The sequence below is a fragment of the Mustela lutreola genome, chromosome 6 (assembly GCF_030435805.1).
Source record: "Mustela lutreola isolate mMusLut2 chromosome 6, mMusLut2.pri, whole genome shotgun sequence".
Taxonomy (NCBI): domain Eukaryota; kingdom Metazoa; phylum Chordata; class Mammalia; order Carnivora; family Mustelidae; genus Mustela; species Mustela lutreola.
The window spans coordinates 44,929,791-45,036,159 of NC_081295.1; the positions used below are offsets into that span (position 1 = coordinate 44,929,791).

A 106,369-nucleotide genomic window follows, 5' to 3' on the forward strand; every position below is an offset into this window, starting at 1 on the left:
CTTCAAATGTTGAGTTGAACTGTTCGGCAGTGAGTTACTCTTTTTACTGCCAACAGCTCCTGAGCCCGCCTCTTCCTGTTAGGTCAGCAGCAAGGAGCAGCTCCAGGCTTGGGGGACTGGGTGAATGGAAGTAGCAAGGCTTGTGCCCTGAGTTTTACTATCGCAAAGGCAAAGCCGAACTCATAGTGACAAGACAAGTAATATCTTTGACTTCCAGTTGATGACAGAATTGGTTAAGACTTTTGGACAGTTGGGATGGGGTGAATATATTTGTATGTGAAAACTCCATGATTTTTGGTGAGCTAGAGGGTAGAGTGTTATGGGTTGAACTGTGTCCCCCAAATTTCACATGCTAAAATCCTAACCTCCAGTACCCCAGAATGTGACTGTATTTGGAGATAGGGCCTTTACAGAGGTTGGCCCTAATCCAATTTGACCAGTGTCCTTATAAGAAGAGGAGACTAGGACACAGACCTGTGCACACACAGAAGAAAGACCACATGAGGACACGGCATGAAGGTACCATCCACAAGCCAAGGAGAGAGGCCTCAGAAGAAACCCATCCTGCCAACACCTTGATATTGAATTTCCAACCTCCAGAACTGTGAGAAATAAGTTTCTGTTGTTCAAGCCACCCAGTCTGTGGTATTTTCTATGGCAGCCCTAGCAGACTCATATATTCACCTAGGCCAGGAAATATTATTTTCTAAGTCTACTTATTTTTTTTTTAACTCAGGGAACTTTGTCAGAAATAGACAGAATGGAGAAGAAGATTCAGGTTTTGAAAGGTCTGAGGTGGATATAATTTTGGAGAGTTTTCTTCAGAAAAAAAGAAGAGGTAAGAAAGTGAATATTTACAGAAAAAGACAAGCGATCACAACACATTTTAAAACTGTAAATGGGTGACAAATTCCACATGGGTCAGGCCTCACTGGAGGGCCCAGTAGGTCGGGGTGCTGAGGCTTACATGAGATTGACTGTGTGTGAAAAGGCCTGACTAAAATAATAGAGAAAGAATGGATACCTATCTGGTTAGATTTTCTGTCTTCCCATCCTCTTGTTAACTCCACTACTGCAATCTGTAGACACTGTTTCTTTCTCATGAGCCTCCCTCAGGCCGTTAGGTTATGTTTTCTGTCTAGCCACATGATCTTTTTGCACGCATATAGTACCTTCTGGAAGAATCTTTGCCAAGAAGACTACCCTGCCCTGTATAGTAATTAGTCATAGTTGGCTACTGTTTTCAGCAGCATTTTAGGCAGACCCCTAGAAGTGGGTTTTCGGGGCTGTATGCTGCAAGTAATAGAGCAAAGAGTGGGATTCGGTGCTTCGGGGCACAGAGCAGTGCCTCTGAAGTTGCACAGAAAATCTGAGAATTTTGGTGAAATTTTTCAGTTTCAGAGTTCATTGGATCTCCAGTCGGGTTGCCAGTGCTTAGGTCATTGGTCTGACCCTTTTTCCATTTTCACAAGCAAAGCTTCCCTCTTGCTCAAGACAAAATTCATAAAACTGTGCCAGTAAAATATGATTTTTTTTCACACTTCACAAAGCTGTCAAAAAGCCTAGGTTTGCCAGTTTTGCTTTTAATGTGCAAAACCTTTCACATGGCTCCAGGCACAGCCCAAGATCTGGTGGCCAACCAGTTGGATTTCCTTCCAAAGGAAACAGTAGAAGCATTGTTGGAGAAGAGGATGGCATGGACTTCAACTGGAGCTGGCAGAGATGCTGTTCACATTCGAAAGAGCAGAAGCATTGGCTTCTGCACCAATGACCTTTATTTTAGAAGTAGGTTTAAGAGCGCACAGGCATAGTGTGTGTGCGTGCGTGTGTATGTGTGTTTGTGTATTTACTCACGGATGATAATTTTACCTCTTCCACACGGGCCACATTTTCTGGGTCCATTTGTAAATGGGACATCTGAAGAGTACCCCTATACCATGCCTTTTGATCAGATTTTCTCTGACCCTCTTATACGTGACTCTCTGTCCTAATAACTTGTCCTGGAATTTTTCATGCTTCCCATTTTTATACTTTCCATGCCTACTATGAGGATATTCAGATAAACTTCCATTATATTTGGCCATGTACTTTCTCCCTCCTCTCTTCTGTCCCCTAACCTGGTGATTCTCTATGGGTGGTCCCTGGACCAGCAATATCAACAACACCTGGGAACCGGTTAGAAGTGCAGATTCTCAGACCTCATCCCAGACTTGCAGTATGTTTAATGAGATTCAGTAATCATTGTTTGAACAAGTCCTTGAGGGAATTCTGATACTCACTGAAGTTTGAAAAGTATGGCTCCTCATCATTTCTGTCTGTGCTGGGAGGTAGATAGCATAGTCTTCAAATGCTTAGCCACAGTGGGCAACGTCTTGGGAGAAGGGATTCAACACTAGTTGTGCTGTTTTGTACCCATTAAAGTGCTGAGCCCTCACAGTGAGCCCGTGAGGTTGGTGTGATTATCCAGCTTCGACGGTTGCCAGACTGAGGCTCGGGGAGAGACCTGCAGCCAAGATGGCGTCAGAGGATTGCTTAGAGGAGCATTAATATGACTGCCCACTGGACCTCCTCTGTGCTTGCTACACCATGTGAGACAAACTCCCAAACATCTTTACTCCCTGTGAACAAGCTTTTCATGATAAAAATTCTAGAGACATTACCTCTATAAAGGCACACAGCTGGTGAGGGATGGTGCTGAGGTTCAAAGGCAGTGTGCCCAGACTTAATCATTGTGTCTTGGCCAGTATCTTGAGCTTTCTCAGAACTTATTTCTCCTAATATGCCTTACTGGACTCCCTGGAGGATACAGAGTTAAATAATAGAGAGTCCTTACCTTTAAGAAATTTAGGGTGTAGGTGGGAACTTTGGTCTGTGGCTCTGCTCATGGGTGGAAGGGCAGATCCAGATGACCCAGTATGGTGTTTAGGAGTCTGGGTTGGAGGCCTGGCTCCCCCAGACCACGGGTTGTGACCATGGGCAAGTTGCTTAGCCTCTCTCAATCTCATTGTCAACACTAGTGCAATGGAAACAAAATTCATGCTCATTGAGAGCTCATTGTGCACTCATTGTGAGACTATATTGGAATTATGTATTTAAAAGTTTTAGCACAAAAAAAAAAAGGACTGATTTTTTAAAACAGTTTTACTGCAATGTCTCTTCATGAGTATCATTCACATTCTCATATTATTTACTTACCAATAGGATCATTGGCAGAGGGAGCGTTAACAAAGGTAAAATCCCAGGCACGTCTTGGGTGCCCCAGAAATGATAGTTGTTTTTATTTTTATTATTTTATTTTTTATTAGTAAATGTACATTCAGAAGTACCAGTGCAACGTCATGCCCCCATGCCCATCCGTGGGGACACGGCTGGTGGAGCGAGAAGCTGTGAGGAAGGACAGTGGAACAACCGGGGTTCACACCACATTATACTAAAAACAATTTAGGGAGCTTTAAGATGTGCTGTGGGTTTGATCACTCCGATATGAACTCTTCCACTTCCTTTGAAACATTGAGTTCAGGGAAAAGAGTTGGTGAATGGTCATAGGATGTGGGAAATAGAAGACTCTTCATAGAGACCAAATGACTCTTGCATATTGTGAGAAAAGGGATACAGCCCTCCGCCACCCCACCCCACCCTCATAATCCAAAAAGTCAATCAGGTATGGAATTTTTTGCCTCTGTTCTGTTTTAATCACACTGGACTCTTTTGGCATATACTTGTCTAGCTGTTGGGTCTTCACTGTGGAGCCCAGTCACAGGCTGCCTGGAGACTACAGCAATCCCCCACCATCTGGGACGTGGGCTCCAGGTGCAGATTCATTGCCCAGAAACTATGCTCATATCTTTTTTTTTTCCAGTTTGGGTAAAATTTTACCAAAAAATCAAAATCCAAGTCTCATAAAATGCAAGAAGTAGCTTTGGGGTACAACTCTTTACGGAAATAGAATCTATTTATCACAACGCTGGTTTGTTTCCCAGACAATTTATTTTCCTTTAGAAAAAAATACATAAGACTAGAGTATTTTGAGTTTTGAAAACACTTTTTTTTTTTTTTTAAGGAAAGGATGGAACATGTGAAACACCCCATAATCTCCAGAGAGACGAGGCAGGAAATACCAGCTTGAAGCTTACAAAAATGGTCATGACCAAATTTCCCCAGAAAGTGATCTTAAAACAGTTTATGGTCATCAGATCATTTTATACATGAGTACACAGTGATAAAATGGGGTGAGACATAAGCAAGTTTGTAACCAGCTGTGCCCTTTATAATTATATAGATGCCCTAACTCTTGATTGAACAAGAGTTAATTTTTACAGTTGAAGACAATTCCCACATTTATTCATGTAATTCTTTGCAAGGGAACAATCCTGTGTTAGCGGAAGAGTTGACTGTGTAAACTTTATTTATTTATTTTTAATTCTCTGTATGTTGTGATGTTTTGATATTTGAAAAACCTGTCTGGGAAGAAAATGCCCCTCTAGGGCTAGCCAGTTCTTAGAAATAGCATAAGGCCAGCTGGGAATATGCTTTTGATGTACAAACAAACCACTCAAAAGTCATCCGTCCTGTACCTGGCCTGTGTACTCCTGGAGGCAATATTCCTTTACCTTCATCATCCCAGGGCCAGGTGCCAGGCAACCTAGAATTTAGAGCCTGCAGAAATTAGTTAAACTAGCCAATCCTAAACTATTTACCCTGACCTGCCTTGTCTTTCCCACAGAAATTCCTACAAAGGCTGTGGCTTAGACTCTCTTCTCTCTCTGGCCACCCCCGGCCTCCTGACCACCACTGATGTTTCCCGATGTGGTCCCGTGTGGCTTGCCTCCTGACTCTCGGACTTATAAGTCTAGTAGGTTCTGTTTCCCTGGCTCTCTCCCATGTCTCCTCTCGTGGCCACAGCTGAAAGACCACGATGAAGCCCACAGAATCACAAGTGACAATATTGCTTACATCAGGTTCTTGTTCCCAGGTGCCAAATGCTATCTGCTCTGATCGGCAGAAGCAACAATGTTGGGGCCAGGCCACAGAGATTCAGAATACATCTGAACAAAGCAGAACACAGTTTTCTCTTGGTTCCCAGTCTCCCTCCCATTGCCCATCCTTTAGACCTTGATTTCAGCTTGATGACCCCTGTATACTCCCTGTGTAAAAGTAGCTACTCACCAGCTGATGCAGGGTTCTTGACCTTGAAACTCTTCTTCCTCTACCTGACCTCAAGGGTATTCCTGCCCAGGTCCCCTCCAACAGCTCATATCCTTCTCACTTGCTGCTGACCTGAGTTTTGCCATATTGTTTCTCACCTTGTTAAACACCCCTTGTACACACTCACACATACACTAAGCTGTACCGTTTGCTAAGCAGTCTAAAAAAGGCAGCTAAGTTCATCTGTTTCCATATAATTGCTGTGCTAAAACATAAAGCAAATCAGTAGCACTGTGTTCTCTAAAGCTAAACAGGGGCCCTTTGAAATCTTTTCCTATGCTGTTAAATTGTTTGCAAAATATTTACTTGTCAGAGGCATAAGGATCAACCACAAATGAAATGAATAAGCAATCTTCGCAATATCGTTTGTTAAATCCTTACTTAAATGTAGGATAAAGATAAACTTGTTTTCAATAAGCACACACAGAATTAATAAACGAATCTTGCAATACATATTTTCATACACAGACCTGCAAACAGTTTTTAAAAGCTCGACCTGGGTTACATTCATCACTGCCACTATTTATCCTCTAAGGGAAACTCACCTTCTCACACACTAATCGGAACAGCAGATGTGATGTCTCCTATCGATGAAGGACACACTGCGTTGCCCATTGTTCTGGGTTCATGTACGTGCCAGTGACTCCTTCAGTTACGTGCAGTACGTACTGTTCTTGTCTCTATTTCACATATGAAGAAACAAAAAGGAGGAAAGGAACTCACCCCAAACTATACCCTCTATAAGTGGTCAGGGAAGTGTGAAGCCGGTCCTCCCGCAGAGCGCGTGTTGGAGCCTCTCTGACAAGTTCAGAATCTCACCGCTGGGCAGGGCTGCAGAGGCCGCAGAAGACCAAGGGAGAGATGTCTGGGCAAAGGCAGAATCAAGTAACTACCTTCACTCTCCACCTCCATCCCAATAAAAACAGCTGTAAAGGGATTTCTCTTAAAGACAAAGCCAGAAAGAGGGGGAAATGGGAAATGAAACGACAGCAACAAAATTGAGGAAGCAGAAAAGCGAAAGGATGAGTGGGGACTGAGCATTCTGGGCTCTTCCAGAACGCTGCACCCTAAGCTAACACTGGGGAACCTACTGACAACTAATTAACACCCCAGAAAGGTCCAAAGTCTCAGGATTTCACCAGGAATCTCTGGGTAGGGAGTGAGGGAGGGAGGGTGGGGTGAATTCTACTGAGAAACAGATGCTCAGATCCCCGCTGTGCCCCACCAGCGTTATCTCTCTCTATTTTCCTGAATAGTTAAGAGTTCCTTGCATGTTTGGGGTGCCTGGGTAGCAGTTGGTTAAGCCTAGGAATCTTGGTTTCAGCTCGGGTCCTGATCTCAGGGTCGTGAGATCGAGCCCAGCCTCGGGCTCTGTGCTCAGCATGGAGTCAGAGATTCTCTCTTCCTCTCCCTCTGCCCTTCCTACTCCTCCTCTCTCAACTAAATAAATAAATCTTAAAAAAAAAAAAAAAAAAAGAAAAGAAAAGAAAAAGAAGAAGAAGAAGAAGAAGAAGAAAAGAAAAGGTTCTGACTCTTGATTTCAGCTCAGGTTATGATCTCAGGGTCATGAGATCAAGACCTGTGTCAGGCTTTGTGGGCTAGACGTAGAGCCTGCTTACGATTCTGTCTGTCTCTCTCTCCCTCTGCCCTGTCCTCACATTGCTCCTCCTCTCTCTAAATAAAAAGTGGAGGGGGCGGGATGTTCCTTGCATGTTTGATAGAGTCTACAAGTGAAGCCAGCTGAATCCAGAGTTTCAAAGTTTTAAATTAATAGACACCATTTCCTGCTCCTGAGAATGGTTAAAACCTCCAAGACTGGCAAAACTAAGGACTGGTGAGGTTACTGGATAACCAGAACTCTCAGACACAGCTGGTGGAAGTATGAAATCGTATGACTACTTTGGAGAACAGTTGGAAAGGGACATTTACATTTATCCCATCACCTACCAATTCCATCCCCAGCCACTTGTCCAGGAAAAAAATGGAAGTGGTCCTCCACAAAGTGATTGACACAGCAATGTTCCTAACTATATTATTCAGACTTTCTAAAAGCTGGAAACATTCTGAATTTCCATTCGTAGGAGAATAAAAACAAAACAAAACAAGAAACCCTGCAATGTGACCACACAGTAGCAGAGTACTCAGTAATAAAAAAGAATGGATGGGGCGCCTGGGTGGCTCAGTGGGTTGAGGCCTCTGCCTTCGGCTCAGGTCATGATCCCAGGGTTCTGGGATCGAGCCCCACATCGGGCTCTCTGCTCAACAGGGAGCCTGCTTCCTCCTCTTTCTCTGTCTGCTTCTCTGCCTGCTTGTGATCTCCGTCTGTCAAATAAATAAATAAAATCTTTAAAAAAAAAAAAAAAAAGAATGGAAAACCAGTATACTCAACACCATGGATGAAGCCTGCAAACTTGTGTTGAGCTACAGATCCTAGACGCAGAAGATTTGTACACTGTGTATCATTCTTTTTATCTGGAGTCTAAGGACAGGCGAAGCTACTCTAGTCATCTCCGGTGTCAGTGGTCCCCTCTGGGAGAGGAGTGAGAGCATGACAGAAAAGGCACAGGAGGCAAACCCCAGGGAAGACAGAAACTTTCTGTGTTGTTTGAAGTAATACCTCTAAGTAGGCAAACTCACCAATCTGAACACTTCTACTCTGTACACTTTTTAATGTAACAACTTCGTCGTGTTCATAAATGTTCATAAATGCACAAAAATGTGCATTTTAAAATTTGATTTAAATAACAATAAAACTTTGTGTTCCAGGCACTTTTTAGAACTTTATACTTACAAATGAATTCAGTCCTTATGGTATCTCAAGGAGATTTTATTGCATCACTTTTACAAATACAGACCGTGGGGCCTGTAGTGGAAGAAACTTGCCTGAAGTTGCACAGTGAGCCAGTGGCAGGGCTAGGGTTTGAACCCAAGTAACACGACCCTAGAGCCTAGACACTATTCAGTGGTTCCACGATGTCTTCCGCTAACCAAAAAGAGAGAGGAGGGTAAAGAAAGGATGATAGAGAAAACATGATACCTAAGTCATAAATCTGAAAAGAGGAGCTCCTTTAAACAAATTTTGCTCTAGCACAATGTAAAGTCTAGGATAGCTCTTGGGGGCTTGGTTCTTGACACTATGACTAAGGATAAAAAGGCAGGACCTTTGCCTCTCCTGGTGGGTCAGCTCCTTCGTTCACACTGGGGTGGCCCAAGCTCCTGGGCTGGCATTGCCTCCACAATGGTAATTGAGGGGCTGCCATGGGACCTGAGTCCATGTGAGCTCATTGCTGAGGCATGGCAAGACCCACTTTTTCCAGAGCATTACTTTTAGCATCAATCAGACCTAAATTCCAGCGTATGTCTATGGTTTTATATTTGTACGACCCTCTAAGCCTCAGTTTTCTTAACTGTGACCTTGGGATGTTGACAACTATGTGAAAGGGAAGACACGGGCAGCCACTCCATCTAGGAATATGCCCAGTGTTCATTCTCTCCTTCCCCCTCCTTAACAGATACCCCATTTTGTTAAAAGGGGCACTATGCCTGGCCAAATACATTTTCAGATGCCCCCACAATGAAGGGTGTCCTGTGGCATAGCGTAGCTCTGACTTAAAAGAAAAAAATCTCAGCAGAAGTCTGTCAGGATGTCTGAGCGAATTTTGGCTCTCTTGCTACTGGTAGCTGTCTGTCCTTCCTCCTGCCTGGAACTTCAGTGTGAGTCTGGAGGGGAAGCCACCATATTGCAACCATGAGGATGAAAGCTGTATGCTAAGGACGGGAGAGAAAAAATATGAAGCTAAGGACGCTGCTGCCCAGTGGAGCCCCCACCCAGCCCAGCCCAGGATGGTCTATTGCCAGACTGCCTGTCGCCCGTTTGGCAATAAGACCATCTTGCTTATCATCTGAGGAAAAGATAAATCCTTCAGTGGCCAAGCTACTATATTTGGGGTTTATGTTACACAGAGGTGAATGTCATCCTTAACTTACCTTACAGCCAGATGGCTGGTAAGAACCCTTAATGAGTGGCAGATAAATTCCCCCCAACTAAGCGGAGACTACACCAATGTTGTTTCTACGTTTGGTATGGGGTTCCTAACAACAAAATGTATCAGTGGGATGACTGTACATTTTATCTCTATCCATACATGTTGCTGGTTTTCTAGGGATGGACATTAATGTAACCATTCTCAATCGTGGTAGTTTCAAGAGATTGTGTCTGTCAGCACTTTATTTCTGCCACAGTTAGGATACATGGTTGATAAGCTTCCAGTGCCAGGCACTTGTCTTAAAGACATTCGAAAGACGAAACTATCCCTGTCCTCCTTTCCTTCAAAGGCATTTCTTTAGTATGACGTTAGCATGCAAATGAACCATACTCATTAGGCATTTGCCATACTGATCAATGTTTTGAATATTTAGCAAGTCAATTTACCTGATCATCAGAAAAATTATTCAGAGTGATTCCTCTTACAAATATTTAACAAAATCGAGGCTCCATTTTAAGTATTTTATGGAAATAAAGCACAGAGGGGTTAGGAAGCATTGTAGGGGGAGGAGCTAGGATTTGCCATCTGGTGCTCTGACCCAGTGCCTTCTGAACATGACTCATGCGCTGTATTCTTTTTTTTTTTTTTTTTAAGATTTTATTTATTTATTTGACAGACAGATCACCAGCAGGCAGAGGGGCAGGTAGAGAGAGAGGAGTAAGTAGGCTCCCTGCGGAGCAGAGAGCCCGATGCGGGGCTCGATCCCAGGACCTCGAGATCATGACCTGAGCCGAAGGGAGAGGCATTAACCCACTGAGCCACCCAGGCGCCCCGAAAACCTGCCTACTTTCACGTAAATTCTACTATAGTCTTTCGGGCTTGAACACACAGTTGCGCCTCTTTCCAGACACCACCCCCCCATGTCCCTCATATGCTGTATTCTTAACTGCTGTCTAAAGTCAAAACTGGTCAACAGGGTTTGGAACTATTCAGTAAGTACGCATGCAAGTGTGTGCATGGGGGCGGTGCGCGAGACAGAGAGAGAGAGAGGAAGCGAGGGAGAGAGAACAAGAAATGAGAATGGATGGTAAGAAGTTTTGTTTGGAGGGCGGAGGGAGGAAATCATAAAAAAGGGGAAATTTTCTTTTAAATGTCACTTATTAAATGCAAAATGAAAATATCATGTTTGAGCCCCTTGTGCATAGTCTCAGGATTTAGAAATTGAAAATTGGTGGTCAAACACAGGTTGAATTTTCAAAACTAAAAAGAAGGTTGAATAAAGTTATAATTGGATACAGTAAATTCCTAGGCTGGACATCTCTTCTCTCATTTAAGGGAGAAAATTAGATACCCACGCGACACAGAAGATGAGACCTTGTGCAAAAAGAATGATGCAAAAAATGTACTTCTTGTCTAAAAATAATGAATCTTTCTGTTTGCTTTTAAGATTTTATTTATTTATTTATTTATTTATTTATTTATTTATTTATTTGACAGAGAGAGAGAGAGAGAGAGAGAACAAGCAGGGAGAGTGGCAGAAGGAGAGGGAGAAGCAGGCTTCCAGCTGAGCAGGGAGCCCGACATGGGCTCAATCCCAGGATCCGGGAACCATAACTTGAGCCGAATATAGATGCTTAACTTACTGGGCAACCCAGGTGCCCCCCAAATAATGTATCTTTCGATGAAGAGCAATTATTATGAGATACATATTAATATCCTACTAATGTATCTAACATAATATGGGCATCTTTTCCCTATAATTCAATTTATGATAGATTTAATAAGATTGTTGCATGGAATGAGACTTAAATAAGAAGTAGAAACAGTATGATATACAACAAGCATTATTCTTTATTTCTTTTATTAAATAATAATATAAAAGGCTGCGTTATAGGGCATAAGGAAAAACCTGCCTTTATATATATATTTTTTTTTAAGGGAAGTAAATGGTGAATTACATGAACCAGATAGATTCAGCACTTCAAACTGAAATGGTGTTATAGAAATAATTTTTAAACCTCAGCTTTTTATCTCTGTTTGAATTGTTTTGGACTATTGTATCATGTTATTTCTGGCTGAGATTTTTTTGAGACTATGAATATGCAGGATTAGTCCTGGATAACACCAAGTACAATCAAGTAACCATGAGGTAGGACTGGAAGAAGAGGGAGTGGCTGTTGGCTAGCCAAGGTCAATATCAGAAAGTCCCGAGGACATCCCGAGTGCTAAGCTAGAAAAGTGGAGCATGCAGGCGTTGCAGGTAGTTTCCAGAGAAACGGAAATGTCTTTTAGCAGATTGGAAATACACATATCTGCTTTTGCTATACCGTAACTTAAATATTCTCTCTTACTTGACCCGCTGTAGAGTTGTTGAGTCATTTCTGTTAAATTATACCAGAACCATTGACATAAAGAAAGTAACCAATCACGTTCTTCACTCGTTCCTAATTAGAGAACTACAAATGGGATAGAAATATCAACAAGATAAAAAAATATCTACATTAGTTCTATAGCTAATACCATACTTACTGGTGAAACAATGGCAGGGGCCCAAGAATCACCAGAACAAACCAGACCCTGCTCCCTGTTACTACTGGTAAACTTGGGTTTAAGTTTCTGGCTGATGCAGTAAGACAATTCTGAGAAATAGAAGGCATGCCTAAAGAGAAGAGAAAAATTATCATATGCGTGTCGATTGTTTTAGGCTTAGAACTAAAGGGACTTAGCTAAAAACTCTTTTTTTAAAAAAGATGCTGTTGATTTATTTTGAGAGAGCGAAAGAGAGAGAGAGAGCAAGAGAACACACATGAGGGGCAGAGGGTCAGAGGGAGAGGAAGGGAATCCCACGCAGATGCGGGGCTCGATCTCAGGAGATCATGACCTGAGCAGAAATCAATAGTAGGAATCTTAACTGACTGAGTCATCCAAGCACCCCTAAAATTCTTAAAATAAGGAAGACAATTCAGCATAGTGGTGAAGTATGAGATAAATATCCAAAATACATTTTCTTTATGCGTAATAACCAGTTAGAAAATTCCATTCATGATAGTAACCTACAACATTAAATAGCTAGGGAAAAAAACTAGCAAAAAGTGTGACTTTTATGAAGTAAACCACAGAAGTAATTCAAAAGATATGAAAGAAGAGAAAGATATGCCATGTTTCTGAATGAGACTAAATATTCAAGATAAATTACTTACCAATAAAAATGTATAAATATTTTTAGCTTATCAAAAATGATTTTAATATTAAACTAGGCCATAAAAGTAGAGATATAACAATGGGTTATAAAATCCTGAAAAAGGAAATATTGAAGTCACACTCACACTACCATATAATAAAATGTAATATAGAATTCTGGTGATTAAAACCATATGATATTGGCAAAGAAGTGACAGATAAATGAAACAAAATGGATAACTTTAAAACAGACTAGTTTATAGAAGAACATATTCCACAATAAAGGAAATGTCACAAACCAATGGGGAAGGCTTTTTCATCTGACAAATAAGATGGAAAACACTAATAAACTTCAGAGAAAAGCAAGATCCTCAGAGAAGAAACAGACATGGTGAATACACATATAAAAAGATGTTCAATCTTGCCAGTAATTCAGGAGATGTAAATTGAGGCCACATTGATTTACCTTTCAATACTCCTTAGATTGGCAAAAACTAGCAAAACATAACAAATATTGGAGAAATGTAGAGCAAGGCAAAATCATGAACCTTGCCGCTGAGAATATAAATCAGAATAGTCCATCGAAATTTGCATTATCCTTTACATTTAATGGTTACATCCCCTACAACCTAGAGTTTTGAATCCTAGATACATACTTCACTGAAATTGTTCCATATATGCTTAAGGAGATTTGCGTAAAAATGTTTTAGAAGCATTGCTCATATATGCAATGAACAAACAAAACAACATACTCATTGATGACAGAATAAAAAATACATTATGGCATCTTCACACAATGAAGTAGTATACACCAGTGAAAATAAATGGGTAAAATTATAAATGAAAACTAAAAGAAAAGTGTTAAGGAGAAAAAAAGCAAGTCACAGAATACTACGTACAGTATGATACTATTTTTATAAAATCCCAAACCAGCAAAAAAAAATTTTTTTAAAGATTTTTTTATTTATTTGACAGAGAGAGAGAGAGAGCACATGCGTGAGAGCGCCCAAGGAGCGGGAGGGGCAGAGGGAGAAGCAGGCTTCCCATTGAGCAGGGAGGCTGATGTGGGGCTTGATCCCAGGACCCTGGGATCATGACCTGAGCCAAAGGCAGACACTTAACTGACTGAGCCACCCAGGTGCCCCCCAAACCAGCAAAATTAAATGACAAATTACTTAGATCATTTTAAGCAGGGTCGTGATAAATCCAACACACAGGAAGAGACAGGGTTTCTCCACGTTAGTCCCATTGACATTGGAAGTGGTAACACCTAGCTGTCAGTGATTGACCTACGCCTTGTTGGATGTTCAGCGATAGCCCAGGTCTCTACTCATTAGACACAGGTTGTAAACCCCACCCCTCTTTCGAAAACCAAAAATGTGTCCAAAATTGCAGAAAGTCTCTTGAGAGAGAAAATTGTCACCAAATGGGAACCTCTGGATAAAGGTTACCCTTAGGTTTGGGACTAGGGAGCAAAGCAGGCAAATAGTAGGGGAGGAATCCAGGGGAAAGTGCCAAGTTAGCAATGACTCTTTGGTCCCTGGTTTATTTTCAGGGATGCACTTTATTATTACACCTCATGGCTTACATGCTTTTTATATATCAGATAGTACACACTTACATTTAACATTAACTGTATATGACAATCTATAGTGAAAATACCAGAATAAAATATCTCAAAATTAGCAATATACATTCTTAGAGACAAAGGTCATTGACGGTTTCTAATTGCTTCTCTGTACTGTCCGTTTTCAAAAGAAAAAAAAAAGAACAAGCATTAGTTGTACAAAAAACACTTGTAAAGCCTCCACAAATGAGATGACAACACTCCTTGATAATCATGGTAGAAAATGACACAAGTAGAATCATTTCAGAACTCATGAAAAAGTTCATTCCTTATTTTGTCACTTACATTTATTATACAATCTAATGTTGAAGCAGCAGCATTTGATGTAGCCAGATCACAGGATCTTCTTTGGGTTGTCCTGCATCTTGGAGAGTGCTTGTTGATCTAGTGTGCACCCAGATTTATTTTCACAAAAGCTCATAAAAAAGGATTTGAAATTATTTGCAACTCTGCTCTATTGGAAGCTGCTGGCTGGGTTAGTCCCAGGCCCCCGATAAACCCCGGGGTTTGTTTCATCTGTTCTCTACAGCAGCTGACGCACAGCGTGTTCTGCTCTCTGTATTTCTAATTTTTGTGAACCCTTTGATCAAATTCTGATGATGTAAAAAACAAAACAATAGGATCAGTGGCAGCGGCAGCTAAATGAGTTCAAGAAGTTGTTTCAAGCATTGTCACAGTTGAGAAAATGATTCCTTTTCTTCAAATTCGATCCAAAATCTGGATGCTGAGGGAGAGAGAATTAGGTATTATCTTATTTATTTCTGGTAGAACATTCTCCCAGAGCCCCATGGATAAATAGTTGATGTGAATTCCACCAAGTACATAATCCAAGGGTCACCTTAGGCAATACACACTGAAACTTCTTCCTCCCTCACAGGTTAAGAGATGCTTTTCTTCCTCTGGTCATGGGATACATAACTAGATATATTTATGCCCGTAAATATATGCCCCCTGTTTCTATTTAACCTTCATTTTTTAAAGAAGGAGGAACAGTAGAAATCAGGGATTTGAAACAAACTCTTCTCTACAATCTAGAAGAACTTACCTAAACTCTCTGAGACTTGGTTTCCTTGGAGGAGAAATGAGAGTCACCAGAACACCAGCCAGTCTGACTTTATAGGTAGTTGAGAGAATCGCTTAAGGTTGTGGAGGAAAGTGCTTCAGGAACTGTTTGTTTCTGCCGACCTATACCTGTATCTCTGTGACTGCAGCTCTAGAGAGATGGAATGTGTAAGAATTAAATAGATGCGCTTATTATCGCCAGAATATTTCTACTCCAGGGAAAACCAGTCATTTTATTTTGGGGAAGAGGGAGGTCGAAAGGAGTCAGGGAAACAGTTGGTTTGCTTGTTTATTTTGTGAGTGGGCCCATTCTAAGGAGTTCACAGCCTCTCTCTCTTTTCCCAATGGTCAAGCATTCTGGTCAGTACTCCTACAGTCTGAAACTATGGCTTAAGCGAAAGGCCAGTTCCTGGCCACTCCGTTCAAAGACTCCAGACACAGACATGTCCAATCCAGTGTTTCTCAACCACGGCCCATTTTGTTCTCCTTCTCCAGGCGACACGTGGCATTATCTGGAGATATTTTTGATTGTCACAATGAGGGCGGAGGTCCTACCGTCAGCTTGTGGGACAAGGCCAGGGTTGCTGCTCAACACCCTACAATGCGCAGGGCAGCTCTTCATCCCCAACAACAAAGAATTATCTGGCCTCGATATCAATAGTGCCAAGATTGAGAAACCCCCATCTAACTCAATATTGGGCAACTGTGAAATGGTTCAACTCTTTTGAAGCTTATTCTCTAGCCTACTCATGTATCTAGAGTTAACTGGTGATTAGAATGAAATTCAAGTTTCTGACTTGCTTTACACCATTGTATCAAAAAGTTTGAATAGGTATATGTAAGTCTCTCTATTTACACTCTGTCGGTCTCCAGGGAATTGAGCCAACTGAACATTTTAATGTTAGATTCAACTGCAGCCAAGTGGAATTCTTCTTGGTCAAATAAATACCTCTTTTCTTTTCATTGGGTCTCTACAACTGGTTCTTCACCTCTTGTTCTGATTCGGGTGATTTGTTCTAAGTTTAGAAAAGCTCATGCTTAAGGTTGAATCACCATACCCCATCTCTTAAAACCCCATCTCTTAAAACCATTCGGGCAGACAGGTCCTCCATTATATTGGAAGGGACTCTAATCAGCCGGGAGTCAGGAAACAAAGCAGACAGTGAGGGGCTCAGATGGTTTTCTAGGCAAATGAGGAGGCAGCTGCTAAGCTGGATTGACAAGAGCAAATAATCAAGGGGCCAGGGACACACATATCCATTTAATACCATAGATAAGAACCTTGAAGGATTACCTTTTTTTTTTTTTTTTAAGATTTTATCTATTTATTGGACAGACAGAGATCACAAGCAGTCAGAGAGGCAGGCAGAGAGAGAGAAAGGGAAGCAGGCTCCCTGCTGAGCAGAGAGCCCGATGCGGGGCTCCATCCCAGGACCCTGGGATCATGACCTGAGCTGAAGGCAGAGGCTTTAACCCACTGAGCCACCCAGGCACCCTGGAGGATTACCATTTTTTAGTATAATTAGAAGAATATGTCTTCCTCCAATCACCAATATACAATATAGAATAATAAAACAACTCAAAGGGTCAGAGCTATATAGCAAATAAGAAGCAGTCTTCCTTTAATTCTTATTTACCATCACATAGTAATGTTTTTATCAAGCTGGTAAAATAACACCACGAGATGACCTACTACAGATGTCATAATGTATTTTAAGATAGCTCTCTTAAATTCCACTGGAATTTAGGAAACAATTTGGAATAAATGTATCCAAAGAAAAAATATTACTGATTCTCATAGGAAGATATTTTTTTCCCTTTTGCTTTTATATCTCTTTGACATTGACAGTGTGACTAATGTACTCAGTGGTATGGGAAATCCTCAAGGCAATGACATCACAATATGTGATTTTTCCCTTGTGTATTCAGGAAAGTCAAAGTTCTCTTGTACACTTAAAGAATCAAAAAGCCTAACTTGAAATGGGAATAGTATCCAAAATAAATAAGTTGTAATATTCTCTTTCCCCCTCAAACCAGCCTTTCCCCCTATAGTTTTAAAGTTTGGAATTAGGTTGTCATAATAGTCTGACTTTCATTTTTAATTAACTAGTTATTTAGAAAAGAAAGAATGAAAGAAGAAACTTGCTGTGTATTAAAATCATTGATGTGTAGTTTTCTTTGGGTTCTGGTGTTTGATGAAGTGCTTTACATTGGTTTTTTTGTTGTTGTTGTTGTTGCCAGCAACTGAAATACCTACTAATGCTTTCTGGCTCTAAAAGAACTGCACAGCATTGGCTACATATGTTTACCATTATCCACAGAACTGTCAGACCCTTTATTCCAGTGGAGGCATGCATGGAAATAGGCCAGGACGCAAAGGAACACAGTTCCGGTAGTGAAATTAGCAACTGGACAACATTCCCAGAGAAGCGGCTGAGTTCAATTCTGGCAAAAATCCCACTGCTGCTGGTACCAAAAAAAAAAAAAAAAAAAGTAGAAGGAGGAGGAGAAGAAAAGAAATTATAAGATAAAGAAACACAAAAAATAAAATTTATCTAGGGAATAAAGGGGGGGTGAATATATATGATTTGAGCAGCCTATCGAAAAGTAATCCTGATAATTCTTTCCATTTATGCTAAAGTTTTGGTTTTTGGGTGATTTCTGATTTTGAAATGGCAGAATGCTTTTCTGAACCTGGATTATATGTGACAGTTTAACATGTAAGACTGGCAAACTTTTCACCTTTGAAGAGAATTTTAAAAGGTTATCCCCTTACTGTGGTCACAGGGTTTAAAAGCCATCATCATGATTGAACTAAATTGTGACCATTATTTGTATTTCCCCCAAACTATATCCATTCACCAAAACAACTATGGTGAAATAGAAAAAAAGTCAATTTCTTAGCTTAATTTATAAAATATTGTAGGGGTAACTTGAAATATGGATAATCAATACAAGATACATTACCAATAATTTATGGCATTTCTTTAGTACTTAATTAGAGGTTACTAGGTAACATGGAAGCATTTGTAACATATTGCTGAATTTTCAAAATATTAAGGAGGGCCTTTTGATATCACAAAGCTTGTTGGGGACCAGGTAAAAGTCCATAAACTTACAGATCTGTATCACCATAATACAAAATATGTCTTGGCCTTTCAGATGCCACTAAAAATACTATGTGCTAATCATTGTAGATGTATTATTTTATTTAAGCTTAGCAACAATTGCTGAAATAGGTTTTATTATCCCTTAAAAGGTAAGGAAATTGAAGCATGAAGACTTACATTAAGAAGTATTTGCAGAGCTAGAATTTTCATCCGGGTCTGTCTGACTCTGAATCTACATTATAGACTCAATAAACCCATTTCCCCTTCTTTCTGGACCCACAGCTAGACTATATTTCCCAGCCTCCCTGGTATTTAGATATGGCCTTAGGACCAAGTTCCAGGCACTGGGATGTAAACAGAGGATTTTACCATTTCCTTGCAGTACCCTCTTTTACACTATGCCCCTTCCATTGCTTTGAGGCAAATATGCGTGGACACCTTTGATGTTGAATATGACATGACGGAGGCCCAGAAAAAAATGGTCCTGGGCCCCTATGTTGCCCCTTGAAAAAAAAAAAGAAAGGCATCTGCCAGTCAGACACATCTATTTTGGAATTTATGTCAGTGAGAAATAAACTTCTGTTGTATTTGAACCTCATACATGTTGGCTCTTTGTTATAGCCGCTAGCATTGCTTTGCCTGTATACAGTATTGCCTATATATGGTGGTAATAGGTCTTTCCTCATACTGAAAGGACTCAGAGAAGTCCTTACAAATGGGCAAACCTGGAAATCACTTTTACATAGGAACCTGAAGAAAAGAGATGTGAAGGAACAAGGAGACTTTTCATCAACTCTTTTAAAGAAACTTGCATTCAGAAAAGACATCTCTTATTTTTCCAAATAATCAACAAATATCTCAAGAGTCATAAAAACAACTATTGGATATTTGGAAAATTGGATATACTGTGTGAAGACCAATACTATGTACATATTTCTATGTACATAGAAACACTATGTCACAGGGATTTTTTTCCAACTCTCCCCCCCCCTTGGATAATTATTTTTTTAAAGATTTTATTTACTTATTTGACGGAGAGACAGCTAAGGAGGGAACTCCAGCAGGGAGGGGGAATAGGAAGCCCGACATGGGGCTTGATCCCACATGACCTGAGCTGAAGGCAGATGCTTAACTGACTGTGCCAGCCAGGTGCCCCTGGATAATTATTTTTATTTGATAGATTTTACTGAAAAACTCAGAAGGCAAGGGAAAGAAAGCAAGAGCCCCATGATCCCTCAATGGGATCATTTAATTCAAGCAAACAAGAGTTGCTTACAATTAAATAAAATTTTCAAGCTCTTAGGGATATTATACTTCACTTTTATAAATTCTGGTGATCAGGCATGAAATTAAACTTCTCTAAAAATCAACATTAATGACTTTCAGAGTACTTATGTTTGTATGAAAAAACATCCCTAATTACCTACATTTTTGTGCATCTATTTTAAAATGTATTTAAAGAAGCCCTTGGGATAATGCTGGAGCTTTATAGGATTGTCATAAAAATACTGTATGATCTAAAGTGAAATCTTAATGTCTGCAAGGAGAATAAAGCTGCTCTAGTTGGAGTTGGGACAATGGAGCAAAGTCTGCTTCTTCCCCTGTTGTCCCAGTCCAGGTCCAGTCTGTTCTGGCATTGATCTCTGACTCTCTGACTATCCCATGTGGTGGTGAGTGAATAGTGTCAAAGTTCCAGACAGGAGGCAGTGAAATAGAGTGGGAATATCATAAATTCTAGAATAAGAGACACCTGCCTTTTCTACTTGTTAGCCATTTAGCTTTGGTTAAGTCATTAGTCATTAGTCATATCATATCATTAGTCATATCATTAGTCATTAGTCATATCATAAGTCATTAAATATCTCTAATTCTGAATTGTGATTTATCTGCAAAACAGAAAGATGCCACCTACCTTGGATGGTTTTGGTGAGACTTACCAATAATATAAAAGGACCCCCTGGCAAAAATAGATAATAAGTAGAAGTGGTTGCTCTCATTGTGGGAGCACAGCCCATTGTTAGAGCACTATTCTGTCTCACGGGGAGGGAAGTCGACAAGACTTTGTTGGAAGGTCCCAATCTTTGGTCTAAGGGTCAGACTCAGGTTTTAGTCCAAGTAGGGAAAAGCTGGTACAAAAACACAGAAAACAGATGTTCAGTCATAAGGATAGAGAGAAGATTTCCGGGAGCACAGAAGCCAGTCCAGGATCACCAGGTACTAGGTTTATGACAGCATAACTGCCTCCAGATCTTAGTCACTAGAATGGAGCCCCTGGTGTATGGACAGATAAAAAACTGGGAAGAGCTGACTCTCCAGGCTATAGCCATATTGTTTCTGCATCTACTTGAGCTTGAGACTGGCAGACTGAAAGTTGTTGCGAAAAGTGAGCTATGTTTCTCAATTTTTTTGCTTTATCTTTGTATCACATTCAATGATAAACCTTTTCCAGATTCTTACTTGCAGTCATGAGATAGAATTCTTCAGTTCTTTCAAGTACAGGCTTATATAATGAGATCTGAACTTCCATGTCTTCTAATTTCTAAATTATTTATGATTCCTCACTATATTTCTGCTTGAAGATCCTGACTTGTGCATTTAACTTCACTGGACTACTCAAATAACTCTTAGGGTAGAGAATGTGTCTTACTATCTCAGTCAGGGTCCCATAAGAAAGCAAATGGCACTCCCAAGCAAATATAAGAGTCAAATGAAATAAAGGGCTATTTACAAAGATATGAGCAAGGTTGAAGAAAACCAATAAGGGACAGTGTCAGTATTTGGGGACTAGCAATGTTGGGAAGCTGGTTCCACCCATAGGGCTAAAGAGACAAGGGAAGGAGAGAGTAGGGGTCATCTGATAGAGACTGTGGCCTTCAGTAGAGGTTTTCAAGCAACTAAAGCGGAAGCTATATCCTGATCTCATTTCCTCCATGCCTTCTACCCTCTAACTTCCTCCCATTGTCTCTCATTGGCTAAATTCAACCAGAAACCAGAAGACAAAGGAGAAAAAAAAATATCCACATTTGTCTTCTTTTAAAAATATCTTACAGAGGACATCCACCTGGCTCAGTGGGTGGAGCATGTGACTCTGGAACTTGGGGTTGTGAGTTCAAGTCCCATCATGGGTGTGGAGCTTAATTTAAAAAATAAAATCTTGAAATAAATAAATAGATAAATAAATGTCTCTTACAGATACTACACGTATCATTATTGAATTGAGCTTTATGCTTTACTGGTTTATAAAGACAAAACAAAAAACCTCCGCTAAACTGTACTGCCGACATTGTCTCTTCATTAAGCCTCTTCATAGAAGTCCTTTATCCTCCCTTAGCTTGCTTGCTTCCTTCCTTCCCTTCTTTCTTCCTTCAACTGAGACTCAGTCTCATGGGGGGTCAGAGATGTAAACTGATGCTATTCATAAGATGAAGTCTTTAAATGGAGGTATAGAGATGTATACAAAAGGCTGTGAGAACAGTGAAGAGCCGTCCTAAGTCTGCCACAGGGAATCAAAGAGATTGATGCAGGATCTTCCCCCGAAAGAGTATTCCAGAGATGTCCAAATGAGAAGCAGGAAGACTGCTGAGGCGCTGGCCAACCATGAAGAATTTCCTGCTGCTTCTCTTACCTCTGTGCTCAATCATGGGATGCATCATCAGGGTGCGGGACAGCCCCAGAGACAATCGCTTCGAAGGCCCCCCTGCTCCAGAGAGAGGGAGGGAGGGAAGACAGAGGGATGAGTGCCTCGAGCTGAAGGAACCTCTGCTCCTGAAGTCGGCTTTCACTACAGACCTCCTAAGGTTGGATATGGATATGATTAGGGTCTGCAATAAGTGACATCTGTTTGCTCTGACCTTTGGGTAATGTGGCGTTTCTTTCTCTGGGGCAGATGCTAGAAAGGTGTTTATTGTGAGTTGACAGGGGTCTTGGTGGGTGGTGAGGTGTGAGTCAAAATTCGACTATGCATTTTGGCATTCTGTCTACAGATGTTTCTCAGATGTTTGTGGGCGGGCATGTCTTTAAATAAAGAAATACTAAATGTATGTTTCTTTTGTGGAGGAAAGGAAAAAAAACTCACACTTAAAAGCTTGGCCCTTTATGCCTTCTATGGTACTCTTGTTTCGTGGCCAGATTAGGGTTAGTTATTGCACGTATTTTCCGAATGGAAATTTTGATCATTTAAGGAAAAATCATCTGTTAGTTTGAAATTCCTATGCTAATGAAGAACTTGAACATTGCAGTAGGGAAAGTATGGGAAACTTCATAAGGTACCAGATACTCAATGTATGCAGTCTTGCTCTCCTTTATCCTTCTGAAGTACCCTTCCCCTCCTCAGGCCAAAAACTGGATTTGGTAAGGCTCATTCCTTACTCCAAATGTTCTCTGCATTTGGAGTTGAGGGTGTCCTCAGAATTCAAAATCTATACCCATGTATTATACCATGGAAGTCATATCTTCCATTGCAGATTCTAGTTTTGTAATATTAGAGAGAGAGATCTTGAAGGATATTCAATTTTTAATTTTTTCAGAATTACATTGATATATAAAAAATTGATTCACAAAGGTATGGAAAATAAAACCATGCTTTTGAGACTATCTTTATCTTTTTTCTACCTTAAGAAAAAAAAGTAACTAGGGGCGCCTGGGTGGCTCAGCGGGTTAAAGCCTCTGCCTTCGGCCCAGGTCATGATCCCAGGGTCCTGGGATCGAGCCCCGCATCAGGCTCTCTGCTCAGTGCAGAGCCTGCTTCTCTCTCTCTCTCTCTCTGCCTGCCTCTCTGCCTACTTGTGTTCTCTGTCAAATAAATAAATAAATAATCTTTAAAAAAAAAAAAAAGTAACTAAAAGAAAAAAGTCTATTTGTTTTGGGTTCCTAGAATCAACAGTTTTAAAAGAGTTTCTCAAGTCTCTAAAGAAACTCTCTTTTAGTTTGAAAAATCTATTTGAGGGGTGCCTGGGTGGCGCAGTTGGTTACGTGACTGACTTTGCCTCAGGTCATGATCCTGGAGTCCAGGGATCGAGTCCTACCAACATCAGGCTCCCTGCTTAGCAGGGAATCTGCTTCTCCTTCTGGCCTTCCCCCTCTCGTGCTCTCTCTCTCTCATTCTCTCCCAGATAAATAAATACATACAATCTTAAAAAAAAAAAAAGAAAAGAAAGAAAGAAAAAAGAAAAATCTATTTTAAAAACTTGACAAACAGGGGTGTCTGGGTGGTTCAGTGGGTTAGAGCCTCTGCCTTTGGCTCAGGTCATGATCACAGGGTCCTGTGATCGAGTCCCACATCAGGCTCTCTGCTCAGCAGGGAGCCTGCTTCCATCTCTCTTTCTCTTTGCCTGCCTCTCTGCCTACTTGTGATCTCTGTCTGCCAAATAAACAAATAAAATCTTAAAAAAAGAAAAACTTCACAAACAGATGAAAAAACTCCTTACAGAGTTGATTAATCTGTTTAGTGAATAAATGGGAAATAGTGATAATGAAATGAGCCTGGAAACCAAGAGCTTAAACATTATGTAGAGTTTTCCTGCTTCATATCAAAACTTCTTGAAATAATGTTTTTGACAGATGCTTACTCTGACCTTTACTTATTAGCAGTCATATGGAATTTACCCCCAAAAAAGTTATTTTCAAAATAACTTTGTTGTGTATGGTTAAGAAGACCAACTTCTTCACTTAAAATTCTTAAACGTTAATGATCAGCTTAACAAGAAGGAAATATTTTATCTAACCCTTTTGCTTAAAAAACAAAGATAGCTGATGAATGATTATAAGAATAGTTGCAAACAAAATGATAAGACTTTTGTTACCTTTGTTAGTGACTGTGTTCTGATAGGAATATAAAAGCTGCTTCTTCAACTTAGCTATTGTACAGACCTATACTGTGGGGCTTCTGCAAAAATAAAACCTAGAAATGTGAAGTATGAACACCCACATAAAAGATTGCTTACAGTCCTGCTTTCTTTCTCCCAACGCAGGATAGTGTGTTCCGGCAAATCTAGAGAACAAATCTACCTGAAAATATTTCTTCATTTAATCAACAAAATGATTTCTTCATTTTAACCCATTGCTACACTAATGGCTGACTTGTTTCAATGACTTATGGAAAGTGGGTCTGTCTTTACGGATATTGAGGGACCTCAGAGAGTTTAACCGTAGCCAGTCAGTCATACATAGTTGCTTGGTCAGAGAGCCACAAGCTGTTTCTTGATTTCCTTTTCTCCTGGGTCTTATCCCACTTCTCCCTTCCCTTTCCTCATTTCTCACCTACATGGAGGGTAAAACGGTGGTATATACAGCTCTATTTTTTCTTTACCCAAAATATATTCAACAGAAGGTCCTGAGAACGGCTGACTTGGTTTCCATTGCTAATGTAGCAAGATGGTCGTCAGGGTTTGTGAGGTTCAGTATTGCAGGTTCGTCCAGTACCGTCAAGGCAAATGTGTCAATCAGGATAGGAGAGGTTGTGTTACACAAGCAAACAATGAAGCCATCACAGAGGCTGGAAAGAACAAACGTTTATATCTCAGCTGCTCCATATGCTCAGAGCAGATTGGTGGGAAGTTCTGTTCCCCAGACCCAGGCAGACAGGGGCTCCTCGTCATAGAACACTTCCTGCTCATCCAGAGCTTCTGGGTTTGCTGCAGCAGGGAAAGAGAACATGGAGAATTGAAGCCATTGTTCTGGAAGAGATATCTATGTCCATTTTCCTCCATGGACAGAATAAGGGACACAGTCCTGCTTACCCTCAAGAGGACTGCAATTCTTGATATTCCACAAGTAAGGAGAAATATTAATATTACCACAGCAAGTCTGGGATTTTTGTTTGTTTGGTTTTGTCTAAACTGAGCTCTCGACAGAGACATAAAATAAATCTGAAATAAAAATGACTGCTTTGCATGTAATAAGTATTCAGTAAATACTTATGAGTGGCGGGTTATTAGTTTTCTATTGCTGTGTAACAAATTAGCATATGTTTAGCAGCTTAAAACCATACCCATTTCTGATGTCTGTAGTTCTGTAGATCTGACGTAGATCTGATGTCAGTTCTGTAGATCCGAAGTTCAGCCTGGTGTAACTGGGTTCTCTGTTCATGGCATATGAGGCTAAAATCATGATGTTGGCCAGCCTGGTTTCTCATCTAGTGGCTTCAGAGAATTCACTGCCAAGCTCATTTAGGCTATTGATGGAGTTCAGTTCCTTTAGTTCAGGTCCTTCCAGGACCTTCCTGAGGTCCCCATTTTCATGCTAGCTATCAGCGGGGTCTCTTAGCTCCTGGAAGCTGCTAGAATTCCAGCTCATGGAGGAAAGTTTCTTCAAAGCCGGCAACAGAGAATCTCCCATGCATCAGATCTTCTTTTTTTTTTTTAACAATATTTTTTAAAATATTTTATTTATTTATTTGAGACAGACAAAGAGAGATAACAAATAGGAGAGAGACAGGCAGAGAGAGAGGGGGAAGCAGGCTCCCTGCTGAGCAGAGAGCCCGATGCAGGGCTGGATCCCAGGACTCTGAGATCATGACCTGAGCCGAAGGCAGAGACTTAACCCACTGAGCCACCCAGGCGCCCCATTAGATCATTTTTATGCTACAAATCTCTCTGACTTTTTCCATCTCTTACCTCTAGATCCATATCTCAAGGGCTCCTATGTTTAAGTCAGGCCCACCCGGACAATTTCCATATCTTGCTGTCAGCTGATTTGGGATTTTATTACAACTGCAAAACTCCTTTTGCATATAAAGTAACATAGTCACTGGAGCAATATTATTTCCAGGTTCTATGAATGCTCTAGGAGAGGGGACTTTATAAAGGTGAGGGCCATTAAAGATCATTTCATTTCATTTATTTTTATTTATTTACTTTTTCAAGAAAGAGAGAATCTCCATGCTGTAATGGGGCCTGATGCAGGGCTCTGTCTCACAACCTGAGCTCATGCGGTGAGCCAGAATCAAGAGACAGACCCTTAAGCAACTGAGCCAGTCAGGCGCCCCATTAAGGGTCCATCTACCACAGCAGCCTGGTCAGAGCAGAGAAGGTAATACTGATTTGTCCAGATGACTTGGGTTTAAGACGCAGTTCTGCTGGTTATTAACTGCATAATTTGAAGGAAGCCATGAGGCTTTCTTCTCCATATCAGTTTCCACAATTATAAAATGGGACTATTATTCCCTGCCCTGCAATCCCCAGAGAGCAGTTGTGAGCATCAAATGAGATTATGCGAAAGCTCTTTGTAAACTTTAAAGATCAACACAAATGCAGGTTATTATTATTTTGTTTGAATTTAATTTTGCTTCTGAGGACCTGTGAGACCGGATCTTTTAAAAAAAAAACAATGCTGGATGAGGAGGCAAGCATAGGGGCTGGGGAAGGTCTTGAGAGACACAGGCTTTTTGGCTTTGTGTCCTCACAGAACACAAATTTGATGAGCTAATCGTAAAATAAGTGAAAGCATATGCTGCACATTTCTTTTTTTAATGCATGAAATAGGTGTAAAATTTTAGAGGATCACTTTGGCAAGATATTTTTGGCCTCTGCTCTATATAATGATAATAATACATTACCATATATTTATGTGGTGTTTTCTGCAGGAACTGAAATACTTTATAGAAAGCACTGTTCCTCTTCTGAATATGACAGTGAGGTAGCAGCAGATGTAAAGCATTTATCCCAGTATAATGTTAGCATATAGTCAAGGCCATTCCAGAACACAGGACCCTGAAGCCACCCATAAGTACTTTATTTTTTCCCTTTGATTTATGGTATCTCCCCCAGTTAACCAAAGAACCCCAAGCCTACCTTCTTAGCACATACCTACTTCATATATATATATATATATATATATATATATATATTTAAACTAAGGTTGAGCATCTGAATAATCACATGCTTCCAGTTAAACATTCTCACTTGGTTGTAGGCATCAAATAAATAAAAGTTCACATTGATTGAATAAAATCTATGAAGGTGTTGCTTACTGCACAGCCTTGAATTTGCCAGCTTGTACACAAGTACACTAAGTGATTGTCAGACACCCAGGTAATTCTTGAGATACAGGACTAAATCCTATGGTCCAAAGTCATTATCTTTGCTCTGAATCCATTATGAAGGACACTACCATTATGAAGGACACTACCAATAAGCTCATCACATATGGAAATACACTCTCAACAACACTTATTTATTTATTTATTTTTAAAAGACTTTATTTATTTATTTGACACAGAGAGGGAGATCTCAAGTAGGCAGAAAGGCAGCCAGAGGGAGAGGGGGAAGCAGGCTTCCCGCTGAGCAGAGATCCTGATGCGGGGCTCCATCCCAGAACCCTGAGATCATGACCCGAGCTGAAAGCAGAGGCTTAACCCACTGAGTCACCCAGGCACCCTTCTCAACAACATTTAAACTTTGTTTCCCCTTCAGTCCTTTCTCCTTGTGTCATGGAGGTTACAATCTGGCCTATTTTATTTCCACTGAAAACTACGCAAGAGAAAATGGTTTCTAACACACACCATGAGAAAGGAGGTTAGCTATAAGGAAGAACTTTCTGACAGTAATAGTTGCTTAATATTGCAGGGAGCAACTTAAAGAGTTATTGTGACTTGCTACCCAGGAGGATTTAAATGGGGACAATGTCTACAGCGTTGTTCCTGGTGTGAGGCTTGAGATGAATTTGGGATCATTTTTCATGGCTTCTTCCTATGATTCTCTTCTCCTTTTTGTTTGTTTGTTTTTGGCTTTTATTTTCTTCTTCCTTTTTTAAGAAAGGTAGACATGCAGTAGCTCATTTGGATGTGTCTGGAGTGTTGGAAGCCTGACTACCCTATGTTCTCCTACACATGGACTTGGAGAGCTTGTTTAGAGATTCTAGCAGGGCTGCGCAGCTACTCCTGTACCCTTGACTGAGGAATAGTCCTCCTCTATCCAGAAAGGTCATCCCCTTCCACTGAGCATACAGCCTCGGGAGGGATGTACATGGAGTGGTGAGGGAGGGAGGAGACACCCGCCTAGCCAGCCAGATCAGCCAAGTCAACCCTGGCCATCAATGGGGTGACAGATGTTACAGCCAGATTGCCCTTCCATCCTCTCTTATTCCTTTCTTTAATGATGAATTTTTAGGCTGAACACAGAATGGCCACACATCTACTCCAGGTTTTTATTCTAAACTTTAAAAAAATATATTGTCTGCTATTTTAAAATCACAATCCTCCAAATACCTAGGTATTTGGTTTCAGGTTTTTAGTTTGTTCTAGATTCTAGGTTTCAGGTTTCTAGTTTGTTCCTTCACCTGATGAGTTTATTTTTTCCCAATTCTAACATTTCTGACCCTCAACACTAGATTTTTCAAGACGGTCTTAAAGAGAACAACCACTTGGGGGGCACGAGCTGGTAATCTGTTTGCTCTTGGCTGTTGTCTGGGTTTACATTCATTGTAACTAAAGAGTCATCATCTGTGACCCCATTTTTTTTAATATAATTTTTTATTTTTTATAAACATATATTTTTATCCCCAGGGGTACAGGTCTGTGAATCACCAGGTTTACACACTTCACAGCACTCACCAAAACACATACCCTCCCCAATGTCCATAATACCACCCCCTTCTCCCAAACCCCCTCCCCCCAGCAACCCTCAGTTTGTTTTGTGAGATTAAGAGTGACCCCATTTAAAAAATCAATTCTAATGACACATTCTTTAAAATAGAAATAGCAATACTTTTCTTATTGAGTCAAAAACGTACATCAGTAGTTAGAACCACCCAAAATGTTAGCTCATTTAATATCTGAAGCTGTTACAAATATTGTGGAATTTGTCTTATACCTCATGTGTCATTTAGATGCTTAACAATAAAACAGAATCAGTATGAAGCTCTTTCGCTCTTTTTTCATTGAGGTATAATTAACATGCAACGCTATATTAGTTTCAGGTGTACAACATATCGATTCAACAATTCTGTATATTACTCAGTGCTCGCTATAATAAGTGTAGTCACCATCTGTCACCATACCATGTTATTGACTATATATGCTGTACTTTTCATCTCCATCACTTATTTATTTTAAAATTGGAAGTTTGACTATTTCACCCTCCCCCAACCCATCTCCCCTCTGGCAGTCACCAGTTTGTTTTCTGTACATAAGAATCTGTTTTTTATTTTTTTAATTTATGTGTTTATGCATTTGTTTTGTTTTGTTAGAATTTACATAAAAGTGAAATCATATATTTGTTTTTCTCTGCCTGACTTATTTCATTTATCATAATGCTCTCCAGGTCCATCTGTGCTGTCACAAATGGCAAGATTCCATTCCTTTTTATGGCTGAGTAATATTCCATTGTATCTATACACAGACACACATATATACATTATTTATGAATATACCCATTATGTGTGTATATATATGCATATAAATATACTATATGTATGATACATATATACATACATAAATATTAGATAGTATATATATAAAACCTGAATAATAAATATATATATATTTATATATAAATATGTATAAAAATATATTTTAAAAAAATATATATATAAAACCTGAAATATCCAGCTCCAAATCCTGCCCTGCCTTCCTGGACATTATCTGTAGAATTCTTCTTATATAAGAATGAATGAGTCAGGTTTGACCATATTGGTGGCTTCTAAGCTAAGTTGTGCATCTTTTTTTTTCTTTTTAAAAATTTTTTTTGCTGCCTCCATCTTTGTTCCCAGCAGATTTAAGAATCTTCCAGTTCCTGAATGTTTCCACATTTTATGAGCAGGCTTAAAACTGATTTTAAGTATTATTGCTTTCCTTTATCCAAGACTGGAGGAAGCAGAAGACAGCAGGACAAATTCTGAATTTGTATTACTCCCAGAAGCAAGGCCACTGACACAAGCATGCTGACTCTGCTCAGATGTGAAGCATTCATGTAAGCAGTCTAGCAGATGAGCTCTGATTGTGTATATATAGATAGATAGTATCTATATATAGATACTATAGATACTACACATACTATATAGATATATAGATATAGTATATACTATAGATATACTATATAGATATATATACTATATATATCTATATAGTATATAATATATAGATACTATAACTATATAGATACTATAGATACTATAACTATACCATATGTATACTATAATATAGTTATAACTATACTATAGTATCTATATATTTACTATAGTTATAGTATCTATATAGTTATAGTTACTATATATAGTATCTATACTATACTATATCTATATAGATATATCTATATAGTATATATATAGAGATAGATAGTATCTAACTATCTAATAGATACTATAGATACTATCTATCTATCTCTATATATATACAATCAGAGTTCATCTGCTAGACTGCTTACATTATATATTATATATATATTTATTATTCAGGTTTTTTATATATATACTATATATAAACTATCTAATATTTATGTATGTATATATGTCTCATACATATAGTATATATATGCACATATATATAGTATATATATATACTATCTATCTAGATACTACCTATCTAGATAGATAGTATATATATATAGTATATATATACACTATCATACATCTTCTTTACCCATTTATCTATCGATTTATCGATGGGCACTTGGGCTGCATCCATATCTTGGTGGCTGTAAATAATGCTGCAATAAAGGTAGGGGTGCTTTTTTTTTTGTATTAGTATTTTCATTTCCTTTGGGTAAATACCAAGTAGTGGAATTACTGGATCATGTGATATTCCTATTTTTAATTAATTTAATTTTTAATTTTCAATTTTTTGAGGAATGTCTCTACTGGTTCCTACAGTAGCTGCACCAATTTACATTCCCACCAATGGCGCACTAGGGTTTTCTTCACGTCCCCATCAACACTTGTTATTTCTTGCCTTTTGATTCTGACCATTCTAACTGGTGCAAGGTGATATCTCACTGTGGTTTTGATTTGCTTTTCCCTGAGGATTAATGATGTTGAACATCTATTCATGTGTCTCTTGGCCACCTAAGTGTCTTCTTTGGAAAGCTCTCTCCTTTTAATAGCAAGCTGCTAATCTTGTACATTCATGTGCAACTGTTTAGAAATGACAGTAGGACTTATAAGTTTCAGATATGAGTAGAGTTTGACCAGTCATGAATCTTAATAATGTGACATAATGTCAGATAGCAGGTTCTTTTTTTTTTCTTTTTCCTATGCTAAGGCTAAACATATAGCAAGAATTTTAAAAGTAAATTTATAGCCAATTAACTTTGGAAAAGAAAATACAATAAAAAGACCACCCAGTTGATAGCTGCCTTTAAATAACGTGTTAAAAAATACTTGTAAACCAAAGTGAGATTCAGACACAGTTCAGATTATTTTAAGATTGTTTGTTTACTTCTTGGTTCAAAAAAAATCAACAATCAATACCAGCGATTTTCCATATTTCTCTTGTAGTTGGTCATATAACATTTAGTTACCTAAAGATATTGTATATGGGGCACAATTCAAGTTCTTTAGATTATAATTCCAAGATAACAAGACAATAATGCAGAAAATATGGACTGCTTAAGCACTGAATAAGATACAAAGCAATGAATCATTAATTCTGTCTTACACCTTACTGTTTCTTAAATGAAATACACTGCCGGCCACAGCCCCCCCAACACACACACACACACACCACACACTTCCTGACATCAGCTTCTCAACACATGAAAATATATAGAGAGAAAACTGAGAAGACTGGCATGGCCCAGAAAACCTGAAATATATAGCCCCATATCCTGCCATGCCTTCCTGGACATTATCTGTAGGAATCTTCTTATAAAAGAATGAATGAGTCAGGTTTGACCATATTGGTGGCTTCTAAGCTAAGTTGTGCATCTTTTTTTTTTCTTTTTTTTTTTTTTTAATTCTCTTTGCTGCCTCCGTCTTAGTTCCCAGCAGATTTAAGAATCTTCCAGTTCCTGAATGTTTCCACATTTTATGAGCAGGCTTAAAACTGATTTTAAGTATTATTGCTTTCCTTTATCCAAGATTGGAGGAAGCAAAACACAGCAAGACAAATTCTGAATTTGTATTACTCCCAGAAGCAAGGCCACTGACACAAGCATGTTGACTCCGCTCAAATATGAAGCATTCACGTAAGCAGTCTAGCAGATGAGTTCTGATTATAGAAGTATCATCGCCTACGTCACAAGTGGCAAATGCTTTCTGAGGTTTCTGGACTCTGTGAGGGTGTGTTTCATATTTAGTTCTATCAAGAATGATAGGCGGGGGGGGGGGGGCACCTGAGTGGCTCAGTAGGTTAAGCCTCTGCCTTTGGCTCAGGTCATGATCTCAGAGTCCTGGGATCGAGCCCCGCATCGGGCTCTCTGCTAAGCAGGGAGCCTGCTTCCTCCTCTCTCTCTCTCTGCCTGCCTCTCTGACTACTTGTGATCTCTCTCTCTCTCTCTGTGTGTCAAATAAATAAATAAAATCTTTAAAAAAAAAAAAGAATGATAAGTGGTGTATTATTATCCCCATTTTACACAAACGAAATGGAGACTTAGAGAAAATGAGAAACTTGCCCATAGTAACCTATGATTCCAATGTCAATCTGACTGTCTAGAAAGCTCACACTCTTTTTTTTTTTTTTTTAAAGATTTTATTTATTTATTTGACAGAGAGAAACACAGTGAGGGAGGGAACACAAGCAGGGGGAGTGGAAGAGGGAAAAGCAGCCTTCCTGCCGATCAGGGAGCCTGATGCGGGGATCGATCTCAAGACCCTGAGATCATGACTGGAGCCGAAGGCAGATGCTTAACTGAGCTACCCAGGAACCCCAAAAGCTCACACCTTTTATTTTATTCTTTCTCTCAAGCTACTTGAGGAAACAATTGCAAAATTTCCCTTTTCTCATCCAGTACTATTTAAATGCCTCGTTACATCTCCAGTAAGACATCCATGTGCTTTGCTGGGATGTCTTTCTGGCAAGAGCTAGAAAACTCTGCAGTGATAGACTTCCAAATGAAGGGTTAAGTGAACCAGCTATAGCAACTTAGACTGTCTTTTATCAAATCTCTATCTAAGCCTTAAGAACCTGGAAAAGAATGACTCACACAGCCCAGAGGCGCTCGTTGGCTTAAAGGAGAGCTGCAGTGTGTCGGGGCAGATCTGCTTGGTGCAGACTGTTCCATGAAGGGTCTGAATTCTGACTCACATGAGCTACATGACTAAAACAGCCCCTTCTAAAAAGTCTGGAAGCAAAGCTGCCCTCTTGGATGGTACTTTTCTGTGGCACCAACGTGGAGTTATTGTCCTAATGTGTTTATAACAACCAGAGAGACATCAGAATGGGAAATCTTCAGGACACAGATTTCATAGAGGCTTTGGCACAGTCTATTCCACTGAGCCTTGTATGTTTATGGGAAATATTAAATAATCATTTGATTGGTGATTGGGGATAACAGACTGAGAGCTGGGGGATATAAAAGTGTGGGGTCAGAGGGATTTTCTTGACTACAGAACATAAGGAGCTACAAGCTGTGGGAAGATTTTATAAGAGAGAGCCGTTTCCATGCAAACATTCTAGGCTGTGTGGGCATGAAGCAATTAGATCTGTGGATGAGGTGAATCAAAAAATATTTCTAAGAAACTTTAAAGGTGTGAAGAATTTGAGAAGACAGACAGAAGAGAGAGGGTAAACGGATCTGACAGACTTGCTGGCTGACTAACTAAAATGTCTTGACCAGAAGTGCTAATGAATAGAGTCATGTATATTTCCCCAAGAAAGAGAGCCCTGTAGAAATACCACAAAATTCCAGAAACACTAAAATCACCACTCATTTTATGTGGAAAGGCAAGAGGCTACAGAGAAAAAAGCCAGGTGGCTTCGTAACAATTCTGGCCCTGACAAACGTACGGATAGAGATATTCCAGTTACCTCACACGTCTACAGGCAAGGTTCGGCCCAAAGTTTTTGTGTTGTGCTATTGAGTGACCTAATCAAATAAGCACCCTCAGATTTACAATGGAACTTTAGACCAGAGTGTAGAAAAATGATGTGATTTAGCATGAAGATGAATTCAGAAGACATGGGGGGGGGGTTGGGAATGAGAAAGGACTCTGTTTCATTTATCAACACTGCAGAAGTATCTAATTAAACCTTATCACAACCAAATTAGTCTTGTTCAGTCCAAGCCATTATCAGCACCAGAGGAATCAGTAAAGATTATATAATGGATCCTTTAGTTAATCTAGTCAAATTCTTACATTTCTTGCCTGGGTTGTTCACAGAGGCTCCTAATTGGTTTTTCTTAATTGTGATGACAGACTATAAGGTAGCTTCCATTTTCCCCTACTTCCTGGCACTCAACTTTTGTGTAATCTCCTCCTGAGTATAGGCAGGGCCTATGATTTGCTCCTGACCAGTGAATTTTACATGGTAAGGGGATGTCACGGCCATGTTCTTATTATGTTATATAAGACTCTATACTGCTAGTGGACTTTGCTCTAGAGTCTGTCTGTCTGTCTACCTTGCTCACTCCCTCTTTTTTCCTCCATGACTGGCTTTGAAGAAGACAACTACATGAATCCTACAGCTGAGAGTGAATTCTTTCAACAACCTGAGGGAGCTTGAAAACAGACTCTTCCCTAGCAGAGCCTCCACATGGGAAACTAGCCTTGGCTGCCATCTTACTGTAGCCTGGAGAGGACCCAGCTGGACTTGCCCTCTCCTGACTCACAGATAAGATCATAAATACATGTTACTCCAAGCCAGTAACTTGGTGGTAATTTGTTACACAGCCTATTAAATTAATACACTGATTGCCCTCTATTCCCCATAATATCTGTTCTCAACACAGCAGCCAGAGAATCCTGTTAATATTTAAGTACTTTCTCTCTTTAAAACCCTTCAGTGGCTTCCTCAGCACAAAGCAAAAGCCAAAGTTTAGACCATGGTTCACAAAGCCACATAGACCCCCCATTGCCTCTCTCACTGACCTATTACTCTCTCATTGCCCAGTTTATCCTGGCCGTCAACTGTCCAACATGCCAGCCACCCTCTCTGGGCCTGGGTACTTTTGTGCTTTCTGTCTGGAATACCCTTCCAATATCCACACGGCTCACTCCTTCAGCTCTTGCATGTCTTGGCTCGAGGGTCACCCTCTCAGTGAGGCCTTCACTGATAACCCACTAAAAAATTGCAATATCCCTTCCACCCCATCGCTCCTCTCCACATTTTCCTGCTTTCCTTTTCTTCATAGTATTTGCACCATTGGATAATACCATGTATTTTAAGTATTTGCTTATTGTCTATCTTCCTGCAACAGGCTATAGACTCCATGAGCATAGGAACTATTATCAATTTTGTCCCCTGTCTGCTTTTAGGTTATATTTCCAAATTAAAGTAAAATCTTCCATTTAAGCATGACATAAGCATCATCAAAGATTCTCAAGCCTATTATCTAGATTATCTGCTGTTGACCAAAGGCATGGATTGTTTCAGAAAAACAAATTTGTACTGTGGAAGGAGACCAAGACCAACTTGACTCACTGAAACCCATCACACATCCCAATTTTCCTTTGGTTTAGATCTGGAGCCCAACTCCACTATTGTAAGATCAGCCTTCCCAATAGGGAACTGACATGAAACTAAAGCATCAAAATCAAGATGCTTTCCATGTGACATAGTTGTTCTCAAACCAAAGTTCTATCAACTAACTTTCTCCTCGGTTGAGAAATGAGAAAACGCGTTTCTTTAAGCAATCATAAGAACAATTTTGCCAACACCTACTTGTCACTAACTGGCAGAACCAGATCTCTAAGGCTTTGGATCTGGAATCTTAACCAATGTCTGCTGAGCAGCCAGAGTCCAGGCTTAGTCCTGTGACCCAGCCCGTATGCTGCACAGGACTCGTGGGGCAGGGACATCTCAGGATACCTTCATAGCTGCACTGTGAAGAAAAGAAAAGCATTTCACACAGACTGGAGAATAATGGCTTGAAAAGAGAGCGGCTTCGTGTAGTAGAAAGAGAGTGGAGCTAAGCAAGACCTGCTTAGTTTAAATCCCAGCTGTGGTCCTGACCTCACGACCTTAGAGAAATTATAACTTCTCAGCTTCATTTCTTTATTTTAAAATGGGAATACAGTTCCTGCAGCCTGGAGCTGTTATAATAAATAAATGTGATAGTGAGTGTAAATTCCTCGGAATGGTGCTGGCACAAAGCAGGAGCTTGGTCAATGGCAGCTACTATTAATAAAAAAGGTCCATTAAAGAACAGCTTCAAGCATTGCATTATTGGTGTGGAATAAAAGCAAACACCAAAGAATAGCTCTGAGCAGTGCATTATTGGTACGCCAATAAAAAGAGCATGGCTAGATCTGAATAAGGGGATGTATGTTCCCGGGTGAGAGTGCAGCGCTGGAAACCCAAGAGCTGTCTTCACATACAATGTAGGCATTTGCTCAATGTATATATTTGCCCTTTTAGTGACCCACGTGGACGATGACTGAAAAGCAGAATTTTCTGCGCTATGTATTATACTGTTTGGTCTGATGATTCATGTTTCTATGTAACTAGAGAACCAACATTCTGCCTGGATTTTAGTTCATTTATTTGTGGTTTAGTGTAGATGTACTTCTCTGTTCTGGCAGGGTGGAGGAGGTGGCTTCCAAATTCCCCTCGATCCCCAACTCTAGGAAAAGCTTTACTTAGAATATCTTTCCTCTATTAGGGTAAACTCTAGGGATATGCCCAGATAAATTGAGACAATGTAACCTTTCATACTCACAACATCACACCTGGCAAGAGTACATTGCACCATAGTAGGTGAGGGACGTAGCAACATGAGAGACCCCACTTCCCAAAGCCTGTGTTCTCCGGCTACCATGAGACAGAGCAGAGGAGTCCCACAGGGACCTTATGAGCTGATCCAAACAATAACCAGACTTTCCAGCTGGGGTGAGGGCTCTCAGCTGGGTGTGGTTTCTAGAAACAGCTTCCTGGACCATAGCCACATTTTCTCAGCATGTGCTGCTTCAGTAAGGTTTGCTTTCTTATGGTGATGGTGGTGTTCTTTGCAATGGGGGTGGTGACAGCCCAAGGTAAAACACCCCACCATGGTATCATGAAAGCCACAAAGCCTGTCTCGTCAGCCCTTTTGTTCCCGCAGCTCTGTGGTCTTATCAGAATCTCACCTAGCTTTGCATTCCTTGTGCTGACCCCTTGGGAAAAGCGGAGATCCAGACGTGGCTTCCCCAGCGTCCGCCAACATTATCCCCTTCTGCCAGGGCTACGTACAAAGTGGTACTGGAGCCCGTATTGGTGAATGGAGAGGAGAGTCTAGTGGCTCCTAGACTTTGAGTTTTTCAAGACAAGTAAGCTTTCCCAAATAAGAGCATTAACAAAAAACAACTGCAACTCAGTATCAGAAAACAGTACCTTAGAGCCACACCATCTATGTTGTAACCAAAGTAGCCATTTAACAACACGTGCACAAGACAATTCTCTACTCTATGCTTCATCTAGAGTCTCTTTACAATGGGGATGACAGCTGTACTCCTCTCAGAGGCTTCTCCTAAAAATTACAGATGAATTACCGGCTACGCTGCAGGCAAAGCACTTAGCACAGTGCCTAGCACGTGTGGTTATTATACTCATTATTATAACTTCATAAAAGAAAGATCATTTTAACACCAAAGAAGCAGAAGGTATCTGAGAGTAAAGGACAATCCTTTCCAAGAAAACGCAGCTGACAAAATAAATATGTGTGTGTGTGAATATGTATGTGGGCATATATATGATCATGTAGGTTTCATTTTATAACCTTAAAATACTATGATTTTCTTGACACCTATTGGCCAGTTCGCAGATGTGATCAACAGTGTGATTTGAAGCAAAAGTCAAATTCGGTTATGTCCTATATTCTGTTACTTAAATGCATAGTATTGAAAATATAGTTTCTCTTAGACTTACTTTGAAAAATAGAAGCAAGACAGTGGTAAAACACCCAACTCAAAATATCTGGAGCTAATTAAGAGAAGTCAAATATAGATAGCCCCAAGGAGCCACTATGGTAGTCAGCCCAGTTTCAGGAAGGTAGCAGGGAGAAGCCTCCTAGATAATCCAAGTTCAGAGCCTCTATAGCCGGCCCATTCCACAAATAGGTTAGCTGCCCCAGACCTGTGACTACTTCCTTAAACAACCTGGTCAGGGACTTCTAGCTCTAAAAAGTCTTGCATTACAAGGATTTGTTATCCTACCCTTGCCCATTACCCTATTCCTGTCCATCACTTGGAAGAAGAGTGACATGAGAATAGGTACGCCACTGTACATGATGAGTGATTTTCATACTGCTGGAAAACTGACTTTTGGGCTTATGTTACTGTATTTTCGCCCTACATGAAGCGGATGAAAGGCATAGCAGTGTAGATTCCTGTCTACCCTTGAAACAGGTTTCATACCTTGAAGCAAGAAAATAAACTAGTCAACCTCTCAGGGTTTCTCCGAGCCTCAGGAACCAAGTACCAAGCATCACAGTGTTAGTTGGCAAAAGATACACTGGGAAGACTCAGAAGCAGGACAATGGATAGTATACTGAAAGCCAGAAATTCAAAGACTAGGACTTGAAAAGAGTTTTGAAGTAGTCGATAATTATAAGAATGCCACAGTAATCACCATTGTTAACACTCCCCTCCTTGTTCCTAACCAAAAGCAGGATTTTAGGGTGTCAGCTGAGAACAGAACTGGTTCAAATGACAATTCACTTGCAAGGTTTAAATAAACACACTTTCGCGAAGGTACTTTTTATCTAGACACTGGGAATAAGCAAAGGATGTGAAGGCGTCCAGAGACTAGCAACAGTGGGAAGTCTGAAAGGTCAAGGGAAGGAAATAGTGTTGCTGGAGCTCACTGAGAAAGAGCTGGGGCCATGGGAGCCATGCATGGGGAGAAACCCAGCTGCGGACAGAAAAGCAGTGTTGAAATAAGGAGGGAGAGGGAAAGCATACCTCAAACCTTCTCTTTCCTCCTGCTCTGCAATCTCTGGCCAGTACCTCCCATTGGGCTACTCACGTGGGGGCCAGGCAGCGAGAGGGGTTGGGAGATGCCAGCAGCAGGCACCGGGCAGAGCAGGCCTGAGGATGGACGTGGGGGTGAACAGTAACAGAACCAGCACCTCCTGTATGCCAGGCTCTGGGCTAGGTGCTTTAGGTGGATTATTTTATCTAAGTATCCAAAAGCTTCTCTGAGATAGGTACCAGTGTTATCCTTGTTTTTATAACATGAAAACCGAAACTTACATGAAACCTAAGTAATATGCTCAGCTGAGCTCGTGCCTGCGAATAGCACAGCCCGATGGTTGGACTCTGCCAGACAGAACCGATGAAGTTTGAGATGTTACACTAGATCAGGTGTCAGCCAACCAGGACCTCTGGGCCAAATCTAGCTGTTTTTGTAAATAAAGTTATATTGAAACACAGCCACACCCATTCAATTACATTTTTTTCTCTGGCTGTTTTCACACTAAGGCACAACAGACTCATTGCAACAGGGACTGAATGTCCCACAAAGCCTAAAATATTTACTGTCTGGTCTTTTCCATAAAAGTGGTGACCCCCTTCACTAGACAGGAGACTTCTCTGTTTCTTTCAGACTTCTCTGTTTCTGAAAAGGCCACCCTCTACTCTCACGAAATACCCAGAATGAACTCCTTCTAATCAGGACTCAACCTGTGCCTGCCTAATGCAATCCAGGCCCAGGAAGACACAGGGGTCAACAGGGCACTGAACTAGAGATGAAAGCCGCTGATTAAAGATAAATTGTTGGGACGCCTGGGTGGCTCAGTGGGTTAAAGCCTCTGCCTTCGGATCAGGTCATGATCTCAGGGTCCTGGGATCAAGTCCCACATCGGGTTCTCTGCTCAGTGGGGAGCCTGCTTCCTCCTCTCTCTCTCTCTGCCTGCCTCTCTGCTTACTTGTGATCTCTTTCTGTCAAATAAATAAATAAAATCTTTAAAAAAAAAGATAAATTGTTTATTGCAAGTATTGAAATCATTCATATTCATTGCATAGACTCCAGAAAATATAAAAAGCGTGATGAAGAAGATAAAAATTACACCACTAGGTATTTTTTTAAAAAGATTGTTTATTTATTTTTAGAGAGAGAGAGTGCACTCTAGTGTTGGGGGAGGAGCAGAGGGAGAAGGAGAGAGAGAATCTCAAGCAGTCACTTTGCTGAGCACAGAGCCCTATGTGGGGCTCACTCTCAGGACCCCGAGATCATGACCTGAGCCAAAACCAAGAGTCCATAGCTCAACCAACTGAGTCATCCAGAGTGCCCCTTTATTCAAGATTTATTTATTTTTTTAGAGAGAAAGAGTAAATGTTTTAATTATAGACGGACACATATAAATTTTACTTTTATCAAAATGAGTTTATGCAATGCATACTGTTATGTAACTTACCTATTGAACTGCCTTCTAACCTAAATATTCTATAAAATATATTTTTCCTCAAGGGTATTAGTGGCTATTGAAATAATAATTCAAATTTAAATAATTAATATTTATTTGAATCAAGTTGGTCTTACCCAAAATTTATTGAATTCTTTCCATATGTCAGATACTCCAATAAGTGCTGGGGACAAGTAATGAAGAAGAGACCTTGTATCTGCTTTTAGAGAGCTTAAATTTTGGAAGGGAAAACAAAGAACTAGTGACTAGAAAAATAAATAAAACACTTGCAAATTATGATCAGTGTTATACCAGAAAAAAAAGGAGTAATAGGAAAAACTCACATGAGGTGCTTTATAAAGGTCAGCCAGAGAAAGCCTCTCTGGGAAGGGAGGACTTTAGCTGAGACCTGAAATGAGAAGAAAACAGCCATGCCAAGAATGAGGGAAGAGCATTCCATGCACAAGGAACGCCTGATGCAAAGACCCTAATGATTCAAAAGAAGCTTGTTCAAGAGAGCAAAGATCAGCATGGCTGGAGATGGATGAGTACAGGCAAGAGTATTATAGACTATTATCAAAGGTAGCCAGGAAATTAACACCTTGGGGTATATAATGAAATACTACTCAACAATAAAAAAGAACGGACTCCTAGAACTAAGAACATACATGAATCTCAAAATCATTATGTGGTTTGCAAGAAACCAGACACAAAAAAGATGATTCCATACACTTCTACTTATATGAAATTCTAGCATAGACAAAATTCATCTATCTTGATAGAAATCTTGATAATAGTCCCTTAAATAAGAAAGGTATTTTTTTCTGGGGTATCAGAATTGTTCTATATCATGATACAGGTGTGAATACATTTGTCAAAATTCAAGTTATCCTTCTTTTCACGACCTCTGTATCTTTGGGGTAAATACCCAGGAGTGCAATTGCAGGGTCATAGGGAAGTTCTATTTTTAATTTCTTGAGGAATCTCCACACTGTTCTCCAAAGAGGCTGCACCAACTTGCATTTCCACCAACAGTGGAAGAGGGTTCCCCTTTCTCCACATCCCCTCCAACACATGTTGTTTCCTGTCTTGTTAATTTTGGCCATTCTAACTGGTGTGTAAGGTGATATCTCAATGTGGTTATAATTTGAATCTCCCTGATGGCTAGTGATGATGAACATTTTTTCATGTGCCTGATAGCCATGTCTTCATTATATTATAATTATATAATTATATAATTATATTATATGTCTTCATTGCAGAAGTGTCTGTTCATATCTTCTGCCCATTTTTTGATATGATTGTCTGTTTTGTGTGTGTTGAGTTTGAGGAGTTCAGATGTCGTGAAAAGAAGGGCCATCTGTACCCCAATGTTTATAGCAGCAATGGCCACGGTCGCCAAACTGTGGAAAGAACCAAGATGCCCTTCAACGGACGAATGGATAAGGAAGATGTGGTCCATATACACTATGGAGTATTATGCCTCCATCAGAAAGGATGAATACCCAACTTTTGTAGCAACATGGTTGGGACTGGAAGAGATTATGCTGAGTGAAATAAGCCAAGCAGAGAGAGTCAATTATCATATGGTTTCACTTATTTGTGGAGCATAACAAATAGCATGGAGGACAAGGAGAGTTAGAGAAGAGAAGGGAGTTGGGGAAAATTGGAAGGGGAGGTGAACCATGAGAGACTATGGACTCTGAAAAACAATCTGAGGGGTTTGAAGTGGCGGGGGGGGGTGGGAGGTTAGGGTACCAGGTGGTGGGTATTCTAGAGGGCACGGATTGCATGGAGCACTGGGTGTGGTGAAAAAATAATGAATACTGTTATGCTGAAAAATTTAAAAAGTATGAAAAAAAATTCAAGTTATCCACACCTGTCTGTGCATTTACTCTAAGTTATATTTCAATATGAAATGAAAACCAAACAACAAAGGGGGCACAAACAAGTGAGAACAGATGGGACCATTTCCTGCAGGGACCTTGAAGACATGGTACAAGTTTAGATTTTATTTCAAGCACAGCAGAAAGCCCCCAAGACCATTTAAGCAGTGGAATGACATTGATCTGACTTATGGTTTAAGATCCGTGTTGCTGCTGTTGAAAAATGTCTTGGAGAAGGACAACTGTGGAAGCCCCAATACCAGTTAGGGTGTGTGACAGTAGTTCAGGTAAGAGATGATGGTGGGGAGCACCTCAGAGCTAAGGTGGATGCACTGGGCTGGTATCCACCAGGTAAAGGTGTGAGAGTAGCCATATAAGCCCCTTCCAAAGTAAAATTTGTTCTGCTTCTTTTTTGTACTATTTCTATTACAAGCCATGCTGCAAGAAACATCTATATAGATCAATGTTTGAACACATTTATGGTTATATGCTTGGGTTAAATACATTCTTAGAAGCTGAAATGCTGCAAGAATGGGAATAAACATCTTTATGTAGGTACAAGTCATTGGCTCACCCATGAAAAAGCAAGATAAGCATGAATATCCATGTCCCTCAGTCTCCACTCAAACTGGTCTTCGTGGTAATAATAATAATCCTATTAAGCTAGAGAGTGGCTGCTAGCTGTTACTGGAAATTAAAATTTTTATTACTACAAAATTTGAGTTTCTTCATATTGTTTCAGGAGTTTGACTTTAGTGTTGAGCAACCCATTTATTTTCTTTGGAAGGTAAACATTCTTTAATAACTCTCCATGTTACTGATATTGTTTAAGATTTAAGCTAAAGTAGATCCCTATTTCTGAGCCTTCTAATGGAGTTTTATTAATTTCTTCCAATAAAGAGACCGAATTGTACACTGTAAATGTGTCAGATAGCCAGTTTCCATTTCCCCACGGAGATTTATTTCTGCATAGCATCCTGGGCTGGCTATTTGAGCTCCCAGTGAATCAGTCTTTTAGCTGGGTGAGCATTCTTCCAGCAGGATCTGTGTGAATGTTTTCTGTTTCTCTCTGTCTTCTCATTGTTATACTGAGACAGCACCAGAGAGGTCAGACGGTAACTTGCATGAAATTCCAGCAAGACTTCATCCGCCCTGTTTTCAATGCCTCAAGAGCCATTGGTAAAATGAAGTTTGTTTTAATGATTGAACCCTTGAAGCAACCCCTCCAGAAAGTACAGTTTCTGAGCATTGCTTCTCCACAGTGGGTGTCATTCAAATCTGTGAGTTAAGCTAGGATCCAGTTTTCTCATGTGTTCCTCAACCCCTCTCTCTCCAAATCCCTTTCTCTTCTATATTGTTGCATTCTTATTGGACAAAGCTACCTGTCAATGTACATTCCTCTGCTAATGATACGCAGATTTACAATAAAACTGTGGCTAAGACTATTGTCTGTTCCTGCCTGACTTTTATTAATGAAATTTTTGTATAAGTTGTATGTTTGTATGTAGTTACGTATCAAATATCTTTTGGCTTTTACTATGGGTTTGTGTCCTCAGGAGTTTGAAAGCCAGTGAATGAGCAGGGCAAGGAGGATTTGCTACAAGATCTGAAGTAATAGAAATAGATAGTTACAGCCAAGCTTGGAGGGTCAGGCCATTTGTACAAGTGTTCTGGGGATGCCTGGGTGGCTCAGTCAGTTAAGTGTCTGCCTTCAGCTCAGGTCATGATCCCAGGATCCTGGGACTGAGTCCCACATGGGGCTTCCTGCTCCTTGGGGAGCCTGCTTCTACCTCTGCCTGCTGTTTCCCCCTACTTGTGGTCTCTCTCCTTCTCCCTCTCCCTCTCTCTCTCTTTCTCTCTGACAAATAAATAAATAAATAAATAAAATATTTTTTTTACAAAAGTTCTCTGGCTAGCTGAACACGTGACTGCTTCCTGAGCTCCCATTGGCCACACCCGAATGTATGGAGCAGGGAGAATTCATGACAACAGCAGCAGGTAGCTCTTTGGGACCTCTTTCTCCCCCACCATGCAGGTTGGACAGCTAAATCCCTGCTTTCAACTGAGAAAGCAAATGACAGAGCTTAGGAGTAGAGTGTGTTAAAGCTTTAATAGATTTTGGAAGCCATGGAACCTTCATTTGATATCCTTGCCAAGAAGGGTGTGTGAAAACTTCCTGGTGTCCAGGCATGGCCCAAGAGCTTCTTTCCCTTTCCCCTACCTCTCTACTCCTCCACTAGATAATCCTGCCTGACATGAGGGATTTGATAGACTAGAAGTATGCTGGCATTCTCAAAATTGGGACCTCTCCATTTTACATAAAGCTAATGAACATGAGGTCTTTCCCAAGCTGAAACTTGCCCATGATTACCAAATGATGTACGGTTGTTTGCGATATAGATAATGTTCCAATGGGGACCTCACTAAATATCCTCTAAAAACTCCTATTCTACAAGACCTCTGGCTGAACTTCAACCCTCTGCTAAGGAGTGAAAATGAGTGGTGCTGTATCTGCTAACTCCCTCCCAGCTCTACTCCAAATGCTGGAATCGTTAGGCAAATTATCCTATTTGCCTTGTAAAAAGTTGAACAACGTGAGGCATCAACCTCTAGAAGAATGTAATTAATTAAAGATAACTGGGTTGATTGAAATTAATATTCAACTCTGGAGTGCCTACAAAAAGGACAAGGTGACCATCTATTATTAAGTTCTTAGTAGCTTTTGGCTTTCTTTATAACAGATGTTTTCCTGTGTTGGTCAATAGTATCCTATGGATTATAAAATAAAGAAAGAAGTCTGAACAATTGATTGGCAAATTTCCCAACCTTAGGTCAGCCTCAAGTATATGAGAAATGGTGCTATGTTGAGGGCAAACAGCAAAAATTAAAAAAAAAATCAATTTGATTTTATAAAATCTATTTTACTTTGGCTGGATGCTGCCTGAACTCCCACTGCAGAGAATGGCAAGCAGTCAGTGTATGGTTCCAGACAACAATACAAAAAAAAAAAAAAAAGAAAAAAAATTATGTGATAGCACTGCACAATCTCTTTAGATTTGCTATGTAAATTGCTATTAATCCAAGAGAGTTGTTTTGTGTTTGCCCATGGTATTTTTCCCTTAGAGCTCATAGTTTAATTGAAAATTTATTTTTCTTTAGTGAGGAGACTGAAAATATTAAGTGTGATTACAGAAGTACTGAAATTTTCTAAGAAAGAACACAGATATGCCATGACCTACACATCTCAATGAAGCCTTTTAGAAGGTTGCAAATATCATCTAACTCTATTTTCCTTGCTGAGAATATAACTAGTACTCCTTTTTCTTTTTCCTTGCTACATGTAGTCCTATTATTTTGGGCAAGTATTTTAAAGTCTCAGAGCCTCCATTTTCCCATTAATGAAATGGAGATTTTTCCCATAGATATCTACCAGTAGAATGCAAATGCAGCATCATTTCAAGAATCTTTTTGAGGATTGGGGCACCTGGGTGGCTCAGGGGATTAAGCCTCTGTCTTCCGCTCAGGTCATGATCTCAGGGTCCTGGGATCAAACCCCACATCAGGCTCTCTGCTCAGTGGGGAGCCTGCTTCCCCTCTCTCTCTGCCTGCCTCTCTGCCTACTTGTGATCTCTCTCTCAGTCAAACAAATAAATAAAATCTTTAAAAAAATGTTTTTGAGGATTAATAAAATAATATATACAAAGTTTCCAACATAGCAACTAAATCATAGAATCCCAAGGAAGCCATGGAAGATGTCATCAGGATTTATGTATATATGACTCCTTCTACAAGACATAAATCTCACTCCTTGATCTAAAATAAAGCCTCAGAAATGAAAACAAAAAATGAAAGTACAAAGGTCATCTTTCTGTCCACCCATCAGCACTGCCCTATTCTGTCCATTTCCAGCAGTACAGAAAGTTTGCAGGGGACAGGGGCAGTGAGGGAGGCCATCCACCTAATATTTCTGCTTAAGGACCTTTTCAACATACTATGCATTTAGATTCTTTTTTTAAATATCAATTCCAGTATAGTTAACATACAGTGTTATATTAGTTTTAAGAATGCAATATGATGACTCAAAAATTCCATACATCACCCAGTGCTTATTGGTACAATTAGAATTCTTAATAATCTGGCCTCTGGCCTCTACCTGCTCAGCCTAACCTCCATGCTGATAATCTCATCTGCGTTCAACCAGCTCATGCCTTTTTGGGTTTGAACACAATTCCCCTCTGCTTAGAGTATCTGTCCCGGAATCTTCATCCTGCAACTCCCATGTCGTTGCACTTCTTTTTCCCACTTCCCCAGTGCACATTTATTCTCTTTCCCTGCTGTGCTCTGGTATCACATTGTATATCCTTGATGTGTTAAAATTACTTGCTTGCACATGTATCCCCATCAGTAGAATACACAATAGTATCCCAGAGTAGAGTCCATGGGAGACACTATTGTTTGGAGATTGAAGCACACATGCTAGGCTAGAACAAACTGGGCTCTTGCCCTTTCCCAGTTTGGATGGGCAACTTAACAACTCTATACCTGTTTGCTCATCTGAAAAATAAGGATCCTACTAGTACCTCCTTTGTAGGATGGAGTAAAATGATGGACATTCAACACTTCATTTCTTCATCCAAGAACTGTAGGATGCTTTGGTTTTTATTTGATTGGTTTTTTGTTTATGTATTCCTTAGGGCTTTACAGTACTTAGGACCTAGAACATAGCAGGTGTTTAGTTAAAGTGGAATGAATGAATGAATGAATGAATGGCAGCTCAAAAGACCATCTCAAAGATACATCTCTTTACATTTTAAGAGTTTTTTTAAAGATACATATCATGATTCACTTGAATCACATGTTGAAGAGGCTTGCAATTCCTACACTGAGAGATGGGACAGAAGAGATGTGATAGAATCATCTTTGGGAGAAAGGTGGTTCACTTAAAAAGCTATACTCGTTGAAATTTTCATGTTGTTATGATTTAGGTATGACTCAACAAAAGTGCTACTTTTCTGAAAAGTCGCTCCTATGACTCCTAAAGAGTTCACAGAGAAAGGCCTTCCCATTGAAAAGATGATCACACAAACCATAAGTGACTCTAAATCCCACAAAACAAACTGAGGGTTGCTGGGGGGAGGGGGTTTGGGAGAAGGGGGTGGGATTATGGACATTGGGGAGGGTATGTGCTTTGGTGAGTGCTGTGAAGTGTGTAAACCTGGTGATTCACAGACCTGTACCCCTGGGGATAAAAATATATGTTTATAAAAAATAAAAAATTTTAAAAAAAAGTACATTAAAAGGGGCAACAATCCTGTCTTTAGGCTTGGAGCTATTAGAGCCATCGGGGGAAGCTGGGTGGCTCAGTCAGTTAGGCGTCTGCCTTCAACTCAGGTCATGATCCCAGGATCCTGGGATCCAGTCCCACTTTGGGCTCCCTGCTCAGCGGGGAGTCTGCTTCTCCTCTCCCTCTGCCCCTTCCCCACTGTTCGTGCTCTCTTTCACTCAAATAAATGAATAAATAAAATCTTTAAAAAAAGAGAGAGAGAGAGCCATCCTCAGACTAATTGGTCTTTTTGTTGCCACAGGGTCCTTCAGTGTTTTATAGCTTATGGGTACTAGTGGATACCTTAATGGGAGGCTAGGTCCCTGCTTAATGAGTCCCTAACCTGGGATGGTACCTAAGAAACCCTAGTCCAAGGTTTGCACTGATGTATACAATACCACAAGAATGAGAGGAAGACAGAATGGGATAGAAACCTCTGGTTTTTCTATTGCCTTGCATTATTCCAGGAGTTCTGTGAGAAATATGAGAATATGGGTCCCTCTTATTTTATGCTTTGCTGTTTTACAATGGGACTTGTTTTAATGGGATTTATCTGTATTATTATTATAATTATTATTATTCATACTTTTTAAACAAAACCTCACCCTGTAAATGTTAATATATTACATCTTGGATTTTTCTTTAAAAATTTTAAAGACTTTTTTAAAGAGCAATTTTATGTTCAATTAAGAAAAGGTACAGAAGTTTCCCATCTACTCCCAACACCCACACATGCATAGCCTATACCATTAACAGTCTCCCCAACCAGAGTGGTACATTTATTATAAGTGATGAAGCCTACATTGGCACATAATCACCAAAAGTCCATAGCTTACATTGGGATTCAGTCTTGGTGTTATGTCTACGGGTCTGGACAAATCTACAATGGCACGTATTCCTTGTTGTAATATCATACGGAGTATTTTCACTGCCTTAAAAATCTTATGTTCCATCTATTTATCCCTCCCCCTGCCAAACCCCTCCTTTAAAATGCTTATTCTATTCCTGTGGCTCCTCCTATTCTATTATCTCTTAATGCACACACTTGTTTCTTCACTGGTGGATGGTATAGGGCGTAACCTTTGTTTTGTATATGCAGCAGGCAGCGTTTTAAAGATTTGTGTTCTGTACCTTTCTCTAGCAATATGTTTCAGGGGCAAGTCTGAATTCTTTATGAGTCTGGCTCTAAAACTCCATAGATTTCAAGTGTTCTTGGTTATGCATCAAAAGATCTCTCTTACTCTCTCTCTCTCTCTCTCTTTTTTTCAGAATATAGTGCCTAAAATGAAAAGCTGCTAGGTTGTTCATACGCTGTGCATTGAGGAACAGCTTTTCACAGATGGAAGGGCATAAAAATGATGGGCTGTTATCTTGTAGCCTGAAACTCCACTCTCTGAACACATGAAATACTGATATTAAATCAAGCTGTACCTGGTTTCTTCCACATGAATCCTTCCAAGTTCTTGACCTCTGTTCTGTTGCTGTTTCATTTTAGGCAGAATTCCAGTGTCAAGGTGGGGATGGAGGGATCCATGGCCTCAGTAAAAGAAAAACTGAAATTGGACAAGCTTCTCATGTATTTTGGTAAATTCAGGGATGACAAAAAAAAAAAAAAAAAAACAGTAAAAATAAGCATAGTGATGATATCGTCCAATGGATAAACATAGTTATTCAACGTGAACTGTTTCACTCATTTGCAATGACATCATTGAAAGCTGATAAGCAGAACTCCTAATATTAACATGTAATAAATTATGAAAGAAAATAAATTCTATGTGAGATACTAATTATACAGAATATTAGTTAAGGTAATACACACTAGTATTAAGAAAAAAAAACAAAAACAAAGCTTCTAATGCCTCATGCACTTATTTCTCATTCATGCACAGTCAAAATGAGTATTCCTGATTAACCGTGGCTCACCTCTGGGCACTGATTCAGGATCCTAGGCTCCTTCCATATTGTGGCTCCACCAGCTTTAACACACAACTTCTGATGTTGCCATACTCCTCTACTTCAATTTCTGTGAAGGAAAAGAGCACAGAGAATCTATCATGGGAGGTTGTTTATGCACCAAGCTCAGAAATACTACAGATCACTGCTATTCCATCCACTGACTAAAGCCCAGTCACCTGGCTACACTTCAGTATAAGATAGTCTGGGAAGCGTCATCTGGCTGTGTGCCCTGGAAAGGGAAGAAAAGCTTTGGTTGATCATCTAGAAGTCTTCACCACTGCTAGCCTTCTTTCAAAAAGAACATCATCAAAAACTGTCTTCATAGATAATTTGACAAGTTCACAAGACTGTTGGGTTATTGAAATAAAGAGTCCTTTCCATTAAAAAATGCATATTTTTAATATATTCTGAAAGTGTTTGCCCTTTCAGTCCCTGTAATTGTCTTACCATTCTGGTTAGAAGCAATATAGTAAGAGGAAGTCATATACACCTGGATTTTCCAACTTCACACAGATGGAAAGCAGAAACAGTAACCAAACCCACATCAGTCAGTCTTCAAAGCCCAGACCATCGAACTCTAGAGGATACTGCCTCTCATTGGCTACACTGGGTCTAGTCCAAACCCTGGTGCTTAATATCTGATAGAACAGCCACAGCATCATGAGGCCATGAAACAAAATCAAGAGGAAAGAAGCAAGAATTCCGGAGTATTGGTGATAAAAGCTTTCAGTTACAGGTAACTTGTGTTTTTTCCAGTAATTCTTGTAAAGGTAATAGTTATTCCAAGTTCTTTTTAACGACACTCATCCCATCAGATGCACTTACATCCATCCTGGGGAAAAATGTACACCTTTCAGACATTAACTGTTTCAGAACCTGACACAAAATTTTCACTAAGATTTCACTAATTGGCTCCCAGGGGGCCCAACCATTAACAGGAAGGTTATTTATTTTCTAGGGTCACCTTTGTAACCAAATTCTATTTATATAAGTTTTATTTCTAGCATTAAAAACTTATCTTTCAAAATCAATTTTGTACATGTTCTTTGAGGTATATTAGCAAAATAGAAGAGTGATATTTTTATGCTGAAATTCACTTAACATTTACTATCTATCCCTGATATTGGTTCTTAAGCAGAAGCCTCACTCTCTTTCATGGTCTGGAAATTTCAAAAATCACTTGGAAAAATCAGAAAAATATTCAATGTCATCTACGTATAATCAATAATAATTTTTTTTTCTAAACGCAAGGGTTTCTGTGACTCAAAAATCGGGATTAATTTTCTTGAAGAAAAAATATATGAATTAAATACATATCTTCAGCTGCCCACCTGACTGTGAGAAGTTTTTTGAACATCCATTAAGTGAAGAGATCATAACACATTGAGCATAAGAAGAAAGGACATATTTGCCCCTTGTGAGACTAAGGTGGGGTGGTCATATATTCACTCACTATGAACAAAGAATAACTACTAAGGAATAAATAACAAATAGTAAATCCTCTCATAAGAGGCAATAAAGCAACTAATGATCAATCTTTTAATAGGATGGCAACTTAAAGAAGTATTTTAGGTTGTATTTTAGTATTTTAGTTTGGATTATGAATCTCTAGGAAGGCATTACTCAACTGATATTCATATGCCCTTGATATTGATAGGTTATTAAACAAAATAGTTAAGAAAATTAATTATAAATCTAATAATCTACTTTAATATTTAGAATTCATAAGACTGAGTAAATAAGGTAATATGAGAATATAAGAATTAATTCCATAAGTATATAAGCTAAAACAGAGGAAACCCCATTAATAAGAACTACTCTCTTTCCGAGGACTGACCCATAAAAATGTGTCCAAAAATCCCTCTGATTTAGCAAAAATGGGTGAAAAATTCCTAGATAACTTCGGTTTCTGTATGCTTATTTTTCTTGAATGAAAAAAGAAAAACGCATTCCTGATCCTACTGCTCTTGTGTGATCCTTCAGAGAAAAGGTGTTTTTAAACAAATGATCCACAAAGGAAAACCAAGGGAAGTACATATCAATCCCCCAAAAGCAGAACCTTAATAAAATATTTTAGCAGAAAAATTCCTTTAGTGATATTATAGCATAGTGTTGATATCATCAGCCAGTCCTGATAAGCATTCCAACTATAGATCTAAACCAAAATTAAAAATACAGGTAAAAGAATTATTTTACCAAATGAATGAGGGAAACCTGGGCCCAAGTTATACAGCAATCAGAATATGCCTAAAAAAGAAAGTGGTGATCAAGTAAAGTTGGAAAGCAGCTGTGCTCTTGGTCTAAAATCCCTTTCAAAATATAATGTCACCAAACTGACAGAAAATTAGTTTGTTTTTATTCTGTCTTGATTGTACAATTGACAATTCTCACTCTAAATTTAAAATGATTGGAAGCAATCAATGGTAAAGATGACACACTCCTGGACCAAGTCCACATGCACTGTCTAATGCTCCCCAGCTGTGTGACCATGGGCAAGTCCTTTTAATCCTCTAGGTCTTGCCCGACACCATATGTACTCGAGGGCTCTCCCTCCCACCTGCCATGTCCTGCTGTCCATCATTCTGCTGTCAGGATTCTGACAGGCTAATGACCTGAAGATGCTGGCTGACTGTGGTAGGGTGAGTCTGGAAGCTGGGTGGTCACCCAAGAGAGCTCTGGAGGAAAACCATGCTAGATGAGGTCTTTGAAAGTCTTTAGAAAAGACAGCTCATGCGTTTCCAGAGTCATAAATTGTCACACAAAGCCAATGATCTCATTTTAATGATATTTGTTATTGAAAGAAATATGGATAACAACTTGTCTTAAAATCATTTCATGATGTTGTGGTAAATAATATCAAGCCAGCCTGGAGCGCTGGCATTTCACACTGCCTTTAAATATTAACAAACAAACAAAAAAGAGACCTCTTGATCTTCTCTGAATAAAAACAGGTGGAAAGGCAAAATCATTATATCTATGTGAAAAGAAAGAGTACATCTCCATCTCTGTCATGATGTACAATGCCATGTTTGCAAAATTATTTTTATTTTGTATGTACCCTGTAGTGCTCAACATTTTAATTGCTACTTCCTCAATAAAATTATTGGAAATCTTCCATCTTGCCATTAGCACTTGCAAAATAACTGTTAACAATATGTTATCCAGACACAGAAACTTTATAATTAATGTTGGAATAGTCTTCAAAGTTTAGTGACTTAAATATATCCTATAAAAATTACTGGACTTCATTCAATGCTGTTCTGCCGTTTTAAAGTTCAATAAATGTGTTGAGAGGGAGATATTTGGCAACCTAAGTTGGGCAGTCTGGCAGGGAGACCTGAGATGCTGGAAGTTTTGATTTCTGTTGTGTGGTAAATATACCGACCTCCAGAGTTTCAATGTAACCCCTGAACAGCAAAAGGAGATCTGACCAAAAGCAACTCCCAGTGGGAATCTGAACAGTCATTCGGGGCTATATTCCCACCTTGTCAGTTGATGAGGCGCTGGGACAGGTTCCATTTAAGCCATAAAACACAACAGGCCATGTATATATCTGGGTGATTATAGCATAACTCAGATTGTGTTATAAGTCACGAGGCTGAAGGCCAAATGTCTTAACTCCATGAGAAGTGCAATATTGGCCCTGAAATGTAGTGCCTGAAGTGTCTTATTGCTGTCAAGCAATGGAATTTCTACAGTACATTAAGAAAAGGAAAACACTTAGCACAGTGGATTTAAAATAACCATGGCTATGACATCACTGACAGCTAATCAAAACCCTAATTGCAACCAGAGTTCTGAGGCTATTGTATGAAAGGTCTTAACAGACACAGCCATGGATACAAGGAAGAACGATGCCTCGGCCATGGGAAGAACACAGGATCCGGAAGCAAGACTGGACTAGGTTGACAGATTTCACACAATCTCATTCGCAATGAGTTCTTAGCCATCTCGTTAATTCACCTTGAGCAATTAAGCCAAAAAAAATTTTTTTTTAAAGCAAGCAGTACAAACACTTTTTGAATATTTCTCTGTTGCAATCCTCATGTTTGCATAGTTAACTATTTCTTTAAAGCACTGAGAGATGAGGCAGCATAAATGGGAACAACAATCCAGGCCAGATACCCTAGAAGAGATGAAAGATTACATGAACTGAGAAGAAGCTGGGGGGTCACACGTAGCTCATGATCTGTGCAAGGAATTTCTAGTGTTGTTCCACTGAAGTTGTCCAAAAGGACTGAAGTCGCTATGTGGTGGTAAGGACCTGGTTCAGATCCTACATCTGAAACTGCCTAACACCGCCAAGTGGAACGCGCATTTCAAGGCCTGGTTATCAGCCTCAATAAAGCTAGCTGTGCCAAAGCATACACCAGGAGAGGCGTGCCCAGAAGGTGCCACAGGGAGGCATGTGACGTCATAAATGAGGGTCAAAAAAGAGCTTGTCTCGGGAGTCAGAGAATTTGTGCTTAATGATTTTCTGGGTCGCTATGGATAAGTATTTAATTTTTGTGGGCTTTAGTTTCCCTCCAGTGGACTCTCTTTGGCCTCTGGTTATAGACATTGCTTCCTCGGGCTCAAAAGGAAGCTACTCTGTCATTTCCTGCAAGTTCACTGACAAAGTCATAAAGAAGCAAAATATACTTAAAGATATGCTGCCTTTGACACATTATGGGAGTTGCGTGTATATTTGTAAATAAAAGCTACATAAGAACTTTGCCATCTGTCGCAGCAAAGATAACTTTATAGATGAGCAATTACTAATGCACTTTTACTAACAATTATCAGAGCAACAAATCTTCATGTCCTGTAGGTAAAAACAAGTAGCAGTTTGTCCCATCAAAGAGTACACTTAAGTTCTGGAACAATGGCCCCACGAAATCACAGTTATCTCTTCCTTCTGAATTTACTGAAAATTTTTACCTATATTGTGTCTGTCAGCCATGATAATAATAATAACTGTATGTTATCTGTAACAAAATATTTCTAATAGTTTTGTTCATATATTTTTTTAATCTTTATTTATATCACTCTGGCTTCCTTTGGAACAAAAGAAATGTTAAATGAGTAACCAACTGGCTAACTTAGATATAAGTAAAATTTTAATTTTTTAAAAATATTATACTCTTGGGGCACCTGGGTGGCTCAGTGGGTTAAGCCTCTGCCTTTGGCCCAGGTCCTGATCTCAGGATCCTGGGATCGAGCCCTGCATCAGGCTTTCTGCTCGGCAGGGAGCCTGCTTCCCCCTTCTCTCTGCCTGCCTCTCAGCCTACTTATGATGTCTCTCTCTGTGTCAAATAAATAAATAGAATTTTAAAAAACCATATATATATATATAATACTCTTATTCTTATTAAATAGAGCAAACAATTATTTTATTAGGCCAAAGCTGTATATAGAGATTTTTAAATTTAAAGATTTTTAAAATTTATTTGACAGACAGAGATCAGAAGTAGGCAGAGAGGCAGGCGGGGGCGGGGGAAGCAGGCTCCCCACTGAGCAGAGAGTCCGATGTGGGGCTCCATCCCAGGACCCTGGGATCATGACCTGAGCTGAAGGCAGAGGGTTTAACCCACTGAGCCCCCAGGCGCCATAAGATTTTTAAATTTAGGTTTGTTCAGCCAATCCATTTAAGATGGTTAAGAATCCTGCTGGTTTTAATGGCTTCTGCAGTTAAATATATATTTTAGCTTAAATTAAAGTGGCCTCATTTCTGGGGCCTGGGTGGCCCAGTAGGTTAAGCCTCTGCCTTTGGCTTAGGTCATGATCTCTGGGTCCTGGGATCAAGCCCCGCACTGGGCTCCCTGCTCAGCACACCCCCACCGTCTGCCTCTCTGCCTACCAGTGATCTCTGTCTGTCAAATAAATAAATAAATCTTTAAAAAAAAAAAAAAGTGAGCCTCATTTCTAAATTCTGATTTAGCCAATGATCCTGTAACAGACCTTTCATAAATGATAGTCTTCACAATTATAATAACCTTTCTCTTTGATAAGACAAAGAACTAGATCCCTATATATAGTCAATTAATGACAGGATCTAAAATATTGCCACAATTTCCAAGCTTCTCACTGAATAAGTTTAATAAAAACTTATGGTATCCTGTAAAAATGAAGTTTTTATACAGAGACATAAGCACTAGTGTCTAATAACCACTTAGTAACACATTAGCCTGAGCCATGAAGAATGATATTCTCTTTTGCTGTACATCCATGCAATAGATTAGTGCAAAACCGCTTCCAAAGTACATGCTGCATATCTTCAATAACTGACGAACACAGTTTCACCTTTGCAATGGCCTACCTGTGAACACGCGTAGGCTTCCACAATGTGGCCAGTTCCCAATCATTCGAACTAATAAATAGCCTAGGTACATTAACTCAACAATACAGCTCTCTTATTTTAGACATTGTCTATAACAGACTTGTTAGAGAGGTGTTGCTGGGTTGTTCGGGATACTTGGCTAAAGGATCCAAAATATGCATATTCTTCTCCAACAATCACTCCTCCTGCTGAGACACGAGTGCTAGCATGCACATATGTAACAGGGAAGCCAAGTGCAAAACGCTAGGAGTGTTGGTTTTCATTAGCTTAGCCAATTACCTCCAGTGCAAAGTGAAGAAACACTTAGGTTGGATGGTGTATGCAGCATCCTCTGAGCAACTAAGTAGAGCTTCTTCTTAGCTCCAACCCCCAATCCACATTAGGCTCATAGCATCTTCTGGCCAGTCATCTGGTCCAGAAATCGAAATAATGTCTGACAAGCAGAGGCATGATTTGATGGAGCAACAAAAGAGCATCTGGACTTCTCACTGCAACCAGCAGCACAATGGAGGACCAAAGAAGAGAGCCTATGAGTGTGTGAGCCTGAACACGAGAACTCTGATCATTAGACCACCAGTTACTCACCCCAGACCAAACAATCAGCTGAGCAACTCTTCCTTACTTGGGGAAAGGTGGGGACGAGGCTAAGCAGACAGCCTTATACATTTCCAGGGCTGGAAATGTGTAAGATTCTACTGCTCCTGCTTCCATGTTTCCTCTCTGCCCAATAAACCATCCATCCTACATGTTCATTTATGGTAAATACATATGCTGGGAAATGGGAAAGAACTGGGGGATTCTTTTAAAGTGATATATTAGGTGGGGCTGAAAGGAAGTCTGTTTGCCAAGGATGTCCTCTGAGGAGGAACTTCAAGGATGTCCTCTGAGGAGGAACTTCAAGGATGTCCTCTGAGGAGGAACTTCAAGGATGTCCTCTGAGGAGGAACTTCAAGGATGTCCTCTGAGGAGGAACTTCAAGGAAGAGAATGCAAGGAAGGAGGTAGTTGTGGGGTAGGCAGCAAAGAACTGGGAATTACTGGGCAGGGCATCTCATTGAGGTCTATGGACTATAAAACACTAAGTGGAGAAGACTGCTGATGGCTCATCACTCACAGCAATCTCCTCTCCTCAACAACCCATATCCCCCATGTAGCAGAGAGATAGTGAAAATATCACTTTATACCACATGGGGAAGGGGTGGGGAGTGACAAACCACTTGTCCCACAGACAAAGCCTGTCTGCTGTATAATGGCCAAAATGATGTAACTTAAATTTCTCTCCCCAGATGAGCAAGTCAAATAAGGAAAAGAAGAGAGGCTAAAAAAGATAGAAATTAACTATCAAAGAAGAAAAGAAAAAAAAAAATAGCTTAAAACAGCCACTTAGATGTGAACCAACTCTTGAGTAGTTAGCACAACAGACACTGCAATAGATGGAATAGTGTCCCCCTAAAATTCATGTCCACCCAGGGGCGCCTGGGTGGCTCAGTGGGTTAAAGCCTCTGCCTTCGGCTCAGGTCATGGTCCCAGGGTCCTAGGATCGAGCCCCGCATCGGGCTCTCTGCTCAGCAGGAAGCCTGCTTCCCTTCCTCTCTCTCTGCCTGCCTCTCTGCCTACTTGTGATCTCTCTCTGTCAAATAAATAAATAAAATCTTTAAAAAAAAAAAATCCATGTCCACCAGAACCCTATGAATATGACCTTATTTGGAAACAGAGTCTTTGCAGATAGAATCAAGGAAGATGAGGTTATAGAGAGTAAGGCGAGCCCATATCCAATGACTGGTGTCCTTATAAAAAGAGGGAAATTTGGACACAGACATACAGAGATGATGGCCACATGAAGACAGAGGCAGAGACTGGATTTAGACAGACACAACCAAGGAAAGGCAAAGATTGCTGGCAACCAGTGGAAGCTAAGAAAAGACAAGGAAGGATGCTCCACTGGAAACTTCAGGGAGAGCATAGTCTTGCTGACACCTTGATTTTGGACTTCAAGCCTCCAAAACTGTGGGATAATAGGGTTTTGTTGTTTTAAGCCACCCAGTTTGGGGTAGCTCTAAGAAACTAATACAAACACTAATGGTACATCACTAGAACTTTTATGTTTGTTAAATCGCTCTTTCTTCACATGACAATTTAGTCCAATCACATTTTAAAAAACAGCCTTTTGCATAGGAAAAAGTACTATTTACCCACTCAGACAAACCATGCACTTGGATTTTTCTTCTCCTCGTGTGAAGTGATTGGTACCAAACATTCCCCCACCTTCCATTGTTCTTGTGATCATCATCATTCACGTGCAAGTTGGAACATCAGGCAATGAGTACAGATTTCAGTCATGCCAAAGAATGCTCCTCTGTGCTATGAGGCTGATGTGGAGATATAATCTGTAACCCAGCTTCATGAAGGCTGTTATCTCTTAAATGACCAAATAAATTAACTGATCTAAGCCACAGTGAGGCTATGAGAATAATCATACAAATTGCAGCATTTCTTTTAAATAGTGCTTTCTTTCCACTGTCATATATTCCATATTTGGGAATTATAAAGTATTTAGGATGAAATAAGCCTTGCTTCCCTAAGTTGCAGTAGTGCCTTTTTATATCTTTAGGAGTTTTTTCCTCTATCTCTTGCTATTGATTAAGAATTCCTTCTCTAAGGGCACCTGGGTGCCTCAGTGGGTTAAGCCTCTGCCTTTGGCTCAGGTCATGATCCCAGGGACCAAGCCCCGCATTGGGCTCTCTGCTCAGCAGGTAGACTGCTTCCCTCTCTTTCTCTGCCTGCCTCCCTGCCCACTTGTGATCGCTGTCTGTCAAATAAATGTATAAAATCTTTAAAAAAAAAAAAAAAGAATTCCTTCTCTAAATTAGCTTAATCTGCAGCAAGGGATTAATAAATGGAAGGAATACTAACGTTTGGCCTTACAAATGCACTCAGAAATAATGATCAGAACGATCCTGCTGGGAGTTTTATCAGTCACAGAGATATTGGCAAAGAAGGATTTATCGCATAATGGGTCTAACGGGACCCAAACTTTAGTTGCACTTATACGTTGCCAAGTATCCTGACTCGAGTGGAGCTTTGGGTGGGAAACTCCAACTTTCAGCATTCTTATCTTGGTCCCAATGACTGGGTCCTGAATAAAAACAATAATTACAATGATAATATAATGATAAAGACAGCTAACATTCATAGAGCACTTTGCGCTTTGCCAAGAATTTTACCTACGTTACCTCACTTAACTTCTGTGATATAGGTGCTATTATTATCACTGTTTTATAAATGAGGAAATAGATTTAGAGATAAAAAAGGATTGTACCAGTTAAGATCCTTCCAAGCAGGGAAAGATGGCATCCTCAAAAGGGGCGAATAGAGCTTAATAAAGAGGTTACTGACAAAATTGTGAGCAAAGTTAAATAATAGTAAGGGCCTAACCCTATCAGGAAGTTTTTACTACCCCTGGCTGGAATATTACAAGGCCAGCCAGTAGAAACTAAAGCCTTTGATAGAAAGACACAATCATGCTCAATCTGTGACCTGGCAGGCAAGTGGCTGGAAATAAATACCCTGACCTCTCTCCTCCCTCTCTCTGATCTCCTAAAGCATTTTCCTTTGGCTGACCCAAAAGGAAAACCAGAGGGCAAGGGCACTTGGTGATATAGTCCCTAGAGGCCAGCCTCTAGGATACAGAGCAGGGTGGAATGCAGAATAGATTGGAGGGGCAATTGGTGTTTATGCAGCACGGTAACTTATTCAGGACATACAACTACTCATCATTGGGTGAAGGCAAAATGCAAATCTCGGCAAACCTGATGGTACTGGGCCTTTAAGCCCACCTTTGATGGCTCATCAACCACCACTAACGTCTGCTGTAGTTCTGCCGAGGTAAATCAGGACACGATTAGTCCTGCGATCCTGCTGAGCCCCATCCCTTCTTTATCTTGCCTGCCACTTGAGCTACTTCAAACCCAAACAGCTAGTGTCTCCCCAAACTCTTAATGCTCTGATTCATCAGCCACCCCCTTGATGACTGCTGGAAGTTTGCTTTGTGGTACAGATTCCCCAAGGTAGGAACAAAAATGCACTGTTCAAACCTACTACTGTTGGGAGCATGACTGGCTGATGCCCTTCCTTCCACTGTTGGCTCTTTGGGCTGTTTTTACAACAAGAACACACTTCCCATGGGTTCCTCCCTGATGATGACTGAAACAGTGGGGGTACTCAAGCAAGCCCAACCCAGAAAGAGGTAGGGATTCCCCACGGATGATGTTGCTTGAGGACTCCTCATTAGCTTCATTAGTTCAAGACTACTCTTTTCCAGTCCAATTTTCTTCTCTCTTTTCCTTCTTTCATTCCATAGATGTCAGACTTGCATGTGGTCTGAAGCCTCTCTCCACCTTCTCCAGTTTCTCCCAATAAATCTCTTGCATGTCTAATTCCATCCTGGCATCTGCTTTCAATAGGCATGAACTAATGTAAATGGTATTGGGGGGGGTCTGAGAAAACAGGTGGTGAGATGAGAACAGGAGCCTGGCTTAATTCATCACCTGGGGGCAAAGAGGATGCCATCCTTTTCTTTTTTTAATGTAAATTTCAGTTTGATACTGGTTTCTAGAGTAGAATTCAGTGACTCATCACTTATATGCAATACCCTGTGCTCATCACAACAAATGCCCTCTTTAATAAATAGGGCACAGATAGTCCCTGAACCAGTTAGCAGCTCAACTAGTGGTTTCCCAGATAACTAGTGGTTATCTGGGAAAATGAGTGGAAGTAAACACCCTGCAGAGGAAACAATCCAGGCGTTTGAAAGACGTGAGGTAGCAGTAACTACAAGAATTACGGAGGTGATCACTTACTGCTAGGTTGTTTTGATGTCCTAGAGAGGGATGATGAGAAACTGGGATCCATTAGAAGACAGTTAAAAGTCAAGTATGAGAGCCAGAACATATCTCTGGTAGCTTACCAAGAGGCCCTTATTTCCCGGAGTGGAAGAGCAGACACAGCTGAGCAGCATCCTGGAGCTCTGATAATTGAGTATCAGAATTTCGGAGATGGCTTGAATGCTTACCCGGGACACGTCTGTTATGCTAATGACCGTGCTTGGGAAAAACTGAGACCCTGAAATATAGGTTAGAGCCATCTGGATGGATGCATCTGAGGATACTGCCTCTGCAGCGCCCTCTTGAGACTGTTGGAACTGTGTGTCTTCTCATTTTGGGGAAGTAAGCATGCTAGAATGAATATATCAGAAGGCCAGAAGACAGTATTCTAGAGAACATATCATTTACTAAGGCCATTGAAAACGTTTGCTTGAAGGGGCATGACCATTACTAGGAATTCATGGTAGCTCTCCTCTGTATGCTGCGGCTGATTGAAGAAGAGGTAATCACAGAACTGAGCTCATTATTTATGGGAGATAATGGAGCTTTAAAGTACTGGAGGCTAGTCAAGATGGCGGAGAAGTAGCAAGCTGAGACTGCTTCAGCTAGCCGGAGATCAGCTAGATAGCTTATCTAAAGATTGCAAACACCTGAAAATCCATCGGCAGATCGAAGAGAAGAAGAACAGCAATTCTGGAAACAGAAAAACAACCACTTTCTGAAAGGTAGGACCGGCGGAGAAGTGAATCCAAAGCGACGGGAAGATAGACCCCGGGGGGAGGGGCCGGCTCCCGGCAAGCAGCGGAGCAACCGTGCACAAAATCAGGACTTTTAAAAGTCTGTTCCGCTGAGGGACATCGCTCCAGAGGCTAAACCGGGGCGAAGCCCACGCGGGGTCAGCGTGGCTTCAGGTCCCGCAGGGTCACAGAAGGATCGGGGGTGTCTGAGTGTCGCAGAGCTTGCGGGTATTGGAACGGGAAAGCCGGCTACAGAGACAGAGCCGACAGTAAGCTCGCAGATCCGTGTTACCTTGAACCAGTCGCAGGCTCGGTGAGCTCGGAGCGCGGCCGGAGGTCAGGCAGACGGGAGTAACTGGGCGCTGTTCTCTGAGGGCGCACTGAGGAGTGGGGCCCTGGGCTCTCGGCTCCTCCGGGCCGGAGACCAGGAGGCCGCCATTTGTATTCCCGTCCTCCGGAACTCTACGGAAAGCGCTCAGGTAACAAAAGCTCCTGAAAGCAAACCCAAGCGGATTACTCACCCCGGCCCCGGGTAAGGGCGGTGTAATTCCGCCTGGGGCAAAGACACTTGAGAATCACTACACCAGGCCCCTCCCCCAGAAGATCAACAAGAAATCCAGCTGAGACCAAGTTCACCTACCAAGGAGTGCGGTTTCAATACCAAGGAGAGCAGCAGAATTCCAGAGGAGGAGAAAGCCAAACACGGAACTCATGGCTTTTTTCCTGTGATTTTTTTTAGTCTCGCAGTTAATTTAATTTTTTCTTTTTCATTTTTTTTTTTTTCTCGCCTTCGGGTAAAATTTTTTTTTTTAACTGTTACCTTTTTCTTTTTTAACGATTTTTTACTAGTTTATATAATATATATATTTTTTCTTTTTTACATTTTTCTTAGGTATTTTCTTTTTTTAAAAATTCTTTTCTTTTCTTTTTTTTTCTTTTCTTTTTGTTTTTTTTTCTTTCTTCCTTTTTGAACCTCTTTTTATCCCCTTTCTCCCCACTCACGATTTTGGATCTCTTCTAATTTGGTTAAAGCATATTTTCCTGGGGTTGTTGCCACCCTTTTAGTATTTTACTTGCCCCTTCATTTACACTTATCTGGACAAAATGACAAGACATAAAAATTCAACACAAAAAAAAGAACAAGAGGCAGTACCGAAGGCTAGGGACCTAATCAATACAGATATCGGTAATATGTCAGATCTAGAGTTCAGAATGACAATTCTCAAGGTTCTAGCCGGGCTCGAAAAAGGCATGGAAGATATTAGAGAAACCCTCTCGAGAGATATAAAAGCCCTTTCTGGAGAAATAAAAGAACTAAAATCTAACCAAGGTGAAATCAAAAAAGCTATTAATGAGGTGCAATCAAAAATGGAGGCTCTAACTGCTAGGATAAATGAGGCAGAAGAAAGAATTAGTGATATAGAAGACCAAATGACAGAGAATAAAGAAGCTGAGCAAAAGAGGGACAAACAGCTACTGGACCACGAGGGGAGAATTCGAGAGATAAGTGACACCATAAGACGAAACAACATTAGAATAATTGGGATTCCAGAAGAAGAAGAAAATGAGAGGGGAGCAGAAGGTATACTGGAGAGAATTATTGGGGAGAATTTCCCCAATATGGCAAAGGGAACGAGCATCAAAATTCAGGAGGTTCAGAGAACGCCCCTCAAAATCAATAAGAATAGGCCCACACCCCGTCACCTAATAGTAAAATTTACAAGTCTCAATGACAAAGAGAAAATCCTGAAAGCAGCCCGGGAAAAGAAGTCTGTAACATACAATGGTAAAAATATTAGATTGGCAGCTGACTTATCCACAGAGACCTGGCAGGCCAGAAAGAGCTGGCATGATATTTTCAGAGCACTAAACGAGAAAAACATGCAGCCAAGAATACTATATCCAGCTAGGCTATCATTGAAAATAGAAGGAGAGATTAAAAGCTTCCAGGACAAACAACAACTGAAAGAATTTGCAAATACCAAACCAGCTCTACAGGAAATATTGAAAGGGGTCCTCTAAGCAAAGAGAGAGCCTACAAGTGGTAGATCAGAAAGGAACAGAGACCATATACAGTAACAGTCACCTTACAGGCAATACAATGGCACTAAATTCATATCTCTCAATACTTACCCTGAATGTGAATGGGCTAAATGCCCCTGTCAAAAGACACAGGGTATCAGAATGGATAAAAAAACAAAACCCATCTATATGTTGCCTCCAAGAAACACATTTTAAGCCCGAAGGCACCTCCAGATTTAAAGTGAGGGGGTGGAAAAGAATTTACCATGCTATTGGACATCAGAAGAAAGCAGGAGTGGCAATCCTTATATCAGATCAATTAGATTTTAAGCCAAAGACTATAATAAGAGATGAGGAAGGACACTATATCATACTCAAAGGGTCTGTCCAACAAGAAGATTTAACAATTTTAAATATCTATGCCCCCAATGTGGGAGCAGCCAACTATATAAACCAATTAATAACAAAATCAAAGAAACACATCAACAATAATACAATAATAGTAGGGGACTTTAACACTCCCCTCACTGAAATAGACAGGTCATCCAAGCAAAAGATCAGCAAGGAAATAAAGGCCTTAAACGACACACTGGACCAGATGGACATCACAGATATATTCAGAGCATTTCATCCCAAAGCAACAGAATACACATTCTTCTCTAGTGCACATGGAACATTCTCCAGAATAGATCACATCCTCGGTCCTAAATCAGGACTCAACCGGTATCAAAAGATTGGGATCATTCCCTGCATATTTTCAGACCACAATGCTCTAAAGCTAGAACTCAACCACAAAAGGAAGTTTGGAAAGAACCCAAATACATGGAGACTAAACAGTATCCTTCTAAAGAATGAATGGGTCAACCGGGAAATTAAAGAAGAATTGAAAAAAATCATGGAAACAAATGATAATGAAAATACAACGGTTCAAAATCTGTGGGACACAACAAAGGCAGTCCTGAGAGGAAAATATATAGCGGTACAAGCCTTTCTCAAGAAACAAGAAAGGTCTCAGGTACACAACCTAACCCTATACCTAAAGGAGCTGGAGAAAGAACAAGAAAGAAACCCTAAGCCCAGCAGGAGAAGAGAAATCATAAAGATCAGAGCAGAAATCAATGAAATAGAAACCAAAAAAACAATAGAACAAATCAACGAAACTAGGAGCTGGTTCTTTGAAAGAATTAATAAAATTGATAAACCCCTGGCCCGACTTATCAAAAAGAAAAGAGAAAGGACCCAAATAAATAAAATCATGAATGAAAGAGGAGAGATCACAACTAACACCAAAGAAATACAAACTATTATAAGAACATACTATGAGCAACTCTATGGCAATAAATTTGACAATCTGGAAGAAATGGATGCATTCCTAGAAACATATAAACTACCACAACTGAACCAGGAAGAAATAGAAAGCCTGAACAGACCCATAACCAGTAAGGAGATTGAAACAGTCATTAAAAATCTCCAAACAAACAAAAGCCCAGGGCCAGATGGCTTCCCGGGGGAATTCTACCAAACATTTAAAGAAGAACTAATTCCTATTCTCCTGAAACTGTTCCAAAAAATAGAAATGGAAGGAAAACTTCCAAACTCATTTTATGAAGCCAGCATCACCTTGATCCCAAAACCAGATAAGGATCCCACTAAAAAAGAGAGCTATAGACCGATATCCTTGATGAACACAGATGCGAAAATACTCAACAAAATACTAGCCAATAGGATTCAACAGTACATTAAAAGGATTATTCACCACGACCAAGTGGGATTTATTCCAGGGCTGCAAGGTTGGTTCAACATCCGCAAATCAGTCAATGTGATACAACACATCAATAAAAGAAAGAACAAGGGACGCCTGGGTGGCTCAGTTGGTTGGACGACTGCCTTCGGCTCAGGTCATGATCCTGGAGTCCCGGGATCGAGTCCCGCATCGGACTCCCAGCTCCATGGGGAGTCTGCTTCTCTCTCTGACCTTCTCCTCATTCATGCTCTCTCTCACTGTCTCTCTCTCAAGTAAATAAATAAAATCTTTAAAAAAAAAAATAAAAAAAAAAAAAAAAAAAATAAAAGAAAGAACAAGAACCATATGATACTCTCAATAGATGCTGAAAAAGCATTTGACAAAGTACAACATCCCTTCCTGATCAAAACTCTTCAAAGTGTAGGGATAGAGGGCACATACCTCAATATCATCAAAGCCATCTATGAAAAACCCACCGCAAATATCATTCTCAATGGAGAAAAACTGAAAGCTTTTCCGCTAAGGTCAGGAACACGGCAGGGATGTCCATTATCACCACTGCTATTCAACATCGTACTAGAGGTCCTAGCCTCAGCAATCAGACAACAAAAGGAAATTAAAGGCATCCAAATCGGCAAAGAAGAAGTCAAATTATCACTCTTCGCAGATGATATGATACTATATGTGGAAAACCCAAAAGACTCCACTCCAAAACTGCTAGAACTTATACAGGAATTCAGTAAAGTGTCAGGATATAAAATCAATGCACAGAAATCAGTTGCATTTCTCTACACCAACAGCAAGACAGAAGAAAGAGATATTAAGGAGTCAATCCCATTTACAATTGCATCCAAAACCATAAGATACCTAGGAATAAACCTAACCAAAGAGACACAGAATCTATACTCAGAAAACTATAAAGCACTCATGAAAGAAATTGAGGAAGACACAAAGAAATGGAAAAATGTTCCATGCTCCTGGATTGGAAGAATAAATATTGTGAAAATGTCTATGCTACCTAAAGCAATCTACACATTTAATGCAATTCCTATCAAAGTACCATCCATCTTTTTCAAAGAAATGGAACAAATAATGCTAAAATTTATATGGAACCAGAAAAGACCTCGAATAGCCAAAGGGATATTGAAAAAGAAAGCCAATGTTGGTGGCATCACAATTCCGGACTTCAAGCTCTATTACAAAGCTGTCATCATCAAGACAGCATGGTACTGGCACAAAAACAGACACATAGATCAATGGAACAGAATAGAGAGCCCAGAAATAGACCCTCAAATCTATGGTCAACTAATCTTCGACAAAGCGGGAAAGAATGTCCAATGGAAAAAAGACAGCCTTTTCAATAAATGGTGCTGGGAAAATTGGACAGCCACATGCAGAAAAATGAAATTGGACCATTTCCTTACACCACACACAAAAATAGACTCAAAATGGATGAAGGACCTCAATGTACGAAAGGAATCCATCAAAATCCTTGAGGAGAACACGGGCAGCAACCTCTTCGACCTCTGCCGCAGCAACATCTTCCTAGGAACAATGCAAAAGGCAAGGGAAGCAAGGGAAAAAATGAACTACTGGGATTTCATCAAGATCAAAAGCTTTTGCACAGCAAAGGAAACAGTTAACAAAATCAAAAGACAACTGACAGAATGGGAGAAGATATTTGCAAACGACATATCAGATAAAGGACTAGTGTCCAGAATCTATAAAGAACTGAGCAAACTCAACACCCAAAGAACAAATAATCCAATCAAGAAATGGGCAGAGGACATGAACAGACATTTCTGCAAAGAAGACATCCAGATGGCGAACAGACACATGAAAAAGTGCTCCATATCACTCGGCATCAGGGAAATACAAATCAAAACCACAATGAGATATCACCTCACACCAGTCAGAATGGCTAAAATCAACAAGTCAGGAAATGACAGATGCTGGCGAGGATGCGGAGAAAGGGGAACCCTCCTACACTGTTGGTGGGAATGCAAGCTGGTGCAGCCACTCTGGAAAACAGCATGGAGGTTCCTCAAAATGTTGAAAATAGAACTGCCCTATGACCCAGCAATTGCACTATTGGGTATTTACCCTAAAGATACAAATGTAGTGATCCAAAGGGGCACATGCACCCGAATGTTTATAGCAGCAATGTCCACAATAGCCAAACTATGGAAAGAACCTAGATGTCCATCAACAGATGAATGGATCAAGAAGATGTGGTATATATACACAATGGAATACTATGCAGCCATCAAAAGAAATGAAATCTTGCCATTTGCAACAACATGGATGGAACTAGAGCGTATCATGCTTAGCGAAATAAGTCAAGCGGAGAAAGACAACTATCATATGATCTCCCTGATATGAGGAAGTGGTGATGCAACATGGAGGCTTAAGTGGGTAGATGAAGAATAAATGAAACAAGATGGGATTGGGAGGGAGACAAACCATAAGTGACTCTTAATCTCACAAAACAAACTGAGGGTTGCCGGGGGGAGGGGGTTTGGGAGAAGGGGTTGGGATTATGGACATTGGGGAGGGCATGTGATTTGGTGAGTGCTGTGAAGTATGTAAACCTGGTGATTCACAGACCTGTACCCCTGGGGATAAAAATATATGTTTATAAAAAATAAAAAAATAAAAAATAAAAAAAAAAAATAAAAAAAAATAAAAAAAAATAAAAAGTACTGGAGGCTAGGTATTTAACCATCAAAAACCAAAATGTTGCAATTACCACAATGAAGATTCCAAATAGCCAAAGCAATATTGAAAAAGAAGAACAAAGCAGGAGGTGTCAAAATCCCAGATTTCAAGACATACTACAAAGGTATAATAAACAAGACAGCATAGTACTGGTACAAAAACAGACACATCGATCAATAGAACACAATAGAGAGCCCAGAAATAAACCCATGCATATATGGTCAATCAATTATGACAAAGGAGGCAAGAATATACAATGGAGGAAAGACAGTCTTTCCAATAAATGATTCTGGGAAACAGGACAGCTATATGTAAAAGAATGAAACTAGACCACTTTTTTACGCCATATACAAAAATAAACTCAAAATGGATTGATTAAAGACCTAAATGAGAGGGGCGCCTGGGTGGCTCAGTGGGTTAAGCTGCTGCCTTCGGCTCAGGTCATGATCTCGAAGTCCTGGGATCGAGTCCCGCATAGGGCTCTCTGCTCAGCAGGGAGCCTGCTTCCCTCTCTCTCTCTCTGCCTGCCTCTCCATCTTCTTGTGATTTCTCTCTGTCAAATAAAATAAATAAAAAAATTTAAAAAAGACCTAAATGAGAGACCTGGAGCCATAAAATTCTTAGAAGAAAACATAGACAGAAAACATAGACAGGCTCTGACATTAGCCTGAGCAATGTCTTTCTAGATATGTCTCCTGAGGCAAGGGAAACAAAAGCAAAAATAAACATTGGGACTACATCAAAATAAAAAAGCTTTTGCATAGTGAAGGAAATCATCAACAAAACAAAAAGGCAACCTACTGAACGGGGAAACATATTTGCAAACAATATATCTGATAAGGCTTAATATCCAAAAAATAAAAAGAACTTATATAACTCAACACCAAAAATAAATAAATAAATAAATAATCTAAAAATTTTCTTCAAAGAAGACATATAAACACATGAAAAGATGCTCAACATCACTAACACTCAGGAAAATGCAAATCAAAACTACATGAGCTATCACCTTATACCTGTGAGAATGGCTAGAAACAGGAAGACAAGAAATAACAAGTACTGACAAGGTCAAAAAGAAAAAGGAAGTCTTATGCACTACTGGTGGGACTGTAAATTGGTACAACTACTGTGGAAAACTGTGTGGAGTTTCCTTAAAAAATTAAAGACAGAAACACTATATGATCCAGTAATTCCACTACTGGGTATTTACCAAAAGAAAACAAAAACACTAATTCAAAAAGAAATGCATACCATAACGTTTACTGCAGCATTATTTAGCCAAGATGATGAAGCAAGCCAAGTGTTCATTGACATGAATGGATAAAGAAGATGTGGTATATATATTCGATGGACTATTATTCAGCCATTAAAAAGATGAGATCACTGCCATTTGTGGCAACATGGATGGACCTAGAGGGTATTATGCTAAGTGAAATAGGTCAGATACCATATGATTTCACTTATATTTGAAATCTAAAAAAAAACAAAGAAACAAATAAAAAAAAAAGAAACAGACCCATAAATACAAAGAACAAACTGATGATTGCCAAAGGGGAGGAGGAGTGAAGGTGATGGGCAGAATGGGTTAAGGGAACTGGGAGATACAGGCTTCCGGGTATGAATGAGTAAGTCATGACATAAAAGGTACAGCATAGGGAATACAGTCAATGGTATTGTAAGAGCATTCTGTGGTAACAGATCAGCAGTAATACTTAGAGTGAGCATATTATCACATAGAGAGTCTTCAAATCACCACATTGTACCCCTGAAATTAATGTAACATTAGGTGTCAACTACACTTCACTAAAAAAAAAAAAAAAAAAAAAAAAAAAAGTTGCCATAATGATAATGACATGCAAGACTAAAGGAGTTTCCATGGGGTCTTGATCTATATGGAGATGGTTAATGGCACCCCTAGGGACAAAATGGACCAGTAGTCAACATGGGTGGTGCCTAACTTCTACAATCAGGAAGAAAAGCTACAATTCCTTGCTCAGTTTTCAGATCCAGAATCCCATGACCTGAACATGCCCCTACAAGGAAGAACACTGTAACACTCTGAAAAGTACATATGTAATGATTTTCCCCAGTTCTTCCCCAATGGGATCTATGGTCATATACTTGGATGACTGAGTACACAGAGGAGAGGGAAATAGCAACTTATCAAGGCTACTGGATTCAGAGTCTCAAGTGACACTGAGTCCCAGAGACTCAGAACATCATCATGGTTCCCATGTTAGATGCCAGGTAATAAATGCTATGTGATGGCCGAAGTCTGACTTTCAAGATCCATGGACCCACCAAGTAGCCATTTCCTCAGTTCCCTACCTTATCTTTGGAATTGACACATTAGGGAGTTTGAGTAATCCCCATGTTGGGTTCTTGGCTTTTGGAGCAAGTGCTATCATCGTGGAGAAAACCAAATGGAAACCTTTGAAACTGCTCTTGTTTCGTGGACCAAGATAGTAAATCAAAAACAGTATCACATACCAGCCCGGATGGTGAAAATTAGTACCATCCCTAAAACCTAAAAGACGCAGGGATGGTGGTTTCAGTTATATCTCTCTTTAATTCAGCACTCTGGCCCCTGCAGAAACCAGATGGGGCCTACCAAGCTTTAGGCATCTTTATCTAGAAACAGAGCACAAGTTATTTTGTGGTAATGATTATTGGACACTCAAATTTCATTATTTGTACTCTGATTTATCATTCAAGTTATGAATACCTGTAGATCACACCAGATTAGAACTTAAGAGGGACGGATATGGCTATGAATTTAAACAAAGAAGATACTATGTCTTCTGAGCATATTATAATCACCCTAACTGGGCTCCGGCAACAATAAACTCCATGACATTTTCAAAAAAGGCACATTGCTGCTTGGTGCTTAATTGCTCCCAGTTTTTCTACATGGACTAGTCTTCTCCCTTATATTTGGCTAGCTATAGTACAGCATCAAATTTAAGACAAATTAAGAGCCACCTTTTCCAAGAAGTCTCCCTGAAACCCCATCTGCACACCAGGCTTGTTTAGAGGGCCTTTCTTGGTGCTCCAATAACATCTCCTACAGTTTTCTGTTTGCCGATAATATCCTGCCTTATTTTAGAACTGCCTGTTAATACATCTGTCTCCTCACTGAACTGTGAGCAGCTTGAGGACAGGGACTGTATCTCATTCATCTTTGAGATGGTTCAGAATAGCACCTGGCACATGGTTGCCAGCCCATAAATACTTATTTAATGAAAGAATAAATGGCTAAATAAATTTAAATATTCTGGTTGGATGTTGGGTTTTCTACTAGCTTTCCCGAATGCAGCCCTTTATGAGTGAGTTCTGCCAGAATACATTAGACTGCTTCATGAATGTGTATGCAGACAAATATCCAATTCATTCTTTTAAACTGGAACAATACTGCTCCAGATCACCCAGCAAGGACCCAGGTCTGTGATCAGAGCTCCACAAGAAGATTGAAACATTAGCCTTCTGTTGCTCGGGGTAGAATTCTTGCACACATCATCTCCACAGAAGTTCAGAAAAGTAATCAACAGCAGAATTACTGATCTAGAGTACTTGCAGGGAGTACCCCACACCTGGCTTGCTTGCCACAGAAGGGCCCACTCTACCAAAGGTCTCCTTTAGCTGATGTGGTTCTTCCATGTCAGCCTAAAGCATCCCTTTACCAGGATTCACAAAACTGTGCCTGCCATGTCCCTGAGAAAAGAAGCTCTCAGAGAGAGCGCCTGGGAGGCTCAGAGGGTTAAGCCTCTGCCTTTGGCTCAGGTCATGATCTCAGGGTCCTGGGATCAAGCTCTGCATTGGGTTCTCTGCTCAGCAGGGAGATTCCTTCCCCATCTCTTTCTGCCTGCCTCTCTGCCTACTTGTGATCTCTCTCTCTCTCTCTCTCTGTCAAAAAATAAATAATCTTAAAAAAAAAAGAAAAGAAAAGAAAAGAAAACTCTCAGAGGTGTGTGGGTGGCTCAGCTGAGGTCATGATTTCAGGGTCCTGGGATTGAGCCCTCAGAGGGAATCCCTGCTCAGCAGGGAGCCTGCTTCTCTCTCTCCCTGTTTGCTGCTCCCCCTGCTTGTGCTCTCTCTTTCTCATTGTCAAATAAATAAATAAATAAATAAAGTCATTTTTTAAAAAAGATAAAGAAAGCTTTCAGATAGTATGATCAGTTATAGCTCAACCTGATTAGAAAGTATTGTAGGTCGGATTTTTGCAGGACTTCTCAAACTACACAAGCCTAATTTTGCCATCTGGAAGAAGGACCTGCTTCAGTCAAAGCTACAATGGGGATTTGAGCACACCACTTACAGAAAGTCAAGCTTTACAGTACAATTAACATGAGTGAGCCTTCAAGCATTTGTACACAGCAACTAATCTGTTGGTTATTCTTTTGAATGTGCTTCACTGTCTGATTTATTCTTCCCAGATCTGAAGTATAAGAATATGAGACATCAATAAATCTAGATGTATGTTGTGACCAGTGCAGAAAGGATCCAACTATATATTAGCACCAAACAACATTACCATCACATACTTCGATCCTTTGTCATTGCTCAGGAATATGTAGGAAGGGAATGCTATGAGTTATTGAATTACACTAACCAGGATTCTCATCCAGGCTTTGCCGCTTTACAGCAGTATGACTAGACAAATTACTCCATCTGATTCATCCTAGGTTTCATTGCCCATAAAATGGGACAATGTATTTAACTGCAAAACCTCACCTCCTTCGATCATATCATGCTGCTTCTCATTAAAAAACATGGTCTTGGGCGCCTGGGTGGCTCAGTGGGTTAAAGCCTCTGCCTTTGGCTCAGGTCATGATCCCAGAGTTCTGGGATCAAGCCTCACATCAGGCTCTCTGCTCTGCGGGGAGCCTGCTTCCTTCTCTCTCTCTGCCTGCCTCTCTGCCAACTTGTGATTTCTCTCTGTCAAATAAAATTAAAAAAACATGGTCTTTGCCCTTGAAGATGTGGCTCAAAAAGGAAAAATATGACAGAAAAACAAATAATTACAATACAATCTAAACATTTCAGGTTGCTCATTGAAATCTTGGCCCAAGTTTCCAGGAAAACATCACAGGTACAAGAGTTAGAGACAACATAAAAGTGCTGTCTATCCCAGTGTCTCATACAGAATAGCTAGCTGGAATAACAATATCATGACCATTTAAATTCAATTGGATCAAAACTACCCACTTACTCATCCTTCTAGCCCAAGAAGAGTTCATATGAGGCAGGCTCCCCCTTGTTGATACTGTGCTTTTTTATATGCAAAGAAAGCCCCATCAAGCCAATTCCATATGAGTAAGGGGCCTGTGGGGCTGAGATAAGGATCTCTCCCTCCTGAGAGTTTTTCCTGTATCCTCACTTAATAAAAACCCAAAGTTTCAAGATGGCGGAGGAGTTGGAGACTCCTTTCCATTTGGTCCCTTGAATTTAGCTAGAAACCTACTGAGCCACTCTGAACATGAAATCAGTCTGAGATGTAAGATTATACATATCTGGATCTCTACAGGGCAGAGAATTATCAGTGGAGAGGTACAAAGGAGGCTTTACTCACTCTTCTTGGTCCGTGAGATTTGTTCTTCGACTCCTCCATGAGACAAGAACTTCACTCTCCTGCTTCACAGATGCTTGTATCACAGTACTCTGCCTTTCTGACATCTCAGTACAGTTCGTACCAAATGAAATCTTCACTACTTACTAGCAAATTCAGCTTTACTCTATAAAATTGGGTTTATAATATGTATCTCATACAGGGTTGATGTGAGAATCAAATAAAATAGCATATGCCTTCAAAAACATTCCACAAATAATTAGCAAGCTCTTACTTGTGTCCTCAGCAGTATGGCTGCAGTGATAAATAAGAAACAGTAACCCTTCTAAAGGACAAGGACCTTAAATGAACATTCATGAGGGCATCTGACACAATACAATCCTCTAAAAATAGTTGTTGATAGAATTAGAATTCTATAACCAGAAGGATGTTCAGTGTATGTAACCATAAGGGAGACACATTCCCTGGCCATCTCTTGAACACCTTGTATATAACAAGATTCTGTGCCTGGGCCCCCATAGTCTTTATTACTCAGTTTTGATGGCATGAACACTCATAAAGATTATTGCAAAGCATTTTAGTTCTGGAGGACTCCCAGGATAATTTATGCCAACCCACATTAAAAAAATACCGCTGATATTTTCTTTTAATGCTGCCTGTATATATATCATTTCTTCAAACTTCATAAAAGGAGTAGCATTTATTTCTAAAACATCTTTCTCCAAGTGGGATGATACTTATTATCTATGCATAGTTTTAGGTCTATCAACCTGAACTGCATTTTATAGTATTTCTTCTGGCTGAGTTTCTGTTTTTCTCATTCCAGCATAGAGTAAGTTATCAGATCTAATTTTGAAATATGAAAGCTATTACCCAAAAAGCACCAATATTTCCAGATGCACTTTATGGAAGTGAGGAACTATTTCTCAGAAGCATAAAACAGTTGTTGAAAATGCTTTGAAGTGCCAACAAGTTAGAAGTCTTACAAGTTGAGCAGGGTCAAGCTCAGGGAAGTGGAATCCTGAAGCTGATATGCCCCAGTCCCATAGTCTTCATGGACATCATATTCAGACCCGTGACAGTCTACACTAAAAAGGGGGTGTAATACATTTAATTTTGAGAGTTAAAAGCTTTATTCCATGCAAATATTTAAAATACATTGTATCACATTATTTTAACTCCATTTGGTATTTCCTTATTGTTTAATATACCACAAACTTCAAAAATAGCCCAGACTCTCCCAAACTCGGAGAAGACCTAGGGAAGATCTTCAGGCAGCCTGATAGCTTTGAGCAGCAGAGCTCCAAGCAGAAAGTTAGTGATCAACTTCTTTTGTGATCAGACTTTTGGAAAACTCATTCACTTGATTGAAAGCCATGAGATTGATTTATGGCAACATCCTAATTAATGATTTACTATTAGAAGTACACTATACAGTTCATACACAGATGATCTGTGAATTTATAGGAAGGAAAGATATTAGAAAAGTCCTTAATGAGCAGAAAGAAGTTTGCTGATCTTCTCTTTTCTTTAAGCAGCACTGACTGAATATCTAAAATGTTCTGGGTTATGTGCCTGGTGCTGTTCAGAAAGAAAAGAAAAAAAAAAGATAAAATAATTCTTCAACTTATACTATGTCAAATATTTTGCAAAAAATGATCTCACCATATCATTTAATTATCACAAAAATACAAAAGGTTACAAGGCGCACTTTAACAAATGAGAACATTGAGGCTTGGGAAATAGAATGACTTGCACAATTACACAGTAGCAAGTAGAACTAGGAATCAAATCAGATCTACCTTTCTGTAAAACTCAAGCTCTTTCTATCACATGCTGCTTTTAATTTCCTATAATACAGGGTTCAGCAAACTAAGGCCTGGGCTCAAAATCTAGTCTATAGTTTGCTTCTGCTAATAAGCACCTTTTTTGCTTCTTGCTGGAGCACCAAACTTGAGCGGTTGCAACAGAGACCTTATAGCCTACAAAATTTTTATTATCTGGCCCTTCCATGGAATAAGTTTGGTGAGCATTGATTTAAGACATGATCTTTGTTCTAGCATTGATACCTCGTTCGCAATAAGCCATTGCCATGCCCAAATCTCTCAGGAGCCATCTCAGCAAACTAAGACCAGCGATAGGCAGACTTACCAAAACACTGAATCCTGAGTCATATGTGAGATTGCCATGACAATGAACTCTGTCTTACCCATATATCTACTGCACCTTCTCCTAGTTAGTCCCCTAGAAATCCTAATGTATTCCCATGCTCCTGCTGGTATGTGTAGCTATCTATGGTGCAGCTGGCATGTGAATGCTTCTTCCTGAAGCAGCCTTGTACTTCCCTGCTCAGGCTGTGCTGAGAGCTAGCCCAGATTCTTATCTGGAGGCAATGAAATATGGTAGGGGGTTGACCTTAATGACAACCAGCATCATCTTCTGAGGTATTATCTGTAAGGTGAGGTCTTCGCATACTGTCCAGGGAAGAGGAGGCTCCTGGCCTCTGGCAAGAAGTAAGGACTTGCTTCTGATGGCCAGGACATTCAGAGAAATTGGAGCTTAATGGTCCTCGGGGTCATTCACATGAACATTCTCATTCCAGTTCTCAGGATCCCAGTTCTTTCTCTATCAGGCCTCAGATTTAGATATAGAAGAACTATTGAGTTTTCTTTGCATTCTTGATACCCTTATACTCAGATCAAAGGTCCAATTTTCAGCCTAGTCACTCCTACAGCTGCAGGAGATGAAAGTTTCTCTAAAGCTGCCATAAGGTCCTCTAGCTATCACAGCACGACATAGGTTAAAAATTGTCTTTAGCCTATAATTTTTTTTGCAAGGCTTCTGGTGATGTCAAAAGCAGCCACGCAAACCACAATCCTTATAATTATGGATTGTTCCCATAATGTTAAAGTACAGGAGACACGATGTCCTAACGCTATGTCATCCACCTGCACCTTAGCCCAATTAACAAGAAATGAAAGATTTAATCATTGTAATGCCACAGCATACCAGAGGTTGTTACAACATTTCTCAAAGCAGGTGTTTTATCCTGTGCTTTCTATGGTTTTGTGACTCAAAATCTGGTCATGGACCAGCAGTATTGGCATCACTGGGGAGCTTGTTAGAAATGCAGAATCTGAGGCCCCACCCCAAGAATACTGAAGAAATGAATTTTATTGAATTCCCCAGGTAATTCTTAGGAACACTAACATGTGAGGACCTTTGTCCTAACCTGAAACAGATCCTGAAGCAAAGCTACTATGCTGCCACATTTTCAGAAAGTATAATCCCACTGAGGAAAGAGGCAGAGAAAAAAGAAAGCAAGCGCAAGGAGGTGCATTGCTAATTCATCACAATTTCTCATGAAAGTACATGCTGGATAACTGGTCACATGGTATTTCTCCAGAGTATACACGGAACCATAACAACTTGGAAGAGTCTGTTATTGAGAGGAAGGAGGGAGAAAAGTGAGCAATTTATTTGCTGGTTCATTTCTGTTTCTTGTCTTCCATTGGTCAGAGAGTGCCCTAAGAGCTGTTAACTTTTCAGCACTTCTGGATATATTATCAGGTCCTTCCGTGCAGCTACTTGGGAAGCCAGAGCATCAAGTCCCATTAGACCATATCTGGGTGCTGGAGCAGTCAAGGATTACCAAATACCCAAGAATAATTTCTGTTATGAAACATGCTGTCTTAGTCTGCTCTGGCTGCCATAACAAAATACCATAAAATGGTAGTTTAAGTAATAGAGATTTATTTTTCAGAGTTCTAGAGGCTGGAAAGTCTAAGGTCAGAGTGTTAGTCAATTCGGTTCCTGGTGAGAGCTCTCTTCCTGGCTTGCAGACAGTCACCTACTAGCTGTGTCCTCACATGGCACAGAGAGAAAGTAAAACTCTCTTGACATGTCTTGTTATAAGAACATCAGTTCTATTGGATTAGAGCCCCACCCTTATGACCTCATTTAACCTTAATTACCTAAAAGCCAAATACAGTCCCATTGGGGATTAATGCTTCAAAATATAATTTTTAGGGGGACATAATTCCCTCCATAGCAGATGTAAACCCAGGGAGGAAAAAGCATCTTAGAAGAAATAGTACAGTGAGATGAAAACGTTAGGAAAAAAATCTATTATTAACAGTCACAGAGAACATAACTACTATTCTATAACAAGATAAGAAATAGGAGATGGGGGTGTGCCTGGGTGCCTCAGTGGATTAAGCCTCTGTCTTCGGCCCATGTCATGATCTCAGGGATCATGGGATCGAGCCCCACATCGGGCTCTCTGCTCAGCCAGAAGCCTGCTTCCCCCTCTCCCTCTGCCTGCCTGTCTGCCTACTTGTGATCTCTCTGTCAAATAAATAAATGGAATCTTAAAAATAATAATAATAAATAGGAGATGGTTAATTCATACACCAAAACAGAAGGATTTTTAAAAGAAATATTTAGAGAAAAAGTAAAGAACTTTTTTTGTGTGGTGAAAAAATAATGAATACTGTTTTTCTGAAAATAAATAAATTGAAAAAATTTTTAAAAAGTAAAGAACTTTTAGCAATTAAAATATGATAGCAGAAATAAAAATCACATAGGAGAGATGGAAAAGAAAATTTAGAAAATTTCCAAGAAAGTAGAGCATAAGGATTAACTGAAGTAAAAGATGAGAAAAAGTTAAAAGGTCAGTTTAGGAGGTTCAACTATCACACAAAAGGAATTTCAGAAAATGATCCCCCAAAAAGCACATAAAGATAAGGGGAAAATCCATAAAGCAATCAAGAAAAATTTTCATATTTAAAGGACTAGACCTTCTCCATTGAAAGAGTCAATCTAATGTTCAACATTAAAAAAAAAAAAAAAAGACCTACACCAAAGTAACCATGAAATTTCAGAACACTGGGAATAAAAACGTTACAGAATTTCCAGTGGGAAAAGATAGATTGCACCCAAAGGATCAAAAATCAACAAGTTAGATTTATCAAGAGTGACATGGAAAAGAGAAGAAAATGGATATAAATAATGGATACAATGGGTATAACAGATTTCGAGGAAGATTTGTTTCCTCTCTGAAATACATAAAAGTACATATATATTTTTTAAAGATTTATTTATTTGAGAGAGAGCTGGGGAGAGGCAGAGGGAGAGAAAAGAGAATCTCAAGCAGACTCCACAACCAGTGGAGGGCCCAGTTCTGGGCTCAACCCCAGGGCCCTGAGATGATGACTTTAGCGGAAATCAAGAGTTGGATGCTTAAACTACTGAGCCAACCAGGTGCCCCTCCAGTCTGAAATATATTAAGCAAAATTCTCAGTTAAATGAAGGAATAAACCAGATACATTTTCAAACATTCAGGCTCTGAACAATTTTATTCTGCATATGTTCTTTGTTGGAGAGATATGGAAGAAGGTGTTCCATCAAACCAAGAAGCACACCATGAAATAGGGAATACTGAATCCAGCTAACAGATCCAATAATAGAGGGAGGAAGGGTTCTCTTTTAACCCAGAATAAGAACAGTGCTTAGAGAATAACTAGTAAAGATCAGAGCAGGTCAGAAGGCTCTGGGATACAAATCTGGTAGAAAATGTAGGAGAATTTGACATTTAGGAACAGATAAGCTCACTTAAAATAACATTTATATGGTCATAATAATGTAACTGACTATGGATCTAACTAAAATTATGATATAACTATATTCTGAGGAGTGGAGATGTAAAGTGTGCAAGTGTGAGAAGGGAGAGGTATGAAAGAGACCTAATTTCTCATCTTCCACTCTGAAGAACAAAGGGTAATGCCTTAAAAAAAAAAAAAAAAAAAAAAAGAATTAGCAGGATGAAGGCAAGTACAAAGTAATCAGCCCCAAAATTGAATTTTTTTTTTTTTACTGGGGAATTAGAAATAGTGAAAACAGTGAATTGCTATTTTCATACTATCCTATAGAGCTATTGCATCTTTGACTCATGTGCTTTTCTCACTTTTATAAAAATTCAAACGGAATATAAAAATCTGAAATCTAAAAAGCATGTAGTGTAATAAGTTATGGACAAAGATCTAAGGAACAGTGAATGATTGCTGTTGGGGAAAAGGGGCAGCAATGACATTCATAGAAAACTTGCAATTGATAACAATTTGAAGATAAATACAAGTTTGGTGGGTAAAAGTGGTTGAAAGAATAGGAGTTAAAGGGAATAGCAGGTCAGAAGGATATAGAGGCTTAAATGAGCACAATCTTTGTAACAAAGTGTTAAGTTTTGGTGTGACAGTGATACAGGCATTAGTGAAGAATGCCTTCATTGATGAGATGTTTGCATGGGAATGTGGGGTACAGGTCACAGGTTGGACATTATTCTGCAGACACTGGGAAGCCATTATAAGATCCTAAGCATGTTTAGATGTCTCCTAATGGTAGCGATCCCAGGTGATTCACATATAATGAAATGGAAGAGGGACTGGAAGACTTACTTGGAGGAAGAGAACCCACAAGGATCAGTTTTCTCTTTATCAACCCATTAGCTGCTCTGGGTAACTTGACCCTTTGCCCATAAGAAGAACACACTATTCAAAATTCTCTTACACTACCTTGCAATTTATTGTGTCCAAGCTTCTACCCAAAGTTTATTCTTTAAGACCAAAACTTCCAGAAGGCACTAATCTTTTCATTTATAATAAAAGAAGGCAAACTCTCTCCCTTCCAATGATATTAACTGCTGCATGGCAAATAAACCAAGCTCTGAGACCACTTTTTTTTTTTTTTTTTCCTAAAGAAAAGTAGGACACATGCTAAATCACTGCCTCAGAATCCAATTGCTAAGCCTGAAGATGATCTGTTGGTTGATCTTGCTTTTTAACCTTAAAAAGCCATGGGCTTTGGTCTTAGCATTTTAAGTCCTGACTTTCTAGTTCTGAACTCTGGTTGATGATGCTTTTTAGTCCTTTCCTCCTCTGTCTGGATATCTGAACTGTTGCTCTATCTGACCAAATGTAACTGCTTGTCCTTGATCACCGACTGTTCCATCCACACAAGGAATCCTTCCAACCAACTGTTGTTGACTCCCTCATTATAAAGGGGATGACTCTACCTTATTCAACCAATAGTTTTAAAATATAAAAGAAGTAGGAATGAGGTAAAATGACAAAATCCTAACAAGCAAAGCAAAGATTAGAATTTACTATCATTTTAAAAATTTGGTTTTGTTACTGATTTCTAGTTAATTCTTTATGGTCTGAGATCATAATTTGCCTAATGTCAATTTTGTTAAATCTGTTTAAGGTTTGATTTTTGATCCAGAATATAGTCAATATTGGTAAATATTCTAAGTGTAGTTGGTTGCATTTTGCTGATGTTGATGGAGTGGTTTTTTTTTTTTAAGTCAATTAAGATAAGTTAGTCTTTACTATTGTTCAGTTCTATATCCTTACTGATTTTCTACCTACTTGTTATGTTAATTATTGAAAGAAAAGTGTCAAGTCTTCAACTATAATTGTAAATGTTTACTTCTTCTTTCAGTTTTATCAGTTTTTGCTGTATGGATTTTGAAGCTTTGTTATTGAGTATATAAACATTGATCATTATTATGTCCTCTTAACGAAGTGATCCTTAATTTATTATCAAGAACTATTTCTCTTTATCCCTGATAATATTACTTGTTCTTAAATCTACTCTGATATTAAATAGCTACTCCAGGGGTGCCTGACTGGCTTAGCTGGTAAAGCATGCAACTGCTTAATTCATGGTCATGAGTTCAAGCCCCAAGTTTGTTGTAGAGATCACTTTTTAAAAATATATGTATATATAACTATTCCAGCTTCTTCTTCTTTTTTTTTTTTAAAGTAAACTCTACCCCCAACATAGGGCTCAAACTCATGACACAGAAATCAAGAGCTGCGTGCACTACTCATTGAGCCACACAGGTGCCCCCACTCTCTTTCTTTTGATTAGAGTTTGTGCAGTATATCTTTTCTCATTCTTTCACTCTCAATCTATGTTTTCTGTTTAAAGTAGGTTTCTTATAGACTGCATAGAACTGAATCTTGCTTTGTATCCAATCTGAGAATCCTGTATTTTAATTGGTATGATTAAATGACTTATATTTATACAATCTTTGCTATGGTTGGATTATAGTCTGCCATCCTACTAGCCACTTTTTGTTTCATTTGTTCTTTTTTTTTTTTTTTAAATATTTTATTTATTTATTTGACAGAGAGAAATCATAAGTAGATGGAGAGGCAGGCAGAGGGAGAGGGAAGCAGGCTCTCTGCCGAGCAGAGAGCCCGATGCGGGACTCGATCCCAGGACTCTGAGATCATGACCTGAGCTGAAGGCAGCAGCTTAACCCACTGAGCCATCCAGGCGCCCGTTTCATTTGTTCTTATTTCCATTTTTTCTCTGTTCCTTTATATTAATTGAACAATTTTTGTGATTCCCTTTTCATCTTCACTATTGACTTTTTCTTTATACCTCTGTATAAAATGCTTTAATGGTTTCCATAGGGTTTAAAATTTAGATATTTAGCTAATCAGAGTCCACTCTCAACAGTATTGTTTGGCTAAAGCTTCCATCCTTGGTGTTATTTTTGTCATACATTTTAATTTTATATAATACTTTTAAATAATACATATAGTATATTGCCACTGTTCTTGCATTAGGCCATCATTTATGTCTTAAAGGAATTAAGAAAAGTGAATTATATTTTTCGTCATTTATTTCATTTACAGCACTCTCCTTTATGTATATCCAAATTTTTGTCTGGTGTCACATTCCTTCTGCTTGAATAGCATTCCTTAGGATTTATTTTAGCACAGACCTCTGGCAACACATTTTCTTATTTTTTGTCTTCTGGAAAAGTCATTGATTCTTCTTCATATTTTAAAGATATTTGTGTGTGTACAGGATTCTGATAGTTTTTTTTTCTTCCAACATTTTAAAGATATGACTCTTTTTACCTCATGATTTGCAGTTTCTGATAAAAATCTGCTGTTATTCTTAGATTTGTTCCTCTGTAGATAATCTTTCTTTTCTCTGGCTGCCTAGATTTTCTCTTTGCCCATGGTTTCCAGTAGTTTGAATATAATGTATTTATATTGGGGTATTTTGTGGGTTTTTAAAAAATATTTATTTATTTGAGAGAGAGAGAGAGCAAGCTCATGCAAGTTGAGGGAGGAGCAGAGGGAGAGGGACAAGCAGATCCAACACTGAGTGGGAAGCCCAATGCCAGGCTCAATCCCACAACCCTGAGATCATGACCTGAGCCAAAATCATAGAGTCGGAGGCTCAACAGACTGAACAACTCAGGCACTCAGTATATTAGTTTTTAACCTGATTGATATCCTCTGAGTTTCTTGGATCTGTCAACTGGAGTCTTTGATTAACTTTGGAAAATTATTGGCCATTATTTCTTTTTTTAAAAAAGATTTATTTATTCAAGAGAGAGAGAATACAAGCAAGTGGTCTATTTATATCATATTTTAGTTAGATCCATAGTCAGTTACATTATTATGACCGTATAAATGTTATTTCAAGAGAGCTTATCTGCTCCCAAATGTCAAATTCTCCTTTTAATACATTAAAACACATCACACTTTCTACCAGAATTGTATCCCAAAGGCTTCTGACCCGCTCTAATCTTTACTAGTTACTTTACTAGGCACTGTTCTTGTTCTGGGTTAAAAGGGGATCCTCCCTTCCTCTGTTATTGGATCTGTTAGCTGGATTCAGTATTCCCTATTTCATGATGTGCTTCTTGGTTTGATGGAACACATTCTTCCATATCTCCCTGACAAAGAACATATGCAGAATAAAATTGTTCAGAGCCTGAATGTTTGAAAATGTATTTGGTTTATTCCTCCATTTGACTGAGAGTTTTGTTTAATATATGATTATTAGCAATAATATTAATAAAATATTAATAATATTCTTTCTAAAGAGAGAATTTCCAGCAGACTCCCCGCTGAACGTGGAGCCCACCTGGGGCTCGATCTCATGACCCTGACATCATGCATGATCTGAACTGAAATTAAAAGTCAGATGCTTAACTGACTGAGCCACCCAGGCACCCTCGTCTTTATTTATTCTTAAGAACAGGTATTTTGGGTCCTATTCACTTTCTTCTCTGTTGGGATTCCAATTACACATATGTTAGACTTTTGTTATTGTTCCACAGATCTTAAGTGCTCTGTTCTGCTTCCTCTTTTCCTCTTCTTTGTCCTCCTTTTTCAGTTTGGGTGATTTTTATCTATCTATCTTCAAGTACCTTGATTTCTCCCATGGCTGTATTGATTCTACTGATGACTCAAGCAGGCATTGGAGGCATCCTTCATCTCTCTTGAAGTGATTTTTTTTCTTAGCATTTCCATTTCGTTCTTTTAGTTTCCATCTCTCTCATCATTTACCCATCTTATCATGCATATTATCACCTTTTCCGCTAGATTCTTTGACATATTCATCATTTTAAATTTCCTGCCCAATTGTTCCAACATCTTGGTTATATCTTAGTCTAGTCTGTCCATTATTTTTCTCTTGAAATCATGTTGTATTTTTCTCTCACTTCTTTGTGGGCCCTGTAGTTTCTGTTGAAAACTAAGGAAATAGATCGTATGCATGGAAATGGGCATACCTTTTCTTCTGCTAGGCCTTTAGTGTTGGGGGGGCGTTGAGTGAATTTAGTCAGAAATTTAAATAGCTGTGGAGGATGTTGTTGCTAAGGTCACAACTCAGTGCACCATGTGTTTCAAATTCCCATAGAAGGACATTGTATTTAGGGTGGTGGCTAGTTTGCCAGAGGCTCTTCCTCAACCTCACCATAGGTCTTTCCTTTGTTCCTGTACCTCAGGTAGGTCTTTCTGCATACCCGTGTCCCTCTTCAGGCAGTGCACTGCTACTAGCTGCATTTTAGGGGTTGAGAGAAATGTTTACTTTTGCTCTAAAATTAAGCCTCAGTTTTAGGCACGAGCTGAGTCACTGGATTGCAAGGGTGGGGTCTTCTTGGTGATGAAGAAGACCCAGCTCCCAGCTGTGGAAGACCTCTGTAATGGTCTAGGATAGGAGTGTTCTTGCCCCTCCCTCAGAGAGATTTCTTCATTCCCTTCTACCAGCTGTAATGGGTCTTCACTATACCCTAAAATGCAATCAGGGTTGCTGCCCTCCCTAGCAGCTTCAGAGTTCCGTTTCTTAGAAAGGAAATAGAAAAGAAGGACCCAGCCAGGTCCTCATGACCTTTCTACTGTGGCTGCTCTTCCCCTTCCCCAGGCCCAAGGATGGCTTCTATCAGGACTTTCACTTGGCTGTCACTGTTTCCGGGAGCACATCTTGAGGTCTATGGAGCAGAGTCTGAAAGTGATGCTACTTCCACTGTTTTCTTCTGTTTCCAGGCATCCTTTGCTTTCCCATACTTGGCCTTAAGCCATTTGTTGAAGATTTTGGCAGACTTTTTCTTACCAGCTTGAGCAGTGTCTGCTAAGATCTGCATTAGTGAACCCTAATTGCCCCTGTGCTGTCTCTCCTTAGAGGTACCTGTGTTTCCTTAGGGTTTTGATTAATTGGTTGCCTTGTGATCTCAGATTTGTGATAGCTTCATAAAAACTGATTTTTTTCATGTTAACTTTATGTGTATGTTGTGTGTTGATTGTTGTAAGGTTGAGAGAGAATCTCTTTCTATTGCTCTATGTACTCCATATACATAATCATCTCAGATGATTATGAAGCCAGATGGTTGCTTCTGGCTTTCTTGTCTTTGCCCTTATTTCTGGTTCCACAGCCAACTTTGGCATCTTTGGTTTCACAGCCCTCTGGTCCCATCTCCAGGCTTGCTAGGCTCAGCATCCACACATGAGCTTATCCACTTCTTCAGTTTTACATACCATCTCTAGTCTCGCTCAAGAACTCTTCAGCATGGCTAACATCAACAACGTAAGAAACAGCAGGTGTTGGCAAGGACGTGGGAGCAAAGGGAACCCTCGTGCACTGGTGGTGGGAATGCAAGCTGGTGCAGCCACTGCAGAAACAGTGAAGTTCCTCAGAAAGTTAAAAGTAGGGGGTGCCTGGGTGACTCAGTGGGTTAAGTCTCTGCCTTCGGCTCGTGTCATGATCTCATGGTCCTGGGATCGAGCCGCACATGGGGCTCTCTGCTCCGCAGGGAGCCTGCTTCTCCGTCTGCCGGCCTCTCTGCCTACTTGTGATCTCTCTGTGTCAAATAAATAGATAAAATCTTAAAAAAAAAAAAGTTAAAAGTAGAACTACCTTATGATCCAGCCATCATACTACTGGGTGTTTACCCAAGAAATATAAGAACACTAATTCAAAGGGATACATGCACCCTTACCTTTATAGTAGCATTATTTACAGTAGCCAGGATATGGAAGGTGCCAAAGTGTTCACTAATTTATGAATGGATAAAGAGGATGTGGTAAAAATACACAGTGAAATATTATTCAGCCATAAAAAGAATGAATTGTTTATTTTAAGGAAGTGTTTCATTTTATAAGATCAAATTTATTGCATTATGTTTTATTTTATTTATTCTATTGCTTTTAATTTAAATTCTATTGCTTTCAGTTATTTTTCTAAAAATCTGATAAATAACCATATTTGCTGATCATTTTTCCATTTATAGTGCTACTTTCCACCTGAAGTTTATTTTGTTCGAGTGTGGCTCTGAATTCTTCTTCTAAATCTTAATTAATGAAATATTATCTTTATGAAATATTATCTTGTAAGACTGAAGTATATTTTAAGTTTTATATGTAAAAATATCAGGTTTTGGTTTTTTACCCTATCCTGTTATTCTAAAAATTATTTTACCAGTATTTAGTGTTTTAATAATATTGTGGTCAAATGTTTGGCACTGTCTAGTGCTGTCTACTTACTCTCAACATATTTTTTTAATTTTATTTATTTATTTGACAGACAGAGATCAAAGTAGGCAGAGAAGCAGGCAGAGAGAGAGAGGAGGAAGCAGGCTCTCCACTGAGCAGAGAGCCTGATGCAGGGCTGGATCCCAGGATCTGGGATCATGACCCAAGCCGAAGGCAGAGGCTTTAACCCACTGAGCCTCCCAGGTGCCCCAGCTCAACATATTTTTAAATATACACATACATACACCTACACAAATAGTGTTTCAAATATTTTTTAACAACTTTACTGAGATACAGTTTGCATACAGCTCACCCATATAAATTGTACAACTCAATGTGTTTTAGCATATTCACAAACATGGGCAAGTATCATCAGAGTCAATTTTAGAAACTTTTAATCTCTCCAAAAAGAAACTCATGTTCTTAGCTGTCATCTCCCTACCCAGTCACCAACCCCTCAACGTTCTGACCCTAGTCAACTACTAATCTGATTTCAGTCACTACAGTTACCCCTGTTCTGCACATTTCATATGAAAAGAAGCATGTAATACATGGTCTTTTTGACTGGTTTCTTTTTTTCCAGCTTCACTGAGATATATTGACATATAACATTCTGTAAGTTCAAAGTGTACAACATGATGATTTGATATATGTAAATATTATGAAATGATTGCCCCAATAAGGTTAATTACATCAATCACCTCATATAGTTACCTCTGTGTGTGTGGGCAGAAGTGAGGATATTTAAGATCTACTCTCTTTGCAACTTTCAAGTATACCATATAGTACTGTTAAGTATAGTCACCATTTTATACACTAAATCCCCAGAACTTACTCATTTTATACCTGGAAGTCTGTTCCCTTTGACTAACACTTCCCCCACTTCTCCTACTCCACAAGCCCCTGTAAACCACCAATCTATTCTTTTTTCCTATGAGTTCAGCTTTTTTATATTCCACATACAAGTGAAATTATTCAGTATGTTTCTTTCTAGATCTAACTTATATCACTTAGCTTAATGCCCTCCTGGTACATTCTTGTGGTCATAAATGGCAGGATCCTCTTCTTTTTTGTGGCTGAATAGTATTCCATTATATGTATGAAGTGTCACTGGAATTTTGATAGGATGCATTGAATCTATAGGTGGTTTTGGGTAGTATGGACATTTTAACAATATCAATTCTTCCAATCCATGAACACAGGATACTCTTCCATTTATTGATGTCTTCTTCAATTTCTTTCATCAGTATCATTCAGATTTCAGCATACACAAAACTCCTTGGTTAAATTTATTTATTTTTTCACCTCCTTGGTTAAATTTATCCCTAAGTATTTTATTGTTTTTGATACTACAATGAATGGACTTTTAATTTCTTTTTCAGATAGTTCATTGTTCATGTATAGAAACAAATTTTTGTGTGTCTTCTTTCACTTAATATGGTATTTTCAAGTTTCATCCATGTTGTAGCAGGTATCAGAACTTAATTTCTTTTCACAGCCAAATAATATTCCACTGTGTGGATCTACCCTTTTTATTCAATCATCAATAAATTAACATTTGGATTATTGCCACCTTTTGGCCATTATAATGCTGCTATAAACATTTGTATACAAGTTTCTGGATGACTTATGTTTTCATTTCTCTTTGGTACATATCTAGGAGTAGAATTGCTGGGTCATATGTTAACTCTTGTGTAGTCATTGAAGGAATTGACAGATTTTTTTCCAAAGTGGCTATGTGCTCTTTTACATTCTCGCCAGCTGTTTACAAAAGTTCCAATTTTTTTTCATCCTTACCATCTCTTGTTATTTTCTGACATTTTGATTCTAGCCATCATAGTAAATATGAAATGGTATCTTATGGTGCTTTTGATTTGCATCTTCCTGATGGCTAATGATATTAGGCACCTTTTCTTGTGCTTACTGGCCATTTATATGTCTGTTTGGATTCTTTGCCCAGTTTTAATTGGATTGTCTTTTTGTTATTGAGTTATTAGAATTCTTTATCTATTCTTGATACAAGCCTCTTATCAGATACATGATTTGATAAATGTGTGTATCATTTTATTTGGCCAGTTTTACCATTTATCTACATGATCACCATCTCTTTTTAGACACATTTTCTATATTCAGGTTAACTTCAAGCATGCTTTGTGATTAAATACTTCAAATTAAATGCATTGGATACATATTTAGTATTAGTCTCTTATTAACATTTCTATTAGATTCATGCATCCTGTACACAGCCATCACATGGACATGCTATATTGTGGTGGTAATGGGTAGGAGGGGGATAGCTCTGAGTCTAGAAGTTCTGGGTTCTAATACTGGTTCCACTACTTACTAGTTGTGTTACTTAGGATGTTACTTCACCTCACTAAGTCTTAATTTTCCTCATCTGTAAAATGAGGCTAAGGATAATACATATATGTATTATGGTAAAGTGATAGTGATTAAATTAGGCAAATGTAGTAATGACTTAACCATAACTTCAGACAAAAATATCAACAGCTATTAGGTTTATCATTGTTATTATCATGTTTACTTTGTTCCAAGTAATGTATATATTTTATAAATATCCTTTAATTTAATCTTCAGAACAACTATATGAAGTTGATATTATCATCGATATTTTCCTTCTCTTAATATGCATATACAATTTTAAAATATCATTGTTCTATAATCAAAAGAAGCACATTCAATAACTATTGCCTACTTAAAGAAAAGTACTAGCTTAGAATATCTATAAGACATATTTAAATTTTGTTTCTCATGATCTTGGTTTGTTTACCTGGTCTTGTGAATTCATTACTTAAACACAGTATGACTTAAAGGAATACTTCATTTGTTTAATAAAGAATATTGACAGTATTTGTTTTGGCTTCCTATTAAATTATTCAGTAAACATTCACAATTTTTATTTATATAGATTTTCACAGTCTTTACTAAACACATTTTAGTGATTTATATTCACTCATCACTTAAGTTCACTTAAGTTAATAAATGTTAAATGATTAACTTAAAGCTTTATTTTAAAAAGTGACCATATGAAAATATTTTGGGAGACAGAAGTTTTGGAACAGCACATGGTCAAAGAGAAAGAAGGAAAAAGTTTTGTGGTATGTAGTATTAAATTCCACTGTCCCTGAAAACAGACATCAAGCCCCTTATGCTTGCTCTATTTATAACTTATAGATAGCAATGGAGAGCCAATTACAGAAATATATTTTGGAGGGCCGCTAGAAATTCGTATAGTTAATTTTAATTATAACCAGATACATTAATGTATCTACGGGCTATCTTGCTTTTGGAAAGATAATGTATATGCTCCAACTCAACAATTTTTTATTTGAGCACCAAACAGTGAGCTGAATGCTATCATATCACTGTCATATTATTTCATTTATTCCCAATAACAATGCACAGAGGTTGGTTTATTATTACTTTTATTATATAGGAAACAGAAAACAGAAATTTAAAGAAGCCACGTGTCTTGACAAAAATTCTTCAGCTTCAAATATTTAAGGAAAATCTATTCTGTTACTTCTCCACCAGGAGGTGATGAAGTCTTAATTAGTGAGTAGAATGCCCCCCCCCTTTTTTCCCACTTTTCAGACACTTTTAGTTTAGGAGGAAATGATTTCTCTTTCATCCTCAAACAATCCAATTGTTTTCTCTCTCTGATATGCCTTGGATTGGCAGCAGTAGTATTACCTGCAAACTTGCTAAAAATGTAAATATCCCTCACCAACTGAATCAGAAATGAAGGTGGGGGTATGTGGCTATAGAAATTGCTCTACAGAGATAACTCTGTAGAAGTTGATCGATATGATCACTGTCATTCTTAATTTCAAATTTGTTGACCTTAGTCCTCATGAAACTTTCCTCTTTGGTGACACTTAGTAGAAATCACCACTATCTTAATCTTAAAACTGTCTTATTTTGTTTTCTAGAACACATTTTTATCTGATCACTGTTTCTGAGATATCTTCACTAGCTCTCCTCTTTATTCCTTAGTAAGATTTCCTAAGGTTCCTAAATTCTCTTTTCACTTCTGTTCATGCTTTTGATTATTCATTCCATCAACTCCCACAGGTTCAAGCCTCACAGATGTTGCTATCTCCTACAAATCCCTATATCTTCCCTAGACCTTTCTAGTAGTCAAATTCTTTAGTCATTAATTCAGCATACTTTCGTTACTGTGCAGAAGCCACTATACTGAGCACCACTGAGCATCACCATTTGCTAAGGATAGCAGAGGAAAAAAACATTAAACTTTGATGTCTCTTAGGCATTATCCTAACATGCTCTGATGCACTAAAGTCACCCTTCTCTCTAAAATTGATTTTCCTTTTGAATCTAATATCAGTATCATTCCCCACATTGGAACGGACTCCTCCCTTTCCCTCATCCCACACATACAACCAACACCCACCAAGTTTTCATGTTTCTTTAAAAACGTATCTCAAAAGCATCTCTCTCTCTCATGGCCAGTGTTTTGAGTCCTGTTCTCATTGATATTGTAGTAGATTATAGTATATAATCATTGTATATAATAAACTGCAGTAGATTCCTATGATTCTTTCCCCTTCAATATATCTTTCCACAGTGTTGTCTGATTTATTTCCCTAAGATTAGAGTATCCAGCTTAGAATCACACAAATAACCATAAGGGACTCTTAATCACAGGAAACTGAGGGTTGCTGGGGGGCGGGGAGGTGGGAGGATGGACATTAAGGAGGGCACGTGATGTAATGAGCACTGGGTGTTAAATAAGACTGATGAATCACTGACCTTTACCTCTGAAATCAATAACACATTATATGTTATTTAATTTAATTAAAATGAAAATTACAAAAAAGAATCACACAAATAAACAAATAATACACTTCAATGCTTCCAACTTCCCACAAAGACCAAAATCTTCAAATAAAACATTTGAAGTCCTCCTAAATGTGGCTTCAGATTCCCTTTCTAGCTACATGTTCCAGCTTCCCTGTGCTACTGTCCCAATATGCTCTGCCAAGTCACTCTGCCATGACTCTCCTGAGCTGCGTCCCTACAAGTGACTTGATCAGCACTTCTGCCTGTGGTAGTATCCCACATCAGGACCCAGGTCCAATGTCACCTTCTCCATGAAGCCTTCCCCACTTCCCCTAACAGCCCCACTCCAACACCAGACAAAGTAGTGGCTCCTTCTTTCATGCTCCTGGAATACTTTGTTGATGTCCCTAACAATGTCCCACTGGATTTTAAACAACTCGAGAGCAAGAATTTTACTGATTTATCGGTGTATGCCTGGCATCTAGCTCAGTGCTCGGCGCATTAGCAAGTGTTTAATAAATGGATGTGGAATTGATCTACCCAGTTTTAATATGTTTGATTCCCATGTTGCAGCTATCTGGAGGCAGGAAAAGTTGTGAAACAGATTGCTCTACCTTCTAGATGCAGGCCCATCAAAAGCAGGGAGAGGTGGAGCCAACAAGGTAAGCAATCTTATAAACACGGTCCTAATAAGCAGGTAGTTGTGATCTCCTAGATGTTGGCACATATATTCATAGCTTTTTGTGGTGATTCTTGTTTTTGTTTTTGTTTTTAAGATTTTATTTATTTGTTTGAGAGAGAACAAGAGCAGGAGGAGAGGCAGAGGCAGAGGGAGCAGAGAGCTCACACCGGTGAGCAAAGAGCCCAATGCAGGACTTGATCCTAGAGTCCTGGGATCATGACCTGAGCTGAAGGCAGAGGCTAAACCTACCGAACCAGCCAGGTGCTCTGATTCTTATTAATCATACAAAGATTAAATCACATTTTAAATTCTCAGCTTAAGAATTCAGAAAGTAAGCTATGTTTGTTAAATAAATAATAAAAATATCAGGACTTTTAAATTGTACTTACATTGCTTAGGATTGGGTTCAGCAAATAAATATCAAAATAATAGTCTTTAAATATACAGAATATTGGGGTACTGGGTGGCTCAGTTGGTTAAGTGTCTGACTTTGGCTCATGTCATGATCTCAGGGTCCTGGGATCTAGCCGCGGGTCAGGCTCCCCAATCAGTGGGGAGTCTGCATGTCCCTCTTCCTCTGCCCCTCCCCTTGCTCATGCCCTCTCTCTCAGATAAATAAAATCTTAAAAAATTAATAGCAAATAAAACTAAAAAAAAACAAAAGGTACATAATCTTATTTCTTTCCTATATACCCATTCTGATCTTACAGCCCAGTGTGGCACATGGAGTCCGTGAAGAAAGGGACATAGTTTCTAGCTGTCCTTTTGGTGGGCTTCCAATCCCAAGGCAGATACATATAGCAATGATGGAGCCCTAGCAATTATGTCCATATTCTGGTTCTTTCCCTTTCAGGCTTCCCAGGAGATGTCACACCATCTCTGCTTACATGCTACTGCCCAGAACTTAACAAATGACCATTCCTCATGGCAAAGAACTGGGAAATGCAGTTTCTCTTCCAGAGCTAGAGACTGTGGTTCTGCCACCAAAGGGGAAGGACAAATAGAGGTGGCAAGACAACCAGTGTCTTCTTAACCAGCATTTTAAATTTCTCTTTTCTGAAGCATTGCCCATTATGCAGTTTCACAATCTCATCCTCTAACCGTGACCCATAAAAGAAGCACCATAGTATGTGAAAGATGAGTTAACCTCCCACATCTGCATCAGTAAAATGTCAAAGTAGAAAACAAGTTTGAAAATACCTATTCTAGTGATAGTCCCTAAACTGTTTATTAGTTCAAAAAGAGAGATGATCAAAATCAAGAATAAACACTTTAAGATTTATAACACTTTGACATTTCTGAGATGTGCAAACCCAGGATTGATATAGTCATCTTGCTGAATTGAATGTAGACCCGTACAAGTATCATGTCATTTATTTGGTAAGTCATAGTGGCACAAGCTGAGTGTATGTCATGTACACCAAATCATGGGTCAGTCCTAAATGGATTGGAAATGGAAAAAAAAAAAAAAAAAGAGTCCTTCATATAGAATTTGAGAAGCACTGGTCTACATCAATTTAAAGGAAGCACAGGGGCCAGAACTTGAGGTTCCTGGCTTCTGATCCAGCATCAACTGCCTTGGTCCTACACTGCTCTCAGATGCTGGCACTGATGCCATCAACCCCCATTTCTGACCAACTGGGAAGCTCCAGAGCTACTTCTTACCAGAGGTCTAAACCTACTGTGTGTGCTTCTGAAATGTGACCAGCCTCTCTGTGTTTGGACCGCAGTATTCGTGACATAGAACCTACACACTTAGCTTCTGTGGGCCAATTCACACCCACCACTTGCCTCCATTCTTGTCCTAGCCTTAAAAGCCATTCTGGATCCTGCTCCAAATTGCATACACTATTGAAAACTATGATCTTAACTTTCACCCAGCTTTGAAAATCCCCATTGCCTAAAAATCACGACTGCAGTATGTTCTTTCTCTCTCTCTCTTTTTCTCTCTCTCTCTCTCACACACACACACACAATGAGGAAAGCAGTGCAGACACAACCCACTTTCTTCTAAACCAATGGATGGTCACCCTCTACCGGTCTGACCCAGTTGTTAAATTCACTGAGCTACTGCTGAATTTTTTTTAAAGTTTAGTTTTGGTGATTGTTCACACCAGTAGTTTTCATAGGTGATTTGATAGAGTAGCTCAGTTGTCAACTTCCCATGTGAGTCATATCTCAGATGCTGAAGCAATTCCCTAAAGCTCAACATTCAGATGTGAATGGATGAGCTTCCTTTTAAACACACTCTACAGCCTTTCCTATTTCTGCAAGTGAATGTCTGCCCCTGCCTCTACCTGTACCGGTGGAAAGTCTCTTTACCAATGCTCCTCCACGGGGTAAAGGATATAGGCCTGCTGGCTTCCTGCGATTGGTAATGTGGCAAATTGATTTTTAGACAAATGATCTAGTGTCTCCACCAAGTGCCGCATACTACTGGAGCTAAATTGTGTTTCCGTTCACACAGTAAATGATTTCAGCAGCTGGAAGCAAATTTTTAGGGAAAAAAAGGTCTTTACCCAAATTATGCTTTTTACATATACTTGTGGTGCCAAATAGCTCACCAAAAAACTATGACATCCATACCACTTCCACCCAAAAGTGTTGTTTCCTGTGCTGCAATAAAGAGTCCTCGCAGTTTGGGTGTACACGATGGCTGGGGAACAGATGAAGAAGAGAGAGTTGAAAGTGCAGAATGAAGGTCTCTTTTTGCCCTTACTTGAAGGAGCACCTCACCATTTTAACGCATTCTCAAATACGCTGTGTCATCAGATCCATACCATCAGTTAATGGTTTTGCCAGGGGCCACCGTGCTCTATTTTTCAGCTGAGGCAAAGAAGGCTCATAAAAGTTAAAGAACCACCCCCTCACCCTGCCCTGAAGTCACACAAGCAGTAGTGAAGGGATCTGCACCAGAAACAACCTCCCAACTCTTACTCCTTTGCTTGGCCCTGACTCCTAATTGCACATACTTTATACTTCCACCTAAAAGAATATCAGCCAAATACTTCTACCTATGTTTCCTTCAGGTATTTTCATTGGTTCACCTCAGACCATGCTTTTCCTGCCCTTTTAAGGCACTTATTTTTTTTTTTTAATTTTTCACACAGTTCATGTGGCTATAAACTCTTGAAGGTGAAGGCCAGGGCTTCTCTGTGGTCAGCCTAGTTCACAACGTAACTCTGGTATTAGATGGATCTCCATTTAGTTCCTCTCTTTGGCTAGACCTTTCTTCGGTGCTTTAAACATGGCTGGTGAATACTCACTAAGCAAGGGGTTTCTTTAAGGTTCTGGCAGAACTTCTAAGACCTGCTCACATATAAGTTCAGGAATGAAAATAATGTTAGGCTATAATAAATGCAACTGTTCTAAGAACAGACAACACAAAGGTTTTTTTTTTTTCTAATCTCTAAAGACTGGAAATACAGATCAATGTACAATGTCCATCATGTCCCATAGAAGCTGAAGATTTCAAGTTTTCTTCTCTTAACTATATGTCTCATCTGGAAAATTTGAGCTGAGTGGTGTTGAACCAAATATCCTAAAATGGTATTATAAAAACTGTTCAGTGAGAAGGTAAAATGCAAAAGCGTGTTGGGAAAAGAACTTAACAAGAAGGCTGCAGCCACTTTAGAAGTGTAAAACTCCTTCCACAGGGGAGTTAGGACACTAAAACTTCCATCAAAGCACATGACAATGACATCAGTGGTCTGTTATCCCCTCATAAATGGGCCAGGCCTGGACAAAGACATTTGAGCAATGTCAGCCCTTGTCAAATCCGTAACAAAGTTTGACATCTGTTAAATCATTAAAGATACAAATAAAATGTTAACCAAGATGGAGAAGGAAGGGAGAGTGCTGATAGTATGGATTAGGCCTAAAAGTAAAAGGCCAGAAAAGACATGATTAATTCCTGGACTTTGGAATATCACCACAGATTGTTGGCTAAACCTTCCCAAGTTCCAAGGCACTGGAAACAACTCTGGTAATAAAAAGACTATGGAAATCTGTAATAGATGGATTTAGGGCTTTTCACACTGATACGGCTGTTTCCACAATAAAGGGATATCCTTTGGCTCCTTATATCCCCATCTCCCTCCAGATACCTGGTTTCAATTTCACAGTATGTAATTCTCCCTGACCTCAAAGAGAACTTTGTCCTTGAACTAGCTCCATAGAGCAAAATCCAAATATTGGCCTATGGTATTCATCTTTAGTGTTTATAACCTGATTAAAAGGTGTTTTCTATTTTCCTGGTCCTTTGAGTATGGGGCATACTAGTCTGGAAGTTCTCTTGCCCAGAAAAGAAAGGAGTTGCCCTTCAAAACTTGTGACAGAGAAAAAGCTACTTAGAGATCAAGTAGACGTTCCTGGAAAAAAAAAAAAGGAAATACTACATTTCCCAGATTCCTCTGCAGGTACACAGTGTTATGGGATTGATTTCTAGCCAACAGAATGTGACCAGAAGTCACAAGAGTCATTTCCAGGCTGAGGTAATTAAGAATGGGTATGCTTTCCCCACACATTCTTTCTTTCCTTTGCACGTCAAACTTGGAAGTCAAGTTCTAAATGACACAGCTACAAGAAGGGGTCAGCCTAGGTCCCTGAGTCACCAATTGGAAGAAAGATGTCACCTCACCCACATGGGGATCTTAAGTAAGTGAGAAGTAAACTAGTATTGGCTTATCCCACTGTTATTCAGAATTGTCTGAGACTGCAGTTAGTGTTCATTTCTGGGACTAATAAACAACTTCTAGAATGTTGAAATTTTCTAAAATAAGTAAGTGTGAGGTTACATAATAAATGCACCGCAAATGGATGGCGATGAATATGCACACAAATGAGCTCAAGGAAACCTAACTGGCCCAAAGGGGAACAGATTCCAGACTTTATATGTGGGTAAATGAGGACTTCTTGCAGCTGCAAAGGCCCAAAAGAGGAGAGGTGCACAGGAAGTACCATTCTGCACCCTTAGACTGGCCAGTCAAGGAAGAGGTCTTTAGAAGGAATAGCCAGAGTGCACTAACTCATGAAAAGGGACTTTCACTGTTGTGTGGAGGTGGGGCTGGAAAAGGAAGAAGGGGAGTTCACAGCAGGAAGAAAAGGCAAGTCATCTGGACCACGATAGCTCAGTTCAACAGAGATAAGAAGGCAAACATTAGCAGGGCCTCCAACGTGCAAAACCCAAGAGTGTACCCAAGCCTGGCAATGAGAAGAGGGGATGACCATGGAGAGCCTATCAGTAACTTGAGAGCAGTGAGCAATAGCAGCAGAAGTTCCAGAAGCACCAGACTTCCAAGGTGGAAGAGCAGGAATGTTGAGCCAGCTAGGGAAGGCTGAGGCTCTGGGAGGGCCACCACGTGAAGGGTGGCTTGGAGAAGCTCCAGTTTAAGGTAAACATTGAGGACTGAGGAAGGGGCAGGGCTGCAGGCCCAGTGATCCAAACAGTGCAAGTTTCAAGGAAACTGTGAGAATTTACTGTATCCTTCTCCTACTAGGACTGTTCTAGAAGACAGCTTGCTGGTTCTGCCTATAGCCATATTCTGGAATCTGTTAAACCCAGAAGAGGAATCCAGATGCACACATAATAGCAGAAGGTGGCTGTCTTCTCAGTCTCCTTCCCACCTCCCGTTCCCTGGGAGAGCTTCAGAGAGTTGGCAAACATGGCCAAGAAAATCATGCCACAGGAAGAGGCAGGCCTTGCTGCACCCCACTTCATGGGACGGGCAGACCACATTGCTGGCTGCCTACCACACTGCTCCATACCCGCTACCTACACTCATCATGAGGAGGAGAAATTTTTCCTCATATGCCTCTCGCTCTTGTCATTATAAAGCTTGTTTTCCTTCTGCCGCAGTCTGTGCTTCTGCCAAGGACAAGGGCTGGATATTTGTTCTAGATCATTTGGCCTGTCCCCCCACAAATGAGAAACACAAGGCTCCCTGTGCACCCAGGCTGGCATGAAGGTAAGACAGCAGGACTTGGCAGAGAAGGAGGCCTATGGTCACCGGCCTTCCAAAGGTGTGGCTTTCCCTCTTTCACACCAAAGTAGTGGATGTTATGCATAAAGGGAAGATCTTATTCATGCAAAATTATTTATCGAGTATAGTGGTGCAAAACACTGGAATAGCTCTTTTGGAAACATTGATGTAGACATTGTCCCTGCACCCATGGAGCTGGCTTATGGTATGATAGAGAGATAAGGAATAGTTCCTAATAAGTTTAATGTCAAGAAGGCTGTTATGTGTCCAAAAGGTAGAGAAACAAAATGCTGTGAGGGCTCATTCAAAGGAAGATGAAATCACTTGCAGTTGGATTTAGAATCATAAAGTATGTCATGTGGCATCATTGAGACTACTTCATCTAAATACCTCAGGTGAAAGCCAAGGATGTTAGAAGATGACACAAGTTCATAGAGCCAGTGACAGAGCCAACAAAGCCTTGAGCCCCTTTCTTCCAAATCTGAGTATAGGCCCATCCGGCTGTGCCATGCTGCTTCTTGGCAGCTTAGTCAAGGGGCTGCCTGAAACAAATCACCTGCTGTTCTAGATTTAGCCAATCAATGCATCAACTTGGGGAAGTTCATGAGCTTGGCAAGCTTATAATCTAGCAGAGCAGGTCAAACGCATAATGTACATTTCCGTACTTTCTAACTTCAGAAAACACAGACACTTAGATACACTAGATTGATTATATTTAGCCCATTATCAACCTGCAAGATTTAGCAGGAGGAGAAGTGTGACAGTTTCGTGGGTATTGAGCAGATCAAAGAGGGAAGAAGGAAGAGGGACAGAAAGAGAAGATCTCAGAGGCCAGTTACCTGGATAATCTTAGTTGGTGGATCTAGGACAGAGAACTTGTCTCCATAAAACCTAGAACACAGGCTCTCAGAGAGAGAGATTAAGTGCCTTGCCAAGGGTTCCAGCAGAACCCTAAGTGCAGAAGCCAGCACTGAATTCAGGTCTTTCTGATTCCCAAGTTCCTTCCAGACACCAAACTGCCTCTATATAGAGAAACAGCTTTATTTTAACCGTAACAAAATAAAAATATCCCGAGTGTCTGAGTGGGAGGGGGGGGGAGTAATTGGTCTCACAAGTGGAAAATTTGGGGGGTGCCTGGGGTGGCTCAGTTAGTTAAGCACCTGCCTTCGACTCAGGTCATGATCCTGAAGTCCCTGGATCAAGTCCCCCATCCGGCTCCCTGCTCAGCAGGAAGTCTGCTTCTCCCTCTGACCCTCCACTTCTCATGCTCTCTCTCTCTCTCTCTCTCTCATTCTCTCTCTCAAATAAATAAAATCTTTTTTTTTTTAAGATTTTATTTATTTATTTGACAGAGATCACAAGCAGGCAGAGAAGCAGGCAGAGAGAGAGGAGGAAGCAGGTTCCCCGCTGAGCAGAGAGCCCGATGCGGGGCTCGATCCCAGGACCCTGGGATCATGACCTGAGCCGAAAGCAGAGGCTTTAACCCACTGAGCCACCCAGGCGCCCCTCAAATAAATAAAATCTTTTAAAAAAAAACAACAAATAGAAAGTTCAAGTATCATTGTGATCACCATCACCACCACCCCCTTGGAGAAAAATACCTTGCATATTGTAAGGAACTTCTATGATCTCTCCTTGTGCTCAATGAGAACCATGTTTCACTTTGCTCCTAGGAGGCTCAGAGACAAATTTAAAGTTGCTTTTTAATACGTGTCTAGTACTCCACATACATCTCAGGGTTCTTTTTTCTTCTGTTCTTGACCCAAGATTGTGATTTCTATGTTATCTTGTTCTAATCACTTATTCATCATTTTCATATTATTTCTTAGATGGATTCTCAAGACTCCTCAAAACTTAAGTGGAATAAGATAAGGTAGGCATGATATTAATTAAAACATGTTACCTGGATAGAGCTTTCATCTGTAGCATCACACAGATTCTTCAGTCCTTTGAATTCTATTGCTAGCGAATCGGAAAAAAAAAAAAAAAAAAAAAAGAAGAAGAAGAAAATCAAGACACCATCTGGCTGTCTTTGGAAAGAGAGAGGTAATTCAGGTCTTTGATCTGCTCTGCACATGGACTGGGAGAGGGAGAGAGGACCAAATCTCCCTGACACAGACAATCACTTGCTTTATTAAACAAGTGTCTTATATTATACACAGAGAGTAGTGCATTATGTGAATGCCCAAGAAAAAATTACGATGAAAAGTAGATACTGAGCATACTGAGTACTCTGGGTTTTGAAATATTAACGTCACAGCTGTTTCTAATAGTTTTTCTCTAACTGCAAGCTTACTTCCACAATATGTACTAATGTAACTGTAACTGCCCCAAAATGTTTTTCATTTTTTTAAATGAAGTCTTTTCAGAATTCACTATGCAACTGAGAGCCCATAACCGTCTTAGATCACTACCCCATATACAGGTTAGGTTGCATTCATTTTTTGGTCTGAGAGGATTCAAGATGGGGCCGTTTGAAACAGCTGACCTACTTAAAAACTTGTGAAATATGACTTTCTAAACAGCAATAACAAAACAAAACAAAAGAGAATCTTATTAATGAGCGAAGTCAAGAAAGTTATTAGGTGATGTACTCTGGGCTTTTAAATGGCAATGACCATGGGGGAGAAGTGCGTTCTTAACCTATATCTGGTAAGAGGTCATGGGAATGGGAAGCTGACTGAGATATCTCTGCTGGCTGCCCCAGGGCTTGGGGAGACGTAAGCCTTCTGTTTGAGGGTTGCCTTATATAATTAAAACTAGGGTTTACCTGCACTTGAGTGCAAAGAAAACATGTGCTGCTCTTCCTTTCAGATTCCTCCTTATAATTACCTTTCATTTGCAATCGTCTCCTTCCATCCAGTAGATGCTTTCTTTTCCAGATGGTTTATATTTTTGCGAAGGGTTGGGAGACTTCTTCCTTTACAGTCTCTCCGTTTAGGTTTGACAGACTCAGAAGCCAATGCCTTCTCTGAGGCTAGGTCTCCTGCGCGACTCGGGGTCGCATTCGTCGCGCCCCGCAGATCCGCACAGCGTACGCGACTTCCCTCTCAGCCTAAGTTGCGTCGGCCAGCGCCCAGGTTCTGCTCCCGCCTGGGGCTGCGGAGTTCCGCGGCCGCTGCCCGCGGCGGCGAGGTGGCGGGGTCAGCTCGGAGCCGAGTACCGGGCGCGGGGCCGAAGCTGGGCCCGAGCCTCCGGGACGTGCGGGGCGAGGCTGCTCCTCCTCGGGCCGGGATGGGGCGATGTAGCCGACGCTGCCAAGGGCGCCCTGTGCCCCCACCTGGCGCTCCGCCTGCGCCTACCCGCCTGCAGTATGGCCGGCTCCTCGGAGCCTAAACGCCCATGAGCCCCGTTCCTGGAGGAGGTCGCAGGCCAGGGCCTGAATTACCTCAAAATTGGGGGGAGGGCTGAAAACAGACATACAGCGGGATAGTTGACAGTCTCTCCGCCAAGCCCCCTTCCTCCCCACCGGAATATATTACTCCACCACCCAGCGGGCGAACCCCGCAAGGTTTACTATCCCAGTTGTAACCTTGAGAAGGTTAAGGCTGGGACGTGGTCAAGGTCACGAAACAAATACAGGCGGCAACGCGTCGGGAGCGCAGCTCGGTCTGCCGCCACCCCCCTGCCCGTCCCTGAATGTTCCGGAAAGGCGGGCCACTGGCCAGGACGCAGGCCGATGCCCCAGGACCCGGTGGTTTCGGGTTTACGCCCCGGGGTGAGGAAGCGGTGGGCGGCGCGGCTGCCGAGGTCGGCGTGGGCCCGTGACCCCGGGGCGGAGCGCGAGAAGGGGCGTGCGTCGCGGAGCCTCGGAGCCACTAGGCCGGGGCTCTTCTGGACACGGCTGCAGACCCTCGCCAGCAAGTGCGGTGGGCGCCCAACCCCCGGGCGCGGTCTGCCGAAAAGAGTGGCTTCTTCTGGAGCCCCGCTCCATAATTAAAGCTCCCTGCGGGAGTGGGTGGGACGTTTAGGTTTTTTTCTCATTTTGCTCCGAAACCCAGTTTTTAAACTGAATTCTTAATTCAAATAGAAGACAAGAATCGCCTTCTCCCCCTACCACCCCCATTCCCTCCTCGGCTCTACTGCGGTTACCCAGACGGAGAGCCTGAGACGAAGCTACACACGCACGCTCGCGCGCGCGCTCAGGGGCGCGCGCACGCACACAGACACACAAGCCATAGCTGTTCACCCTGGGATCCTCCTCGCCTCCAAGGCTGCCCGGGTAGGGTGGTGCGGCTTTAAGGGTCTGGGGAGGTTTCAGAGGGGCTTAGTGATCCTTATTATTCGTTCCCTCCCAGGAGCCCGACACCGTGCGGGGCGGTGGCCGAGGCTGCGCACCGTTCTCTCTAGCAAGGGGAGGCGCCGCGGGGCCTCGGTCACACACGCTAATCAGTAACTCCCGGAGCCACTGAACAGCGGGGGCCTTTTCAGAACAGACGCCCCAGGAAATGATCTATTGATTGTTCGCACTTACTGTGCACTTATCACCAAGAGGGTTGTTCTTTCCACTTATCAACAGAAACCGCGGCTGGGATTCACTTTGGCTGCTGAGCGCGAGTCCGCCCGTAGCCGCGCGTCGCCGCCACCGGCAGTACGAGGTCTCCGGCTTCACCATTCCAACAGGTGGCGAGGGCAGGCGGCGCCTGCTCCGGGCGCCCCCTGCCTTCCAGACCTACAGGTCCGGGGGGCGCCAGGACCTGCCACCATGCTCGGAGGAGGAGGGCGCGGGCTCGGCGGGAGCCCGGGTTTTGGAATGGGGCGTGTGCACTGGGAAGTGAATGCGCAGGCGGGCTCTGGACCCCGAGCAATTACGGCGCCTCCGCAGAGTTTCCTCCACCCTTGATTTCCCGTAGAAAGAGTTTAATTGTTAATAGCTAAGACGAATATGCCTTTCAAGTGACTAGAGCAGAGAAGCTCTTCCGGGATCCAGACACAGTCGAGGTTACTCCCCGCCACAAACCCTTGCCAAGTTAGCCTCCCTTAGTCTTCTTTGATATTTACATACACAAATAGACACACACACACACACCCCACTGGAGAATTCGAGAAGGTAAATTAGGAGGTCGCTAAGGCGTAACCATGCCTTTCTCCGCCAGTGTGTCCCTTCTGGGATGACTCTGAACCTGGGACCGAGTCCTGTTCCCGCTCGGATCCTCGAGACCAAGCCCACTCACTCGGGGCAGGCGAGCCCAGCGGCTGCTGAAAGTCGCCGCGGCATGCTGCGGGCGCGCGGCTCCGAGCGCGCTGCTTCCCGAAGCCGCCGGCAATGCTGATTTATGCTCCAGCGGCTCGCGAAAACCCCAACGCTTTGGCTGGGTTAATTTTTGTCAATTGTTCTTCAACACAGTGAGATAGTTTGCAGCTCGAGGCCGGTCTTATTTATCACCCTGCACATTTGAAATACAGTCAGACATAAAAATAACTGACTCTGGGACTCTGGCGCAATATTGGAGCCGTCGGGGAATAATTTGGCTAACTGACTTGGACGTTTCACCTTCTAAACAGAAATGCAACTCTCAGTCAAACTGTAAATCAGATTGTCTTCGGCAATGAGACGGGGGGAAAGCACCAAACCCAGAAGGGAACGCAAACAAAATGAAAGAAAACGCAGATATTGACCAAAGCAAAATGAGCGTTAGAAACCCAGACTGGATTTTAATTTTAGGCGTGGAACCTCATCGGGAATGTGAATTCCTAAATGTTTTACCAGCTGGATCCGTCCCAGAAATTCTAGGGTGCCCCGGAAACTGAAATGATTTCTTTATACCTTTTAACCGTTATTGCTGTTTTTGTTACTAAGCAATAATTAATTATAAATGCTGTTTTTGGGGGGGGGGTCTCCTTCAAGAGGTCTAATTATAAATGTTAACGGGAGAAAGCAGAACGGTTTGGGAAGGACTGGGTGGGGGCTCAGAAGTGACCCAACACTTGGAAAAGAAGGAAATCAGAAATTACCCTGGCACTCTCCTTGTTCACAAAATGCTGTAAATAGATGGAAAAGAATCTGATAGTCTGTTCTGCGCCTCCAGATCTACCCCCTCCCCCCCGCCGGCCTATAGGGGGAAGTCCCTAGTAATGAAAGCTCAATTTCTTACCACCCCCGCTTAGACTAAGTAGTTTAAAACCTAGGCAGGACTAGCCTTCGGTAAGGTAGGAACTGGAAAAGAAGAGAAAATCCAAGCGACCACTCAACAGTTGATCGTAAAGGGAAACTCAAAATACAACCAAATAAAACTTGTGCTGGGAAGGGCGCGTCTGCTTTATTCTGCATTATCTCTACACCCAAGTAAATTTCATTCTAGCACAACAAAGGGTAGATCAGCCTTCCACTTTCACAGTGAAATTCTGAGGATGGTTTTCTTGACCTGACCCACAGTGATCTTACCTGTAGGCACTTGCCCCACTTTTAGGGTATTTAAACAAGTATGTTTAAACTCCTTTTTTGACCGAGTCCTTCTCATAACTTGCTTTTTACATTTCTCCAAATAAACTTGAACAAGAGAACAGTGAGTTTTAAAATTCACAAATTAAAATTAAATTTAAAGATACCACAGGGGGCTACAGGTAGAAAATTGGAGGGATTATTTTAAAATAACTTTGAAGGCTTAAGGGATGATACTTTGGTAGTTGATAGCATTTGGTGTCCACGGATAATACTGAATATATAATATTATGATTGCGATCAATGTATGTAGCTTTAAAGGAATTAAATGAAATTAAATTAAATCTAAGCTTTTGATGGGAAAAGATCAGCAAGTTGTTGGGCATTTTTTTCTTTCTCAAGAGTAAAGTGAACTGCTGCATTTTTTACATTTGTGATCCAGTTCTTAATTTGGTGGTTTTTATATCCGCCCCAACACAGATTTCCCCAAGTTGACATCTCTGCTTCTTGGAAGGGGGATGTCAGTAAATTCAGAACGCTCTGCTGATGGGCAGTACCCCTGCTGTGAGCCATCCTTTGCCAGTAGAGGGTCTGATGTCCTTTCAGTATAACCAGCTGGGAAATTAAAGGAAATGTATTTGCTTCTCCACATGTTTATTTTTTGGTTTTTGTTTTCCCTTTATTTCTAACCACCCCCGCTCATCAAGATGAGTTCTTTCTCTTAGAATCCCAAAACACAAATATCTCCAAAAACGTATATTTCAAAAATTAAATCTACAGATGTAATACATACTGTGAACCCTATAAAATGCGTTTACAATGCTGACTTAAAGAAAAAAATTTATAACTTTCATATGTACCTTCCTTGTGCAATAGGCAACTGCCATATGTTTCCGACTTTCATAATTCAGTTTTTCCTGGACATCTGTAGCAGGTAGTGAGTGCTTCTTAAAGTACATTTTATGTAATATGAGAAGGAACCCGCACCAAAGGCTAAAGGTTAACATAAAAAAGCAGAAGTCTTTCTAGAAATGCTAGTTATTCTGAATTTACATCACCTATTACAAATGGCCTGAGATGGGTTTTTTCCCTCCCTCTTTCTTCATGAGGCTGGATTTGGAAATGCAGTATTGTACATGCCAAAGATTCTTTACAAACAGCATTTCTGAAACATCAAAATGTTTGGGTAGAGTTCCTCTTGTTAATACCATTCTTTAGGCTTTTGCTCGAAGGTTCTCAATTTGGTTCTTCCTGAAAACCCGGGTTGGAAATATATTCCGGGAAGATTATTTTATTTAAGACAAAGTTTAATATTTTTGTATTTCTCCCTCTATTTTTAGAGGGAAAAGAACTGGATCTTAATTTTTTCATTGATCTCAGTTGTTCATGATATACTTCTTAAGGGATGAAAGAGTCCACACAGTTAAAAATGAAAAGAAATCAAAACCAGAACTCATGCAGAAACGTCAGAGTTTGTTGTCAAATTTTTTGCTCACGTATTTGAATTCAGGGTTCATTCCCACTGCTAATACTATTTTTCAATAGCCCACTTCTTTGGGGGGCAGTTCCTGTGCTACCTTTAAATTACTGTTAAAAATCTTTTCATTCACCTGAAATTGAAATGTCTCATCTGTCAGTACAAAAATATGAATAAATCCCAGTCACATTCTTCATTGTTTATACTTTCAGCAGATTATATAAATGTGCACAAAATTTCCACTGTCTAAGAACTTTGGTATCTACAGTTGTGAAAAATGAGAACAGGGCCAATTTACAGCCAATTAGAGTATGTAATAAGTTTTATAAAAAGCTAAAAACTCTAGCTAGTAATTCTTAAATGGAACAGAGTTAGGGACGCTCAGTTCCATTTTCAATTCATTTTAGTAAAGCATCAGGCTAAGATAATCTTTGTTTATGGGGAAATAGTAT

The 106,369-nt window shown here is 40.1% G+C and overlaps 1 long non-coding RNA gene across 2 annotated transcripts; it reads right to left on the reverse strand.

The window, feature by feature from the left end:
* Window positions 1-12,507: 12,507 nt before the first annotated feature.
* On the reverse strand, window positions 12,508-102,788 carry LOC131833633 (uncharacterized). Of its 2 annotated transcripts, XR_009354558.1 has the most exons (7): window positions 102,533-102,788; window positions 100,891-101,465; window positions 99,962-100,020; window positions 49,712-49,811; window positions 49,220-49,356; window positions 15,044-15,211; window positions 12,509-14,722 (listed from the first exon to the last, which is right to left on the reverse strand). It is a non-coding gene; the product is annotated as an uncharacterized LOC131833633 (long non-coding RNA). The 2 variants fall into 2 exon arrangements; XR_009354559.1 differs by lacking the exon at window positions 15,044-15,211 and having other exon boundaries at window positions 12,508-14,722.
* Between the last annotated feature and the right edge of the window lie 3,581 nt (window positions 102,789-106,369).